This window comes from Oculina patagonica, chromosome 5 (assembly GCF_052425735.1).
Source record: "Oculina patagonica isolate OP01 chromosome 5, crgOcupat, whole genome shotgun sequence".
NCBI classification, from domain to species: domain Eukaryota; kingdom Metazoa; phylum Cnidaria; class Anthozoa; order Scleractinia; family Oculinidae; genus Oculina; species Oculina patagonica.
The window spans coordinates 15172082-15287002 of record NC_135762.1 but is presented as its reverse complement, the minus strand read 5'-3'; the positions used below and the strand labels follow the sequence as shown (position 1 = coordinate 15287002).

Below are 114921 nucleotides of genomic sequence, written 5' to 3'. Positions count from 1 at the left end.
AGCGTTTCTAACTTCTCACAGTTTAAGGACCGTGACAGTTAAGCAGTCTGTGTTAATGGTCAGCAGCTTTCGATTATTATCTCGTCTAGTGTGACAAACTAGCTGCTCCCAGGACGTGTCGTGCCTCACGTTGGAATCATCATAATTTCGAAAAATAGAACAAAAAAAAAAAAAAAAAAAGAACCGTCAAAGACTAAAGCAAGCTCTCACGAAAACGCACAAAATAGTTTGTGTAATTTGTTATATTTCGAGCATTTTTACTAATTATAATAATAAAAATAAGAATAGCGCGATTGATACGATGTTGCCCTTAGTAACGCACTGCCGACATTATATCAGTCAAGTTTCCTTTAAATTTCTATGAGAAACAGATTTAAAAGATGTGAGGTGTTTCCATGCGTCTGTGTTTTAATACTGGCTTGACAGACAGTTTACCTAAATTGAGATTTGATTTCCCGTTTATTCTAGTCAGTTGTTTCTCGGTTGAAGAAGCGAATCGACGAACTATGAATTTCCTTCGCCGTCAGATGCCTGCCACATTGCTCTTGGAAATCATGCATTGCGCGCGCAACCAACAGATTATTAAATTATCTGCTAGCAGATTATTCACCAATCTGTAGGTTGCGTGGATTCCAAGAATTAGCCGTGGGGTTTTAGTCAATGAGAAGAGAGCTAGTGACTTCAATGTATAATCAACAATATTACTGAAGAAATGTTGATATCCTCGATTAGTAAATGGGGGCAGAAGAATGTACAAGCCTCATTCCTCGATATTTAACTGACACCGAAGTCGATCGTCCTCGAAAGAGAAGAACTTTACTCCACCTTTATAAGATCATTTATATGGGATCTCAACGCAGGATGGGGAGAGTAGGGTGGGGGGGGGGGGGGGCGGCTTGTGATGTTGATGGTTGTTCAATATGTAAAGTTTGTCACTGTTGTATCGAGCCACTAGATCGTTATCGGTATGTCATGGATGGCCAGGACCAATTTTAACTTGTTTTAATATGTATTGTTACACGTCTACAATACTGAAGAGGGTCAATCATTGACTAAAATCTATTCTTTCGTTTTATGAAATAATCCAAGTTTCTAAACTAAAAGAAAGGGAGCAAATGTTCACTTTTAAAAATGGTTCCACGATCTTTTCTTGTTTTTACTGCAACTGCAGTTACATTGACCACACTAAGTATTGTTAAATGTTCGAGCAGAAACTATAATGGTACATTACAAAGAAACTATTACGTTTTATAATTCTATAACTCGTGCAAGACAAACTATGGAAAAAGCTACACATTTTGAATAGTACGGTGATTAATGTTCATGTTGATGTTTGAGAAAATCCTTCCGCATGACTCGAAATAGGGATCGCAACAGCACTTCACAATGGCGATCCAGAACTTCCCAGCAAGCCCCAGCGGAATAAGCCAGAAACGGAGAAACGGAGTAGCCACCCAAATCATGAAGAAGCTCAACGTTCCACAGGACAAAGCGTACAGAAAGGACAGAAGGCCGCCAAATACAATCGTCAGAACCGAGTACGTGATATAGAGGGTGTAATCATAGATGATTTTGATGAACTGGTAAGAGCATTGAGGGCTTTGGACTGCTGATGGCTCGCAGATAACATCTGAATAAGCAACCTGTAGAGAATATAACGCAAAGTCGTACTATGTTAAAAGAGAAAAACATGAAAGGTGTTACAAGTAATTCAAAATGCCTTCTTAGACTCATTTTTAAAGGAAGTTTGTAATAGGCATTAACAGGAGCTGTGAACTGACGGCTTTGTAACGACATACTAGCGGTTTTATATTACGTTCATATTCACGGGAAAAAAGTCTTTTACGTTTACTTAATTACACGGAACACGAAAAAACGCTTAACCACCACCTTTATAATGACTTTAAACTCATTACTTCCTCATATTTCTAACATTATTAAAAAAATTGCGAGGAAAAAAGGTTCTTTCACTAAGATATAAACAACTTTTAGATTTGAGATTAGTACGAGATCGAGTTGGAGTACGACTTTGGAATTTCGAGACAACTGTGTCCCTCGAATTTTGAGACTTTCTTGTTGCTGACTAACACATAAATAAACGTTATGGATAAGATTGGTGTGATAAGATTTTAGGAGGTACACGAATTTGGTTTCAGTGAAAACTCGTATTCGTACTCAATCTTGCTTAGACAACCGTGGTTTCCCTCTTTGTAACCAAGATTGCGTTACATCTCGTTTTGTTACATCCAAGACTGTTATTGTATCACGTGTCTTTTTCAATTAGCTTCGCACGTGCGACTGTTCACATTTTTATGCAGTTTGAATTTGTGACCAACTTGTTCTACAACATGCCGTTAATCATGACTTTATTTATTGTGTAAGTGCTTTGCACGTTTATTGATCATTGCTAATGTTTTACCTATTATTGTGCCTTTTTACGTCGATATTAAAGCCAGCTTACTCGTTTTGCTTGCATCAAAAACTGTTGGGTAGGTGAAGCGTATGTTATTCCCCAAATGTTAACTTGGCAGCTCTCCCTACAGCCAAGTTTTTGGCCAAATTTGATTTCGTGAAGAAAGTCATGCGTTGCACTTTGGAGTAGTTTTGTTATCACTCAGTGAGTCTTATATCTTAGCATATAATTGAAAAGCATTTCAGGTATTTTGAGGGGGATATTAGGGTTTGCGGTATTCGCCAATTTTTCATGCGGTATTTCGGTAATTTTAATCTTGAACCTGCGGGATCGGTATAGAATCTTATCCTTCACATTTTCCCGACCATTTTTATCCGTTTCTGGTCGTTTCGTAAGCAAGCTGAAACAGCCTTATTTTGTCAAACATTTTTTTATGCAAAATTCACTGTCTCAACAATCAGTTTAATGTCGTGTCATTGTTTTCACGGTCCCAACGCTCGTTTTTGCCTCGCTTTTTGCCATCACGTCGACAATTTTGCCAAATATGCAAGCTTACTGTGAAATTGCATTATTTGCCAAATTTGTTTGCGGTATTGCGATATTAACTGATTTTTTTTTTTTTTTTTTTTGCGGTAATGCGGTGTTCAGCACCCCTCACTGTCCCCCTCATTCCAATCTGAGACAAAATGATTGGTTGCTGTGTAGGAAACGTGACAGATCATATGCAATCCTTTAAGGACACGTGCTGACACACGTTTCAGTTAACTCAAATCTTCTGTTTTAGTTTCACTGCTTTATCACATGACGGCCATTTGTGTAGTGCGGAAACTGTCTATAACATTTGAGATTACGTTAGCCAAGTAATAGGGAAAACAAAATTCGGTAATCACAGAGTTTTGTATGGGTACACAATATTGCCGGTTTCACTTTGGTACACTAATACGGCGACCAAAACTGTCTTCGTGAACTGGGAAGGAAGATTTTGCTAACCAAACTTATGCGTTCAAGGTTGCACATCAAAATACTTAACTCATTAAACTTATTATAATTAGCATAATTATCTGATAAGTGCTCAGAAATATTGGTTTCTGTAAAATTTGAGATCATGTTGAATTAGGTTGTCTCGAATTTTAAAATTCCTTATTTCCAAAACAAAACACTCTTATGGCATATACTGTTTCCCCAGCAATTAGACACTGATGTATGTCTAGAATACGCCAAAAGAACTGTTTTGAACAGCTTTAAATAGTTTTGTATTTAGAATTTTATTGACGCCAGGAAAAAACGCTCTATAGGCCAAAAGGTCGAGAATGAACGTAAAGCACTAAACGTAACTAGAGCTCGGATGAAAACACGAACTGAACAATAAACGGGAAAATATCCCCAAATAGGCCAGCGCAAATCCATTTGACGCAGCCCACTCAACCAAAACTACCCTGAATGTCCGTATTTCAAGTAGCCAGAAAATCATGTGCTGATAAAACGTTGAAAGGATTCTCACACTCCGAACCTACCCTCTAAAAAAAACTCAAAAATGGCTTACAACGACAGATTCGATTTCCATCACTTTCTACTAACGCAAGACAAGGCTGGTGAGATGCGATGGATAAATCCAGTAATTTACTGGGAATTTATAAACGTTCGCTTTAAAGTTTGCTTTCGTTCCTTGTCAAAACCAATTAGCTATAGAACTGCTTAGGCAGAGTTCAGCGCACGAGCTATGTCACAGATCCTCTCACGGACTATAAGTTCAAAATAGAGTAAAGTTCATTCGTTCGTACCTTCACAAAATCATTTTGACTCCCCGGATCCCTGTTCTCAAATTCCGGGAGCGATGGCTGGCTGTCCATGGTTATCATTGGCGTGATAATAACGTTTCTAACTGCGCACAGTGATGTTGTAAGGTCCTGTGACAGTTTTAGCAAGTTTTAAGCAGCGCGCGTTAATGGTCAGCACCTTTCGATGAATACCACGTCTAGTGTGACAATCTAGCTGCTCCCAGGACGTGAGGTGCCTCACGTTGGAATCATAATTTCGAAAAAGGAAAAAAAAGGAAGAAAGAACAAAGACTAAAGCAAGCTTTTAGGAAAACGCAGAAAATAATTTGTGTAATTGTCGTTCGATCGTAGTATCCTGTTGTAGTATCTGGTTGAGGGACGAATGGATTGACATATATTTTGAGCACAAGGCGGGACTTAACATAAAGGTTTTTTTCTGCCGCTTTTCATGAGTTTTTTGGAAATATCTCGTTCGCTTTTTAAACAATGCAAAAACCCTATGCTCGTCCAATAAGTCTATGTTTAGGGGTGTTGTGTAAGTATTTGGGTGATTTTTGGAGATTTTGAGAGGAGATAGTTTTTCTTAAAGGATTAGTTAAATTTAGAGAAGTAAGAAGAATTGGAGATTTTTAGGTTATTTTTTAAAATTAGAATATGAAGTTAATCTGAATCTGAGACAAAATGATTGGTTGCTTTGTAGGAAACGTGACAGATCATACGCAGTCCTTTAAGGACAGAATCAGCACCATACACAATGACAGCTCAGCTGACACACGTTTCAGTTAACTGAAATCTTCTGTTTTAGTTTACTGCTTTATCACATGACGGCCATTTTGTGTAGTGCGGAAACTGTTCGTTTCCATAACATTTGAGATTACATCGAGTTAGGTTGTCTCAAATGTGAAAGGAACAGCTTTATAGGGTTAACAATTTTGAATTTAAAATTTTGATGAAGTCAAGTAAAAACGATAGGCGAACAAGTCAAAAATAAACACAAAGATTTTTAAAGAGCTCAGATGGCAACACAAACTGAATAATATATAAACGGGAAAACCATTGACCAGCGCAGATCCATTTGACACAGTCCGCTCGACCAAACCTACCTATCTTGAATTTCCGTATTGCAAGTAGTCAGAAAATCATGCTCTGATAAAACGTCAAACGGATTCTCACAGAAACAATCTGCATTTCTAAAATATCGTTCCTACCCTCTCAAAATACTTCAAAAATGGCTTACAACGACGATTCGATTCCCATCACTTTCTACTTATCACAAGGCACTAACGCGAGACAAGGCTGGTGAGATGCGATGGAAAAATCCAGTAATTTACTGGGAATTATAAACGATAGGTTTAAAGTTTGCATTCGTTCCTTGTTAAAACTAGCCTGCGTAGCAGGCGTTTGTTTACGTTTTTAACGCATTTTAACCACTCGCGCCTTTCGCGTTTCCCATACGTACGCTCGAAACTACGGCGCCTGCTACGCAGGCTATGTCAAAACCAATTAACTACATAACTGCCTAGGCAGAGTTCAGCGCACGAGCTATGTCACAGATCCCCTTACACAGACGACAAGTTCAAAATCGATTTAAGTTCATTCGTTTGTACCTTCACAAAATCATTTTGACTCCCCGGATCCCTGTTCTCGTATTCCGGAAGAACTGGCTGAATGTCCATGGTTATCATTGGCGTGATGAAAACGTTTCTATCTTCGCAGGGCGGTGACAGTTATAAGCAGTGAGGAGAATTAACATTAACTCGAAAAAGTTATAGGTCAGCAGCCTTCAATGGTTGCCACATCCAGCTGACTCGTCCCCAGTCGTCTTTTGAGTCCGTCTTGCGTCGACTGCTGAACACGGAGGATCAATTTTCGCATACCGTATTTACTCGAATAAGCGCCGCCCCCAAATAAGCACCGTACTACAAAGCAAATCTAAAACAGCCTTGGAAATTCCTTTTCATCAAAAGCGATGATTTGCAGTTCAAATTTATTATTTTACCGCTCGCCATTTATTATTTTCTATCCAAAATTCTTACAATATACGTAGTTCTGTTAACGTTGTGAAGGCCGTGAACTTTTTCAAGCGCAACAATTCTCTCCCGTAAGAGACGAATACTGACAGTCAAAAGATCCTTCTTTAGTTACAGTAGAAGTTTCGCCTAGATAAGATTGTTTGTGGCGTCCAATTTTTAAATAAGCGCCGCCCTCAAAAAAGCGCCGCCCTCGAATAAGCGCCGCACTTGAGGCACGAAAAATTTATTAAGCGCCGCGGCGCTTATTCGAGTAAATACGGTTAGAGACGACTGGGACGAGTCAGGCACGTCTAGTGTGACAATCTTGCTGCTTAAAGGTGCCTTGCGTTACTGGAATCATCATTTTTGAAAGAAAGAAAAATAAAAAGAACTGTTAGACTAAAGCAAGCTCTCAGAAAAATGCTGGAATAACTAGAAGGACGGTGGGACGAAGAGATTCATATGACCTATTCGAGCAGTCAGGTTATCAAAATAAACAAAAATTAACGCGATTTATATGTTGCCCTTTCAATACACTATAGCTACCAACAATCCGACGAGCTCGAGATGTTGCCATGGCACGTATGTTGTGATGGACAGCTTACCTAAATTGTGATTTCCTGTTTATTCCTGTTTATTTTTTTTTTTCGCTTTTTTTATGGCAGGGTATAGGATAGGACACTGATGGCTACGCATTTTGATTGGCTTCAAACAGGTCATGTTTTACTACTTACTTAAAATTGCTGGATAAAGGAAAATTAATGGAACGAAGGGATACTTTGAATTTCTTGCCAATTGAGGGATTAAAATTTCGTGTGTTTTAAGTGCATTTCACCTGTGTTTAACTTCCTCCTTCAAGCGAGGAATCCTCGCTTGAACCACAAAAGAGAATACAACCGGGAAGTTAAAAAAGACTAGTACGAAATATAAACGAAAGATGCAAGATACACTTTATATTGAGTTTTGAATGAAAAGAGCTCTGACATTGTAACATTTAAAAGCGATCACAATCCGTGCCACACCCCTTCCCACCATTACACGAACACAACACGCACCATACGCGAACACATCAAATCAAGCGCAAGCACTCACATTTTTATCCAGTCATGAATATTTTGAAATGTGTCGATGTCAGTCGTTGCCATTCGTGCATACGCTTTAAATAAATATAATGATGAGCCGAAGGTGATCCCCGCGACTTTAACAAGTGTTACCGGAACTCAAACTGGGACCCGACTCACTTCCGCTTCTGATTTGTTCACAGTCGTCTGTGGAGAGAGAACTGTTGCTAACATCAATGGAAAGCAAGCAGAGAAAAGAGAGATATTTCATCCCTCGTAAATTAATTGTCTCATCGGTAGAACTGGGGACAAGCAACTTCCTCTTTTCAACGATTCCCGGAAAAGCGATTACCACTTCCGCTGACCAACAACAGCGAAGAAGACAGTTCCAGGAATTTGCATGTTATTATGTCATCATATCATCTTTCGGTATCCATCTTCAGAAGCAAGTCAGCTCTATTTATCAACAATACCACTGAAGAAATTTTGAGAGCCTTATATCCGAATTCTTCGATTGATAACTGAAATGGGGGCAGAAGAAAGTACACGCCGCGTTCCTCGACATTTAAACGCCGAAGTCGTTCGTCCTCAAAACAGTAGAACTTCTCAACGGAGCAGCCGTCCATCCGTAAGCGAGTTCTCAAACAACCCAGATCGTTATCCCGGCTTCGTGTTGGTCTTGGTCCTTGCTACGGGAAAAATGGAGATTATGACTAGACTAGAAGCGCGCACTAGCGGGGCACAGGTTAAAATCGTTTCTAGTTCAAGTGAATCCGACCGTTCAGATAACTCTGGGTTCTTCCGGCAAACGTCTAACGAAGACACGATCTTGGAATATTTGCAAGGAAGTTCAACCGAAAGGCTTTTATATTTCGACGTTACAAGTGGACAACTTGGAATCTGCAATAAAGCGGATCGCCATCGATATCAGAGGGAAGGACTAATCTGGCTCGGCTAGCAAGACAGAACTGTGGTTGTCTGGTTTTCACTGAGAAGAGATGTTTGTTGGTTACCTGCATTAAGAGGAATACTGACTCAGCTTTTTGTACTTTCGGTTTCAATCACTGAAGTTCAGTGTTCGAACTCACCTAGCTAGCAATGCAACTTATAATATGCCATATAGTTGCATATTTTTAAGTCATACAACGGAAGTATAAAAAAAATACAAATACAATATTCAACGTAATGCACAAGTAAACTTTGCAGTAACCTAATTTCAAACTAGCAGGACTGCCGTGAACTTTCGGTTTCTAACATGGTCAGAGCTCAAATTTGACAAAAATTAAACAGTGTAAAACTTCTCGTGTAGCAAATTATATGTTCTTTTAATGAATTTTCAGGGACCACTATAACCTAAAGAATTATTTAGACGTGGCACTTTTAGGATCATTTGTAACTTTTCGAAAATACAAAAACTGATAAAATTATCCAAGTTCATTTCCATGTCGAAGTGAGTGCAAAAACCATGCACGACTCCCGTTACCATTTCAGTTAAATAATGGTGTTAAATAAAATTGATCACAAATGTATCATCGAAAATCCTTTGCTCTGTAGATTAGTCATAAATCATTCAATGATATCGAAATGACTAACCAGCTGATAACTCAACGTTAGAACGAAAGAAAACTTATTGTAATCATTGCTATGTTGTGGTTATATAAGTTAGTAAGCAATTATTGATAAGCTCTGAGTTCAAAGCAAAACTTTCATGTCATCATCCCTTTAATTTTTCCTTGTAATGAATTTTCTTTTCTGTTAATAATTAGACAAATAATACTTCCTCAATCAAATTTTTAGTCAAGAGCAGATGTTTTATTCGCGGGACCAGCAGATTTCTACACGTACCGTAATTTCGTTTCCAGAGCCCGCGTCCCCATCAACAAGGGGTCAGGAAGCGCCACCGCTGGTCAAGTGGGGCGCGGGCAATGGGAACGAGATTACATGTACCGCTGATCGATCATGGAGACTGTAGACTCAGTTACTTTCGTACCGCTGACCAGTAGAGATAAATATACATCGGAAAGTACTCAGCAATGTTAGCTGAATCTGTTACCTGAGGAAAGTTTAGGTCTTTGTCGTTTGGTAACAATTTCACTTGTGAAACGTCGTTATATTAGAAAATGTGGGCCGTCCCGTCCGGTAACTTTATCGCCGTTCCTTCTGGAAACTATTTCGCCCATCCATGTGGACACTTTGCTGTCACCCTCTTGAAAGCTTGAAAGTCGCGGCACCCGAAAACTTCACTGCCGTTCCTCCTGTGAACAGCTTCGCCGTTCCTCTTGAAAACGTCTTCCCCGCGCCTCTAGGAAACCCTGACGGCGTGGCTCCTGGAATAGCTTTATCTCGATCTCTCAACAAAACTTTATAGTAAACGCCGTATTTCCTGGTAACATTAACGTTGTCCCTTCTAGAAGGTATAACCTCAGCCCTCCACGAAACAACAACGTTGACCCTCCTCGAAAATTGAATGCCACCCCTCGACGAAACTTAAACGCGGCCCCTTCTCGAAACGTTAACGCTGTGTCCCAGAAGCACTCCTATCCATCAGTGAAGGAGTTTTCTAAAAATCCCAAGCAATACCCGGGCTTTGTCTTAGTTATGATCCTTTCTATGGTAAAGATGGAGGTCATGAGCAGACGAGAAGCTCAGAGAAATGCAAACAAAGTGAAAATTGTTTCGACCCCAAGTTAATCCAGATCAGGCAGTTCTAGCTTCTTTAGACGATGACAATGCTCTTGCCCTTGCGGAGTCCGACGGATTTGGAGTTTTTATTACCGTTCCTGGAAGATGTTTGGTCTGCAAGAAATTGAGATCGCAGAGATGGGCAAAGTTGGCTCGACAGACAGGATCGAGGAGGATTGTACATTTTAAACGTTAGCTCCATTATCAGCCGCTCTTCCTTACACTGACTGGCCGCCTGTATTTGCCGTGATGTTCCAATTCAGGAAGTTGTCTTTGTTTTTTGTAGTCACTCACTTGTTATTATAATTTGCGATTAGTCGAGGCGACACAACTAATTACTTTATAGCTGTCCGAAACTGCGAGGATTGCAAGTTCGATTGTAAAATTGTATTATTATCAACTGCCTGGTAGTAAGCAACGCGAGCAATTTCTCTAAAACGAACCGAAAGGTATGTTGTGTGTCTTACAAGAAAACTATGATACCCCCTTGAGAATTATATTGTAAATATTTTATCCATAACTTTTCTAAGACGAGCCGTTAATATCCATAAACTGAAGTACTGACTAGTTGTTAACAAACCTGCGTGGGGAGGAGTAACTTATACTTTCCATGTTGGAACGATTTAGTTGTAAACTATAAAGAAAGGGTCACATTCCCGAATTCAGTTATTGACCTATGCGCGTTGTCACCACAAAAATGTATTCATTTAACAGTAAAATGTATTCGCTAGTAAATGCAGAATTTATTGATCTCGAGTGTGTTCTAAGGCCGATTAAGCTCAATAGATGTCGTATTTTGCGTATGCGCTCTTGTCTTACAGGCAAACTCCTGAATGAAAGAATCCGGCGTGTGAAAAAAACTCATCAAACATATGGTGCTAATGTAGTTGAAAACTCGCGTATTTCCAAGAAAGAAAATCGTAAATTGTTTTCACATAAACAAAAGGCTATAGCAATTCAAGTGCGTGATCTATCCGTAAACAAAACTATAAAATTATACACTGCTAGAATTTTCCTTGAATTTGGAACATGCTAGTACCAAATGCTGTTGATCAGATAAAAAGTATGATTGATTCAGCTTTATCAAGCTTGATGCCACTATTAGGGGACAGAGAATGTAGCAATCTTGTGCCACTGCCCAAAGGTTTATAAAAAGAAAACATTATAGTAGTCGCATTTGAAACCATTTCTCCTTTTTTCCTGCCAATAAGAAATATTATTGATTGGAATTCATGTTTTTGCGTTACAAGCCTGCCCCATGCAGTGAGGTTAAAGTGACCCTTCAAAGTCTTCTGAGAAAAATGTAGAGAAAAACAACCACCTTCCGAGAAAATGCTTTGATTTATTGCGATGTTATAAATTTGTATGACACGGAAATTTAATTGTTAGTACAATTTTTCTCTTTTGCCTTATGCTTTAAAGCAAGATATGCAGGTACCAAGTTAAAAGACCTTAAAATACAACTTGATGAAAATGTAAATTTTCCATTTAGGTCATCGTTTAGTACTTTGACTACTAAATACGTAAGCACATCTAGACTAAAAAAGCAGGCTCTTAATCACTTGCCAATAAATCATAAATGGCGCATATTTCGATGTGACGGCATTGTGGTTACCACTGCCGACATCCAGAACATTACTTTTAAAAGTTAAATAATTACTACAACAACCTCAATTTCGTACTACACTCACATCGGACATGATCAGAAATAACTTGTTACTCAGTTCTATAAGTCAATGTCTCCTTACATTATTAAATGTCCTTCGTGATGGAACTACTGCTTGCAAAACTATATTTTTATCCACCAAAATCAGCTGGATGATCGTTCAGTCTTAATTCACTGCATGTGCGCCAGATATTTCTCCAGATATTCCCCAGTACGCCGATGAATTTCGTAAGCTTCCAGCCAGATGCGCCCTTTCATAAGGACTTGGTAGACGGTATTTTCGCTCGTCCACTTGCTTTTATTGAAGTGGCAAATTTGTGTCAAGCCATCGATGCTTCCATAAACATGATCACTCCCGTCCGTACTGTCGAGAAGAGATCCATTCTTTTTCCTCAGAGGAGATGAAGGAGAGCTTACAACCAGTATCGGGCATTCATTTGGAAAATTCGCCGAGAGGTAGACACGAAGCGTGTAGCTGTTGTCGTTGTTTGTGTTCACTCGCCATTCGACTCGGGTGTTTCCAGCCGATGTGGGATTAATCCACGACACGTTCTTTAACTTGCTGTCTAAAATATCTTTCTCCAACCCGAGTCTTGTTCGTTGCTGCGAACTCCAACTCATTCTTACGGTCAGTTAATGTCTTTACTGTCGATGCTTTCGCTTTGACACAAACTCGAAGAATTGCGGAAGTGCTTCCGTTTTACCACACTGTGCAAATAAAAGCAACCAATAACAAGCTCGCCAATCCGTGGCTTACATTATGCATTTATAATTATTTCTACGAAATACTGATTTCTTGGAAACTGAAAAATGATAATAAACACAATATTGTACTATCATGTTTCTATCATTCTATCGTGTTTTCTGCTCCAATCATCCTTACACCTTATTGAATAAGAATAGTTACCATTGTTGGTTTCCATCACATATAATTGTTCTGTTCCTCATTTTGCGGCATACGAACACAAAAATTTTATCATTGAATGGCATGATAGTAACAACGGATTCCATCAAGGACCCATATGGAAGTCCATTACGACCCCGTATGGACCCTCTTTCTTCCAATACGTTAAAACTCTGGCTTGCCTCTGAGGCGTGAAGGAAAAAAAAACAAAAGATATCTCATCGAGATTCAGGGATGAGTAAATCCAAGTTAGAATTTGAATATATCGAGAATTGGCGTACTGAAACTTTTCGGCGGGAGGGGTGGGGGGGGGGGGGGGGCTTAGTTTAATCAGGAGAAGAGTCGCGGAAAATGTACAGGCATTTTGATATACACAATAGGCCATTTCCGAGTTACCCTTTCCCTCTGTTTCAAAGCGAGTCTACGTGCGAAACCGTTCATATGAGTTTTACCTACAGGTCCATTTTCATGCAAAACAAACTCATTTGAATGGTTTCGCACGCAGACTCGTTTTGAAGCAGAGGCAAATGGTAACTCGGAAATGGCCTATTACCTTTCCCCACCCGCTCGAGAACCCGCTCGAGGGGGCTATAACAAACGAGTTTCGTGGAAGCTCTTAGTCGGTGGCGTTACACGTGAAGCGTTACATAAAGATATATGCAGAATTATTTCCGGTTCGAAGTGGACAATTTGACAGCTCGTGACCGTCTGTTGGGCTATTTGCAGTACTGCTTTAACTACCAAGTAGCATTTTTGTGCCCAAGTGAGAAGAATGGACAGGCAGCCGATACTAACGGATTTCGAGGACAGGGATCCACAAAATCATAACGCTTTTCTGAAGGTACAAACGATGAACGATATATTCAGTGTATTCAGAATATAGTCAGTGCACCGTATGATGCTTCGTCTGCGTTATAGTTACAATTTATGCTACTATCTCTTGTTGATTCTTGTTGATAAGTGCCCGAACAGTTCTCCGATGGTAACTATACGTTAATTCGGTAAAATTATATCTTTTTTTGCAGTACACTAATATTTACTCATGTACCTTGACAGCGAACATACGTCGCTTTGACAGTTTTGTCCTGTGATTTGTTACGATGTCGTACACATCACCACTGACATTGCTGAATATAAATAGTCACTCTTTACACAAAAATTAGTTGACCTATAAATACGCCAGTGGTGGTTTCGGTTTGGTAGTAGGGCGCAGAAAAGGGATATTTTCTCGCTTTAAAGCAAATTAGCTCAAATTAATTTATTCAAGACAAAACCTGGGAACGTCAAATTAACATAATCCACCAAAAATGAAGTGTGGCGTAACAAAAATGAAACAACAAATACCTACTTTAATATAATCAAATTAAATATGTTTAATGAGTTTAGTCAATCGATTCATCCATTACCCTTATCGAGAATCGCACTTACAAGTACAGGCATATACCAAAGGATCGCTTGTATAAAATTCATCAATATAAACATGTAATGAAAGTTCCGTGACGTTAAGCTCTTAGATCATCTATTGTAAAGCTAACATAATGACAAGAAACTGACACATAACACCTAATTACATAAACTTTTCGTAGAAAAAATGATGATGATGATGATGATGATGATGATATAACATCATAAGGTTTATGAAACCCATTTCTCTTTGTTTATTTCCATCAATTTGATTTTTCTTCTTTTAGGTCGCCTACTCAGATGTAATCTGCGAACCATCAGCAGTCCACAGTCCACAATGTTCTCACCACTTCACTAAAACCATCTACGATGGCACTGTCCTGGGGACATACTCGATTCTGACGATTGTATTTGGCGGCCTCCTGTCCTTTCTTTATGGTCTGACATGTGGGATAATGAGCTTCTTAATGATTTGGGTGTTTACACCTTTCGTCCGTCTCTGGTTGATTCCATTAGGGCTGATGGGGAAAGTCTGGCTATTTTTTGTGAAGTGCTTTTATGATCCCATTTATGAGTCATGCGGAAGGATTTTCTCAAACGTGAACATAAACATTAATCGCCATACTATTCAAAATGTGTGATCTATTACTATGGTGTAAAGTTTACGTCTCAATTTGCTATAGCTTTAGCCCAGGTATCAAGCTCTACTCACAATGCTTAGTTTCAACATTTTATAACTTTGAATTACGTGCAAGTTGTTATGATTATTTGAGAATAATAAAATTTTGTACACGACATTTGGTTGTCTCTCTGCACGGTGTCCAGCCTGTTGTTGCTGTCGTTCTTTCTGTTGTTGTTGGTTTTCTTCTATTTTTGTTGTTGTTGTTGTTTTTGTTGTTGTTTTGGTAGAAAATTGGCCTGTCACTCTGCGGCTCTTTTTTTAATCACTGTCAGTCACAACTGTTTTACAGTAGCTATGGCAAACGTATTTTTGTTTTGTTATGTAATGTAATTTGATCGCTTCATCCTGAAAATATGACAATAGTTCTGGACGATTAGTTATAGAAGCTCTGGCCATTTGCCGCCATCATAAATTATGCTCGAGTTCACTGAAAATGTTTTTATGTACTACCGGAACCAGCAACCGGAACCAAACATCAAAAACATATAACTTTCGCGTGTGACATTTCATGGATTTGAGACTCTCATTTACCGCTGACCAGTAAGAAAAACTGTTGTCATTCACCTTGTTTCAGTAAGTAGTCACACTAAGCAATTTATATTATTTTGTATCACAGTCACTTTTGAAACGTTGAGCCAGTTGAATAAGTTGCGATATATTTTGTGAGCACAAAATGGGGACTGTCCCTTCTGGACCCATAATCGCTACACCTTATGGAAACTTTATGTTCGACCCTTATGGAAACTTCATCATTGTACCATCTGGAGGCTTCAATCCTGTCCATCCTGCAAACTTAGCCGCCTTTCCTCCATGGCCAGGGAACCTTTACGCTCCTCCACACGGAAACCTTTTCCCCATGCCTCCTGGAAACTTCACCTCAGTCCCAAATGGAAACTTAAATGCCGTTCCCGATCTAAACTTTAACACTGTCCCTCCTCGAGACTTGAATACAGCATCTCCTAGAAGCTACAACGTAGACTCTTCTCGAAAGTTAAACGACGGCCCCACTCGAAACGTTGCGTCCCATAGTTACCGTCAACCGTCAGTGAGCGAGTTCTCGAAAGATCCTGAGCGATATCCAGGCTTTGTCTTAGTTATGGTCCTTTCAACAGGAAAAATGGAGGTAATGACCAGACGAGAAGCCTATAGAAACACGACGAAGGTAAAAATTATAACGAACCCAAGTGGATCAGACAGCTCTAGCTTCTTTCGACGGTGACATGCTTAATAATGAAGTCAATGGATCAAGATTTTTTTATCACCGTAACTACTAAATTTTGGGTCGACTGCTCTATGGAAGGAGTCATCGGTATTTTGTCGGCAGAATAAACAACAACAAGTTAACTAAAGCAATTTTTTATATTTACACAGCGGGTTTCAAATGTTTTGACTGTTCAATCTCCAAACAAGACTAAACAGCCTTACATGCCTTATTATAGGTGCCAGTTAATCGCAAAACTGCGTGGATGAATTAAAGTTTTAACTGTAGATTGCAGGGAATGAAAAAAACAACTAGGTTACAGTTTGCTGATTCGTTGCTTACATGAAGTAGCAATTTCTGTGTTATTTGTATATATTTGTATATTTTTACGTTGGCAAGTTTTCCCGGCTAAGGCAATTGGTCCTTAGCAACATTATATAAGTTAAGTAAAATGAAAGAGGGATATACGCCTGTACATCTGTCACCTTTGCGAGTAATATAAAAAAAAACGTCATCTGTTCAGAGGGGAATAAGTAATACTAAACTTGCTAATTTTTGATACCCGGAAGTAAATTTCAGAAGAATTTAACCCATTACACTTCTCCCCTCCCCTCCCCTCCCCTGCCCTCCCCTCCTCTCCCCACGCTTCCCCATCTACTCCCTTCGCGACCTCCCGTATGTTTATTTCCTTTTTTTGTTCAGTAACCACTTCCGGGACGAAACTGGAAGAAAAATAAAATTTTCATCTAGGGACGAAATACACGGTACAAGGTTCGGATACAGCTTTCACTCCACAGCCGAGGCCTTGATTGACATGGAAGAATGTCATTTGCATAACAACATCCTGTTTTTCTCAGAATTCCACGAAACCTAGAGGTCAAGTCCCGTTGATCGAGTGTGATGATCAACCAAAACATTTCTAAGAATTTCTGCAAAACAAAGCGAAATAACAAAGCGAGAAATAAATACAACGTTAATCTATCAGCCTCTAGTTGGTTCAGTTATGGCTATGCTATCAACACTTCAATGAGTAAATTGGCTCCATTTCGAAATTTATAGCAATGACATTATTTAATGTGTGACATTAAAGAATATGTATATTAGGCGGTAGAATTTTGACGTTGCGCTGCATGTGTAATTCAATGGATGATTACTATGCAAATTCAAGTACTCATCCGGCTGTGGTGTTTTGACATGATTAGATTGTCCGATTTCCAAGAAATCGCATATCTCAGCATCACACCAGGCCAAAACATGAAAAGTTATAGACGGTCAAAAGCTTCCGATGCATGTGTTTTCAATTTCCTACGAAATTGAAATTGACATGATAGTATCAACATAAGTTCAAAGTCAGAATTTTTAGAAAAACCTTTGAAAGTCTTAGCGGATCTATGTCGACAAAAAGGGAATTTACAGTGGCTATTTATGCCAACGAATACAAAGAAATATGTGCCTGGGTCTTGAAGAACCAAAGCCTGGAAACCGGCGGAGATTTGTTCGGTTTGTGGTCTGACGATCGTAGGGCAGTAATTCAGCTTGTATTGGGTCCTGGTAAAAACTGTCAGCGAGCAACCCACTCGTTCTACCAAGACGTGGAGTACCTAGAGAAAGCTGGCTCCAATTTGACAGGCAAGGAAGGTGTTTGCCATATAGGCGAGTGGCATTCCCACCACAGAATCGGTCTTAAGCGACCAAGTGGCGGAGATGAACGAACAGTGTGGACAAACATGCCTAAATATGGCTTAAGCCGTTTTCTTTTGTTTATTGCCAACATTGAGACACAAAGTTATGGATGCGAAGCTGTTAGCGTTGGATGCTTTCTGTTTGAATTTGTAAAGGGAACCAACCAGAAGTTACAAGTGTTGCAAGGAAAGTTCCACCTCTTGCCGAATGAAAGCCCCTTCCGTCCAAAATGCCTGAGCGTTTTACAAAAAGGAGCAGAGTGTCTGAACAGGGATGAAGACGTGAAGTCTTTGGAAGTAACAACAGGGACGTCTATGCTGAGCGAGCGACCTGTGATGAGTGATAATCGGAGGAGGCCACCCAAACATAAAGAAGAAGCTGTGGTGGATATTAAACCGAAGAAGCGTCGCAAACACGACCCGGAGCAAGGGGCTACGAGTGAAAATGAAGGGGGTAGGCTGTTTCGAATTGTTTATGAAATAAGAAAGCGCTGCCCCGTTTGTGAAATACTTTAAAGAATCGTAGTTTTAGCCAATCAATCTTACAAATATATAATCGACTTGTACAGGAACAGAGCTTGAATGAGCGACTGTCGACCTACAGATACATCTAGCTGACAGAGCAGAGTTGCCAAACCGTTAGATGGCAAAACGATGAAAACGAAAACAAAAGAAGTAAAGAATATTTATAGCAAAAATAAATTCGTGTAGAATGCACTGAAACAAATTTGAGGCTATCACACCGTTGCCAATGCATGCATTGTTTAGCGACTTTTTAGTTTTCTCAGAAAATGACCTCCTTTTAGGGGGTTGACTTAAATCCTGTTATGCAAATTGTTGAACTTATTCGGCGGAAACGTCTTGGAAACCTGATAGAAATATGTGCTAAAAATCCAAAATTAGGGTGTACTATCAGGATAAAGAGGTTTTGAAAAAGCTAACAATTAATGATCTTTTCTTCTCCTCTACTCGTTTTAATAGCGATGTACTCAAGGAACTATAAGGATTCACAAAAGTGAATGTAAAGCCGGTGCAACATATTAAGAGAGGAGAGGAGATAGAGTGACAACTAACAAAAATTCTCTTGAAGCGATCGTAGGTTAATTTTTTAACTTAGCTTTTATTCACTTAAGCGTGTCTCATAAGAATCTGATATGATCTTTACTGAGGGACCTTGTCAAAATGGACAAAATCTATGTACGTGTAAATATTTTTACAGAGATCGCAACTGTATGCGAACTTTATATATCGATCCAAGCCTTTTACTTTAGAAATTATTATACAATCTTTTTTCGAGTTTTAAACGAATTATGATGTTACTGACTAGTAAATGTGCATGTTGAGAAGCAGGAAAAGCGCAGTGATTAAAAAGGCAAACAAGCAAACTATATCGTTCGGCTATGGTTCGAGTTCCCAGCTTATTCGAGTAGTAGATCTCCCAAATTAAACTACTCCCAGTGTTTCGATAACTCTGGAAACAATACTATATATTTATGCACTTATTTAAACTTCGAATAAATACAGTATTAGTTTTAGGACATAAATCACAGCGTTTAGTACTCTGTAATCTATATTTACCAAGTTCATTGGACATTAAGATATGTATTCGAAGCTATGTAACTCAGAGAAGAATAATACTGAACTAGTCTAAAACTTTAATAACATTAAATGTCAAAACTGAGTCGATACTCTGTTGTTGTCCTGTTGTTTTTTTCTGGTTGTCGTGTTTGACTGACCAGAAAAGACTTCCTAAATTTCTCAGAAAATGACCTTTTAGTGTCTTATTTACATCACTGACTCATGAAAAATAAACCTTTTTTTTTTGTTTGAAACCTATATATATTTTCTGTTACCTTTGTTGCGAGCTATTTATCTTTCCATGCTTTGGAGGATTGGCTATAAGGAAGCTTGACATGGATTTGTGTTTGACATTCTTTCATTTAATGACTGTTTTGAGAAACCAGGCTTGTCACGCCAAGTTAACACCAAATGAGATGCAAATTGCCAAAAAGATTTTCTTTGTTTACGTACACGTTCCATGAGCAATTTCCGCAAACCCCTTTTTAAAATTGGTTCTCAGTTGCAAAAATGAAACAAGACTTTCCTCTTTAATTTATCTGACGTAAAAAAATGGGTCTTCTTATTATCTCCTCATGTCCACAGATAGAGAATTTACAGTCGCTATCTATGCCAGTGAGTACAAGCAAATGTGCGCCTGTGTTATAAAGAACCAAAGCCTGGAGACCGGCGGAGATTTGTTCGGTCTGTGGTCCGACGATCATAGTGCAGTAATACAACTTGTATTGGGTCCTGGTAAAAATTGTAAAAGGACTACCCACTCTTTTTACCAAGACGTGGAGTACTTAGAGAAAGTTGGCTCCATTTTGACTGGCAAGGAAGGCGTTTGCCACATTGGCGAGTGGCATTCCCACCACAGAATCGGTCTTAGACAACCAAGTGGCGGGGATCAACGAACAGTGTGGACAAACATGCCAAAATATGGCTTGAGTCGCTTTCTCTTGTTTATTGCCAACATTGAAACGGATGACTATGGAGAAGTCGCCGTAAGTGTTGGATGCTTTCTGTTTGAAGAGACTGGAACAAAGCGCGAGATGGTACAAGGAAGATTTAACCTCCTGTCGAATGAAAGTCCTTTTCGTTCAAAATGTCTTAAGATTTTTGAAGATGGAGCAGAGTGTATTAACACGAATGGAGATATAGCTTCTCTACAAGAAATACTTCAAAAATCAACTCGGAAAGACACTAGAGAGATCGAGCGACCCTTAATGGTTTATCACCCTAACAGAAGCTCTTGTTGCGTACTGATGTAAAGTTATTTTTACGTATGTCATGGTATGCCGGGTATGGAAAGAAATTTTACGTTCTGTTTTAAAGGTTTTGTGATTGGCATAATTAAAATCAAATGCACATTATTTGTTTTCTATGGTGTATATTAGATCACAGTGTTAAAGTCGGGCGTGTTTAATACACGAAATGGCGAATAAACTTTTAAGTTAATTTAATCACTTTTAAGGTATCACGGAAGGAAAATTGGCGTTTTCGTTGAAGTCAAATTGTGTGCAAACCATCAGTGGTAACCCCGATAAAGTACATATTTTCTGAAAGCTTAATGAATAAAGATTCTAATTGTGGATTTTGTTTGCATCATATAGACCATAATATGCAACGTCAGCATTTTGTTTGCAATTATGATGTTGCGTAACTTTAGGTTTATTTGAGAACACATTTACGTGAGAGCCTAAACTTTTATGTGCTATTTGATCTATATATATTGGTCTAAAAAACGGTGTCTCAGATTTTTCTTTTCTTGCTCCATTAATTTTTTACGAATTTTTAAACTTAAAGAAGCCCTAAATACGCCATTTCATAATTGCAAACAAAATGCTGACGTTGCTTATTATGGTCTATATGATCAAATCAAAATCCAAAATTGCAATCTTTATTCAATAAGCTTTCAGAAAATATATACTTTATTGGGGTTACCGTTGATGGTTTGCACACAATTTCACTTGGAACAAAAACGCCAATTTTCCTTCCGTGATACCTTAAGTTATCATTTAACCCTTTAACCGGCAATCGTACATATGTGTACGAAAAACACCAGCAGTGATTGAAAACACTCTAGCTTTTACATATCTGGGCACATGATATTAATGACTGCTTTTTATGGCAAAGTGATAATTTTCATAGCTTTAAAAGCCAACTAACTGACTACAACTCTTGATTTCTGTTGCATATGGTTGTTTGTTCAGCAGCAAATTTGAAAATGCCCGTTTTCTACGTAACAGGACAACAACAAAAAACACACATCTTTGCCTCCATTTTTTTAATGAAAAAATAATTCTGACTTCAAAAATATACATTTGCAGCAAACTTCAACCCTATTCCCTTCCGTTCACCAAGGAAATTTCCCATCAATCATTCAGAAGACTCAGCAATTACTATTCGATTAGAGCTATGCTTGCAAACCTGTAATTTCCTCGTTGCTGACCGAAAGGGATGCTTGGGAAAAACAGTCATGGCGGCGGCATGAAAGGCTTCCTACCTTCATTCCATATATTTTTTATAAGTGTCGAGCCACCCAATCCTGCCGGCAAAATGTTGCACCGATTGCATTCTTTGGAAGTCAGAACTCGTCCAAAATGCCTTGGCAGGTCTTGGAATCCACACACAGAACGGCCAGAGAGACAACTTTACCCATGGACCGCCATCTTTCGATTCGAATATTTCTGGCGTTCCAATCAAGACAAAATCATCTCTCACCTCTGGTTTCTTTCAGATGCTGGCCTCTACCCACCACTCTAGCTTAATGATGCCAGCCTGGGGGCTTCTGCAGTGAAAAATGACTCGAAAAATCACTTATAAACACAAAACGAGCCAAATCCAAGCCCAACAGCTCGCCTACAAACGAAGCAACTGCCGACTACTGACGTCACAATAAAAATCTGAGCCCTCGGTTTTTCGAAACAGCACACATTTTTACTTGGACTTCTTATATGCAATCACGAAGTTCTACAGAATGTATAAGCCCAAAAAACCCCTTAAGAAAGTCACAGAAATCTGCCGGTTAAAGGGTTAAAAATGATATTACCGTTTCAATGAAATCCGCATCTGTTGCCTGATGTATTCTGTGTACAACGTAAGGACAAGGAAATCAATCGCGACAAATTAAAGAAAGTTTTGATAAGGGGTGAACATAAGCTTAATAATTAATACTTACAAATGTTAACGTTTTTAATACTGGAAGGAATCCGGAAGTAAACAAACTTCGACGCGGGGGGGTTCTTTGTCAGACAATCTTCACCAACTTTTCTATACGTGTGGGATGAAACACGGGGATTTACGTATCAAAAGTACAATCGAATCAAATTTCCAGTACCCCCACTTTGTTTTGAATGTACATTATCTAACTTTCATCTCAGCAAATAGGCGATAAGCTGTGTGTGTGTGTGTTATACAAGTACAAGACCTTTCAAAGAACAAAAAACACAAAACATGGTTATTAAGACACTTTACATGGAGTGTGTTTTATTGAACTATTAGTGACGTGTAGCAATATGGTTAGTATATGTAATATTCCCATTTCTAGACGCCTTAAGGGGACTTCCTGATTTTCTCAGTAAATGACCCCGTCTAAGCAAATAAGTAGTGTCAATCCGAACAGTGCATACAGGAAGTATGCATAAAGAACGCAGTACTACGCAGTACTTCGCCTTCGGTTGATGACGTCCTGAATTGAAACATGGGTTCAGTTCCAACACATCAGAGGCAGAGTGCAGTAACTAACTTTATTGAAAGTGGCGGTAGTCGACAAGAAGCATTGGTCTTTAATCCAAAAACCTGGAGGTTATGACCAGATGAGAAGCCTATAGAAACACAACGAAAGTGAAAATCATATCAAACCCAAGTGGATCAGACACTGGCTCTGGCTTCTTTCGACGGTGACATGCTTAATAATGAAGTCAATGGATCAAGATTTCGTGATCACAGCAACTGCAAAACTTTGGGTCGACTGCTATAAGGAAGAATAATCGGTAATGAAATTGGGGAGATTTTGGTCTGCATAATAAACAACAAGAAGTGAACTAACGCATTTATTATATCTTAACACGACGTGTTTCGAACGTGTTGACTGTCCAATCTCCAAACAAGTCTTAACAGCCTTACGTATCTGTTTTTCTTGCTGAGGCCAAGTCTAGTTCAGAGAAACAACCAGGAAAATGCAACAATAATAATAATAACTTTATTAACGTGTCAAATCTGAAGTAGCTGAGGGGAAAAGTCCTGAAGTAGGGAGTGTCCTATTTTATGCTGGAAGGGGGAGGGGGTGCTTTTTTCTGGGTGCAGCAAAGCGTGTCACGCTTTGGTATCACATAACTGATCATGAACGAGGGGCCTGTTATCTGGATATAACATATTTCGGCCATCGTGTGGTACACCATGTTTATGCCTGTGTTGGTAAAATTATATCGCCGACTCCCCCTCTGCCCCCCCCCCCCACCCCCTTAGCCACAAATGACAATTGTTCCCTAACCAAACAAATTCATCTGATCTTGAATATAGCCGGACAGTTATCTGTTGGAGTTATTTGAGGCTACGCACTGTCTTTGATTAGACCCCTGGTGCCTGCCTTTGTGGAAAGACACCAATCATTGATTACAGATCAAAATACGATGATTTTGGCATAAGTTATAACTGAATTAGTCTTTTTTCTACACTGTATAGTCGGGACTGGAGGGGAAAGATGTTTTGTCTCATTTTTCCACCCTACCCCATACCCTCTCAATCTTAGCGCTGTAAGAAAGGGGTTCTAGAACCCAGGCTACTGTTCACGTTTAAAATCAACACAACAAAGCTCGTTACTATGCAAGATCTCCAGTGAGTAGCACGTAGGCAAGGTTGATGTCGCTCTAAAAATGGGTTCATGTTCATCAATTTCAAGACCTCTGAGAAGGATCATTCAACCAAGTCCACGGATTGCCCCGGAGATCCCAAAAGAACCAAGAGCAGGTTCGTCGTACCCGGATACTCCCCAGACACAGCCTACTAAGATGGAAAGGCTTTTTGTAAATTTAGTTTATTTGGAAGACGAAGAGCCACTATGTGGAAGCTCTTCCAATAAAACAGTTATTATTTTTTTATTATTATTATTATTATTATTTTATTATTATTATTATTATTATTATTATTATTATTATTATTATTGTTATTATTGAAAGTGGTGGCAATGCAATGGAAGAGATGGTCTTCAATTCGGCCTCAGGAAGACTTGAAATAGTAAGAAAGGAAGATACGAGGCCAGGTCGTCACGTCGTCTTGGACGTAAACAAACCTGGAAGTGGAGGATTCTTTTTCAGACAATATTTCCCAATTCTGCTATACCTTTGAGATAGAACAGAGAGTTTTACGTAGGAAAAGTAGATTTGAGTCATATTTTCCCCTTTTTTGTGAATGAACATTATCTAACGTTCTTCTAGGCACAAAGGCGGGTGAGATAAGTTGTATTTTTCTGTGTGTGTTATACAAGAACTAAAAAATAACAGGACACATTTATTAGGACAAACACTGAGAATAGGGGTTTTCTTTTTTTCCGGGAGTGTGTGTTATTGAATTATTTCATTAGTGACTGTAGCAATATGGTTTTTTATTTCATACATACTGAGATTTACAGTTAGAATTGATCTGTTAAAAACACGGTTCGGAAATTCTCGCAGCCAATGACAACCGCGAAACGACTTTCTTACACGTGAGAAACCCGTTTCGTCCAATCAGAAAGCGGCTGTCAAAACGCATCAACATTTCCAATGAACGTGGAGCAAACGTGGTAGCTTTGTCGATGGCGCTAGCTTTCTCACTGCTTGAAATTTTTTGGCCTTTCGCAGTACATTTGTGGACGGTTTAAAACGTTCTCATTAACAACTATGGCTGAATCTTCTGGCAGTAGGTTTAAACCATTAAGTAAACCCATCGAAGAATATATTACAGAGCAGGAAAACAAAAACACTCGAGCGAAAACGCAGCGGGATGTGAATCTGCTTTCTACATTTCTGCTGGAGAAAAACGAACAAAGAAAAATTGAAGACATCCAACCAGAGGAGCTCAGGCGTTACCTTAGTGAATTCATTCTTAGTGTGAAAAGAAAAGATGGTCAAGACTATGAACCATCGAGCCTTCGAGGGTTGTTCTCAAGTTTTAACCGGTATTTAAGATAACGCAAGTACTCAGCGAGTATTATCGAAGACACTGTGTTTGATCAAGCAAGAAAATGTCTGGAAGCTCGCAGCAAACAACTGAAAAAAGAAGGCAAAGGGAACAAACCCAACGCAGCCGAAGCTTTGACTGATGTGGAGGAAAACATTCTTTTCGAAAAGAATTTACTGGGAATCTCAAATGCCGAAGCTTTGCTAAACACACTCTGGCTTTTCAATTCAGTGCATTTTGGTTTGAGAGGCTGTGAAGAACATCGGCAGATGACTTGGGGCGACGTGGAACTTCACATGGAAGCCGACGGACTGAATACCTAGAGTATTCTGAACGTCAAACGAAAACTAGAACGGGAGCTGAACCTCGAAATGTCAGAGCTGTTAAACCGAAGGCTTTTGCAGCACCAAACGGTCCACCTGAAAGAGATCCAGTTGCCGTTTACAAAATTTATTCCGAAAAGAGACCTGACGCGATGTATAAACCTGATGCGCCATTCTATCTCGGAATAAATTACACAAAAAGTCCTTCGTCGAAAAAACTGTGGTTTAAATCAAGTGCAATGGGTCAGAACAAATTGAATAGTCTGATGAAAACCATGGCGGAAAAAGGAGGCCTTTCAAGTAAACGACTGACTTATCACAGCGCTCGAAAACGCATGGTACAAAAACTAAACGACAGCGATATACCTCCCAGTCACATTATGCAGCTCCCAGGCCACAAAAATGTCCAAAGCATTAACAATTATAGCCACATTTCCCAACAACAGCAAAAAAAAAAATGTCAAGGCTACTGAGTGCGACCTCGACTGAATCTTCTGCAAAAGTTCATCGAGCATTGGCTACAGAGAGTGAAGCTGAAACTCTGTCTTGTAGTTTTCAGTCGTCAAGCAGTCCAACATTGCCTGGAGCAAGTGTATTTAGCGGAGCCGTGTTTCATGGAGGACACTTTAACATTTCTATAAACACAGTAAGTCAGTCGCCTAATGCGTACTCAGCAACAAGAAAGCACACCTTCAAGCGTGTTAAACGTATTTTAGATTCTTCGGATGAAGATAGCCCTCCCTTGCAATAGCACGGTTACGTATTCTTAGTTCTTATTTCTATATTTCATTCTTGTACTTGTTGAGTAAAAAACTCTTGATATTCGATTTCTTATCCAATTAGAACAATTTTAAGACACGAGAATAATCTCATGAAATGTCTTTTTTCAACGATTTTGTTGTTCGTTCGATTTCTGATACGTCAACAACTCGTGCGTAAACACCGTACGCGCGCACTTTCCATGAAGTAATCTATATATGTAATATAATATTTCACAGTTTCCATTTCTTCCATTTTTACAGTAGTAGCTCTTGTCACATCTAGACGTCTTAAGAGGGCTTCCTGATTTTCTCAGAAAATGACCTCGTTTAAGCAAATAAGTGTCAATCCAAACTATGCAGTACAGGAAGTATGCATGAAATTAACTTTAATAAACGGCTATACCACAGCAAAACTCACATCCTGAATTGAAACATGGGTTCCGCTCCATCACGTCCGAGACCAAGTGAAGTAGCAAAATTTCTGGAAAGTGGCGGTAATCGAAAAGAAGAGCTGGTCTTTAATTCAGAAACTGGAAAGCTGGAGGTAACGAACAAAGCAGAGGCTCATGGCAGGCCAGGACGAGAGGTTGTCACAGCTATGAACAGTCCTGACGGAGGGGGATTCTTTCGCTTTGTCCTGAACATGACAAGCTGAGATCACAGGGATCATCTGAGGCAAAGTAACTCTTTAACATTAACTGGAAATTTGAATTTTTTTACAAGCTGAAGTGTTTGAACTCAATGGACACTCGGACAACACATGTCCTGGCCACGGAACTCCGCGTACTGTAGTTCATTTTTTAACCTCCTCTTTCAACACTACCACCAAGAAACTTTTCGATCGAATATTTTGTATTTCACGCTGTAACACATAAACGCTGTAACATTAAGCTTTCCATCATTGCAGTTCCACAACCGTTGCTTCCCTCTGTTGTTGATATGTTTTGCTGTTGCTAGGGTCGTGTCAGAATTACTTCCTGGGGAGTGTCCTATTTTATGCTGGAAGGGGGAGAGGGTGCTTTTTCTGGGTAATGCAGCAAAGCATGTCACGCTTTGGCGTCACATAACTGAACGAGGGGCCTGTTATCTGGATATAACATATTTCGGCCATCGTGTGGTACACCATGTTTATGCCTGCGTTGGTAAAATAATATCGCCGACTCCCCCTCTGTCCCCCCTTAGCCACAAATGAGAACTGTTCCCTAACCAAACAAATTCATCACAACACTGATCTTGAATATAGCCGGACAGTTATCTGTTGGAGTTATTTGAGGCTACGCACTGTCTTTGATTAGACCCCTGGTGCCTGCCTTTGTGGAAAGACACCAATCATTGATTACAGATCAATATACGTTGATTTTGGCATAAGTTATAACTGAATTAGTCTTTCTACACTTTATAGTCGGGACTGGAGGGGAAAGATGTTTTGTCTCATTTTTCCACCCCACCCCACCCCATACCCTCTTAATCTTAGCGCTGTAAGAAAGGGTTTCTGGAACCCAGGCTACTGTTCGAGTTCACGTTTGAAATCAACACAACAAAGCTCGTTACTATACAAGATCTCCAGTGAGTAGCACGTAGGCAAGGTTGATGTCGCTCTAAAAATGGGTTCATGTTCATCAGTTTCAAGACCTCCGAGTAGGATCATTCAACCAAGTCCACGGATTGCCCCGGAGATCCCAAAAGAACCAAGAGCAGGTTCGTCGTACCCGGCTACTCCCCAGGAACAGCCTACTAAGATGGAAAGGTTTTTTGAAAATGGTGGCAATGCAATGGAAGAGATGGTCTTCAATTCGGCCTCAGGAAGACTTGAAATAGTAAGAAAGGAAGATACGAGGCCAGGTCGTCACGTCGTCTTGGACGTAAACAAACCTGGAAGTGGAGGATTCTTTGTAAGATAATTTTCAGCAATTCCGCTATTCGTGTTAGATGAAACACGGAGATTGACGTACCAAAAGTACATTTGAATGAGATTTTCAGTGTTCACCTTTGTTTAAAACGCACAATATCTAACTTTCTTTAAAGCATATAGGCGATAAACCGTGTGCGTTAACTTGCATTTGTGTCCGGTGAGTGTTATGCAAGAATTTTGAAAAAAAAAAGACAACAACTGTACATAGAGATTTTAGTTTTTTTCCTGGGAGTGTTTATATTGAAACATTTTATTAGTGACGTGAATCAATATGGTTTGATATGATCTAATATTTCAAGGTTTCCATTTCTTGCTGTTGAAATCTTTTCAGTAGCTCTTGTCGGATTTAGACGCTTTAAGAGGTCTTCCTGATTTTCTCAGAAAATGACCTCGTTTAAGCAAATAAGTGTCAATTCAAATTATACATGCGGTAAATATGCATAAAACAAACTTCGATAAACGGCTATACCAATGCAAACATCACCTATGTATTACTTTGACCACGGTTGATGACGTCCTGAATTGAAGCATGGGTTCAGCTCCATCCCGTCCTAGGCAGGGTGCAGTAACCAATTTTTTTGAAAGTGGCGGTAGTCGACAAGAAGCATTGGTCTTTAACCCTGAAACCGGGAAGCTTGAGGTAATGAACAAAGTACAGGCTCGAATCAGGCCAGGACGAGAGGTTGTCACAGCTATGAACAAGCGTGATGGAGGAGGATTTTTCGTTTGCGTGTGCTGAACGTGACAAGCTGAGATCACAGGGATCGTCTGAGGCAAAGTAACTCTGGAACATTAGCTTGTACTAAATTTTTTAAAAGCTAAAGTGTTTGGACTCGATGGACACTCGGACAACACAGTCCGGGAACTCGTACTGTAGTACAACTTTGAACCTCCACTTTCAATACTACCACCAAGAAACTTGTCGAGCGAATATTTTATATTTCACAAGAACTCTGTAAAATTAAGCTGTCTATCATTGCAGTTCCAACCCGTTGCTACCCTCTGTTGTTGATGTGTTCTGCTGTTGCCAGGGTCATGTCAGAAAGACTTTTTACAATTACTTCCTGATCGATTTTCTTGGAAATTAACCTCTTGTAAGCAATTAATCTTGTAATGTAGCTAGAAAAGCGTGTCAAATTATGCGTACATGCAGGGTGTTTCCTGAAACAGGAGTCTCTTAAAACAGTGCGTTTTTAACATTTTCTTATTTCTTTTTCATTCCCACAGTGATGTTATGCTTAGCTGTTAAGATGAATGTCCTTGGGAAATCACTACTGCGTATTGATTGCAGACCATAATCATTGAGTGGCTTCTTGTTATTTCAAATTAGAGATAAACGTTACTTGAAAGGGTTAAGTTTTTTAGTTAAGTTTTTCAACCTTTTTCAGATTGGATGCACTATCACAATAAACCAGGAAAGAGTCTTTGTAACTGCCCGTTTCATTCTACGTTGACAATTTTTTTGATGTCGTTGGAAATGAAGCTAGCCGACGAACGTTCCCCAAAGATATTCCCTTGTGATGTATTGTTCCTTAGAAGTATTTTGCCGATTTTTCAGATCCCGGTTTTCAAAATTATCAGAAAGACAGGTTTTGTTCCCGTGTTCCCAATTCTTCAAGGCCATTTTCCCTTGTACCCTAAAAACCTCCGAGAGGGGCTCACCATTTAAATGCTGTGACACATCTCGCGTCCTTGTTGATTGCAATAATTTATGTGTTCATAATCAAGCGGCAAGGGTGCATGCTCGTTATAAATCCATCAATTCAGCTCTGTCCTCGACACCTTCGGGGACAAAGCATTCTAGGTAATGTTGAGCATTTCAAGTAGAAGAAAATAACTGTCGAATGCAATTTATAATTCGTACTGTTGAATGCAACTTTGAAACAGTTTTTGAGCAACAAGTAATAATTCAAGTTTTGTAAAATACTGTAGTTCATTGCCGTTATCCAAGTATCGTAACACCAGATTTCAGCATATATACAAACGCAATCTCGTTCCCAGAGTCCACGTACAAACGTACAAACTGGAGCATGCTCAATCAGTACAGAAGGAATTCTCAGAATAAGCGGAAGACATTCCGACTCACAGCTGCTGTAGCGTGACGGGACGGTGTTTTCCCTTGTTTCATTTTCTATTTCAGTTTCCAATAAATAATTTTTGATCCGTAACAAGATGATTTTAATTTCAGTGCTATCAGTAAACTGTGATCTGTTTTATAGTATGTAACAAGAAGGCAAGCTAAACAGATCATCAAATAAACAATTTTAAGGTGAGCGCGTTCTTGCTTCTTGTGTCTTTGAAAACGCTAAACACCAGATTGACATCAGCTGTATAATTTGATCTGTTGTTTAGCATCTCAACAGGCAATAAAATTCCAGGAAAAAGAGGCTTATATTTATTGCAGTTTCGTCACCGAAACGAAATTATCCAATCAAAAGATGGATGGAAATTCTAAGAATGATGGTATCGATTTATTTCAATTTCAACATTTGTGATTTTAGTTCGATCAGAAGAACCAGGAACTAAATACGATGGGCGAAGAAGAAGACAATCGTAAAGTTGTTTGTTTCTTGCAACCTAATTTTACTGATGTCCTCAAAAACGAAGAAGCCGGTGAGAAACGCTTTTCCGTGACAGCGTTTGACGACTGTGACACAATCCACGTCCGGGTTAAATACAGCGCCGCTCCGGGTAAACCAGAAAAGCGAGTCGTTTTCAAGGTCTTTAAAGAGCTACCTCCGTGTACAGAGGTTCTGAAAATTGCCTCTACTCTAATATCCAATCTCCCACCCCTCGATGAGCCACAAATTGCAATCCTGGTTTCTGAAGACGACCATGTCAGAGTTTGTGTGCGGCCGAAGTCAACTGAACCCATAGAGCAAGCGGCTGTCCTGCGCCAACCACGAAGATCCCAGCTTTACTCACGCAGTCATGGCATACTCGAGTCGAGTCTGTTGGAGGAGCGAAAAGTTGCAGTGGTTGGGCTTGGAAGTGGCGGCTCCCACGTAGCAATAGAGCTGGCCAAGGCCGGAGTTGGCAAGTTTGTATTGGTCGACTTCGATCGGATTGAGCTGCATAACATCATCCGCCATATTTGTGGGCTAAGCGATCTAGGGCGTCTGAAGACGAATGTTATGCGAGACCGCATCCTAGACAAGAACCCATTTGCTGAGGTAGAGATTCACAACACCAACATCAACAATTTAGACGACGCCAGAAGAATTCTCAAAGGATGCGACGTTATCATGGCTGCGACCGATAACATAAGAAGCAGACTCAACATCAACACATTGTCCATAGAGCTGGGCATCCCCACCTTCTACGGAAAGTGCGCCGTTAGAGCTGCAGGGGGAGAAGTGCTGCGAGTTAGACCAAAAGATGGCCCATGCTTCTCGTGCATCTACGCTGATGCGGCGATGGAAGCCAGCGCGGAAGAGATGTCTTCCTTCCGTCAAGCTCGCGAGGCTAATCCTCCTTATGTTGGAGACGACGAAGTGACGGCCACGATTCAGGTTGGGCTTTCGTCTGACATCATTCCCATTGGCAACATGCTGGTGAAGTTAGCCCTGGTAGAGCTGTGCCGAGGTAAGGACAGCGCACTGGCGCCGTTGGAGAAGGATCTGGTGGCTCCCTATTACATGTGGGCCAACCGCAGAGAGCAGCAGTACGCTGGATACCCACCAGACGGCTTTCATAGGTTCGACAAGCCTGGAATTCTTAGGTGGTATCCAATGATGAGCGAAAGAAAATCTGACTGCAAGACATGCCAAGATATGGAGGCCACTGCAGAAAATGTCGAATTTTTCTCGTCTCCAGGGAAATAAATGAGTTTTTGACTGTCAGCAAAGCATTTCTAAGTTGCATTATTGTTAGTAAAAGACAATTGAATAATCGATGTATGCAATGTATCAGAATCTGTCTGGTTCTTTCTTAAGTATTTCATCTTTACTTAGTATAAATACCTAATAAAGTGGTCATATAGATTTTAATCGAAACACAGACATTGGCAGTATCGTTCAATGATTGTAACAAATCTAAGCAGGTAACGAAAATAACGTGCAACGAAAGCGGTAAACAGCCTTGAATAAAATGATTTCGTTTTTGCCGAAAAGGGTTCTTTTAGTCCCCATGTATTTATATCAACCCTCAACCCTCGCGTCATGTTTGCTGTCATGCTTTCGTGACAATTGAATGTCGTGATCTTTCCCAAGTCGAAACTGAAAAAAAAAAAAAGACCAAAAAAAAAAAAAAAAAAAAATTATTTTCCCCAAAAAAAAAAAAAAAACCACAACAATGCCACTAATAAAAGCCACCGGAAGTGCTTATTTCTCGGAAACAAATAATGATAGGGGCTCCCCAGCAAACAGGTGAAAGGTGACAAGTAGCATATATTTTATTTTGTTCCCGAGATTTCATCAAAAAAATAATGCAACGACAGCCAGCAATAAAAAAAAAACTAATTAACCGGGTGGACAATGCTAAGGTTTATATTTACTGTATTCTGAAATAATTCACCACATTTCCTAGAATATCAATATGGCTCAATACAAAAGACTACTTCCAAGCGTGCAAAATGGCGTGCTTAAAATTTTAGAAAATATATATACTGACCCGAATACAAGCCAAGAAATTATGTATTTCAGTTTAAACATACATTTACAATTTTAACGTTTATGGAAGGGAACTATCATTCGCCAGGACACATCCCAACTGAGCTATAAACATTTGAATATAACAAGTATGTACTGATGCCACCTGATACTGAGTCACTATTCTACAGTAGACTGAGTAACTCTAAGCAAATTGTCAGATAACTAAAACAAATTTTGCAACAACTGTCCGCTGCCTGTTCCTATCAGCTAGAGATTTAAAGGTAGCAAAGTTCTTCATTGCGCTGCATTGATTTAACTCATTGTCGTGTTCATAAATTCAGAACATAGTCTCTATCACTTGTCTGTCGCCAGTCGCAAGCGCCGAAGTTGAAGAATCCTCCAGATCCACTCTTGTTCATGTCCAACATGACGGTCCTGTCGGCGGAATTTTGGGCTTCTCGTTGTGGCTTCACCATCAACTTTCCTGTGGCAGGATCAAACACCAGCGCTTCAGAGCTGCCTCCTCTGTTCTCGAGGTGTTCTTGAATGCGTTGCGGGTTAGAAGACATCTTCGAAATTATTCTTGTCGTGACAACCTTTAAGAAGAAGACTAGCAATTCTTCGTATCGTAGTGCTTATGGAGCGATGAACTATTAGAATATCTCCAGTTATTTACGTAGACGTTCTGCTCGTTTGTGTTGGGTTTCCCTTCTTCGCACTCTACTTTCGGTTTCAACCTCTTTCTCTTTGTTATCTGACTTCTTAAACGAGACTATGACCTCATGCATATTTTTTTCTTGGAAAGTGTTAACCAACGTGACTCGAATCAAACCTAATAAGGAAAACCAGATAACAAAGAAATACCATTTTTGGACACTAGAGCGGAAGCGGCATCTTGCCTGGACGTATTGTAAACAATCGTAAAGGGCTTTTTCCCTATGCAAAGTTGAGACCAAATTTTAGTATTGATACTGGTGTTCTTGATTTATAATTTATTTAAGGTTACTGGTTTGTCACATTCCCTTCAGATATATCGAAACTTTGTTGTATATGTGAAGCTAAAGCTTCTAGATTACATTGCAATGGACCAAACAGAGAAAAGCAACCAACAGGCCGCAAGAGAATTTGACTTTCACTTTGTAATACAGAAAGATGAAGAAACAAAAGCGGAAGACGGTAGTACACAAGTATTGAAGTCAGAGGTGGTTGCAAGTCGACTTAAAGTTATTGCAAGAGGTGGAGAAGGAAGTAAAGGGAAAGAAAGACTAGTGTTTGACCTGCAGAGTGGAAAATTAATTGTGGAGAGCGAGCCAGATTCCGCTCAACCTGCTGCAGCGTCCGACGATAGACAAGTCATAGAGGGGATGGCCTCAAGCGGATGGTTTGCGGGCAAAATACGTTCTACACCAAGAAATATTGTAAATGACAATCGAATTTCAGGAACTTAAATCTCCTTTTCTCTTTGACAATTAATTTTGTCTAGAATTATATTAAATGGCAACTTCATTTTCACTTTGCGAAATAGCCTGTCGTAATAATCACCCTTATTTTCTGTACACGTTCTGTTTAATATTTTTCAGAATATATCATGAGGAAATATTTAGCAGAAAAAACTGTCTGTAACTTGCTATATTTAGTCACGGTATACCTGACTTGTGCTGAGCGCTAGACATTGCTTTGTTGCGGTATTAGGGAGCTAGATTTATTTTCTACTCCTGGAGTGAACAAAAAATCCCTAAAAACATTTGAAACAGCCACTTTGGCCGTTGTGGGGGAATACGGCCAATGTAGTATTTGGTATTCGTCCTGTAACTGCTATATATACAGGTTGGACAATTTTAGTTGTCTATACACTGCCCCCTAATGTGCAACTATTGTAAGTCTTACAGCGATCGGACATCTTCCAAAAATCACGCTTAGTAAATCGTGATATATGTCACACCATTTTCAGAACAGAGTCAATAAATTAAGAATTTTTCAAGATAAATATTTTTTCTGAGAAACTAACAAGTGGCTGTGACACAAAAGAAAGGTGTTTTGTTAAAAACATTTCTTAGAAAATGCGGAAGGCTTAATTAAAACAGCTGTCAAATATTGAAATGAGGATCGAAACCTTTTGGAGATAAACAATATCCAAAACGTAAAAATCCCGCTTTCAATTTCATTTTGGCGACGAAAAAAATAATGACTCAGCCGACATTTGTATGATTAACACAGTTTAGACAATTGTTTACTTGCATTCACGTATTCATATCGAATGAAATTCAAACTGTGAAATTTATTTTCTCGGAAATCACGCCATTCGTGTTGCGCATGAGTACAACCTGTATTGAAAATCTCGGAAAGCGTTACTTGAACGCAGTTTACAGTTTTGTCGTTGTTCGTGCGCGATATCACGATGGAAGCTAGGGAAAAGCCAAGACAGAAGGTCTACCTGTTCAAAAAAGATTATGATATGATAGAGGAGCTTGTTCGTCGTCGCCCAACTGAAGAGACAGGCGGAGATCTGTTTGGTCTGTGGACAAACGACGACGAACCTGTTCTGCACATAATAACAGGACAAAGGAGAGAGAGTCAGCGCACACTGTTAGAGTATTCATCCATGAAGGACGACTCAGTTGCAGCAAAACTTCAAAAGCTTGGCGCAGTTTTAGAAGAAAACTTCCACCTAGGTTATATCGGACAGTGGCAGTACAAGCCTCGCTCAAAGCAAACCGAAATGGCAATAATAGCCGCTGTGGGTCAAGATTATCTTCGCCAGAATGCCAAACGCAAGGATATTGTAGTGATGATGGTAGATTACGACGACTCATCAAGGCAACTGCAGCTGTCGCCGTATTTTTTATCACAATTTTCTATTAAAACAGAAGGAGAAACTAAAATCCTCCACGGAGAAAAAGTGTTCGGAAGTGATGACGATGTCAAACACAACCTCGATGCACTCGTGAAGAAAGGTGATTTTAAAGCAGAAAACGAAAGTAAATCATATTACTTGAGATCCAGAAAGGAAACCGATTGGAATACCGATGAAGGTAAAACTGAAGCGTCTCCGACTAAACCAGAGTCGACTGATGTGGAGATGAAAGACGTGGAAGACGTGTCATCTCGCTATGACAGTGAGTCAAGGCAACCAAAGCCCATACCGCTGCCCAGAACGCCAACAGATTTTGCATGCAACCAACGTGATTTTAAGATATACCTCTTTGAAGAAGACAGGAGAATAATGGAAGATCTTGTTCTCCGCTACAAAGATGTAGAGACCGGTGGGGATCTGTTTGGTTTGTGGACTACCGAGGGTGATGCAGTGCTACACATCGTGCTGGGCCCTGGCCAGGACTGCAAGCGGACAGACGTCTCATTTTACCAAGATATCCCTTATCTGCAGCGAAACGGCGAGCTTCTAACGCAAAAGTACATGCTATGCCACATTGGAGAATGGCACTCTCATCATCGATTGCGCCTCTTCCAACCAAGTCAGGGTGATTCATCAACTGTCATAAGGAACTATCCCAGTGGAACATGCGGCTTCCTTTTGATCATTGCCAACATCGTATCACCAACCGAAGTGGAGTTCTCGCCCTTTCTTTACACAGCAAATTCCAGCTATCGTTATGATCAAAGGGGGGAACTTGTTGTTCTGTCTCATCCTAATGCCTTCAAAAAAGATGCGGCAATTCAGAGAAGTATGGAGAATGGAAAGGAAACCAAGATAAATTATCAGTATACAGTGAGCTATCAAGGTTCAACGACCCACCACTCAACAAGCAGTAAAGAGAAAAGTTCTTACCCCTTACAAGCACCCATCTGCCACAACAGGAGCGCCATATCAGCGCCAGCCAAAAAACAAATTAAACAAGAGGTAGATTACTTGGCACAACACTAAACACTGTAAATTTAACTTAAACAAGTATTGCAAGAGCTTGCAATATATTATTGCAGTCGTCGCTTCATTTTTTTAAACTCATTGACCAAGATAACGTCAAGGGTCAAATTTATACCTCATAGTGCCTTTAGAGGACATTAGTTGCTGCAGTCTTCGCAACCAATAATTAAAGCATCGCCTTTACACAACCCAAATGACCGCTGCGATAGGGCTAGATTTACGAGTTAGCTAAATATGTTTATGATTAAAATTTCCCTGAAGTGGATAAAGAACTGCAGCCAGCAAGGCAGCCGATATTAAGTAACCGAGTTAGGGAACTGACAACAGTCGAAAGCATAGTAGTTCCGTAGTTCTTTTCGCCATGAAAGTAAGATTAATAAAGAAACTTGAACTCTTTTTAATGCTGTTCTTGTAATCTGGCTATTTCGTCCTTCGTTTGACTATTTGACAGATGATAGTTAAGATTTCCGCGTTTTCTAAGAATTTTTATTTGTTATGTAGATTATTTAAAGAGTGTCTTTCTTGTGTGTCACAGCAAGTTAATTTTCTCAGAAATTTCTGTGCGCTTTTTTAAAAATATAAAAAAAAATGCATTTATATCGCGAAAATTCAACATACGTTTTCAAATGCGCGTTGTACTGATCAGCTGCAATCCAGACTTTGGTGTAAGTCGTGTATTTTCTTTATTTCTTCAAGTGCAACCCTGACGGGACCGTGACGGCTAAAAATATTGATTGGAGTTCATTCCTGAACACCCTAAGAGACACCTCAATCCGTAATTTTCACCCCTACTCGAGACGACGAGCATCGTTTCTTTAATATGGAAGTTTCTTTCCGGACTGATTCCCTCACACTTTACTCTCGTGACAAGCTCTTTGTCTTCTGACTTCTTAAACGGGAGTGACGCCATTTATATTTTTTTTTCTTGGAAGTGTTTGTTTGCAAAAAGAGTAGGATATCAATTACGTTTTCATAGAAACAACATTTGTTACTAGGATAAAATAAATCGTAATTGCAAACCTCTAGAGATTTTGCTCGCAAATAAAAGTACTACACAACTTGTACCGGCTCACCATTGCAAGAGATTTATTATCTTCGTATTGTGATTTACATTGGTAACTAGATGGACAGGAAAGCTACTTTAGTCTCACAACACTGCTTCAGTTATTGTTACTTTTGTTATGACCCTATTTACTGATATACACAAACCGTAATCGAACCAAGGTTTGTTATCATCTTGACTATGCCCTAGTTGTAGATTCAGTTAAAAAAGCTACCTCTATTCTTTGACCCCTGCTGCAATGTTATTTGACATATATCTAAAGACGTTTTGATAATTAGCCTCTGTCTTCACTTGTGAGCTTTTTTTTCGGCCTGTAACCGGCTTGATGAATTGTGATTGTTATCTTGGTCTTACAACAAGTTTTCCTGTCGCAGGGTCAATAACCAATGAATCAGTTGAGGGCTGCCGTGGTCGATGTTCTTGTGGTTGCTATCTCACAATCAGTCGTCCTGTCGCAGGATCAAAATCCAGTGAGTCCGTAGCGGGCTGCCGTGGTCGAGGTCGTGGTTGTGGTTTCACGCCACGACAAGTTTTCCTAAGGATCAATCCAAAGCGTTCTTTCTTCAAATGTGATTGGGAATCTCGAGTAGTAAGACTAATATCTTGGCAGAATCTCTGCAAGTCGATGTTTTGAGAAATCTTTCCGCTTTCGAATTATCTCGGTGTATGCTTGCGCTTTCGCTTTTAAGTTTTCTTCTCGCGATTGTATTGGTTAAAATATATAAATTATCTTGTTGTCATATTTTAAATGTTGTGTAGTAGTCCATGAGCCAAATTTCAAAAGGGGCCTAAAAATAGCGGGGTGTAAAAGCCGGAACAGGCTGCAGCGTAAGGTTAGGTTATAAAAATATGGTGTGGCGGGGACAGAGGGCCGGGAGTTCGGAAGAAAAGGACTAAATTTTGCAATATTTCGTTGTATTTCGCAATAGATATGGTAGGAGAGAACCACCACGGAGAGGGGGGGGGGGGGGGAGAAACGGGAGTATATGGTACGAGAGGCGAAAGGACGGGTATAGCAGCTCCTGCAAGGTCCCATAGGAATGGTCCGCTACCCTTCGAGAAAACAATAGAACACACATCAGGAACAATGCCTCTAGCCCCAAACAAAAGCAACTGTTGCAGTAGAAGAGAAGTAGAATTGCAAGCTTACGAGAGCTGCTACACTAGAAGCGGGTAGGTTCTGACCCCGCTGCCTCCATTTCCCCCCCCCCCCCCCCCCAAAAAAAAAAAAGAATAAACTACAGTTGTTGAGTACTTTTTCTCTTGGAGGAGAGAAGTAAAAACAGATCGTCGTGCTTGAGTTAGAGGTTGAATAGCTAAAAGGCAGAATATGGCTGATTGTTGTGCTTCGCCGTTGCGCGTAATGTTGCAGAAGTACAGTTTGGAACAAGGTCCTACTCCATTGACATTGCGCGAAACATGTATGTAAAGTTTCTAGGGTGGACTCATACGGCAATTTAGCCATTGCATGCATTCTGCGCTTTATTCGTGTATTATTTGCAATATTAAATTATTTGAATCATAGCCCATAATTTTGAAACTTGGTCTTGACTTGAGTCAAGAGAAAAACTCTCTAGGGAATGCTCTCACTGTATGCACAGGTAAAGAGATGGAAACGGGTGGAGGGAAGAAAATTTAAAAGTCTCAGTTCATCTCTGATGCCATAAAAAAATGTTCTCCCATGGTCGTGAAAACAAATTAAAGCCAAAACTTCCTTACTGTCAAAACGGCTAAAGGCGCATGCAAGTTCAACTGAATAATGCAATCGTTTAATGAATGACAAGCGTATCCTAATATGGAAATGATAACAATGTGAATCGGTCGCTGTTTCGCAAGATAATATTGCTTCCGCGATTTCTATGAAACTGGGTTGCGCTGTACCTCACCATTACAAAAGATTCATTATCTTCGTATTGCAATTTACATTGAAACTATAAAGCTACTTCAGTCTCACAACACGCGCTAGAGTTATTGTCGTATTTACTGCTTTTTACATATTTTTTTTTTTATGGTCCCATTTATCTGCACGCAAATCGTAATTTAACATTACGTTTCCACGAGAGAATAAAGATTTGAGAAGTATATTCTTTGTTACAATTATTCTACTAACCAAGGCTTGTTATCGCCTTCACCATGGCTTACTAATATTAATTCAGTAAAAGCCAGGGGCACCCATCGAGAATATAGTTCAAAACCACTTAAAAATAGCACCGTTGAACGTATTTTAGTATTTAAACGGTAGATATAGGCATATTTTTATCCCCTAAAATTTTTTTATCTGTTCGGATTTTCTAGCTGAAAGTCTAGTGATCCGAAAGTTATAGGGATCAAAACTTACCTTTTCGAAAAAATTCCAGCCAGAGAAGGTCTCCCGAAAATTCTAGGTGACCTTTTTAGAGTAAAAATCCCTTAAAAATGAACAACATACCATTTTTTAGATATTCGAAAATTCTAGGAAAGGCAGGCAAGCAAAAAAATTTACAATGAATGTTCCGAAAATTCTAGATCTCAAATCGTCTTCCGAACAGATATTTTAACGAAATATTCCGTTGGGTGCCCCTGAAAAGCTACAGCTATTCGTTATCCACTGCTACATTGTCTTGGTGATGTTTATCAGTTTAAAAGTTTTGACCATTATGTTTTTATCAGCCTCTTCTTTCACTTATGAGCTTTATTTTGGCCTGTTCTTCGACGAATTTTGACTGTTATCGTGGTTTTACAAGCAGTTTTCCTGTCGCAGGGTCAAAAACCAATGAATTCGTATCGAGATGCCGTGGTCGATGTTGTTGCGGTTGTTGTCTCACAAACAGTCGTCCTGTCGCAGGATCAAAAGCCAGTGAATCCGTAGCGGGCTGCCGTGGTCGAGGTTGTGGTTGTGGTTTCACAAAAAGTTTTCCTGTCGCAGGGTCGAACGTCAACTGAGATTCCATTTTGAAATTCCGAGACAAGTAATGTAGCATGCAAAGTGATCAGTGTAAAGCGTTCTTTCTTGACACGTAGTTGGAATCTTGAGAAGTGAGACGTAATTGCTAATATCTTGGCAGTACCTCGGCAATTCAATGCTGTAAGAAATCCTTCCGCTTTCGATTTATCTCGGTGTATGCTTACACTTTCGATTTTGTTTTTTTCTCGTGATTGTATTGGTCAAGTTATAAATTATCTTGACGTCATCTGTAAATCAGTTTATGCATCGCTGGCGCACCAAGTGAGATACGGTTAAGACGGTAGGCAAATTAAGCAAATCGAGTATTTTTTTCAAAGGTTAACAAAATAACAAATAACACAAGCCTGTAGGGTGAGTGCAATTTGTAGTCAACGTACAAATGTTTTAAACGTTTTTAAGCCGAAGAATCTGGCAAAAAAATAAACAGTTCAACGAACTGTCTTAATAAATGATTCTGGGTTTTTTCTCTTCCAAAGATTTTTTTTCTGCTTCTGATACTTGTCGAGCTTGCTTGGACAGCTACTTTCGCGTTTATCATGTATATTATTTAGTGAGTTTATTAAATACACATCAAAGTTGTCATTAGAATTTTCTACTTTTCATTACTGATTTAGTTTTCCCTACTCCAAAGTCTATAATCTATCTATCTCTGTAATCTATAAGACGCAACCATTCATCAGAACTGAACAAAACCAGCTCATTCATTGCATTTTACAACAGCTTGTCGACTCTCACCCACACTGTGGTCTTGTGTGAAACATGAACTTTCAGTGCGTCAGTTGTAAACAATAAGTTATACGACTAGCTCCGTGAGCGGTCAAGATAAAGTAAATCTCGTGCTCTGATTGGCTTCTCTGTGTTCTAGCAAGCGAAATAAACTTATTGACACTACTTTAAAAAGCTTTTTCTCGCCCATTTCCTATGAAACTATTTTCCGAAATAACTCAAGGATTTTCTCTCTCTTTCTAGCGAAAGGGAGTCCGATAACAAAGAAATGGGTCTTGAAGCGAATGAGAACAAAAAATTAAACAACAAATGTTAACGAGTTTCGTGAATTTTATTTGCCACATAAACCGGCTAATACAAAAATTTAAACGCAAAGCGACTTCAAGATACGATATGGGTTTTGGCGGAAAAGTCTCAGAGTCGAAAACCTGTACCGGGTCAATTATCGTGGTTCATTCATGTTGTGGTTTCAGTTTTCCTGTCGCAGGGTCAAAAACCAGTGCATCTGTGTTGAGTTGTGGTGCTTGATATTGTGGATTTCCTGTCACAGACCCCATTTTGAAATTCGAGATAAGTAATGCTGCAATAATAATAATAGCACGGCAATTCAATGCTAGACGATTTCCTTCCGCTTTCGATTATCTCGGTGTATGCTTACACTTTCGATTTTGCTTTCTTCTCTTGATTGTATTGGTCAAAATTATAAATTATCTTGACGTCATATTTAATTTTTGTGTAGGCTAACACGGGGTGTAAAAGCCGGAACACGCTGCAACTGTAACTTCTTCCGTAGCTTCTATTCGGATTTCGAATGTTAAGTGGATGAATGACAAGCGTATCCAAATATGGAAATGATGACCATAAGGAACGCTGACGTCACGGAAGAAAATAATGCTTCAGCGTTTTCTAAGAAACTAGGTTGCCTTCATTTAACAATATTTTTATATCGAATTTTCTCAGAAAAACATGAATTTTGTCGATGCTTTTACCTATCTATTGCCCTTATGTCCGCCTTAAAATCAGTATAAGCGCCTTCACTGTTGCGATTGATTAAACCTGGAATAAGTTCGCCATCGACAGGAACGTTAAGTGAGTTAATACACATCAAAGTTAATAATGTTCCCTACTCTTTAGTCTGTATTCTAGCTCTGTAATCTATAAGACGCAACCACCCATTAGAATTGAACGAAACCAGTACAGTGCGTTTTACAACAGATTTTCTTCTTTTGACTCCACGACTACAAGGACTACTCGCCTTCACTGTGATATAGCGCCCGGTGTAAATTTTCAAAAAAGCTGTAAACAGTTAGCTACACATACTGATTGTTCTTGCGACGTTCAAGTAACATATAAGCAACTAATAAAGTCTAAAAGCTCTCCCATCATGACAGGTAAGTAATCCAGCATAATCAGAAGAATCCCCCAGCTTTCTTGTCGTAAATTTCAGTAAGCACTTGCAGGTCTTGTCTCCGTCTTGCCTCTGCCTTCGTCACGACTTTATACTTCCCCGCATCGAACATTGTCAGATCGAAGTTTTCATATCTTTCAGGGTTTTCCATGTACTCTTCATGCGAAGGTCTTTGCCCAGAATCTGCCATCTAAACTCTGAGAACTGCAGCAACGACGAAGGACTTCTTATTTCTTGAAAAACGCCCTGACGAGTTGCAAGTGCCTGCGAAAAGCAAATGGCTTAAAATATTTCAGATTGTAGTTTGGCAGTTCAATGTTAGAGGAAACCCTTCCGGTTTCGATTCTTTTCAGTGAATCGTTGCGCTTGCGCTTTCAATTTTTCTCAGTGTTGTGACAGTTTCGCCAGCTGTAGAATATGACGTCAGAAGTATTTTTTTCATCCAAGAAACATGGCCTGAAAAAAAAAACACTTACCATATTAGGAAGGTTAACTGAAGTTGTAATAAAATCCGGGTGCCTTTTATTGAGTTGATTTATCAGGAGGTGTGGGTGACCTTTATTTCAAAAGCATCTTTAGATTCTATGAAAATAAATTAGCGTATTTCTGTAATGTGCCATATAATAAAAACTCGCGTAATAGTAATAAACTCTTATAGGAGAAAAGGGACTGTTTCACCTTGATTTCAGTTTCTTTCATTTTTTCTTAGGGATCAATTACATTCGGTTGAATTTTGCGTAGCCAGAAGCTTCTTTTCTTCTAGCAGTAGCCTGATATAGGAAACGATCCCAATGGACCAAGGAGGGAAAAATAATGAACAGTCCACACACGAGTTCGACTTTCACTTTGTAAAACAAAAAGATGAAGAAACAATTCAAGCGGGAGATGGAAGGAGTGAAATATTGAAATCGGAAGTGGTTGCAAGCCGGCTGAATTTTATTGCCAAAAGTGGGAACCATGACACAGAAAAGGAACGATTGGTATTCGATCTACAGACTGGGCAGCTAACCGTGGAGCTGAAGACTTCTCGGCCGGCCAAGGCTAAGCCAGATCGACTGGTTATGGAACAACTGGCTGCGAGTGGATGGTTTGCTGGAACACTTCGCCTAACCGAGGCTTGAAGGACACTCAACAGACAGGAACTCATTTTGTTAAGTGAAAGATAACTAAAAGATGAGAAACACTATTTTAAAAAGAAAACTGGCTCAAAAAAGACATAGCCGTAAATGAGATTTTATGCTATCAGCATTAATCCATATTGCTCGACAACTGAAGCGTATACCCCTCAATCCCTACCCCCCCCCCCCCCCCAAATAATTAAATATAAACCATTTCTATAAAAAGAAGCTAGTCAGAAATGTATGTAGTTAGAGAATGTAGAATTACACCAAGTTTCTTGCCAAAAAATGTATAAAGTAAAAGTGGTTCAATCATGGAAATTAACCTGGAATTTTAAATAGACGAAATACAGTAATTACACTGATTATAGGGTATGAAAAAGTATTATGTCTTCTGTAGGGTCTTCCCTTACAAGAGGACACTGATTTATTTCGTAGATATAAAAAATACGTATATTTTAAGAGCATATTCTTGATTTCCCTGTAATTTTCTAACGTAAGAAAGGGAAAAGATTTTTTAAAACGCTCTTGTTTCAGTCAAATAATTTGTTGTAGGTCAATGACAGACCTATAAAATCCCGGCCTTATCAATGGATGGGCTAACGCTTGGTGTTTTTTTTATTTTTTTGCACTGCTGTTCTTCAAGCTAGCCTTGCAAATAACAATCATACTGATTGCCATCAAAGGAGGGGTAGTTCCCCTTATTGGCCCTATGTTTTTTTGCATATATTGTTTTTTCGAAACAAAAATATTTATAAGTTTCACATTCAACGAAAAAATGAGTCACGATACTCCCTAGGAACGTTTTGTGGCGTGACTATCATCCCTGAATATAGAAAGTTTGTGCCATGAACCGCGTGACTTGTTGAAATCTGTAGTTTACAGAAAGTAAAAGCTAAGTAAGTCTTAGTCATTGGACTGGCGGGCTTTTAACATAAGACGACTTTCGAAACTGCCGGGCTTTCGAAATCACGGATTTTTTTCCATAAAAAATTAATTGAGTCATATTATGTTTTATTCATTTTCTTTCCTAGTAAAAGCGGAAATCGAAATTTAACACTGATCGAAGGAAAGACATCAAATTGATGTCGAGCGTTTAGAGGTCAAATTGGAAAGCTAGTTTTAGACGGCCTAGATTTCGCTATGCAGCATACTTTCAGAATAAAACAGCTACAGGATTTTCAAAGAAGGAATTTCAATATATAACAAGTGCAATCGGACGGTAAGCCGTCTTCGATTCTCAGAAGTTATACTCATCGTTGCGCATGAGCGGTTGCTAAACAGCTACGGTATTGTCAACAAAAGAGTGCTTTTCGGCGTCCGACCGGCGTTGAAGACCGCGCTTTTCCTATGTACACTAAACAGCGTTAGCCATGGGTTCTGATGCGCAGAGGTTGCGTAAAAGCGTTTACATCTTCCTTAAGGATTATGAAGCTTTGTCAGAGCACGTTCTTGGTGATCCTGATCGAATTGCAGGGGGTGATCTGTTTGGCTTGTGGACTAGCGCTGGTGAACCTGTAATTCACGTCATTTGTGGACAACATTTGTGTAAAGAAAGAGGCTCAAATCCATCCGACATTGCGGAGAAAGATTTTCCTTTATCTCATATTGGCAACTGGAGGTATTATGATTCTTCAGAGCTTCTTCAAGCGGACTCAACCTCCAGATGGACTACTCGAGATGTAGTGTCGAATGTAGTCATGAGACAAGAGGAAGATATCTACGCCTCCCGATCAGTATCGCCAACTCTACACAAAAAGTTACGCCGTCTCCGTGTCTTTACAACTATCAGAGACACAAATCCTCATGGAAAGTCGAAAATTGTAACTTGGAAGTTCTTGAAGATGAAAGTCCATTTAAGAACGTCAAAGGAATAGAAGGAATTTCCCTTAAGAGTCGATTGAAGAAATCCTTCGATACAGCTGAGCAAATGGAATTGTGTTCTTCTCGAGTTTCCAAAGGATCGCCCTCAGATTCCCCAAAACACGAAAGCTATACTTCTGCGGGTAAACCTTTGTTCAGAGACCACGTTGACATTGAGGAGGTCCCTGCCGGCACTGGTAGAAAGCAAAGCCGTGCACTGTATGCTACAAGCAACCAGAGATTTCCAAGTGACTTTGCAAGTAACCGCGATTTTAAAGTCTTTATGTTTAAAGAAGACTACCAAATGATGGAGGCTCTCGTTCTTAAATACCCGAATCTTGAAACTGGGGGAGACCTGTTCGGTCTGTGGACCAGCGACAATGAAGCAGTGCTACACATTGTTCTGGGCCCAGGTAGAAACTGCAAACGAACAGGCGCCTCCTTCTACCAAGATATTCCTTATCTCCAACGAAATGGCGAGCTGCTAACTCAAGATTACATGCTGTGCCACATTGGAGAATGGCACTCTCATCATCAGCTGCGCCTCTTCCAGCCAAGCCAAGGTGATTCATCAACCGTCATAAGGAACTATCCCCGTGGGACATTCGGCTTCCTTTTGATCATTGCCAACATCCTATCACCAAGCGAGGTTAAGTTGTCGCCCTATCTTTATACAGAGAAATCCACCTATGGCTTTGATAAAATGGGCAAAATTGCAGTAATGCCTAATAAAAACGCCTTTAATAGCATCAACGAGATCAAATATAGGAAAGCATGGGGAAAAGAAGAAGAGGAACATTCACAATATTCACATGGTGGGTTTAGTCGTTCTCGGCAATCTCCACCAAGCCATGCTCGTGGAGTCAGAGGAATGTTGGCCAGGTCCCCACGAGCCCAGAAACGAAACTCCAAAATGTCGTACAGAAAAACCACGAGGCCAGTGTGGATATCATAGGAGTTAACTGAGGAGAGATTTTAGTAAAGTGAAATAGAAGGGTCAAGGATTCGAGAAACTTTTCACTATCTACAGCTTGTATTATTAAGTTTGTTAAATACTGAAAAAACCCTGAAAAATAACCTTAAAACAGTACATAACTGTAGTGAGCTGTAGTATAGGACTCTAGGTTGCACGTTTAATAAATTAATCTGAGACAATGTTCTTTAAACATGTGCTTAGTTTTTGCTCTATTGCTTGAAACTGTGAAGTTGAAATAATAAAACATTCGCTCAATTGCTGTGTCTAATGGTATTTGCCATTTTCAAGGAGACAGCTCAGTAGAAGCTTTGTATAGCTAAATGCATTCCAGAAGAAAAGAAAAACACACACATATTATAGGCGAACTAACTTTGTGCAAGTTCACAACAAATTTTCATAATGCATAATTTGATTTCTTACTATTACAGTATGACATAGATCCATTAATCAGTTTTTGTTGCTTTTAAAGCTAATAATTCGAATAAAATTTACATATCATACAGTTTTTGTTTTACTTGCCAAGTTTTGTGATGATCAATCGAAATCCGCCAGTTACCCATCAATAATCCCAAATGCCTCATAGAGTTTTATAATCCAACCAGGTATTTTTTTGTCGATCACTCCCGAAATAATTCTTGTTTTCTTAGAATTCTCATATTGCCTCTGTCCTTGTAAACCATAATGCGTGACAAGTTAAGCCAAATTTTATTTTATCTATTAACACTTTTGTTTCGACCGAAACTTCGCTACCTAAGAGAAGGACACTTATTACATTATATATTAAAACCGCCGATCTCGATATCACACCGAAGCATAATTAAAAATTATTATCTATTTTTAGTGAGTCAATATGAAAATGTATTCATCGCCATGACCATTATACGAACACGAACAACAACATTTCTGAGAAAAGGCGGAAGATAATTACGACATGTTGTGACCCTTCAACTGTGAATGTAGTGCAATCTATTCAAATAGAATTTTCAAGCAACTTTTGGTATGAGAATAAACCAAAAATGTTCCGGTAAAAAGAGGAAATCTAACAAATATATAATTGATTAAAAGCGGCAGAAAAGGTCCCCGCTAAACAAAATTTTGACAAGATTAGTTAAAAAAACCCAAGCGCGTTTCTCAGAAAGAATATGTTTCGTGACGCATGAGCAGCTGTTATAGCAAGAGGTAAACAGTTTCGGTGTCAGGCAAGCTCTGCAATTTTTTAACGCTGAGAAACGTTCACGGAATAATGATGGGCAATGATAACGGGAAGCAATTTCAAGTTTGTATGTTCAAGGAAGACGTTGAGATGATGGAACGCTTGGTTCTGCTTCACCCAGGGAAGGAAACAGGCGGAAATCTGTTTGGCTTGTGGACTGACAATCGAGAAGCAGTGTTGCACGTTGTGCTTGGTCCAGCCATCGGCTGCACTCGAACCGAAGTGTCGTTCTACCAGAGCATTCCGTATCTACAGCGTGTTGGAAAGGTGCTGACAGAGCAGTTTATGCTGTGCCACATCGGAGAGTGGCATTCCCACCACCGTCTGCATCTCTCAGAGCCAAGTTCAGGTGATTCGTCGACCGTTACACGGAACTTCCCCAGAGGAACGTGTGGGTTTCTTCTGATCATCGCTAATATACTTCCAAATAACAAGGTCACATTGTCGCCGTACCTTTATAAGGAAGGACAGAGTACTTATGAAAGATGTGAAATCAAACTGCTTGGTAGACACCAAAGTCCTTTCAAGGAAGTAGATGTCATCCGAGCAAATGTACAGCAAGACGAAGATAAAAGTACAACTGTCCATGAGTATGAATATCGGTTGCAATTGAGGGCACGAGAAGTTCCAAAAAGTCCGACACCAAAACCCATTGAGAAAAACCAAGAAGAAAATACGTTTGCGTACATGTTCAAAGAAGACCGGGAGATGATTCAGAAGCAGCTTGGCGTCATTCAAGAGACTAGAATAGAAGGAGACTTACTGGGTTTGTGGACAACCGACTGCAAACCTGTGGTGCACATCGTCCTGGAGCCAAACAACAAGAAAGTGCCACAACCACTGTCCACAGATCAACCTCCAAAAGTCACCATACAACGTAGGGGATATCTGGTTGAAGAGTACCCATTGGAAGACATCGGCAAATACATTCTGTGCCCAAGGGAGGAACATGAACCATCTCCTGAAGATACGTCTAAAATGTGCCAAGAGTATACTGGCGGAGGTGTTTTACTTTTGGCCTTTTGGCGTTTTGGAGTGGATGGCCGTAAATCAGTTGCTATCAGTCCGTATCTATACAACAAAGGTTCTGAGCCATATAAGCCACTTGTTATGGATTATCTTGATGCTGGGAAAGTTTTCAGCCAGAATATCAACGATAACAAGGGGGGCAACAAAGAAGGCAGCAACAGCGACAAAATGGATGCCCATGACCCCCGGGTCAGTCCGAACTTTGATCAACACAAATACAAATTTGTCTAATGAGAGTGACTACTTTCAAACCCGAAAGCACCCAGATTGAAAATTGAGTACCTTACCATTAACATTATCGACAACAACTACAGTATCATGTCAATGTCCTGTTCAATGACGTTTTTTAATTACATGGAAACTGGCAAACTGCAAAGTCAGTGCAGCTCCTCACATAAATATAATAGTTACACAACGAATAGTTCTTTTTTAATAAAGAAAAAATTCTTCTTTTTTTATAAAGACTTGTTATTGTGCTGACACCCTTACATAAAAATGGAATTAAAGGGTAGGGTGTCTCATAGCAGTCACACCCATGTGACCAAAATGGTGCCAATTGACCTAATTGTGCCTCTAATTTCCCTTCGTAGTCGGGGATGGATCAAAACCTTAATTCGTACAGAACTGTGAACCGTCCTTATTTGACTTCAATGTTTACACATTGACGGGAAATTTGCTAACAATGTTTTGCTAAAATTGGTCATCTAAAATATATTAAGTTTGTTCTTTTAGTTTAAATTTTTTATTTCCTAACGCTGTCAAGTACAACAGTTAAAATGATTTGTCTCAATCCAGCATTTATGTCTCTTCCTGAACAATTGTTTGATTCAAATCTAAAATCTAATTTGCGGTATGCATTTTTTGTCATACCCGTTGATGAAACTGGTATGGGTGTTGATACGACTGTAACACGCTTAGTCGAATGTAAAAATTAGAATTGAATTCAAGAACAAAGAAGCAAATCAAAACTTAAGGAAACAGCTAAGCGTATTCCTCTGGTAATTAGGTGTATTTAAGGAATTAACTTTATCAGTAGGATAACATCAATAGACAGTTCCAAGAAAACTGCATCCCTTTGTCATTTATGCAAATAAATTTGAATGGCCTAAAGAATTTATAATTTGTTTGTCTTTATTTCGAGCATTTCTTGCCCAAAGAAAGTACAATGTTTATATTTCACCCCAAAAGAACATAGCCAGCAGGCTGGATTTTAATTAACTCTGTTCAAATTGAAAGTTCTTTGGAATATCAACAAAGTGTGGTTACATTTCAAATGCCCTGACCCTCGAGTCATGCCATTTCCGTGAAAAAGTCACGCATGCGTGTTGATTTCCGGTTTCGCTTTAACTGTCTTCGTCGACTCGAAGTTGGAACAACAAGCTCGATTTTAACGCAAACCCACAGAAATAATCCGTATTCACCTCCGTAACCACTTCTTCTCGGACGCTTAGTATGGATGATAAGCAGAAGGCGCCAACCAGAAGGCTTTTTGACTCAGGCTTTGGGGGAACAAAGGAAGGTGCAAGTCGACAGCCGTTTAACTACACAAATCGACCTCGCGACGAGTCGACGCAGGAGCGGCTGGAGTTTGATCAAGACTCCGGGAAATTAGTCGTGAGCAGCAATCCTGAGGTGAGGCAAGAAGTCGTATCTGTTCGCCATGCTCCCTTGTCCGTTCGTCAAGTCCCCGAGTCTGTTCGCCAAGTTCCCGAGCATGTTCCTGATCGCCCTGTGGTGGACGCCATGGCCGCTCAAGGATTCTTCCTGAATTGACTAAACTGTGTTGAATCGAATGGGCGGAATTGAAGTAACCGATTCTCTGTCACGTTAAGATAGAATTCAGATAAAGATGCTATGATATAATCACAGCTATACGATCATTTACGTTAGAAGTACAAGAAACCTCAGAGTTACATACACAATGTAGAAAATGTAAAGAAGTAGTGTAAGTTGCTGTTCTTGCGTTTAACATTTCCAAGTGTTCAGCTGGTTGTATAACCATATTTATTAGTCTATATATCCAACATTTATCTGTGTAACAAGCACATAGAGCAGTGTTGTTCCTTAATAGTACTTTCATTAATCCAATGTTGAAAAAAGTGCAATGTCAGCGAAACTTTTTCGCTCACAACTGTTGTCTGTCTTTTTCTTTTTCGTTTATTCTTACCATCATCACCCGGATAGACGTCTCACAAAACTCAACGCAGGACTGGAGCAGGAAATGTGTTTAGCAAAGGTTTGTTTGTTGTAGGGATGAAAGTGTTATTTAACATACTGCAGTTCAAGGATATATATTTGTCGGTAAAAAATTTACTCTTTAGTGGATAAAAATTAAAGCAAGTCATTCACAACTTTCGTTCGGCCATATTTCTTCAACCTATATTTAATATTTTGTTTCCTTTACATAAAGAAAAGTTAAGTAACATCATATCGGCCTTAAAAATATTATTTGGGTTATCATAAATTACCATCAGTTCTAAGAAAGCGTTACGCAAAATGAAAACAGGTTTAATGACACCGATTACTTCCAAGGAAATCTGAAAGAAATTTTAACACGAAAATGTTACCGAACGACCAAAACTCGACGTAGCTGGGATAAGATCCGGGATAACAAAGTGTAATCTTTCAATGCTTAAAATTGAAAACTAGTACATGTTTTAATTTCTATTAATGAGTAAGACAAAAAATGAAACTAAGTTGCGACGCTCAGATAAGTTGACCAGTCATTCGCTAAAAATAAATCTTATTTCCATACACGAGGAAAAAAACATGCCATATCATGATGTTTACGTTCAAAGAAATTCCAAGAACAAGCGGAAGACTTTATGACACTTGATACTAATTGTTGTTCTTTCTCCGAAATGGAAACAAAAACAACGTTGAAAAGAATCGTGTTCCCCATGTTCCCGGAAAGATTACAACATCGTCTACATTAACAAATACATTTAAACCTTATGTAGTAAAATAATGCAAGTTTGACGCCAGATAATTTCTTAAAAACATCGTGACGCCAACAGAAATGTTTTTGACTCCTCTAGGGTAAGGAGAGAGGAGTTGTAGTAATGACTTGAGACAACAATGAATCGGCCGGGAGGCCTCGTCATCCCTAATGAAATGATATTTTATTTAAATTATATGCAAAATTGAAACTTTGAGCAGCGAAGAGGCCTCCAGGTAATGAAAGGGGTGGAAACAGGAATGCTCGTCGTCTCGCTTAGGAGTGTTAATTATGTATTTTTGTCCCACTAAGGGTGCCCAGGAGGAAAGCTAATATTTTAGCAGTCAATGTCTGATTTAAAAGTACGGGAGGAAAAAGCGCAGTCAGGCATAAAAAACTTGGCATCTTGTAGGGTTCGAAAAAAAATTTGAGGCCACCCCCAGGACAGTACAGTTTTTTTGTTCTCCTTAGGGACTTAATCAAATTTTTCGACGTGCACCCCGCCATCCCCCCCCCCCCTCCCCTCAGTTTCACAGTAGCTTTAGGCGTTAGACACAAGAACAAAAGGACAAGCGTTTGAAGGGGACATTACCGGTGCGTTACTTTTACAGTGCCTTCCTTCCGCCCAGGAGTATAAATAGGTGCCGTGGGACTGTTAGGGAAACTTGACAACACGCTATAGAACCTGCGCCTGGACTAACTTTCCATCAAGGGGGTTCAAGCCGGGTTCAAGTTCTTACTGTGCTCTAATGATTAGTACCGTTTCATTCAAACCACCCCCCCCCCCCCATACCCTCATCCCCGTGCCTGTCCCCTCGTTATTGTCAGCCAGTTTTTTTATTCAGGCCTGAAAAGGAAAAGTTGTCTATTTTATATAAGATCTTCTTAAATCGAATGTTTCCAAAAATATGTTGCAAAAATGAAATATTTCGTAAATGAAAAAAGCGCCAAACATGGTGCCAGAACTCGAATCTTATTACATCATTATTCGTAACAAATCGTATAAATACATTCGAACTTCTGGAGTTTCGCATTTGTCCTTCAACACAGAGCTAAGCAAGATCTGGGTCGAAAAAGATACCAACGGACCGCCTCTTCCAGTAGCAGCGCAGTTAACAGTGAATTCTATATAGCATGGATGACACATTCTTTAAGAGCCGGCCTGACCAAGAAACCAAGCCAGAAAATGACAATGAAGATGGCTCACAGTCGGGTAAAGGTGCAGGTGGGGCGTCAAGTCAATGCAGCACTCCTTCAAGACACTCCACTCAGGATCAACACTCTGTAGACGAGGTCCCAGCTAGAAAGGGAGGTACACTAATACACACCGCCCATCCTGACCGACCTGTGGTAGATGGCATGGCTGCTCAGGGATTTTTCGGCGCAAATTGAATTGTCTCCGCTTTTCACAGATGGAACTGAATTTCAATAGTTATTCTGGCTCTTAAAACTCAAACTGAACGCTAATGAACTTAACCATAAACTAAAAGAGAAGTAAAGTGTGACGACGCCCATTTGCGACGAAAGCGAGAAGCGGACATTATCACAAGGCGAGAAGCGGACATTAACGATGGAACTAAGTCTACATGTAACATTAAGTTAACATGTGGCACTATAGCATTAATTCTGTAACAGGCAATGTATGTTTGTATAAACGTATTATTTTGAAGCTATGGCATATTAAATATTTTGATTTATTGTAATGCTTTGTAGTATCGTTTGCATCTTTGTGAAACACCATTTTCACGGTCGGCACAGTATATGCATGAAAGATGGAAAATTCTATATTTATCGGTTTGTGGAAATTTCATTTTCCTTTAAGAAGCCGCTACGCCACGGACAACGAATCTTGAAAAAAAACCGCGGCAATTTTTTTCAAGTTTGACCAAAGAAAACGGAGGCTCTGGAAACGAGAATTGATACCCGCGCATCACCGTGTCTAAGTTTTAATCTTCCACTTTTAGCGTACAGGCAAATCTTTGCTGTCTCAGCGTTTACATTTTGCCTCATTGACATACAACTTTGCGAAGAGAAGGCATTATGCTATAAACAAAATGACACCAAAAGGTTAAAGAGCTTGTGAAGCTTAGTAATCAACAAAGTGTTTAGCTCTTTCCGTGTAATATGTAAAGAGATTTTTTTTTTTTGGAAAATTCAGATGTTTTTAAAACTTCGTCATACAAAAAGTGTAATACATGGTGCTCAAATTTCTGGTGACAGTTCATCGTGCTAATAAAACAAATATTGTAAGCAAAGATTCGCTTAGTGTATTCACATCATTTTTAAAAGTCAAATTTCAGGGCTGGTATGAAAGGAAAGGGATCACACATCCATTGGCGCTCTTCCCGTCATTGTCAACAGAAAACACAATCACCAAAAGACAAACGACACCCGAGTTTTTATTTTTACCTTTACATTACTTTATAACATTTCTATAATTTCTTTTTATAAAATATGCTTATATAACAATCTTTTAAATAATTTTACTTAAAATTTCGTTTTCTAAGGGGAGGACGAGGTCAATTTTAAATTGAAATATATACAAGAGCCGTGCTTGCGTGTAATGTGTATGCAATGAATGTATGAGAGCGTAACGCAAGCATATTATTTTAAGGAATTGCAGGTGCTAGGCCACGCTTTAATCAATCATTTATTCACATGAAAACTGGTCTTGTAATCCAACTTATCCCTGGAATGCGTACCAAAAGAAAGTTGTTGTTATTCCTCAACAAGAGACTCCGCGATTCAATTAATATATTCATATTTTCACCTGATAATTTAAAAATAACGTGACGTGTCTGACTTGCGTATCGTGTGACCCTAGCGTGACAGGCCTGATTTTGTGTGACCGACATACAGCGCGACCTAGCCCCGGTTAATATTTGAGACAAAAAATTTCAAGATTTAAAATTTCTATCCCACATCCATAAAGTCGTAATGGGACTGCATAGCTTAAAATGAATTGATTGACTGACCATTAACTTTTTTATCTGAATTTTTGCGTACATTAAAAGGAGCGACTATTGTTTATTCCGTGCCACACGGTATTATTAAATATGTCCCCGCCAGATAATTATATTTACACCTTGATATATAAAAATAACTATACTAATATTCTATTAGAGTAGACCTGAAGGCGATAACTTCAAACTAGAATCTCTTTGCTTTAAAACGCTGTTAGCCTTTGGTAACGTTCTTTTGAATATAAAAGGACCAAAATTTAGGCCTGGACTCTTCCCATCTTTGGACGGTGGATCGAACAAGACTCTTTCACGATTCTGTCCCAGGCCATATATGCTACATTCCAACCCAGATCTGTAAATGACTTCAAACGAGTGCTCTGCGATAGGTTTAAGATACGAGAAACCGAGAGAGCCTGGAAGTTGTGTGAAAAGTAAGAGTCCGTTGTCTTCGGTAATGTTGACAATTACTTCCGGAAGCCAGCGAGACACAACAAGGTATTCCCCGAGGTATTGTGCGTTATTTGGAAGAAGCTCAATCTAAAAAAATAATTTATAGTACAGAATTAAAATATCATTCCTGATACAAAGCCATATAAAATAGAGGCCTTTCGAGCCGATTGTGTACGACTTGATTAACAAGTACGAGATTTTATTGCGGGACACAACGGGCCATCCCGATCAGGATTGACCCATCTTGCCCGTCCGGGTAGCCAATGACAGCCAATGATTTGTTTCACCTTGCCCGCTCGCGGAGCTATCCACATGGTATTGGATGATATAGAGGAATTTTCAATTGATTGTCGTTAGACCAAAACCAAAGTTCTCACTCTAGCCAAAGAACTCAGACAATCCAGTAAGCCAATCAAAACTCGAAGCAAATACATGTAGCCTGCACAAAGCGCGGGAAACGTGCGCAAGCGAGTCACGATTGATATTGGAAAAAATTCTGATTGGCCGAGGAATGAAGTGGCGGGAGTACATTTGTGAGTGTATTAAACCAATCACAAAGCGTAGTAATGCAAAACCAATGCAAACGCGAATTACTTTCGACATTCAAGTAAAACCGCTCGCAGAAAACTTACTTACGATGCACAAAAATTGCCAATTTCTTTACCTGGAGTTGCTGCCGAAATAACACTGCATCCATAGTTTTAGCCATTGTCTGGACGATTGAGCTGGCTACCCTCCAGGCAATCTCACGACCGCTCGCAAGGACAACTGCTCCTGTAAAACGATTCGTAAAGTAGATATTGCTAAGAACTGCAGTACTCTAAAGACAACACTGCGTGATACCGTTGAAATTAACATCATCAGATCTAAGCTTTATACAGTGGAACCCCGATATATCGATATGCCAAGTTTTTCCACAAAAAAAAAAAAAAAAAAAAAAAGAAAAAAAAAATGCGAAAAAAAAAAAAAAAAAAAAAAAAAAAAACAAAAAAAAAAAAAAAAAAAAACCCCAAAAAGGGGGTTTTTTTTTTTTCCCCCCCCCCCCCCGTGCCCCCCCCCTTCCAAAAAAAAAAAAAACAAACAAAAAAAAAAAAAATTTTAATCTATTAATATTTTTTTTTTTTTTTTTTTTTTTTTTTTTTTTTTTTATTTTTTATTTTTTATTTTTTTTTTTAATTTTTAATATATTTTATTTTTTTAATAATATTTTATTTTATTTTTTAGGGGGGCCGCAAGTTTTTTTTTTTTTTTTTTTATTATTACCCTCATTTTAAAAAAAATCATTATTATTATTATTATTATTATTATTATTATTATTATTATTATTATTATTATTATTATTATTATTATTATTATTATTATTATTATTATTATTATTATAAGGGGCAGAAAAATTATATCGTTATATCGAGGAATCGTTATATCGGGGTTCTGTCCCATACATTTTACTTTTGCCGGGACATAACATATTCATCGTTATATCGGGAATATCGTTATATCGAAGATCGTTATATCGGGGTTCCACTGTAAAAGCTGTCTACATCCCCCGCCCCTCCTCCAACCTTTCACCTCCCACCTCCTGAGAACGCGGAATAGGCATAGTAAACACAATTACAAACCTAGTTTGAATTCCGGTACAAATGCGAACCCAGCAGAATAACCAGGAATGAATCCAGATTTTGTTATCACCGAGTATGTTCCAACATCTGTGATCTCCCAACCAGTGCCGAACACTGTTCTACCGTCTGGATACATGAAATCTACCAGGCAATACAAAGAGAAAAAAAAGGAGTAGTTAGCGCAGTTTGAAAAAGGGAAGGAATATAAAAGTAAGCGCAGATTGAGCTCGTTTTACTATTTACCGTACCCAAATTCGCAAGTAGCCAATCAGAAGCGCGTTCTACTGTCCCGATATCCTACGATATCAAGTCACTGACCTGATATGCCACCATAAATAAATCAACTTTGTTTTCGAGGGTTGCCGTCATCTCGCGCCCTGTGGCCCTCGGATTCCCGATCGATGAATTGAGTTGTTTGGGGGAGGCCGAGAACCCGGAGCCCTCGGAGCAAGGACGAGAACCAACAACCTCACCCACATTGGTCCTGCGAATCGCCCGACACATGTGGAGGCGAGCGCTCTCACCACTCGCCATCCCTGCTCCCCTTGTATCACGGTCACTTTGAAGTAAAGTAGTGTTACTGTACGATGAATTGAAAAGAGGTTTTACCAATAAAACAGAACTTCGTAATTTAAATTTAGCGGTATTTAACGGTCGTAAAAAGAGAAAAACTTTCCCGCCAAAACTAAACTTGAGCGCGCTCGCCAATTTCGCGATGTTTGCCGACGAGTACTGTGACATTCAGACTGAAAACATGGAGTCGGAATTTCCAAATTTTTCGCTTAATTTTGATCTTGATAATTAAGAATGAATCTCTAAACAAAGGAGTGAAAAAACAGGCAGAAGAAGAACTTGGTAAAAGTGTTGAAGACCAAGTCAGCACAATTTGCAGTTTGTACCTTGCAAGCATGGCTTCAACAGGGCGATAAATATAACTGGATTTTTGGCTGAATTTGGGTACGGTAAATACCTAATCGTACCTTTTTGGTACGCTTCGGCTGCATATCAGGCTCGTTTGGTCTCGCCATGGGTATTTTGGCTCGACTGCGTCTCGCCAAAATACGAACCATGGCTCGACCAAACTCGCCTGATATGCCGCCGAAGCGTACCAAAAAGGTACGATTAGGTATAACTATCACGGATTTTCTATCGCTTTTCTGTGTTAGGCCGTAAACAGAATAGCCTGACAAAACAGCCGTTTTTTCTGGTCTTGACAGAAATCCCACTGACAGATTGCCGATAGTCATTTATACTTTTTTGCGGAAAGAGGCACTGTGAGACTAATTTATTAGCTCAACAACACAACACAGTGACCAGCACTCAAAACCGCACCGCTCGATCTAGAATCCGACGCTCTATAGGCGTTAACGCCGCCCAAAAATGTCTACATGTTTTAATGTGCTAAGTATAAGAATTCTCTTACATGCGTGTACGCACCTGGTTTCATCAACTGCTGTAAAAGTTCGTTTTCCAGTATTCTTGTGCTTGATGTTCCAAGCAACGCCGTCATCAGCTACATAAAGAAAGTAAAAGGAAGCCTTCTTAACAACGCAGATAGCGCTGCAAACATCTGAAAGGTCGTAGGTTAAATCAAATATAACTACTCGTGACATCCGACTAATGAACGGAAAAATTACTTCAGCAAAGATTTGCAAACCATAAATAAGCAACTGTAATCTAATCCAACATTCAAGCACGTAAAGGTAGAAGATTTAATTTTCCAACCTTATATAGATCGTTTGCTGATGAGTATGCCTGTATGGCCGGTGCTGCCCAGTCCCAGTCCACCAGCGGAGCTTCGCCATCGTCATCGTAGCCCACAGCTTTGTTAGAGGACATTCTGTAACGCCTACATGACATGAAATTAATTACCGATTTCAGGGCCCAAAAACGTGTCACTTAGATCAGTTGAGACATGGAGAACAGATGCATGCACGGCGGAGCATTTTTCCAACTGTGGGGGGGGGGGGGGGGTGACTAGTGACTGTCCCTGAGATGTCAAATGGTTATAGTGCTTCAAGCAGTTCTAGCGATGTTTAAGGAGCCGCCTTCGATCCCTAGCGTTTGAACAGACTTTACCCTACCTCTACATTACCGTTACACGAAACCTTCCCTCCCCCTTTCCCCTGCATCCCACTACACTGCCGCTCAAAGGCTCCTTATAAGAAACTTAACCTTGACTGAACAAACAAAACGTTAGAGCACAAGCACCTTCCAAGATCGAATCCTGTGTTCTTCATTCCCAGTGGATCGAAGATATTTCTCTGCACCCAACCTTCGTAGTCGTCGTTTGCAAATTTCTCTGCGAGTACACGTGCAATCAACGCATAGCCTAAATTGCTGCAAAACAAAACAAGGTAACAATACAAATTAAATTTCTTTGGAACTACCAAAATGATGTGTATGTCGTTACCTTCCTCTTTCCTTTGGAGAAATACGAAAATTGAACCGAACGAGATTTTAATCTACAACCTTTTTTTCGAGTGTTCTAATTAAATAAAGACAGCGTAATTGATGGGTTTTTAGCTTAGACTGTGTGTGCTTTAAAGATACCGTTTTCTTCAAACGCGACACAATGAAACGTGCCCTTGGTGTTTGATTGACCTCACGTCACTTGCCGTGCGCGCTCCCTTCTATCCGCTTCTACAGAGAACTGAGCCCTCAAAAAGAGCAAAGAGTGCAATTTGACAATTTAGCCTAACCTGTAGTGTGGTAGTCTGCCAGGAGATGACTTCAGTTCTGTGTTGCTGAGTTGTTCAAGGACGTACGTAGTGTTAACAGGACATAAGTGAGTTTTACTATACGAGTACGAATCACCGCAAGGAACCTCACGGGGGAGACCTGAGGTATGAGACAAAATTTGCCTATGGAAAGGTAGAGAAGAAAGACATAAATTATACGAAGATCTCTTCACAAATATTAGACATAATCACTGCGCATACAAAAATAGGACGTTGATGTTGCTTTGTTACGTTTACAATTGTGTATCATATTTCTTTACATATTCAAGGACTGCAGTTAGCAATATAGTCCAGAGGATGATCTTAGACAAAACCCTACAGTCCAAATGTTACAGACTAAAATTTTAAATCAAACCGTCATCGTCCCCCCTCCTCCCCCCTCCGCGCCCTCTCCCTCTTGAGTATTCTCCTCACCACCTTCTCAGTAGTACCTGTGCACTGATTTGTTCTTTTTTTTTCTTTGAGGTTTTTCACCGTTTTTCTTCGCTCCTGTTTGTGCATTTGTACTTTTCTTCGTTTGATTATTTGCTTGTTTAATATATAGTTTTTATTTGCTCTTTAATTTGTTCTTTATTCGATTGGCTATTTAATGATTTCTATGCTTCTTTGAAAAATTAAAAGGGCCTCCCAGCAGCGGCCTCTCGACATTTATGGTCGAACTCCCTGATGATACTATACTTTCATGGTCTATACTCTCCTCGACCATAACTTTCGACCAATGAACGCACGAGAAAGAACTCAGTTATTGCATAATGTTACCTTACCTTATTGTTATTTTCTGTTGATTAAAAGGATTCTTGACTCTAAATCTTGGCTCGTATTGCTCCAAAGGATCGTCCAGACAGTCGATTCTGCCAGTTTCCAGAAGTTGGAAAACAAATATTGCCTGCGCAAGACGTAAGACATATGACTGTTTGTGTATAAAATTAACGTTGCCACAGAAATTCACGGTTAGAGAGATTCAACTGTTGAATATCTTCGGCTGGGCACACAGAATGAACAATTAAGAAACGCTTTGTATAAGTCAAGATAAGTATTGGTTATTCGAACCATACGCGCAATGAAGTTTAACAAACGGTATAGGAGTATAAACAAAGAATATATACTGGCTATACATTGCTTTCAAGTGGCTTTCCATACAATTTTTTTACACGAAGAAACTTTAGAAATTCAATGTACATACAAAAAGGAAGAACAAAATGTTCTTGGCATAAAAACAAGAAAAAAAATTTAAATTTTCCCTCCACGCCCATATATCTTAAAGAAGTGGAACGTTATCAGGGAAACAGTCGTATAAATTTAATTCAATCCGTCGCATGCCGCTGGAAATGCAACGGTTTTCCAGTTATCTGTATCCCCCATTATTGGCTCTAATAAAACTGGAGATTTGAGAGCTAAATGTTGACGTTCCTCATCGAGAAGTTTAAGTTAAAGGATGTATGAAATGATGACCGTAACAAGCTAGAAGGTTAACAGTACTTACTGTAAAAATTTTAGTAATGCTTGCAACTCGAAATACAGTGTCCTGATCAGGGGAGTCCCCCTGGTAGTTTTTGTCTTTTAGGCCATAATTTCTTCTCCATACCACTCTGTCTTGATAAACTACGTTACCAGTCATTCCCACCTGTAGAAAACAACAATAAGTAAAAGATAAGGGGGCCCCTTTTCGGGGGCCCGAAATTTTGGCCCCGGAAAAAAAAAAAAAAAAAAAAAAAAAATAAAATATAAAAAAAAAAAAAAAAATCCAAAAAAAAAAATTCCCCCCAAAAAAAAAATAAAAAATTTGGGGCCCGAAATTTCCGGGGCTTTCGAGAAACGGGCCCAAGGTCCGCTTTTGAGCCTAGTGTCCCATGACGTTTACTATAGAAGTTTTGTAGCATAAAGCGATAAGAAAAATTTCTACTCCCCCTCCCCAACCTGAATGGTTTGCTAGTCCATCGCAGGTTTATCTCCCAGCGTTTAATTTTTCGGTACCCATTTATACGGCTGGGTTGAGAGAGGCACTGTGAGAGTAAAGTGCTTGCGCAAGAACAAAACACAATAACCCGGCCAGGGCTCGACCCGGAGTCAAGCGCACCGTTTGTAATCCACTCACCATTGGGGTTAATATTGATCAGACAAAATATAGACTTTGTATTGTTAGATATCATTTCGAAATTTTTTATGAACCGATTATAGAGCGTTTGATTGCATATCTTTCTACGCAAAATTATCGAAGAGCTAACACAAATCAGTCAATATCACATACCAGACCCTCTACACCTTCAAAAGCACCAAAAATGACATCTGCTTGAAAAAGAGAGCGTTGTGCTTCATTAGGAAGCAGCCATGGCGGTGTAGCTTTCTCTATCATGATGGGACAAGGAGACGATTTGAATTTCAAATATTCCTGCAATAACAAGGAAACAAAACAGGCCATAAATGATCTAAGCAGAGATAATGAGAAGGCAATGGCCAGTTCCAACATAATTCTCGATTATCCAAATAACTGCGTAATGATTACCTTGGAAACCCGAAAACACAGTAACTTTCCCTTGACATGTTTATTATAACTTCATGCATTCCGTCCATAAGTTTGAAATACTACAATTTTTCTCAGTGTCTGTAGCCTAAGAACAGCTCCTCAATTTTTAGTCCATCGAGCAATGACGCGAAAAAAGCGCCTGTGGAAAAATTGCCGCACAACTCGCATTTTTTTCGCTTCACGCCCGCGGGACTGCCCGTGGTCTATAGTGACTGTCAGTGTCTTACATTCCTTTTCGTCAGTTGAGAGAAATTGGTGGTCTCCATCACGACAATATCACCTGATTAATGTTTTTGTTTAATCTCGGAACCTGTGGGTATAAATTGAAGTACTGCAGAGTGCTCCTTTCCAATCGAGCTTAAATGCTAAATGACAATGTGTTATACAGTACAGCATTTTAAGGCAGTTTTTAAAGAGCCACTAAATGTTTTTGCTTAAGTGTTTGTACCTGAGGTAAGCGTTTTCAAATATTTGTTATACATGCAATGAACTGCCGTGTCGTTCCACTTACCTCAGCCTTTAATGGATCATCTGTGGGGTTCTGATAAATGAAATTAAAAGGCAATTAGAGATAGTTACGGGTAAAATCTCTTAAACTTGATTTATATGCATTCTGTATGTTTAACCAATCAGAGCAGCGCAATCCACTACTTCGCCTCATATACTGAAATAACCTGCCGAACCAGTTGGCGGAAACAGAAAACCCATTCCATTCATTCTGACTCATTTGCTGAGAGCAATTCAGTTCTTTGCCGTCAGGTGAAACGCGGCTTTATTGTGAAATGACAATATCCTTACCGTACTACTATGGGTCAGTGCGGTATCGAGCTTATGTACAACCTATGCAGGTTTCGGCGTTACCAAAACAGTGGCCCACGTGTCAAAAGTTCTTAATGCACATGATCTAGGTTGCCGGAGGCAGCAGCAACATAGGTCTAAGTCAAGCGATTGCATTTTACCACCCGAGGGATTACCATAGCTATAACTGAACAAATCACTTCATTCCGGTGGGCCAAAAGAGTGGTACGTTATGCGGCAGGGTTACCCTTCGTTTGAGAGGTAAGCAGTGCTGATTTGTGCTGTGTTTATAGCAGACAGCGAGTGTCGGTATTTTGTTTTGGGACGTGATATATATACTGAACGTCATAGCGACAGTATGTCTACAACTTCTAGTATTTGGAATGGTAGTGAGGCAGAGAAACTTGCAGAGCACGGAATGGTACTGGTCACTAGCTGGTTGCGATCTTTGCAAGGGTGATAAAACGTAACAGCAGAGCATCACACGTGCAATGCTATGAGCCTTACAGCAGTGCACGTGTGATGCGCACCAACTACACCGCGAACGTAAAGGGCCTGGGCTAAAGGGCTGATGAATGCCATTTGCATAATTTCGCTCTCAAATAGATACTGAATCAAAAGTTAAATTGAGTGCGGGCATGCAGTTTTTACAATCGAGAATAGGGTTGCATTTCCAAACGCAGTGCCGGCGTTGATTGCGTGTTACATGAGACCGGTGGATTAAGCACGCGTGCATTATCAACAGAATTACATGAATCCGGGGGTACTCCATTATATAAGTTATATATTATGTGCAGCGCCAAAGGGAATGGTTTTCGAGCCGATTTGGTTTGAAATAGGGTACACGTTTTGACTATTTTGGTCTTGAATAGGGTTTGGGTTTGCACCCTGTCCAGCGAATACATAATTCTTGGAAGAAACTATTTCCATCATTTTTATCATTAATTTCTTGAGGAGTGCGATTAAACTAACATCTGGAATTTAAGGCCGTTCTCAAATGGGTACGCAAACCGAAGCAGCTCCTGGATATATCGAGTTTTGTGTTAGGTCTGGAGGAGGGCGGGAAATCGCATACTTTGGTCTTTAGGGAGTAAAGGTTTTAAGGAAACATACCCCGCATCCCTCATCTGCTGAAAATTTCAAGGGTGGACTCCTCCCCCCCCCCCCCCCTTCCCCATCACCCGGCAATGAATCGATTCTGAGAATTCAAAATATGAAAGGGTCATGATACTGCAGTAGTTGAATGAAGCATAAAATCAACCCTGAAACCACTGCGTAATTTACCTGTTCAGTAGCAGCAGGTCTTTTCTGTGTAATCTGCCATACAAACAGAACAGTCATAGTAAGGAACCCCAGAGACACAAGTTCAAGGGCAAGCTTGAGGCGACCGATCGTCCTAGCCGCCTTGCTCGAGCTAACGTCGGGATAAGCGACGACGCACTGTGAGCCACCGACAGCCGATGCTTCGTCATCTTCTCGGGCGGCCGTCATCAATTTCTCCTCGCTCGTGTTCTTATCGCCGCGTTTTCCGGCTTTCCTGTTGTTCCTGAAAAAATAACACGGTGTATACATGTCTTGTTGGTGCACATATGATAAAACGGTCGTGGTTAAGTCTAGTTTAGTTTAAAACAACTACTACTACAGAGAATTCTAAAACTTACTCGATATACGACTGCATTATTAACAGATGGAGGTGAACCGACCAACTACTGTACAAGACTCTTCTTCTCCGGCGAGTGAGTCAATTAGAGATATTTTACACCGGCACGTACGAACATTTACATGACAATCCGTAAACAGACTCTCAAATTTAAGCGCATGCTTTTGTTTTCGTCACAAAGGACAAGATATGTAAGCGCGTCAAACATGAGCGCCGATGAACAATGGCCGGGTTAAAAGTCGTGCGAGCGAAACAAGGCAGTCTTTCAATACACGTGATCAATATGAATGCGAGCGATCTATAAACACCAACGAGACGCGCTAAGGGAACGCGAAATTTTCAGAAGGAAACATTTTGCCTGAATTTTTTAAAGAATTAGTTTCCGACTCTGAACTATGTAAATATTGTCGATTAATTATTAACAGTAGTAAAGGTTTTTGCATGGTCTTTGATAGATTTGCATATTCATTTTTCACTGTTGAACACAAACTCTCCCAGCGGGAATCAAAAAGCTTCTAGAAGAAAATAAATAATTTTTTCTTTGTAGCTTTTGTAAGTGACGCCCGTTTGGTTTGCTATCTCAAAATCACTTCTTTCCTTCTTGTTGATACTACGTGACACCTGTTCGCTACCCACTCATATACATGCAGTAATATTTCAGCAAAAGTTTGCTTTGGTTCTCAAAAAAAATCAAACAATAGCAAGAAACAATTCAAAAATAATCAACAGCGGCATTACAATAGTGTTTAATGAAACTCGAAGCTTGGACCATAAATCGCACTGTCCTTTACATCAGGTCAAAATTTCACTTTGAGTTTATGTATAACAGCGAGGCCAAGACGCAACCAGTTCACTTCGCAATAAGGTAAATTTGGAAATATGGGCCCTTAACAATTTCCCTTGACCCGATAGTAGCGAATATCGTGAAATTTGGCGTTCAAAAGTTATACAATATATATTCAAGATCCTTAATTAAGTTATCAATTGTCCATCTAAAACAAACGAAGAGCTAAGGAAATCAAAAACAAAAGCTCAAGAAACAAAGGGATCGCATTCGAACTGAGCTCCTCTGTACAATTGGGGCTTACTTGTCTCGCGTTATTCGTACGATTGGCTTTTCAAACCATTTTCACCACTTTTGTGAACTGGATTAAGGATCCTAGACACGAGAAATCAGTTACCCAAATAAACATGTCTTGTTTTTCTTTATCATAAAGACCCGACAATTGTTCTCTTTTAAAAGATGTATACGTAAAATAATTCTTTGGGATTAGTGGACGACCTGTGCAGGCGAGGTCAAAGCCGTTAGAAACCTTAGACAGCGAGTAGGGGATCTGGGTTCGAATTTAAAATAAAATTTCTCCCCAAGCCCCTCCCGAGCTATTTTCGCGCCAAACACATGTACTGGGGTTTATAATGAAAAATCAAAGGTCGTGATAAAAGCAGGCAGGTAACAGTTTAAGAAAAAGAAGGCATTTTTTCAATTTTCAAACGACTTGTTCGAAAGAAACGTCTGTTGTAGTCAGTTAAACTCATGTCTTGTCATGTAGCCAGTGGCGGATCTGGAGGAGGGGCCGGGGCAACCTTTTTTACGCCAAACAGAGGCCCGCAGGACAGAGAAAAATTATTTCGTTCAGTCAACCGGACAACATCAAAACCAAATTAGATCTCGCTTCCCAGAAAAAAAAAATGAACTGCGAAACGAAATGTTCAACATTCTTTTGTGGTTCATCAATTATGTTGTAATAAGTGGTCGATGGCCTTGTTTCCAGTACTGTTATATTTTGACATGTTGAAGGCGAACACAATAGACAAGTGCTTAAGGGGACATTTTGTACACAATTCAGGGTCTGCTGGAATCCTGAGGTCTTTGCTCACCAATTAGAAATTAATGGAGCGCTTGCAAGCACAGGCTGAATGCTGTTACATCACTTTTCAAGCCAGTCATGTTTATTTGCAATACACCGATTCGCGAAAAAACCGGAAGTTTCATGAAGCAGGCTGGCCCTCCCACATCTTACATGTCGTGGGCATTTCGTCGGAATTCGCCACATCTTTCCTTATCTAAAAGTGTCCACTAATACGGCTTTCCTCATCCTTCTCTCTGTTACCTTATAACTATTGTGCTCCATACACCCCACAACAACCTTCACTTTCCCACTTTACTCATCTTTAAAACCCTTCAATAACAAAGCTACTCGCGTTCTCTCCTTCATTCCCGGTTTGCCCTTTGCTTCGGCGAGGTTGGTCTGTGCGTAGTGCGGGAGCGATGGGCGGCAGGCAACATTTGCGTCCATCTTGTTCTCGGAGTCGTGTCCGCAGCTCTCCACTTTTTTAGTGTGTGCGGTGATTGCTTCTTCGTTCCTCCTCTGCTTCGGTTCCTTATTTTGTCGGGCGGCTTTTTTTGACTGAGTATTTGTTTTTGGCTCCTATCACTCTCTCGTTGTGGCCTGTCCACTCCCACTGAATTTTCTTCTCTGGAGTTTTCACTCGCGACCTCCAGACTCGTGCGGGGTCATGTCTCTGTTTCCACCTCAGCGAGCGGCTGATCTCCCGGCGGGTCTCGGCGCTCCGGTCGGCAGCATCCTCTCCAAGCGTTTCACTGTCGCCTGCCTTCTCCCGTCGGTGGGAAGCTTCGGCCCCCGCGCTCATGTCTTATATTTTTTACTGGTGGGGCCACTTGCCTCGCTTCTGCAACTTCCGGTTTTTTCGAATCGATGTAGCTTACTGATTTGAGAGTTTCTATTAAGGTTAAACAAGTATATAAACAACGATTTTATGCATGGTTTCCATTTTTCGCTACCGATTTTTCTAAACTTTTAACGTCGATTAATTAAAAAGATTTTTTGTTGATGAATGTATAAACAAAGTGCAAGTGACATCATAGTGTTCAAGTTATTCATGAGGTTTTAAAGGAGCATTTATTAAGTACGAAAAGGTACAAAAGTTTGAAACTCCAACTTCGCAAACGAATCTTTTAATCATAATAAAATATTTGTGGATCGAGTACTTTACGCACGTAAAAGAAAATAACACAACTTTTTATTTAAAAATGCACTATGCAGAAAATCATAACTTCACATCGAAAGTGTTCAGCATAGATCATTCCTAAAATGTTTCGAAACGATTGTCCTGGAACGAGATCAGAGAACACTTCGTGAACCGTATAGATCAATGACTAGTTTCCCCTTATCTTATCGATACATTCCGAGTAGAAAGGAGAGAAGAATACAGAAAACTATCAACCAGAAGACTTAATTATTTATGTTCACAAAATTCTTACAAAGTATATTATTTATGGCACTATGTATCAAAAACGAGTTATATTAATATTCAACCTTCCACTTAAAATAAATATTTGCCATCGGTACTGGTTTACAGAAATTTCAATTATTTAACGTCTTTTCTGCAACCGATTACTCACAGGAGCTCGAAAACTGAACAAGCAAGCAAAAGCCAAGGCTTATTGGAAGTACATTGTACTCCTTAATACTTTCTCGTTACTTTCACATCAATATCAACATTAAACAGTTTTGAATAATTTCATGTCAATTCAACGGAAACAATGTTGATTGCATTCATTACGTTTACGATGTTCGCAATAAAATCGATAAATTAGGACATATTCAACAATAAATCAACTAAACTGATTACTAGCTCTTAAATGTAACGAGGCGTTGTTTTTTTAAGGTAGCTCAACGAACGAGTGTTGGAATTAACATGAAAACTATAAACTCGCTATAAAATGCAAATCCAATCACACCACTCGCAAAAGATCATATGCACGCTAGAAATACTTTCAACACCAAGCTAAAATAAGGAAGATTTCAAGGAAGGCTTGTGTATTTGACGTTTAACCACAACATACCATAGCATACCTGTATCACGCTATTTCGCTCTCAGTGGGTTATCTCGGCACGCGTTTATCCTTCGACACACGCTAAACAACCGATTTCTTTTATTTTATGCGAAGCCGAGAACAAACGAATTTGGTTAATTGAAAGTGACCAAGCATAGCAAATGATCTGAGCCTTGAGCGATGACGTCAAAGAAATAATTAAAGCACTGTCAAGTCACGCTATCCTGTACGCAGTTAGCTTCTAAATTTATTTCAGTAATTTAGACCAATAAATGTGATAAATTAAATCTTTTGCTCGGCTTCATAGGTTTGTAGGTTCTGATCGTGTGGCCTGCGCCCAGAGCCCACTCTCAAAATATTCCCCGAACATTTCAGGACATTTCACGAATCACGCTTCACGTTTCACATACACGTATGTTAGTGTTTTTTGCGCCACGCTTGTGCTAACACAGTAGGGCCAAGGGCTATATTGCAATCCAGAGTCACGTAATTCACATTCTCTGAGTATGTGGTCCGGCATCATGCTATGGCACTGCAGTAGTTGGGAGAATTCTCATCATAATATTATATGGGAGTTGGTGATCAATTTGTATCTTCTCACAACCTGTTTGTTTGACTTGCATTCATATTTGAAGGATAATAATGCATCAATAGACAGAGTTTTAGATAAATAATACAATAATCTCTTCCTCGTACTTGCACTCAGTTTTCTTAAATTGTTTTTTGTTTTTCCCATCTGTGAGAAAACCAGGATTCACTATGAAAAGGTCAAATGTCTACACTGATTGCACGAAATCTTTATAGCATTTCGCCCGACACTTAAAGCTGAGTTCTCAAATAAACCACTATGACATCCACTTCTCGTGCCAGACCGATGATCATTGAAAACAAACATTCATCGTATAAGAGAGAAAAGATAAGAAACGATCAAACTTTAGCATCCCGGTATGCCATGTATTCGGACATCCGAGTTGCTAAGCCATTATCTATTAGAACAACAATCCCACAAATGAGGCTTGATATTTCAAAGGTCGATTATATCTAATTCAGTACATTTCTTAGTACTTACCTTCCTCTATAAGAAACCTTTTTCCTTCATTGTATTCCAAGGATCTGGCATTAAAAGCGAATATCAGACTGCCGCCTTGCTTCAAATCAACTGATATCAATCTTGCTTGTAAATACATTAACCTTAGGAAAGAGGTTTATGAAGCAACTATGAGACTAAACCACGTCACAGCCTGACAGACTAACGATAAAGATCTCTATGGTATTGATATTCATACCCTCGAAGCCTTTTCAACGGATTGTCGGCGACATTTTATCCAGTCGAACGAAGGAAATTTTTCGTGTTTCTATACTTGACTCATGTCACCGGATATTTGAGGGTGTTGCTTATGGTTGGGTATTCATTAATCACATGTCTGAGTAAATAAGTGCTTTCGATTAGTCAATAAATAACGAAACGGCATCGTTGACGTCATAGTTTAAATATCGGACGACCTGCAAAAGTGTATCTCGCGCTAGAAACACGTCAATATTCTTCTTTTTTAAAGCGGGAAGAAAACGCATTTGAATATTAAAATTTCCAAGTTCCTATCGCGTAACTTTTAATTTTTTTTATTGGGTTTAAAATTAATAAATAAATTACTTTTAACTAACTCAGTAAGTCACACTTTTTAAAATTACGAAGTCACCTATTGCCATCGGCGACTTGGAAAAGGCGAGGGGCTTGCGGCGAGAAGGTCGCGCATATACGTTATGCGTCATCTTTTTTTGTAAAACGAGGCACGGGCATGAGACATGTATCATAACTATAAGTTATATTGTCAACAACAAGAGAAAAGAATCACAGGTATGAGCCAGACAAAAATCTGCGCGTTGCATTGACGTCCATAAGAAACCGCTGGCTGTTTCTATTCCTACCATCAGGTTCTGGTCAATTTGAGGTATAAAATTATCGCTTCAATTCGGGCAAGTGGAGTCAACTAGATTTCATTGCAATTGAAAGTCAGTAACTGACCAGTTTTTGCTCTTAACTTTCCTGCTATTTATTTTGAAAAGGTACCAGACATGACGCAAAAATACAGCCCGGTGGTGGGGGGGGGGGGGGAGGGGCGGAGAGTTCCCAATATGAAGGGGACAGGGATACTCATCTATATCGTTTCTCGGAAAGCGCGAAGCGCTGAAAGCGTCGATCCCTCTGCCTCAATCTCCGACTTGACACTCATTCCAGATCTTTCGTTCGAAGACCGTGACGTTTGCAAAAACTACGACTGTTTTGCAGCCTAAAGCTCGTCGGAACATTTGAATTACCCCTAAACCCCTCCCAAAGGTCCGGTTTAAAACGGCGCAACATTTTCTGTTCAACGTCTTTTGCAACATTGTTGCATTGCAAATTGAACGAGTTGTTTCCCGTATTACTACCGCGCGCTCAACTTGTCTCGCAATAAATTTCGATGTTGCAAGTTGCTGCAACAATTTTTTTAAACTTGCAACATCTCTGCTTTTCGTTCTTTCCGTTTTTTCTACTTTCTACGAAATTTGTTGCAAGACAAGTTGAGCGCGATCCAAGATGGTAGCTCTAATACGGGCAACAACTCGTGTCAACTTGCAATGCAACAATGTTGCGAGACAAGTTGAACAAAAATGTTGCCCGTATTAGGGGGTCCCCCCCCCCCCCCCCCCCAAAGGGGGGTGAGAGTTTGCTTGTACGCCGGGGCTTAAAGGAGACCAATCTAGGCGTGGCTCAAGCTTATTTACCCATAAAAGATACCATTTTTCATGCCTGATCGCGGTCTAGGCTGCAAACACAGTATGACGGCGGCGTTTTTTTTTTTTTAATTTGTCATCACGTGCAGCCCTAAACGAGACCTGGATGGCTAAAAATATTGGCGTTCAAATCCGTTATTTAGTCCCCTAAGCGAGACGACGAGCATCCCCTTCCGTTTCATCCCTGTTTCAGTATCAGAACTAGTCCAGTCGTCCCTGAACTACTCTCTTTTTCGCGCGCCCTTTAAAGGGGTTAAACCCAGGCGCGCAAAGAGAGAGTCCAGGATAACTTGCATGCGCATGCTCAGAAAGAACCAATCAGAAGCGAGGCGTGTGACGTCACTTGCTTGGGACGCGCGCGCTTGGTTAAAATTGCTCGCTCAAATGACGAATTCAACTACGCGACCAAGCGCGCGAATAAATGCAAGAAAAAAACTGTGCTCAATTGCATCCAAAACCAATTCAATAAACAGCTACAAAACTAGGCATAGTTGACGGATAGCGATTTGTGTTTTGGCCGTTTAATATCATGAAGAACAAACAACTCTTACAAGATATTGTTCATAAACTAATCAAATAAATACTTGCCTTTTTGAAGCCAAATAAAGCCTTAAATTCCACCACTCACAACGGTTAGTGAGCGAGATTTCCACCTCTGAGAGGGAAATGTTGAAATTTCTTGGGCTTTGCGCTTGTGTCTTCGGACAGTCCGTCCGAACTCAAAAAAACCGCGCGAAAACCGGACGCGGGGTCGCATGTCCTCGAGAGAAAAGTTAAATATGTTTTGGAAAAGTTGTCAGGTCGCCTAAATCAGTGCTTTTCTTTCCTCACCGGACCTGGCATTAAAGCAACATCACCAAGCTGCAAGACGGCCATTCTGTTTTGTTTGTGAGAACCCTTAGTTTATCCCTTGGATAGTACTAATAGGGCTTTCAGGAACAAACTAAAAAACACAGATAAATAAATATTACGGGGCCTTTATTTCTTGTAAGTGATTCTAGAAGCAAACGTGCGAAACGGATAAAATCGTTTTCTGGGTTAGCGCTAATAGCGCTAATCGGCTTTCCAGGAACCGGGCCGTGTCAACTGAGAACTCAGTTCGTGAAATTTGATTTTAGTGAAATAAACGTTGTTTCTTAACTTGGCTACCGCTTATATCTCCTTGATCACAGTGAGCCATGAAGATCTGTTAGGAAGGACAGTCGCTTTTAATTTGTCGATGTTATACAGATGATCTTATACAAGTCTAAGATCGAGTGCTAACCGGGGTCATTGCACATGTGCTAAATCGCAGTGTCCTTCTTCACCCAGAGGTATAAGGGACGGATCATTATTTTCTTGGAGGGGGGGGGGGTGATTTCCTCTGCCTTTTTTTTTTGTGCCCTCTGCCATTTTTTCGTCTTCTTTCTTTGTTTCATTCGTGTTTGCCAATTTTTGTCCGGCCCAATTTTCATTTTTTCTCCCCCCCCCCCTTCAAAATAATGTCCGTCCCTAATTGAGAACCAGTTACATCTAGCACTATAAGGGCAACATGACAGAATGCTGGGGGTAACCCTGTAATGGACTAGCATCCCATGTAGAGGAGTAGCAATACTCCTAGTCTATTCCGATGCTGCGGAAGCGGAGGTATTTTTAAAAACTTCATCGCCGTGTAGGCATCTTAATTTCAGGACCTGAGCCCATGCAGACAATGCGTTATACTGCCAACAGAGTTTTTTTAGAAAGCTAAGTGCTGTAAAAATCGTGAGAAAGTAACAGAGTCCAAACTTTCATCCAAGATGACCGAGTGTCAGATTATTAAAAAAAGGGTCTCGTTGACAGTTTCAAATTTTGTGGTGATCACTGCTTTAGTCTTATAGTACTAGTGTTGTAACGGTTTGTTTTCATTACTAGCTAGCAAATCTGTAATAACAAGAAGACTCGTTAAATGACTCGTTGTGAAGTAAAAAGAAGTGGAAAACACTTGTATAAACTCAAAATTAAAATTCTGAATAATATTGCATGTTCTATGTGACAGAAACTATGAATGATACATTGCAAGGATGAATTAGAAGTTTAAGCAGCTTCAAAATTTTATAATTACCGTTCCAATTTTTGCTTATTTATGTGCAGTGAATTTTACCCATCTCTAACAATTTACGTGTTTTTATTTCCAGTAATTCAATCTGCCATAACATGAGGAATTTTCGTTCGGGTTGGGCACTCTTCTAGTTTAATATTATGTGTTGTAAATAAAAGCTCAATTTATAATTCACAACAACTAGAATATGTCTCGAAAAGAACATGATTGTTTCGAGCAATAATCTTTCCATTTCGCGATTTTTTTTCTGCTTTTAATCAAAAACTGTCGCATAAAACCTCAAGCTAGAAAAGCGTATATCTAACCTAAATAACGACCATTTTATTTTTTTTTAAAATTCAAACACTGCATGTGTACGTGGGATATCTTTGTTTATCTATTCAGGTCTAGAAACGACTAGAACGAAATTGAAATTTCCTATAAATAAAAAAAATAAAAATATATATGAAAAATAATTGTATTTTGAGCACGTTTGCTTCTAGAATCACTTACAAGAAATAAAGGCCCCGTAATATTTAGTTATCTGTGTTTATCCAACGAGCAAGATATTCTAAAGGTGAATTATTGTATTTATAAATACCTGCTTAGACCAGCAGTGGCACCATTCTGTTCAATTCTACAACTTTCTTCAGCTCTCCCAGTGTGCGATTAAATCTACTTCCTTTATACGGCGTAATTCGTTTGCCTGTAGGTGCCTATCCACTTCAAAGGATCTATTTGTTTCATAGAAAGCTATAAATTAAGGTATGAAAAATTGTAGAACACAGTATTTCTGCTATCATACGACAATCGAAAATTTTTCGATGGTTATATCGAATATGTAAATTTTTCATGCACCTGACGAGAATTGGCATAAAAACAATAGTGGTTAAAACCAAGCAAAGTGATAATTAGGATAAAACCGTGCGTCATATCATAAACCTTACAGTTTCAAGATGAAAATGTAAATTCTCCTCAAGGATTGCTTATGTTTCTTTGTACGTTTTATCTGAGTAGTCGAGCTTACATCACAACAATGCCCCTAGTTATTATTTTTTTTAATTTCTCTTATGGAGAATTTCCATTGATCTCTCTTAAGTAATTGAAAAAATTGGAAAAGATACAAATTTTTCGCCGGGCATTTTGCCAGGTTTCAATGTTTTAAATAATCTTCCATTATTTCTCGTTACATAGCAAAATTAAGTCTGAGAAAACTTGACACTCTTAACAGTTAGTAGGCTAGTATACCCTTACCGTAAAAAAAAAATTATGTTGTTCCCGATGCTTCGCGAAATTTTAATGATGCGAATTAACGATACCGCGAACATGCGTTCTATATATTTGTTCATGCATTTTCTTTGAAAGACTTATTTCTGTCTTAGTTGGCATTTTGGTGGAGATCTGCTGCCCACCTCGTATTCATTGCAGTCTCTTGGTACAGTAAAAACCCGCGTATAAGAACCTAAAATTTAAGAACCTATTAGGCTAAAATTTTCATTTTAAACCCCCTTTTCACAAGAACCTATTTAGTCTAAAATTTTCAATAGGTTCTTATTTCACAAAAATGAAGTAACAGATGAAAATAGGGTGGGCCCCGGCGCGGCGAGTGGTTGTGGCGCCAACCTTGATTTAAAAACCCCGCACCCCCAAAAAAAACCGAGCCAAAACATATACCCTAAAATACAGAAAAAAAATTAGTCTAGACATGCATGCCAGTACTTTGGAAAGATAAATTTACTGTATGGTTCTAAACTGTAATCTAGATATTTATTAATACAGCAATACTGTATATTCCATATCACATATGCCCTGTAGTAGTTATCTGTGCTGATCGCTAGTGCCCCTATCAAATTAAGAACATAATTTAGGAACCTAAGTAGCCTAAAATCCCACTAAATACCATTTCTATAAGAACCTATTTAGGCTAAGTTGGAAAAATCTAGGTTCTTAGACGCGGGTTTTTACTGTATTGGTATAAGAATTAGCCTGGCCCTACTTCACACTAAAATTTCAAACCTGCCCTCTAAAAGTATGAGAAGTACACATGTCTGAGGCATTTCTCGGCTACCTCACCGCTAGGAAGGGCAACTTTGTCGATAAAAATTTGAATTTGAATTCTAAATTCAGTTAGTGATACGGGCATCTCGGAAAATTATCCGATCTGAGTCCCCCAACGAGATGGAGCCTGTGACCTTCCTTCTGGATAATCTACTACTGAGCTTAACAGGATTCGTTAGAGCAAGCAGCATATAGGGTGACTTGTGATAACCTTCCTGAATACCGCTCAGATTTGTCGACGAGCGTTGCACTTAGCTGTTGTCCACGTTTCGTTTAGAGTAGGGTACGGAATCGAGATCTCCAGCTGATGCCCACCGGATCAGGGGTTAGGGATCAGAGCCTGCAGTTGTTAATTGTCCACATTTTTTGGTAGGGATGGGGGAGGGGGTCTGGGCCTGTGTCTGTTATCAATCTTTATTAGGTGGAGGTCATGAGTTGAGGCTGTTATCCTTTTGGGGGAGTAAGTCAGACAGTAAGGGAGGTAGGCTCTTACCGAAAATGCTAGCACTTTTTTTGGCATTATTTGGCTTCGCGAGCATTTTTTTTTACATTTTATCTCCAAAAGCACTGCTAGCATTATTTTGGATTTTCGACTGACTATTTGTCTAATTTTGTGTTAAAAAGCACAATCTGACTTTATTTATGGCGTTCAAAGATGCATTAGCCCTCATTTTAGTCAAAGGAGCCGTGGAGGCCTGGGGAATAGGTTTGATCGGTTTGATACGTCAGTGGTTGCCTTCTAGAAACCCAGTTCATCACACTCGTTCCAAGATGACGTCATCCACGTTGTCATCAAGGAACAATGGAAGTCAGCGAGCCAAGGCAGAGATAGCTCGAGAGCGTACTCTGACATCAAACATTGATCGTTATATTTTATTGTTGAAAAATGTAACTGAAAATCTGAAAAATGTAATATTCTATGTTTAAAAAAATTGGAAAAAAGTGAGCATTTTTATGTTACCTACGAGCACTTTTTAAAACAATTAGCATTATTTTAGCACTTTTTTGGCAAAAAAGGACCACTTCTTTTAGCATTTAATGCTTTTTTTACGAGCACTTTCGGTAAGAGCCTAAAGGGAGGGAGATCTTCTACTGTAGTATTCTAGTCTTTCCAACTACAAAGCCCAACAGGGAAGGGGGGGGGGTTTAGGACCTGCAAATGTTATCAATCTTAAAAAACGTACCGTATTTTCTCGATTAAACGCCGGACCCCGATTAAACGCCGGCCTCGTATAAACGCCGGGTCAAAATTGCTAGTTTTAAATAAACGCCGGGGGCGTTTGTTCGAGGTCCCGGCGTTTATTTGAGGTCAAGCTAACAAGTAAATATATTCCGTTTTTCACAAATCTCGATTGCAACATAAACTATCCAATCCGTAATAGTGCACCTTTGGGAAATAATCACCTTTGGATACCCAGGGACCCTTTATTGGGGCAGAACGAAGAGAAAAATTGTCCCGCCTTGACAAAATGCCGCTTGGTCTCGCAGAGCGGTAACAATAAATCAATCTGAAAAATTGGCAGAAAATTGCTGTCCGTTAATAAACGCCGGGCCCCGATTAAACGCCGGCTTCAAATAAACGCCGGGTTCACGCGTTTATTTGAGAAAATACGGTATACCTACCGGGGAGAATAAGAGAGGGAGATTTACTGTAGTCCGTACTAGTCTCTTTCACTTTAAAGCCCAACAGTAAGTAATTGGTTTGGGGAGGTTCGCTACGTTAACTGTCATGGTCGTACGTTTGTGATGAGTGTCACCAGCAGGAGTGTGTGTCATACGGGGTTACTCCACACAGCGGTCAAACGAAGTGCGCGTGCGCAGTTCCTGGGTAATTACCGCCAAAATTTTCCATACAAAGTCTTAAATTTTTCTAAAAACTTTCGCTTTAAAGCCAAAAGTTAACGTCGTCCCTGGAAAGTTAAGGTTTATACGCCGCTTATGGATTGGAAATTTGATCATTCATCTTCACTGAGTGCCCCAGCTTGAACTGTTCTATCACCGTACTATTTCTTTAACAATTTCTTACAAAAGTTTGCTCACTTTCGAGTCAAAAGTTCGAGGCGGCCAAGACCGGATGTGACATCAATTTTTGCGTTTGACCGCTGTGAAGGGGTACCCAGCGGTACCAGAAAAAGATGTGAGGCAGTTGTTTTGACCATTTCCCTAAGGGAGTTAGCCTGTTCCAGCTCTCGGTAGTTGAAGGGGAGGAAAACGCGAGCGAGCGAGGAAAACGAGGGGACGTCCCGTCTCATTTTTCCTCGCTCCCCGCCGCGATCGCTCTCCCATCTCCGGGCCGGCGGCTATAAGGGAGTATACCACCGCCTCCACCTCCCAACCCTACTTCGGGGTGATTGTGCTTATTTCATAATTGCTAACCCCTATATTGTCAACTCGTAAAGGCGCCGTTTTGCATTCGAGTGTTAGCCACTTGTCGGGCTGATGGGTTGCTGTGTACAATACGATCACATCAGCACATATTAAGAAATCTTAATAGTAACCCTCTGAATTTACGCTTGCAGTGCCTCTATTTGAGCGCTTATGCCTTCAAAGATGGAAACCTCAGAATGGATGTTCAGGGTAGAAAAAGGTTTTGTTCTTGCCAGACACGATAATTTATATAAACAAACAAACAGAACAAACAGATAATTCCCCCCCCTGTTTGGGGGGGGGGGGGGGGGGGGGAGGATGGTCCTTAAATGGGAGATAAACCTGAAATTGTTCAAATCCTTTCAAATTTTACATTTAAAAATCGAGAATTCTTCCTTCTTTTACTCTACCATTTTCCCGACTGGTTGCACTCAAGGGAAAGATCACCAACAGACAAGATATCATGAAGAGCCAAAGAATCTTTGTTATTATTTTATTGAAGTACAATCTGACCCAGCAAATCTTCATGCAATGACTGGATCATGAAATAAGATGACTGTTGTTTGACAACTATCTGCCCGAGCTAATCTTTCTTTTTTAAAGAAAACACTAAAACAAATAAAAGGAAGCTTTATGAACATGCCCGTGCAAGGAAAAGGTGCAACTTTTGTGTGATAATTTTTTTAAAATTCATTAAATTTTACTTTTTAATCCCACATATAATTTATGTTGTTTATGTTTTATTAACTTTTTTGCTTTCTGTATTCTTAACAATTAAAATTAATTAATTTTTTTGGGGGGGGGGGGATTTTTTTTTTTTTTTTTTTTTTTTTTTTGTGTAATTTTTTTTAAAAAAAAAAAAAAAAAAAAAAAAAAAAAACAAGGCCCCCCTTTTTTTTTTAAAAATTAATTCCCAAAAAAAAAAAAATGGTAAAAATTGTGTTAGTTCTATTTCAGGGAATGACCTTAATGATATTTAAGCTTAAATTTACAGCTGAACTCTTCGTCTTCAATTTCTGCAAATATTTTTCCAAGCTAAATAGTGTTAATCTATATTAGATAAAATGTTGAAAGGGGTGAAAAATAAAAAGAGTAAAACTGGCTATCCAGTATTAAATATCTAATGAAGTTTCTACAAAATGATTGGGAATAACATTGCAAGAACAAGGATATGCCAATAAAAGAATGAATAGATCGACTTGAGAGAAAGAAAGTTTGAAACAATGTCAGTAATCAGCGCTTTGTACCACAAAAGTTTCAAAGACATCTAACCATTTCCTGCTACAAGATGGTCAACTAAAAAATTAATGGTGAGTTAGCAGAGATGCAATTGATCTGCAACGACTGCTTATTACAGCTTGTATTGTCAACAAGCAAAGTCTTAGTGTAACCTATCATGGAACAATAGCATGGCACCCTTAAAATCGACAAAGACCTTCAGCTTGTTGTAAAGATCCTTGTATTAAATAAATTAACCCCACCCCATTTTCCGAATTTGGTCAACCTAAAATACAATTTGACTGTGCAATTTCTGTTGCCTCTAACATGCACTGACACAACTACACTATGATAGATACTGGCAAAGATTGGTAAAAGCAAGTTCCAACCCAGGTGCAAATTTCAATATATACAGATAGCAATTTGTTTTAAATAATGTACATATTTTTGCATGCAACCTCGACACTCTCCGAGTTGCCTGCATTATATCATACTCTTTTCAATAGTCTGTACTTTGTCAAATAAATTAACTCTTTTCTTAGTAGACGTAGTAAAAGTTCGACGTCCCAGGGTTCAAATAACTCTGCAAATGCCTTGACTGTTCCACTGCCGCAGTCACACGTTTATTGAAATCACTGTGCAGGATGTCACCACCTCGCGGCACGCGGTAGAGGAAACCCTCTACACTAAGCATGCACAAGCCTTTTCCATTCATCAAGAACTTGTCAGCTGTGACATCACGTATGCTATATCGTTCAGTGGCCCATTTGAGCCATTCCATAACTTCCCATTTATTCCACACTCTGGGATCTGAAAAGTAAAAAAATACTTTTAACCTTAAAATTTGAAACTTCCATATTGTTATAAAAAGAAAAGTAGCAAACCTTAAAAAGCAAATCATCAATGCTGCTCCAGAAACTATCTATATCCCTACCACAGAAGGTTTTGGGGTTTCAACTCCCCCACCCCTCTGGAATTTCCAATTTATCTTCAAACTTTTCCTTAAGAACATTGCCATTTGAAATCCCCCTCCCCCTCCCATCTCAACCCTTCCCTGTCCCACTTGGACTTTTCAATGACTTTCAGCTTCCTTTAGGTGGGTATGGATGATTACTGGAACTGCCCAACAACAGTAGATGATTTGCTTTGGTTTGGCGCCGGATTTTCTTATCTACCTACAAATAATGTCCTGCTCAGGAAAATTGCCATGCACCACATCAGTTCTCGCAAATAACAATTTGTAATAGCATCTTATTTTTAATCAATAATTGATTTTTACAAAATGTTTCCTACCTGCTGGAACTCTTGGCTGCTCAAAGTTAAACACATTATCTTCATCATCAATATCGGGCACTACACAATCCTCATACGTTGATGTGCTTCCCTTCTTTCTTGTCGGTGATGGGATGTCTAGATAAGGCAAACAAATCAAGATTTAACATTGAAGCAGGGAACAAGTACAAAGATTGTAATACATGGAACAGATCACGAGATGCAAGTGCATTGGACATTGGAATTTGCTTGCTCTCAGGCAGCTTTTAGAGCCATGATGGACTTCCAAATTGTAAAATCTAGATTAAGCCTTTTGCTGTCATGAATGTCTCCACTACTCAACACTAGCTAAGTATTTTGCAAGACAAACTTAAAAGTGCAGGCTCGAGATGCACTTTTGCCACAAACTTTACTTCAGCAAATATTCTCATTAATGTAAAGGCAAAGATTCAAGACTACAACATAATTAAGAATATCTACAATCACAATATATCGATTTCAAGTTTTTGTGACGACAATGTTGACTGTGTGGGCTCTGTGGGAACAATATTCATGTCCACTGTAGCTACATGTACCACAGGCGGCAAAGCTTGGCCAAACCGTAGGGGTATATTAACTTTTGTAGGTGTAGCGGGGGTGGTTATCAATAATGATAAAGAGCATGATTAACAAGTTTGGATTGATCGATATATGAGTTTCTAAAGTACCTACTAACTTTTGCGTCAAATTTTACTTCCCATACTCACAATAATGCAAAGGCAAAGATTCAAGACTACGGAATAATTAAGTATGTCTATTATCAATATATCAATTTCATGTTTCTGTGACGACAATGTTGACCGTGTGGGCTCAGTGGGAACAATATACATGTATGTACACACTGTTGCTACCACAGACTGCAAAGCAATGGCAAACAGTCTGTAGGTGTAGTGGGGGTGGTAATTTATGATGTGAAAGAGCAAGATGCTCAAAAAGCATGATTAAAATTTAAGTCTGGATTGCTTTTGTATCTGATCGGTATGAGGTTCTTAGCTACCAACTTACTTTTAGTAAATTGGTTGATTCGCAAAACAGCGTGATTCTATGGTAACAATATTGATGCTCAATTTAACTGCGGTCACTTGCTGTGAGTGTTGAGATTGATCTGTGACAACTTTACGCACTGCTTAGCCGATACCGCTTAAGTGATAACAAATATTTATGTGCCATTTCACAAAGAAAGGAATAAAAACCTTAACAACATCTGTAAAGGAACCATTTCTTAATATTGGAAAGTTTTAAAGTGATTTTATTAGTATCAACATTTTCCTGCTATTCTTTTAAGATGATATTTTCAGAAAGTTAACTATGCGTGAAGAGATATTGTTCACGGGAATAGCACACGATTTGCGTCATTTGTGATTGTTAAAGGGAAAATGTGTTCTAATTTTAGCTTTACAGTAAGCACAAATTAAGAAACATTACGAAATTGTAAAGGCGCACAGCTTTCTGCTGTACTTTCCCTCTAACCACTTTTGAACATGCCCACACATTTCAGTAATTAAAAATCCATAATTATCATTGGAAAAATGCAATAAAGCCTATTGCAAAGTTGTATATTGTCAAAATCTTCCTGACAAAATTCCTTGCCCTGCTATAAATATAGTGAAAATCTCTGACCTGAATTTTTTTGGCAAGCACCCTACAAGCAGAGTTTCAGAAAATTTGCAAAATGCTATCTTGTCGCTTTCCCTCAAGGAAAGTGATCAATCCAAAATATCTGTGTTTTGATTTGCACCTAAGGAACACATTATAAGCGAACCAGACAGAAAACGGAAACAACATGCATGTTCTAAACATAAATCTTCACGATTTGTTCCTTACGGCACGATCATCATAGGATGATTTTTGCTGTTCATACTCTTTGCGTCAATGACATTTTTTATTAATAGACAAGGGAGTGTATCAAAGGCTTTTTGTTCTTCCTCCCACTCGGAGATAAAAAATTATAATAATTTCCCCAAGTATAATAAAAACATACATAAGATTATTATAGATGTGATTTACCGACAAAATGCACAAGCTATTTTAGCACGCTGCAAATAGCTTTAGGATTTGACACACTGAAAACTCGAATGTTGCTGTTTTTTTAGCAGCTGGGGCAAACTAACATTGTGTAAGAACAAAAAATCTTCAAACCACAAAAAAGCCCTTGGGCCCAATTTACACCAAGAATAGAAAAGATAACTTCACTTCCACCGTAAAATATTACAAAAGCATTTTAACTACAACACTTTTTCAAATCTGAGTTTAATAAAAAGGAAACAATCAAGGTATCTTTTTGGATAAGATTTTGGCCCTTCAGTCATTATTGGATTTAGGACAAACAAAAGCGATTAAAAATGAAAATTTCTTGCGTTAGATTACTTTGCTGCCCACACAAAACTATTATTTGATGTGAAGCAACATCTGCATCAACGCCTGCGAAGTAAATACTAGAAGTTTCAGTTTCAAATTCATATTATGATCAAATCTTCTAGACAGAATTTATCCAAAAGAGATCTATTATCCTTTTCAAATTTATTAGATATTTATACAGGAGAATTATCTGTCTTAAGTTACACACACAACAGAAACATTGAAATTCCTGTAAATCATGGAAAATCCATACTATTTTGATAGATGGATGGAAGAAAATTTCAATTTTACCAGACAGAATATATTAATTTTATAATTTTCGTCATCGCTTCAAAGCCGAAATATAAAAGTGTGAATTCATGTATTGTGTCTCATCTAAAGAAAATCGCAAGAAACCGCAAATAACCCACATTTTTGTGGGCGTCCTGAATAAAATTTACTGCAGGCGAGAACAAAAACTCTTTTGAAAGAACTATGACATAAATTTAAATAGTGTGATTGCCAAAACCTACGCAAATTACATTAACTTTGAAAAGATTTAATTACAGAACATTCTCCGCGGACACAATGCTTTTAAATTACTTTTTGTAGCAGTGAGAGCGGAAAGAAAGATTCACTCGTCTGCGTGGTGTTTACTAATCTATGACACAAATCATTATTATTCAACACTTGTAGAATCACGTTATGAAAGCGAAACTTCCTGCAATCGAAAAAAGCCGCGCGAAAGATAAGCTCATGCATGATGCAAATGTCCTACACATTTGATACTTACCTTGAAAATTCACTCGTATATCAACTTGAGCATCTTCAAGAACTCCTTGCTGTCCTAACGTAAGATTGTCTTGAAGCTGCGGATCAAAAAATTGGCGAATATTGATCATTCAAAGCGACCAAAAATCAAGGCCCTGGGAGGTGATCTGTTATTCGATCACACAATATACCTGAAATGCCCATTAGCCCGCGCCAGTCACCGCGTCACGTTATAAATATAAGCTTCGAATAATTAATATCGCCAAATCTTCGTGTGCAAAAATCGCTTCAATATTTTTTTCAAAGCACAGCTTTCCATCCCGGCTATGTAAGATTGGCTACTTTTAACCACAAAGCACGTTTCTGTAAACAGTTTCGATCCTTTCTGCGTCATTTGAGCATGCATTGAAACCGACACAAAGAACAATCAAATGAAATCAACGCATTGCTTTGCACAAATTTTCACTTTACAACTGATGTACTTGGGAATGAACAAAATGTTTAAGTAATTTTAAGCTAGCAAATGAAGCGAAAAGACAACGAGGAAAGGCGAGTAAACGCGGCAAAAAGCGATAAAGCATGTCTGAGGCGGCGTGACTCTTTGTGCACGCGTGTTTGTGCATTGTCTCGCGCGGACATGAAAAAATTCCATTCCGGCATGCGGATTCTAGAATAGACTAGAATGAAAGCTACTTACCGGATTTCCTTGAAAGAAAACTTCTTGCTCTCCGACAGTAAACCCCTCTTGCGCTTCAATCATTTGCTTCAGTCTAAAGACTGTTAACGAAAGATGAATCCGCAGAGGAAACGGTATTCGTGGCGTTCCATCATCGACTAGAACACTGCAAGGAAAGGAACAAATATGGAACTCAGCCAAATTATCCACAAGTAAACCACACGACGAGGCAATAAAATTACTCAAAACTACCACAGATAAACTGCCATCTTTTCAGTACTCAGGCTTACCGAATAGCTACTGGATCTCCCATAGTCTCGGCACAATTTCTGATATCGAAATTCGAAATCAGAGCAACGAAGTGCTGGGGTTAACTCTGCAAGACGCAACCGCCGCAGATCGAAAGAGCGGCTTTTGCTCCGACAGAAAATAGCGTCAGTTAGTGAACAAGCTCAGCTGAGGCAAAAAACCAGCCGCCGCTTATCAAGAGTTTTTCGTTGAACACATTTCGCTTAGTGTTTTCTCTTCTATTCCTAGGTGGTTCAACGAGTATTGTCTTGTCTTATAATAGGAAATGAAGTCATTGCTCCGTATTTTATGACCCAGCAGGCTGTCGTCATAGAAACATCAAGCTCCATTGTTGGCGGCTTTCCTTATTTGGTTGACACCTCCTTCGCGAAATCGTAAGCGTTCCAAATTAGGAAATGGTTTTACGAGGTTTGCGTGCCGATGACGACACGCCTACGGATCGGGTCACGAAGATCTTCCGAGAAATGTCGAAAATATGCGACAGGTTTACAAAACTAATAAAGCTAATTTTAACCCGGCAGGTCATGTGTTGGTTCCGTGGTGAAACGGTTGGGACTCTGAATCACAAAATCCGAGTTCAAATCTCGGCGGAACCTTTTTATTTCTGTATTACATTTTTCACAAGTTAATTTTACATTTATCAGGGTAAAATGTCAGGTCGTTTTATGAGGCTTTTAATAGACTACGCGCTAATGTATTACAATTAAAAATTACGGCTCACACGCGAAATTGCGTGAGTGAAACGGGAATTAGTAATTATAAAACACGAAGTGAACTAATATCAACCTTTAGACGGACGACAGCTAATTCACGAAAAAACCAAACAATGCTCGCCGTCTATTTTAGAAACATAAAGCTTAGGTAAAGATGCACCTATAGAAATAAAAACAATCTAAAATAAAGTTTATCTCGGATTCTATTTATTTATTGAAAACACAGGATAAAAATAGCAGAAATTAAATATTAAATATGTACAATTTGAATTCACGTCATTTCGGTGAAAATCTACGAAAAATGTTATATATTTATTTTTTGTATATAGGAAGAGTTTTATTTTATTTGACAAAAACAAGGGAAGCAAATTAAGGTGTACGTAATCATGCAATGTAGATTATAGATTACAATAACTATTTTGAAGATTCTTTGTCTTTGATCACGTAACTATTACATACGACTACACGTTGTGTAAATTTCCCGATTCAAAACGTGCGCTGTTCAAGTAAACAGTTAATTTTGTTGAAACGGGTACAGTGTCAAATGGCAGTCACTTTCAATGTTTTTTACTTCCAAGTCACGTCTTTTAGTGCCCTCCAATTATACATTTGAACTTTGCCTTAATGCCAGCTTTTATCAAATCGAGAGAGCACGTTTCTTTTTAAGCCGTGAAATCAAAACAATAACACAGTTGAATTTAAATATATTTTTATTCATTCAAACTTCCCGTCGCATGTGTTCTTTTTACTCGGGTGTGCGTATTTTCTTAAATTTACAGGCAGTCCAGTTTTATTTGCCCGAAGTCTGCTAGTTAAAAAAGAAGATTGCCTCAAGCAAATAAGAACTGCAAATGTACGCAAAATATGATGTATTCCACACCCTAGAGTCGAATTATTCTGGCAAATCCTTTTAGAAAGTCCTCTAGGGCGTAAAGAAAAAATAATTTCATGTACAGAATTTTTCCCATTTTTTCAGTTGCGACACCCCTACTCTCTTTCCAACGAATTCTTCCGTAGATTGCAATCTCGGAAAAGACAGATTTCCTGGCTGTCTTGAGTAATCTCTGGAGAAAAGCCATCACTTTCAACTGACGCCCACCACTTTGCGAACCTGTTCAACATTTCCGTGTCAAATTGTCAGTGTTTTGCTTTCTTATTTTTTAAAAGTGCGTTCTTCAGCGACATCTGAAAGATAAGAAAAATAATAATGATTAGAAAAAATAATAATGACATGCAAACTATTACAATTTTGCAAAAGTTCTCTGCAGAGAAGGACAACGGTTATTTTTTGGGCGATACGAGCGACTGAAAGTAATTTACCATACTTTATTATCGCTACACTTTTATTTTGAGGTTTCCGTCAAACTTAAAATACTCTTAAAACAGTTATAAAAACTGCACATGAGTAGGTATTTACGGAAAACAGAAAGAAAACATTGTGTCGAAAGCGGTGAAAAATCACGCGACATTTTCCAAAATAGTTGAAGGCAAAAACATTGGTCGTTTGAATGCGTGGTGGTTATAAGCTGATTTAGAAAGACTTCTTTCACATAACTAACTTGTACTTCTAGTGTAGCCGTACTGTATGCTATTCGAGACCTTACCTGTTTATCTCGGAACGAGCGTTTTGTTTTGCCTCTAACATCTCTATTGTGTCGCATCATCATAAAGTTCTTATTTCGCCTTTTCTCCTGCAAGAGCCGGAAAAGTTAAGTTAATTCTCTAAAGCGCTTTTTATCGAACGGTCTTCCTTTTGATGCTTCCGGCTATATTTGTTTGGTAATAAATTACAACAAGTCTTCTCACCTTATTGGACGTGCTAGCAAACTGGTTGAGTCTTTTCTTGGTGGCTTTCTTTGAGCCAAATTTTTCTCTACCCTGCCTGCCAGCCTGCGAATCAGAGTGAATGTAGATAAAAACTGAGTGCGGTAAAGAAATCATTACTCCTGTTATGTTCTGGGGAGAGGAATAAATTGGACATGTACTCTAATTTTTCCATCTTTTCGGGTGTTCAATTGTGTACAGGCTAACTGCTGGTTATTAAACCTGCAGTTACTAACTGCTGGTAGCCTTAAACCTTCGGTTGGCCTGCAAAGGAGCTCCCCGCTAATAACGCCTGAGATCTCAGGGATATTCTGCTCGCAGGTCAGGCGGATTATAGAATATCCCATATATACAGGGTGGGGGATGCTTCAAGATTTAAAGAATGTTTTTTTTTTTCCAGTTAGTTAAATGCCAGGTGGACGGCTGAGTAAGTATATTCTCTGTGGTGAACATGTTATGGGAAGCGAGCTACGTTTTCGTGACATTTGAGGGATTTAGAGACTTCTGAGATCGACGAGATACAGTGTCTGGGAAAACCAGATAGCGAGTGCCTCTGTAAACAGGCGCGCAAGCAAACGAACACGCCTACTTCACAAAGTTCTAAGCTATAACAGAGAGGTTCTTCTAGCCTCAAATAAAAAGTGTTTTCTCGAAAGAGAAGATTGACATTTGAGGCTATTGCATTTCTAGATTGTCTTCAGCTGAGACAAAACTTGCTTTTACTTAGTTGCTTCAAGATGTACAGTGATTATAGCCGCAGCGCCATATGCAAGACTTCTGGCTGGAGACCTTTATTTTTAGCTTTAAATGTATAAATATAGTCGCTATTAAGCTAGGAATCATTCAATGAAGATTACAGGCTGAGACAAAATCAGATACCTTTTCTTAATAGTATTATGTGAAACACTGAGACAAAGGTTTGTGTTCATCTTAGTCTCTATAAAGAACAATTTCTCCAAACAAGTGTAAAAATAAGCGTGGAAATGATTGCAATTTTAATTTGGCATTTTTTCCCACAAACAGCTTGCCAATATATAGAACAGTCGTTCACTCCAATGTGTCTGAGAGTCTATACGTCTGATTAGCGTCATTTTACAACTCTCAGTCGCCTGCATAAGTAAGTGTTTCCTCTTTCTAAAATTAGGGTATGAAATCGCAATATTACATGTAAACAATCATTCGAAAAAAGTTCAATCAAAAATAAAACAATCGCCTTCCCACACACAGGTGTTGCTATACAAGTATATTTTCGTCAATTTTGACGTAAAATCTTAGTAAGCAAGAGGTTTTTTTTTCAACAGTGAGATCCGAAAAGCGATTAGCTCTTTGTCTGACTCTTGAGTTAAATCAGTTAGCCCGTATTGCCCGACTATAAAATAGCAACATTGACGTAACAGCCTTCGTCATTTTCGACCATTGTGGTCTGCAAGAAATGCCTCTTACCGCTGTGTTCACGAATGCGCCATTTGCAAAATTCACTTTACAAAGAGAACTTTGAAACAAATTTGAATTAAGACTCCTTTGCGCGAACCGACATTTCTATACGTTCTTAAAGTTCATTCATTTACTCGGCACAAATAAAGGGACTCTTTTGCAGTTTAGTTAACATCATCAAAAAATTTAAGGTTGACAGACCACAACTGTGGCACCAATATTAGAAAACCACTGTCACGATTTTAAAATTTTAGGTTCCTAAGCATATGTTTCAGGACATTCAATGACCTCTTTAAGTACTCAAAGCAATATACGCTTTCAGCTAATTTAACCCTTCAGATCCAAAACGTAATCATCTTGTGACTTTCTTTAACTGCACGCTACGCAATACAAGCAGACTGCTGACCGCGATAAAAAAAAAGTTGTCAACATTATCTTGTTGTATCGTCAAAATCTCCCAACTTGGAGTAACAGGAATATATAATGACAAGAAATGAGAGTTTACATTTTCAGCTTGTCCCTTATATATTAGCCCCGCTGGCCTTTTCAGTGTTATTGAAATCGTTTATCTACAAGTTTAGTGGAAAAAGCAACTACCCCAAAAAAAAAAAAGGAAAAAAAAAAAAAAGAGAAAGAGAGAAACGAGGGAAAAATAGAAAAAAAAAAACCGGAGGGAAAAAAAAAAGGTCGAGTAGCGGAAGATTCGAGTTATTGAGGGTTCGAGTTATCGGGATTCAACTGTAGTGATTTAAAATCGAGAAGAATACAGAGAGGGATGATTTGAAACACGAAAACACTTAGAAATGTGACAGATCAGACAGCTTAAATGCGCCCGCCGTGCGCGAAAACCCTCTCGAAGTCGCCAACTGAGAGCTCAGGAAGTTCTTCGGATAGCTACACGTGTAAAGCGGAAATGTTTACGGCTTTAAAATATAAATTTCAATTTACATCGGTGATTTTGTTTAATTTATTTCTACATTTACACACCAGTGGGCGAATTTCGTAAATATGCCTGTCGCCTGTGCACTATTTGACTGAAGGAAGCTGTGCTTACATAATGCTTGATTGTGAGGTACAGGCTGTGTTTTCACAGTGGCTGGGAGATGCGTGGACATCGGCGCGCGCGCGTCCTGCCTGCGAGTAATTATGACGTCACACAAGTCACGCTACACTTCAAGTTTTGGAAAACATGTCACGGGTCAGTGTACTTCAGATATGAGTTCCGTTTTAGCAAAACAGGAAAACAAATTGCGCTGCTGTTAAGTTGATGTTCCTGTTTACGTGATAAATGCCCTTTCCTGCTACAACACTTGATAAAGAGGATGCGATTTTAACGAGCGAAAATTGAAGAAACATCAACTGGAAAACTGCGCCCCTTTGGGAGAAAAGGGTTGGCGAAAACAGATCACGACATTTACCACCATGTACCAGGGCACCAATAAACTACTGAACAAAGCTTGTTTTACAGCTGAATGAACTTTGATTCAATGTTAACACTTTTCAAACAAACGCAGGGCCCCTGTGAAAAAAAAAAGCTGTTAAATCTCGTAAAAAAAATTATTTAAAAGAAATGCTTCTTGCCATAAAGACAAGTGAGGTCCGCTTTTGTGTCGGTATGAATTTTCCAACTCCGCATGCATCGCGCGTGAACCACACGCGTGTACCCCTCGAGCGCCCACCGTGCGTGCTATTTTATGTGTATCGATATAGCAAAGGAAGTTGTAAGCCTCGGTATCAAGTAGGATTTAAACACATCGTAATCGGGTTATCAGTAGCAGAACATGCAAAAAGAGTTTTCATTTCAGAAAACAAGGAAGCAACTCCTGCGTGCATCTTGGCACTGCATCAATGTTCCTCTGCTCAAAAGCTGTGAGCATAAACACAGCTTCAGGAAATTCTGCTATTTCCTTTACGAAAACACTAAGTGCACGACTTGAAAGACGTTTGTAGAGATGGAAAGAATATGCATGCAGTTATGTCCACACTCTTTTACGCAAACAGGGTCGTCGCGGATCATGGATCACTTTTATGCTGGGTATTTGAGATATGAAATGTTCATCTTTTCAAACTACATCCTGTTTAAAGCAACAAATCACACAAACAGGAAACTGCTTGCTTCGGAGTGTAACTTGAAACAAATCGTTCAAAGAGGTCTTCAAAAGGCATGCACACTCCCACCCGTTTTCCTCCCTCCACAAGAACCAACACTTCAAAATTCTAATTCGATCTTGGATGCACGTACACGTCTTAACGAGCTCCTGGACTCTTCTGTAAATGTGGGTAAATAAATTACATTTTACAAATCACTATACAGTGGCGCGCAACTCTGTCCAACCCTAAAGCTTTAATGCATCACATTTTGCTGTCTTTAGAGCCGTACCCCCCTCTTCCCATTGATTCTAAAAAAGCCCCCTTACCAAACCGCGGAGAACCCGTGAAAAACCCTTGGAGTGAGGACGAGAACCAACAACAAACTCAACCCACATATGACGCCGGGTCCGGGATTCGAACCCAGGCCACATTGGTGGGAGGTGAGTGCTCTCTCCACTGCACCATCCCTGCTCTTCCAACTCCGTCCAGTTTTCAATTTGCCTTTTTAGTTTTTACTTTACTCGTTAAAATCGCATTCTCCCTATCAAATACTGTAGCAGGAAAGGGCATTTATCACGTAACCAGTAAACAGGTCGGGTCATTTAAGTACCCTTACCAAGAAATAGTTGGCTACAGTTAAACTAAGCATGTCTTTATGTACTTACAATCACCGTCTCCAGTCTTGATTCCTTGTCGTGTTTTCTTTTCTTATGAATGTTCTCAATGTCTCCCACAGAAATTAGCTCACCCCTGTGTAAAATATAGAAAAGCAGTAATCCATTTTAAAAGGGGAAGCGAAGAAGGTGGCAATAGAGAATTAATGTTAGCGAGTACTTTCAATAATTGGGACGGAACCTGTAAGCCCTTCCATGAAAGTGGCCATGCTTTCCCTTTCAAAAGGTATCCACAGAGAAGGCACAATTTAGTCATAGAAAAAAAGCAATTTCGGTTTTTTAAACTTCATTAAGGTTGTAACTGGTAGGACTTTAAAAATGATTAAGCGGGATGGATAAGTTGCATGACAATTAAGATCAAAATAAGAATTCTTCAGGCTGGTCTATATTCATTTATTGTTGTGCAGGTTGGACGAATTTGATAACAGAGAATCCTTTGGGGTCCAGGTTTAAGTTACATAATCCTTTCTGTCTCATGTTTCATTAAAATATCAATTCTCCCCAAAGTTTGTCTCGCATTCTTTTAATGTTAGTTCTAAGACTAAGTAAGAACTTGGCAGCACATCAAGATGATAAGTTGACGAAAATCTTAATTCTCTTCACTTGTTTGCTCAACAGCACATTGATACTGTAAGGAGAAGTTCTAAGTTATCACAGACTGAAGTACAAACCGTTCCGTGGGGCCGGTATTGTCCGCGGCTCTCTTTCGTTTCTTGCCAGCTTTTGGATCAATCTGCCGAGCAATTTCTCGTAACCTGATCTTTTTGAAATCCTCGTCCGTAAGAATCTGAAAGAAATGAATAACGAATGAAGGTTAGCAGACGACCAGCACACGTAGTACTGTTCTCTTTGAAAATGCAGCTCAGTTCAAGTGAGGTTAGGTTCTTTCAAATTTGGCTTTGACTATCTAAAATGGTACGCAAAAGTCCAATTTTTTGGTCTCAAAATATTAGAAACATAGCATTCCCTGCATGCTTTAAGAATAACCATTTACAAAGCTAAAAAATGACTTAAATTTGAAAGGAAAAGTACTGAAAGTTTGAGACTTAATTTGAGTCGAAAATGTTTGGGGTTTCTCTTCTTAATTTGTATTTTTTTAGCCTTGTATTTTAATTGTTTTATTCCAAAGTGAACATTAGGGACATTCCCTGCTCTGTAGCACAAATTTACCAAGAGATGGTATTGTCAAAATGTACATTCAACAATAATAATGTTGTGATATATCTTACCCTTGTCTGACTTATCCTCGCTGCTTTTGTTTTCAAGTCTTCCTCTTCTTCGGCTTCTGCTTCATTTTCTTCGCTATTTTTCTCATCATCCTCTTCATTCTATAAAACCAACCAAAGACAGCCAATCAGTATTTCGTGAATTATTATACATAACAGTTGTATTAAACCGTGCTATACATAATTATGCCTTTATACCTTTACCTTGCTCTACCACAAGAAAGAGCAAAAAAGGCATTCGGCATACGTACATTTAGCAACAAATTGAAATGATAACCCTACATCATTCTAGAGAGCCCTATCTCCAGAAAGCGCTGTTTATTTGTTACATGGTAACTATCGATGAAATAAATGATAAACAGAGATAAGAAATTGTGTAATTGTACAAGTACAGTGACTACAAAGGAACGATAAGTAGATGGTACCTCTTCCTCTTCGTCTGAAGAATGATGAACATCCATCCATTCACCCTCATCGTCATCATCATCACTTTCCCACTCGTCTGAAGAGGAAAACCCTCGCGGTTAGTGTTGTGACAAATCTACACATATATTGTGACAGAACTGTGAAGCCTACTGCAGACTGGGGATAAAGTGACCCTTTTTGCAAATCTTGCTTAATTCAATCATCTGAAGATTATTCAACGATAATTAACCAATCAGAAGTTGCACAAGCAATCGTGAGCACAACAAAAGTGATTGTGACATGCTACCTTTACACGACAGTAATGTTTCTTAGCAACCGCTATGACCGTGAAACCTGCAGGCTCAGATACTTCTCACAGGCCCTGACAAGCCAACCCTTGTGCCCCAAATGGACTGAAATCAAAGCTACCTTCGTTTGCATCTTTTTGATTCTCATCATTTTTGTCTTCTTCACCTTGATCGTCAAGTACCTGTTATGATCAAGACATATTGATCAATTTGCTGCAAAATCTTTGCGGGGTTAATAGGTATAAAATATTTATTAGCACACTAGATCAAAAATTTACAATACATCATTAAAATAATGCTTTTCCTGACGCTTGTATTTAAATTTTACATTTGCTAAGAATTCATTTAAGGACAGCTTTCCATTCAATAATTTCTGTTTGAATAGATAATATTTTGCATATAGAAAGGTGAAGTTTAACTTTCTAATGATATCAATTTCTTTGTTTATGTTATCCTTGTCCTTACCATAAATTAATTCAATTAGAGAAAGGGTGAGAGAGGTGGCATTTTTTTTATTAAACCATTTTATTACCTCTGCAAAGAATAATGGTTACTCAAAGGATAGTAACGAGTGGGGTGATTGGGAGAAGGGAGGGTAGGTGGTGAGTTAGAAGGGTGGGGTAGGGCTACTTGTCTGTGAGGAGCGCCAGTTCACGTGAATGATTATATTTAACATTGAGAAATAACGACCGAGTAGACAACATAATCTGAAACAAAGGGAAATAAAAATCAAACTGGTTTGAAAAATTTTAAACCAAAGAAAAATTTAAAACGCAACATATGTAATAGAGCGGTTTTCACTTGAGTGTCGAAAGTAGTTTGTGTTTGCTTTGGTTTTGCATTACTACGCTTAGTGATTGGTTAAAAAATCTCGCGCCACTTTCTTAGCCAATTAGAACTAAAACCAAAACCAATCGTGACTCCCGCGCGCACGTTTTCCCGCGCTTCGTGCCGACTACATGTATTTGCTTCGAGTTTTGATTGGTTCACTGGATTGTCTGTTTCCTTTGTGATTGGCCGGAGTAATTACTTTGGTTTTGGTTTTACGACACTCAATTGAAAACTGCTCTAACACCATACCTCTGTGCCAGGAACGAAGTCTGTTGTTTTCAGTTCACCATACTGCTTTACTGTAACAGCTTTGCTTTCCTCTGTTGGTTTACCCTGTAAAGAGAAAGACAAAACGGTATAACTGACAACGACTATAAATACCTCTGGAACACAGCCTTCTAAAAAGATGCACCCTGATATTAAGGTAATCCCACTCAGTAGAGTTTAATTAACACGAAAAACATGTACAAATGTCTCACGGTATTTGTACTCTAATGGAACGGTTCAACGAGGTATCTATATGTCTTTTTACCCCATCGGGCCGTGCGTCAACACGTTTCAAAGTCAGCATCGTCGCCATAGTCGGAATTAAAAGCATTGGATGATAGACCTCTTACAAGACATTTTAGAGTGAAGTATCGCGGAATTAATAAACAAGAATTGTAAAATTATACAGCCAGCAATACTACACATTGAAATGTGTAGTACGATATATGTGCAGTAGTTACAAAACACATATGTTGCTTACCCTGTCTTTCTTATGAAGAAGAGTTGGATTCACGGTACGGAATAGCTGTATAAGGGATCGAGCCGCCATCATAACACCTGTAAAGTAAAAAGACATTTACGTCTCGCATAATGTAATGCATACATTTCCAACAGTTTCTACCGAAATTAAACAAGATATATAACTCACAGGATGCAACGATTAAAATTATAATTTATGCCCTGTTTATTACATAAAATTGCGGTGAAAACCTAATAAAAAGGTTCACAGAATAAAGGCATACTCTAAAAAGGCTAGTGCACTGTTTCACACTATCGAGTAAGCATGCAATTTAAGTTAATTCACAGCTGGCGTATTCAGGCAAACAACTTACTTTTATCTTTAGCTGTCTTGTACTGCGCTAAATCTTGAAGCAACTCATCTGTCATTACCAGCGGGCACCTCGTGCACACTTCACGAACAGCGTTTAGACTGGAAAAAAGGACAGCATGTTGTTAGTTTTTCAAAGTACTGCTTTAACAAGAGGTGCTTCTTGCCAATCATATGTTGCGTGGCCAGTGTCACTGCTTGGACAACTAGAGCGGTTTTCACTTGAGTGTCGAAAGTAAATTGCGTTTGCTTTGGTTTTGCATTACTGCGCTTAGTGATTGGCTTAAAACTCTCGCGCCACTTTCTCAGCCAATCAGGTGTAAAACCAAAACCAATCGTGTCTCGCTCGCGCACGTTTTCCCGCGCTTCGTGCCAACTACATGTATTTGCTTCGAGTTTTGATTGGTTCACTGGATTGTCTGTGTTCTTTGTGATTGGCCAGAGTAATTACTTTGGTTTTGGTTTAACGACACTCAATTGAAAACTGCTCTATGAAAACGTCATAATTCCTTGCTTTTTCCTTGCCCTCTTTAATTCTTTTTCCATAGGTACAAACCGCTAGAACCTATCCTAGTTTCCATAACATGATGCCACTAGGAGTATCGCTACTCCCCCTAGATGACCGGATGCACAGCATTTTGTCGTGCCTTCCAAACAGATGGCTGGTACCCATTTATTCACCTGGGCAGCTGAAGGAAGTAACTGTTGCCCGACGTATTAACAACACAACACCATGATCCTAACTTGCACTGGTACCCCCACACAGCGGTCAAACGCAAAAATGACGTCACCTCCGGTTTTCTGCGCCTCGAACTTTTCTGAGAATTTGTCTCGAAAGTGTGCAAACTTTTGTAGGAAATTGTTAAAGAAATGGTACGGTGAAAAACAAAGTTCAAGCTGGGACACTCAGTGGAGATGAATTATCAAATTTCCAATCCATAAGCGGCGTATAAACCTTAACTTTCCAGGGACGGCGTTAACTTTTGGCTTTAAAGCGAAAGTTTTCGGAAAATTTAAGACTTTGTATGGAGAAGTTTGGCGGGAATTGCACAGTAACTGCGCACGCGCGCTGCGTTTGACCGCTGTGTGTGGTACCCCAATCCAGTGCGCTAACCATTAGGCAATTGCACCTCCCCAGTTTTATTCACAGACACAAAGATGATTTACAGCACTGTATTTCAAAATGAACACAAAGTCAGCCACCCTGGTAGTTGTTCAATAAATGCGTAAATTCTCGCTATACTCAGTAGCACTTGTAAAACCCTTACCCAACTGCCATCACTTCGTTGGAGTTTCTCTCAGTTACAAAATTATTTACAATTGCTTTTAGACCAGATTCAATAACCTGAAAATAGAAAAAAAATTTAATTAAACAAGATTTTAAAACCAAATTTTTACTCATAGCCTTGTAGTTTGGACAAAAAAATGCACATTTTGAACTGTAACTTAAGTATTCTGCTAATAAAGGTCCCTGATACTGCAGTTCAGGGCTGGGTTGTTCGAAAGCCGATTAACACTAACCCAGGATTAAAAGTTTATCAAGGGTTCAATTTCTCGTGTATAAAATTGTTTTAATTGCTTATGTTTTGTGGAGTTTGAGATAAGTTGACCTCAAAAATGGAGGACAGAAAAAATAGAAAAGAAAACCTCACTGAGAAGTCAAAAAACTGAAATCAAAATTCACACTAATCATGGATTAGCTTAATCGTGCTTTGAACAACCCGGCCCAGGGCTGTGCATCAAAAGAACAACAACTCCTGCTGATTCTTCCTTCCCTTTATACTCTTATCAGCTGACTGTTTGACAAGGCATTTGTATTGCAAGGGGAATTTATTTTATGATCATGACAAACCTCTGGAGGAACAAGATCATGGCACGCCTGAGCAAAGTACGTCAGCAGTTTGGTGACCTCTAATAAATTAGAAAAAAAAAACAGCCTTTTAATTTTATGTTAAACTTCACACCTTTTCTCACAGACCCGTTCTCACGGCTTTGCCAGGCACACATGTTATCCCAAATGTGAGCAGTACCTGCAAGCTAAGATCATTTTTCAGTACCCTGCTGTTATTGCAGACATCCATTTTCTGGCACAGAAAGCCAGTACTTTGATTGAGAGATAGAATTAACCACTTTAATAATAGCATAGTTAATAGTCACCTCTACTAACTATGATAATAGTCAATCTATGGAGTGCGGAAACTGGCAGTGGCAATGGTGAAAATGCAGCTGGTGCGCATGCATGTATAAAACTGGGCTCTTATAAACTTAAACTTAAATTTTTTAGAAAAAATAAATAAATTCATATGCAGATTTCAAGTGATCATGTATTGCATTACTCTGGCTTACCTCTTTGATGCGGCTGTAAGTATCTCTGGAGAAAAGGATAAAAATTGAACAAGAAGAGCTGTAAAAAGACAAGAAAGTATAGTTAATGTGCAGTTTTTATTTTTTTTTTATTTTTTATTTTTATTTTTTATTTTTTATTGCAAGACACAAAAAAAGAAGAAGTTACATTACATTGCATTACATTACACTACTTACACAAAAACGCTATTTACAATACAACATGTTACATTACTCTAATTACGATACTCTACTTACCATATAGTATTTAAACTTATTACACCTAATAGAGTGAATTCGTGTAACCCGTTTTTTATATGTTAATGAGTCGTATAATATTCTAATGTTTGTGTACAATAAATAAAATACACGAGTGGTCAGAAGACCTCAAAGAAATCACTTTAATAGTTATACAGAAAATAAGTATAAACAGGAAGTGTCTTTTTTTCAGCACTTGAAGAACATGTTCAACCTAAATTGAAAAATTAGCGATCTGGTTCAAAATACGCAGGATTTAGTCATTTCACGTTGTTGTTTTTCAGAAGACGAGAAATAAATTTGCCAAGGAGTAATAGAACACGTGCACAGCTATTTTCCTGCTCATTAAACCTTTTGTTTGCTAAACAAAAGTTGTTTGTCATCGTGATTTGCTAAAGCTCCCCATTGGATTGCGCGCGCAGAATTACGTTACAGTCAAGTTTAATTTGTTTTTCTTTACGCGATGTTGAATATAAAATGTTTATCTAAAATCGCAAGACAATTCAAGGCATGATAATTTTTAAGCCCTGTTATCTGTCTTGGTTTTTACATATTGGTAAATGCTTGAATTTTAACCTGACTTCCACATGCAAATACTTACGATTTGTCTGCAATTTTCTGTTTTCTTGTACAGCTCATTAAAATATTACACGGCCCATTAGCATATAAAAACGGGTTACACGAATTCACTCTAATACTTATAATTACACTTTTCAGTTTACACCACACAGTGACACATATAGACAATGCAAAAACCCAATTAAATTCTCTTACAAATAGTTAATGTGCAGTTGTCTTATGATAGTTTATTTGGCAAACTTTGGAAGGATGTTGTTCGCCTTTACCAGGAACTCATAAAGGGTTGAAACGTGTAACGCGTGCGCACAGCGTTTGAATATTCATTTTGCTAAGTACCATATTAGGAAACACGAAGAATTTGTACGCGAATGCTTTATACACGTAATGACACGCAACATAATTTTTGGTTTTGCGGTAAGTTGCTTGAATTTCGACCTAAACGCCGTAAATTTCCTACAGAAACTAAAGAAATTCATTTAGTGTATCGAAGCGAAGTTCTCCAGACTACTTCATGAAGATGAAACAGGAGAATCTAACCAAATTTAACTTTATTCAACCAAGCTTGTTCAAAAACAAGATTACGCCATCGAGCGCAAGCTAGCACGCGCTGTGAGTTCAATCCAAATATAGTAATTTTGATCGGTTAAATGTTTCTCGTGATTTTTCAAATATGGTACTTAGTGTAAACGAATGTGCAAAAGCTTGGTACAATGCGAATCATAGGGAGTTACACCTTTCAACCCTTATGGGTTTCTGCCTTTACTTCATGACATACATTTTATTAACTTCTCTTACCTGGTGAATGCCCACAAGTCTTGATATCAGGTCCATCATCATTAATTTCACCTCAAATCTTTCAGTTGACGACTCGAGCTGCTTGAAAAGTCTTTCACAAAAACCTGTAGACCGTTATACATGTTACAATGTCAACTTGTGTTTGATATAACCCACCTATTAATTTTTGAGCGCGCTCTTTGGACAAAACGCATAATGTGGTACAAAATCAGACGACGGGTATCAGCGAATATACCCCGTCCGATTTGATATCCGTCGCCCCGATTTTGTATGCAAGCACAAAACAAACAAATGAAGTCACTTTATTCAATTCTAGCTTTAAATGAGATCAGAGTTAAAAAATCACGTAAAGCAATCAACTTACATTTGTTTTAATCACAGTTACGCCAGGTTTATTACGTAGGTTTTTTCCTATAAATTTACTGGCGATAAAGCGCGTTGTAGAAATTAATCGCAGGGTTATAAAATAAATAAACCCCTTTCTGGCTTGCTGGCCGGTATATTGGAGGATAATGCCCTTGGTTGAAAGATTTTCCTCAAAATTTCATAGTTGCCCTCAAAGCTTCGCTTCTTGGCCAACTGTTCATTTTTCGACAATCTTTCAGCCTCGGGCATTATCCTCCAATATACCAGCCGCCTAAAGGGGTTTATTTACTAATTATCTGCATAGTCATAAAACCAAGACCAATTCTAGTTTCCCTTGCCTAGAATGTTCTGCACATGAAAAGTGTGCGAAAAAAACATGCAAGAACATTGTCAAAGAGTATTACCCATATGTTATCCATAGTGCAACCACAACAAAACGAACCTTTCTTATTATAACAAAGTTCTGTGCATAATGAAAGATGTTATTCACCCCAGTTATACATGTAGTGTATGTGGAAAAGAACAGGCCTGTACCATCATTTTGTGAAAAAATAATGGGTCAACCTGCAACTAATTGCAACAGAAGAAATTCCAACGAAATGATTGGCGGTAAGAAAGCTTCTGTTGCAATAAGCTGCAGGTCCAACCACAAAATGACTGGACTACTGGATATACATGTAAGAAATCCTCATTTTAGAGAACATATACTTTGCTAGTCCCTAAACCTTTTATTATCTCAAGTTCTACTGTATCTGACTGCAAATAAAGTTCCCAAAAAGCATTTATTTGTTCCCCTACTATTTTATAGCACAATCAATAAAAATAAGGAGGCTCAATGTATTTTTTGGCCCTCGGGTGGTTGTTTTAAAAATGAAAATTATCTATAAGATCTTTGATTTTTGCCAAACTACACCATAATGATCGCATGTGACCAAAGTTTTTTTTACTGGTGTCTCAGTAACAGTAGTTAAATGAAGGCACGGCCGCAAAAATGACACTTTGTTTTTTGGGCTAATTTTGAAAGTGCTCAAAAATAGTGGAATTTTGGCATGTAAAAAAATTCCTTTTACATGGGAAACATTGCTCTTAGTTCCTTTAGCTGGTTTGTGATTCGTTTTTTGAGAAAAAAAAGTATGTAAAAAACTCAGAATTTAGAAGTAGCTTTCTTTTCATGAAGACAAAACGCTGAAAAGAAATTCAGAGTTTTTGCAAACTTTATTTCTCCAAAACGAAGTGCAAAACCAGTGGAAAAAAACTCCCTAACAATGCTTTTTAGGTAAAACCTGAAGTTCACAGGCCAAAATTCAGCCATTTTTGAGCACTTTCAAAAATGGCCAGAAAACCAAGTATCATTCTTGCTGCCGTGCCTTCAATTGTCGTTTTCTTTTGTTTTTAAACAAGCCTGATTTTTCTCATAAATGTAAACTGACTATTGGTATTCATCATTGCTATGGAAACCACTAGTACTGTTACTAAGAAACCAGTAAAAAAACAAACTTTGGCCGATGATATGTGCCCGGGGGGGCACTCAAAAAAGTTTTATACGGGGAGGCTCTGCCCCGAGCTCTGACCCCTTACCCTTTTAAATACCATTTTTGACAGAAATTGTACCCCTTTCGTATTACCTTTTACTGAAAAAGGATACCCCTTTCATATACCTAAAAGACATGGCATAGAACAGGACGCTTTCTTGTCATTTTCACCTAGCGCTTAATAAAATTACAATAATACAGCCGTAAATTGCCCTTTTAAATACCTAAATGACAGATTTCCATACCCTTTAATTTACCAAAACTTGTGAAATCCTTACCCTTTCATATACCTTAAGCCTGAAAAAGGTACCCCTTTTGGGCGGAGCCTCCCCGTATAGGCCATTATAGGGAGTACCCCCCCTGGGCATATGTGATCATTATAATGGTGTAGTTTGGCAAAAATCTAAGATTGGCTTCCTAGATAATTTTCATTTTTCAAAACAACCACCCAAGGGATAGAAAACTACATTGAGTCCCTTTACATGTAAGTAAAAGAGGAAAGTGCACAGCACATGTTTCCTGAGTTCAAGTCAAGCAAGACCTACCCTGGGGGTCGTTAATAAGATGAAGAGCAGAGAAATTCACTGTTGATGGAGTTTTGCGTTTTTTCTTGGTTTTCTAAAAGAACAAGAAAAATGCACCATGTTAGAAGTTACCATAAGAACATTCAATCTTCTAGACTTAGAAATGGTAACTTATCACATCCCTTTAACCCAGGCCAAGCTAATTAACACATATGTCATAACTTGGTCAATTTTGGCCAACTAATTTGAAATTTTGGCACCCAAATTATTGTCTTTGAATGATCAGTTCCGCTTTTTGCGACTTGATTGACCACCCATAATAATTATGAACTTTTCAAGCTTAGTTTAACTTAATGCTTGTGTAGCCTACATGTACACTGTATGTTGCCTGCAGATGTGGACATGTCACAAAATCCTTGATACTGTAGTCTAGTAGTTTAGACAGTCTAAACAGTGTACGTGATGTACAAAAAAATTGATTACAGTATTGGTAAAGTTTTGAAAAAAAAAAACTCACCTTAAACGCGGCCATGGCTTTATCAATTTTATGTTGCTTTTTTAAGGTTTTCTTGTTTACACCACTTGCATGAAGCATTCTTCTAATTGCTGATTGGTCTGGCTGATAAAACAACCACAACTAGTAAATGGCCTTGATCACCATGAGTCTCTCCATATATAGCCAAGTGGTAAGAGGGCCCGCCCGGCAGTTGGGAGGTCATGGGCTTGATTCTCGTCAAAGACAAATATACCCCCCACCCCTCTGGAAATTCCAGTTAAATGTCATACATTTCTTAAACATTTTTGGTCTTTGAGACCCCCCACCCCCCCAGGGAATTTCCAATCCCTTCTGTAGGGGGAATATGGATATTTTCTGGAACTACACATTTATAAAAATACTATCTAGGAATGGTACACTGAACATTACATGCACATACATGTATTCAAAGCCTCTTGCCCAGAAAAAATATTATTTAACAATAAAATGTACATTATTTTACATGTACTGTACCTCTTCATCACTATCACTATCTTCTTTATCTTTATTTTCTCCATCTTTTCCAAGAAAAAATGCAAGAGCTGCAACCACAATCTGCCACACAAACATGTCAGTTACTCAGTTCCTCATTCATAAGCAAACATGCATTGTGTATACTGTATGTGTATACTGTATGTTGTTGAAAAAAAGAATTTCAGGTCAAAATGATTTCAAGCTAGAATCAGGGACAATTAAAATAATTTTAGCAAAACGAATGCTTTTTAACATAAAACCCTACTTCCTAAATGAAAAAAACAACAACATTTTTTTTGTCTATTGCGACCCCCCCCCCCCCCCCAACAATGTTGAAAAAAGCTTCACTGATGGTTTTTTGGTTACAACATTGCAAAGGGGTGGGGGGGGGCGACATATGACAAGGGGAGATAGGATAATCCATGCTTTTTAGGCCTAGGGAAAAGGTATTCCTGGGAGTGTATCAACAACTTTCGTCCCTGATTATATTGTAGTTTGAGTTGATCTTTTCTTCATTTTATTACATAAATCCATAAATTAAGAAAATACAAATCAAACTACCAGTAGTTTAAACCATTTTGACCTGAGATTAATTTTAAACTACAACATGTACATTACCTTTGTCACGGATGAAAAGCAAGCAGTAGTAAGGACATTAACAGTTTTTGCATCATTCCAGATATTTTTCCTATAAAGTTCCACCATGACATCAAGGGATTTCTTTGCAGCTATAACGTTGCTGTCTCGCAGCATTGTATACATAAAATTCTGAAGAGTCTAAAGAAACAAAGACAAAAGCAATCCATTCACTAAAGTTACTTTTATTTAAGACTTTTCATGTCAGGGTTGGAAACTAAAATTTTGGAGCACTCGCTATCTGGGCAAATGACCTTCAAATAGGCTAGTTTCGAATTACGCTCCACTGATCACAAACAATGGAATAAAGTCCAGGTTCAGGGGAATAATTTGAATTTTCTTTTGTTTTATTCCCCTCAACCTCGACCTCACTCCTTTGCTTAGGATCAGTAGAGTGTAATTTGAAACTAGCCTCTCACACTTGCCCAGATCAGTTTTTACTCTCCAGACTCCACATAAAAAAAGAAAATTTAGCTCCCCTCCCCCAACAAATAATAAAATGTATATTAACTATATGGGAAACAGTCATCTTGCTATGTTCTCAAGTTTGGTGGCAAATTAGTGTTTTTATGACCAGAGGTATTACATGTACCTTGTACAGTATTTTAGCTCATGTATGTTATCATCAGCTGTTAATAAATTCTCATCAGCTGTTAGTCAGGACTGCTACAGCACAAATCAACTGAATTTAACTAAATGCAAATTATTTACATTAATTTTAATATAATTATTCATTATAATACAATTATTATAATATTTAAAATTTATTATACCATATTTACTTGGTATTCTAATTCTAAAAATTGACCATATAAGGTAATTATAAAGGAGAACATGCAAAATAGGGCATGACTTATTACACTGTAGTACGTACGTATTACACTGCCATGTCCCATTTGACAAGAAACACATAGCACTTGGCATTATAATAAATTCCATGTTCAATGGTATTACAGGTAATTCTTGTGGACTTTTTACTTATTTCGAGCGTTTCCACTCCCCCTGCCCCTATAGGGGAAACTCATAAAATATCTACAGGTGCACATAACAGTCATCTGTAAAACCATTGAATAAGGTGTATGTACCTTGTATGCCTAATTCAAGATTAAGCTCTGCTAATAAAATTAACAGGGCTCACCAAAACCCCCGTCCGGTCGTCCGGGACAAGTAGATTTTCCTGTCGGGCAAGTGACTTTTCATGCTTACTTGCCCGACGGGCAAGGGCCCTGGCAAACCATCAATTAACTTAATTTCATGAATTATTAAATAAGTTTGAGAGCCTGGGCAAGGGGGGGAAAGTGCCCGGGCAAGCAAAGTTTGAGAGTTACTTGCCGGCCCTATGGGCAAGTTGGAATTCAATTTTTTTTTTCGAGCCCTGATTAAAAAGTATTATTAAATAACATAATAAATTTAGTTATTTTCTTTCCAATGGGTTTCAATACTCACAGTATTAACTTTATTATTCTTGTGTTTTGCATTAATGTTCTTGATGTCTGTGACAATGTGACTGTATAACACCTGACGTAGAAGTTTATCCTTACATCTGAACAATGCAAAGAACAGCTCTAGAAGACTGAAGTTAAGAACAAAAACTGTAAGACACAATGCAACCATCACCATACTAAGTTTTGTAAAAATTGAAATGAACTTTAATTATTTTGAGCAAGTTTTTGTAATACAGTCAACTCTCTCTTAAGGTATCACGGAAGGAAAATTGGCGTTTTCGTTCCAAGTGAAATTGTGTGAAAACTATCACTGGTGACCCCAATAAAGTATACATTTTCTGAAAGCTTATTAACTAAAGATTGTAATTTTGGATTTTGTTTTGATCATATAGACCACAAAAAGGAACGTCAGCATTTTGTCTGCAATTATGATGTTGCACAACATAAGATTTATTTGAGAACACATTATTTTATGTGAGAGCCTAAACTTTTATGTGGAATTTGATCTACATATATTGGTCTAAAAAAAGGTGTCTCAGATTTTTCTTTTCTTGCTCCATTAACTTTTTATAAATTTTTAAACTTTAAAATGGCGTTTTATGGGCTTCTTTAGGATTAAAAATTAATAAAAAATTATTGGAGCAAGAAAAGAAAAATCTGAAAAACTGTTTCACATAAAGGTTTAGGCTCCCACGTAAATGTGTTCTCAAACAAACCTAATGTTGCACAACATCATAATTGCAAACAAAATGCTGACGTTGCTTATTATAGTCTATAGTAAATGGTTTGAACCCAGGAGTATCAGTAGGTCGTAAAGTATGATCGTCTGGGTGAGAGTAGTTCTGAGAAGAACTGTTGTTGGTGACTGACGTTTCGACAACCTGAGCGGAAGACATCTTCAGAGTCAAGTGAAGATGACTTCCGCTCAGGTTGTCGAAAGGTCAGGACTTCACCAACAACAGTTCTTCTCAGAACTACTCTCACCCGGACGATCATACTTTACGACCTTATTATAGTCTATTTGATCAAAACAAAATCCAAAATCAAAATCTTTATTCAATAAGCTTTCAGAAAATATATACTTTATTGGGGTTACCACTGATAGTTTTCTCACAATTTGACTTGGAACGAAAACGCCAATTTCCTTCCGTGATACCTTAAGGGACACCTCTATAAGACGGACACCTCCATAAGACGGACACCTCCCGTACGAACGACGCAACGCTGCTGCAGCGCTGCGTTAGTTCACTTTTTTGGTTGCACAGCGCTTAAGCGTCGTTAAAGCAATACTTGTGAGTCGCTCAAGCTGCCAACCCAGAATATCATGCACTGCAGGAGCGCTGCAAAATTGTACAAACTAAAAACAGCGGTAAAGCAGCGGTAAAGCAGTGCTGCAAGACGCTGCGTAAAACCTGCAATGAGTATCAGATGTAAACATTGTCTTCCGGCGATAAAACATTCATAAAGCAACGTTGCACAGCTATGCTCAAAAGCTACAGCAGCAACACATTGAAAGAAATCATTAAAACTGCTAAAAATATCGTTTTAAACACTTATAATCAGTCTTGCGTACTTGGAGGTTGGAAGGTCACGCGTGCAGGTAAAACAGTGTTTATAAACAAAAGCAAAGGGCCTATAGATTGAAATATAAGTTTATTAAGAATAAAATTAATACTCTGAGTCTACATCTCACGATATCGTTATTTTAGAGTGCTCTGTGGAACAAAACTAAAACATTTTCAGCTGCATGTAAACGGTGGCCGGTGAGTTCGTGAACAAAACATGAAGTACAATTGATACTCGAGAATGTACTTACGTTACAGCTTGATCAACCATTCTTTTTTGCCAAATTTTCGAGTGTATGTTGCCGTTTCAAATAAATACCTTCCCAATGGTATTTTGCCTAGACCATTTTGTACTTATATCCGCTCTCATAAGTCAGAGTAAATTTTCAATCTTTTCATGTGCAGAAATTACTGTATCAAATCATACGATACGTGATGGAATTGCCGGAATGCGATCTCAGAGATATGTACTATAACCTGATTGGTTGGTTTTAACAACATGTTTTGTTTCAGTGTTTCATGCTCGTGTTACAATTTCAACCGTTGAATTGAAGCGGGAACCAAGCTCTGGAAGCAGGCGGATTGTAGAACTTTCTTATTTATATATCCACAATCTGGGAAATTATTCGTTGATTTTCCCAGAAAACTGATTTTCGCTGCAGCCAATTCCTCGTAAGCAGTGATTTTGTGCAACAAACCAGTATCGCTCAAAGAAGAAACGTGTGATTGCAGTTTTGTCGGCTCGGCGGATATTTCAGGATTTTCTCCAATCTGTTGTGAAAATGAAAGGGTTGCAAGACCGTTGGGTTAATATGAAAGGCAATTTCCCGAAGAAAAGAACAAGAAAATGAGGTGAGCCTGCATACTTACAAAAACAGAAACGAATTTGCCTGTTTATTTGGATATATTTTTTAAAAATTCCGTAGCTTAAAATTTTCTTGCTCAATTTTAATTATTTTCAACTCCACTGACTGCAATAATAAGCAAGTTAAATTTCGTAGTTTCGCCAAATCACATAGATGTTATAGTTTATACTTAACCTTGTATGTCTGATTTCATATAAAAAATTGATTTGAACGTCAATCGCGGTAGGTTTCAGCTCATAATTTCGTTTGCGATGATCTCTAGATCATAGACTGTGCGATTGCTGGACTTCAAGATAATGAAAATAAAGTGTTGATTTGTTGATTTACTAAGATAGATTGTTGTGTACGTTTCTTTTAGTTAAAAAAAACTTTGTAGTCTTTCTAGTGCTAGCAAATTTCGCATGGGAGGGTTATAAGTGCGATGTATTTTGTATCTCAATGGGTGTACCAGGGAAGCACTGCTTCGGTCGTATTTGCAGCCTGAAGTAACGCTGCAAAGCGCTGCTTTGCGGCTGCTTTATCAACGCCATGGCTTCGTGTGGGTTATGATCAGCAGCGTTCATGCAGCTCTCGAGCAGCGACGGTGAGCGCTACTGCAGCGCTAACGCAGTCATTTTTCGAAACTGCTGCAGCGCTACGAAAACAGCGTTCGCGCAACCTACATGCAGCGCTTGTTGCAGCGCTCATGAGTGGCTAAAACAGCGCTGCATAAACGGCTTATGTTTCGTACGGGCTGGTGTTGGCCTCGTCCCTGCCATTTTTCAGTTATTTTACTGTAACTAAACTCCCGAGAAGATGAACAACTCTCTAAGATGGACAGTTGGAGCCAGTCCAGAAGGTGTCTGTTGTAGAGAGAGTTGACTGTAACAACACTGGACTTAAGGTATCAGTGTAACTAAAAATTGACCATTTTAAAGAAAAATATATTTCGGTATTTTCGGGTAGATCTCATTAAGACCTTTCATTAAAAAAAAAAGAGCATGGACAAAGATTGACTCTACACAAAGTTATGAACGAAAAACTTTTCTTGCCATTAATCATTTGATATTGATAGCTGTCAACAGGTTGTCTAAAGAAGCGCGGCGATCTACCGTTGTGTGATTATCACAGTTCTTGGTTTTCGACGAGATGCTTTGGGTGTTTTGCACTGGCAAAATGCATAGTTTTTCCGACGTGAAAGAAGAAACATTTTCCCATTCCTTTCTCATGTTCAAAGAATGCTGCAACAACTGGAAAAGACTAAAGATTTGGCAGATGCACTAGTAGATATAGTGAGTCAGCGAATTATTTTTCGCCGCTTGAAACGGTAACGCCACGATCCGGCATCACGACCAGTTCCTCGGCTTACTTTAGGACCTTTAGGATGCTTGCGACCCTACGTTTTTGTTGTTTTAGGTTTAACATTTCTAAAACTGTCGCACTGAGACAAAAATTGTTATAAAGCGAGCGGTAGAAATAAAATTATGCAACAGACTGTTTCCGACCAGAAGCAACATTTGACACCGCTTTGAACAAGTCCTATTGTTAAAGGAAAATGAACCTTCATTCTATCGCTCAACGCGTGATCATTTTCACACGTCTTGTGTAATTAATCTCATTAAAGCGGAAGTAGCCCCTAAATACATTTTCTTTCGTATCTCATAAACAAATTTTAGAAGAGAGAGGCGCACATTTTAAGTTCGTTTTCAATGGGGTTTCAACAATTTTTGCAGAAATTTGGCAAGAATGTTGCCCGATAATTGAGCAACAAAACTGTGTCGGCGAATTTTAACTTTTTGCCTCTTTCAAAAGTTGTGGCTGTTTTTACGCAGAGAATAGTTGTTCCTTACACCCTTAAAGTTTAACTGTGTGTCAAAAACAAACCAGACAAGTAATCAATATTTCCCGACACAGTTACTTAGAGAAATGTGTGAAGAACACATAGCGATGCTAATTGCTTTTTCCCACTCAAATTTGTCCGGAAACGAACCCGATTTATGAGCCTTGGTACTCTTGGAAAAAAATACGCTCTTTTTGGATAACATTAATATTTTTACTTAAAATAAATATATCTCTGCAATCTACAATTCCTAAGCTTTCAGAAAATATATACTTTGCTGGGGTTTGCGTTAATAACCAGACGGTAAGGCAGCTCCAACGCATGATGGTCATTTGGGGTACACTGATACCTTAAGATTCCACATGAATTTAGCTATTACCCAAAAATGATACAGAACATGCAATCATGTGGAACATGTCTCAACAGAAATTAAGAGGAAAAGAAATTACCGTATTTATTCGATTAAGCGCCCAACCTCAAATAAGCGCCCACCCTGAAGGTAGAAAAAGTTAATAAGCGCCCAGCCTCGAATAAGCGCCCACCCTGAAGGTAGAAAAAGTTAATAAGCGCCCAGCCTCGAATAAGCGCCCACCCCCACGCCCTAAAAAAATGAAGTGCACAAGAGGAGTAAATTGAGAGGAGTGAAATTGATTAAGTACTACCAAGAGACTATCCCGAAGACCGAGCTTTCTTAGTAATTTACAGAAACTTTCAATGAACAGTTAAAATTACACCTTCACGTTTTGTTATTATTTACCGTTTTCTTGCAAAATAAGCGTACTACTTGCAAAAAATAGTGAAAATTTAATAAGCGCCCAGCCTCGAATAAGCGCCTACCTCGAATAAGCGCCCACTCTAAAGGTCCAAAAATTTAATAAGCGCCCAGGGCGCTTATTTGAATAAAATAATACTGTAATAAGTGGCTGTGCACTTAATTATAGGGGACATACATGTATATGTACAGAACAACTTTTTACCTTGTAGGAGATAATAAGTTCTTGTTTCGAAGAAGTATGAGAGCTCTACAAATCATCTGTAATGAAAAAAATAATAATTCATTAAAGTATTCTGGATTGCAATTTTACAGCTGGAAGGATCAATCCTTCTGAACTTACATAGTTTACATGTACATAATTATGTGTACAATGTATGTTCAGCCAAACAAAAAAAAACTAATTGGGCTCTATTAAGCTGCACTGTGAATGGACCCAAGAGGCTTAAGGAGGAAAAACTGACAACAATATTTTGACAGTCAGTTTTATGTCAAAGGGAGGCACGGTAGCCTAATGGTTATTGTACAGGACTATGGACCGAAGTGGTCTAAGCTCGATCCAGAGTACCCATACCTACGTATGGCAGCTCCGAACTCTCTTCATGCCCATGTCAGTCAGTAACAAGCTTTAAGTACCAATAACGAGCAGAGAGAAGACAACTTTGACATTTTGACAGATAGATTTTGTAAAAGGATGGAGAATAGCTGAAGAATGGGCATACAGTGTACACACTGACAAAACCCAGTACACTGTACATGACTGTTCAGAAAGAGAATAGCCTAATATTACTACATGTAAGGCAATGAGGAGAGGACTTTAATATATTACAGCTATGCCTGAGACTTGGCAGATGTACATGTACATTTTGAGGCTAAAGTAACCTTTGTGTACATGTGACAGTATTACCGTAATGATTCGATTTAGCGCCCAGGGTGCTCATTTACTTTTGGCACCTCAAGGGAGGGCGCTAATTTGAGACAGGGCGCTTATTTAATTTTTTGAGGAACAACCAAATGTATCTAACAATAACAGAAACTGTAACAGTTAGAAATTGTTAAAAGTTCAGTTACTTTTAAAATAATTGGCAATGTTCATTTTAGCAGTAAATATATACATGAACTGTACGGTGAACGGTCAGGATTTTATCTAGTTGGCGTCAATGAGTTCAGTAGGGGCAGTTATCCACAATAGGGGCACTTATTAGAATAGGGGTGCTTATAAGAATGGGGGCGCTAATTAGAATGGGCGAGCTTATTGGAATAGGGGCGCTTATTTACAAAAAAACATTCGAAGGGGGGCGCATATTCGGAAGGGGGCGCTTATTGGAAGGAGGGCGCTAATTAAAATCAAATCATTACGGTACACATCATTTCATTGGGTAAAATGATCATCGCTACAAGTACAAGTACAGGGTAGTAACTACACAGTACCATTCTGAGCTCAGCGTCCATAACACTGTGATGTCTCTGCAGGACTTCTATAAGTTCTTGAGGGAAATGTTCCAACTCATCTGTATAGCAGTGTGCAACCTACATAATGCACAATATGCACAAGTGACAAATGTAAATTATACTTGTAAATAAACATTACTCTTAAAAATACACTCAATACGCTGTGGAGCTTACGGTAAGCTCTAGCATCAATAAAGGTTTTTATTGTAGACTGTTCACAGTCCCCTATTTTTCCGTGAAGTCGTAGAGATCGATCGTTCAGTCGACCGGCCGCCATCTTGGTTCACAAAAAAAAAAAACTGGGGAGGGTGCAAAAATCCCGTGGGTGGCGGGGGAGGGGGCGGACGCTCTCCCATCCCAACGCTATGAGTATCCCGCCCCGCCACCCACGGGATTTTTGCACTCTCCCCAGTTTTCGCTTGCGTTTGTTAACCAAGATGGCGGCCCGTCGGACTGACCGATCGATCTCTACAACTTCACGGAAAAATAGGGGACTGTGAACAGTCTATTTTTATTGGAAAAAAAAATCAAAAAAAAATCAGTACACTGTAATAAAAGGACACTATAACTACCTTCTACAAGAAAATAATTGTTGTTTGTGTACAAATTAAAAGTACTAAGTATACCGGTACTTATTTTTTTTTTGTTAATTAAAGTTCTAAAATGAGGTTTTTAAAGAACATGTTAATTTAATTAATAAAAAGACAAAATAATTTATTGAGAGATTTATTAATTAATTCATACCTGGCTGATAAACATGACCAAATCTCCAAGGGTTTTGTTTGCATTTGAGGGATCAAGCTTGAAAATCTGAAGATTGGATTCATAGTGCCTGAACTGTTGAAGAAACTAAACAAGAACATTTTTATTATTACAATGCCATTCAAATCTTGCTGTAAAATTAAAGTTTCTGTCATGTACATAGTGCTACTATGTACTACCGTGATACTGTAAAATTTCGGTTATAAGCCCTGGGCTTATACAACTTCGTAAGGGGTTTTGGGTGGGCTTATAAGCGGAGGGGCTTGTATCCGGGAGGGCTTATAAGCGGGATTAAAAAATGTTTCGAAACTATCAACCGGAGTGTTGATCGAAATATGTTTTTAAGTTTAAAACGCATAGTAAAGCAACATTTACATGTACCCCTGTTCAATACTGTCACCCGGCAGAGGAGGGCTTATAACCGGAATTTTACGGGATCTCTATATATTGGCATATGTAGCATAACCATGACACTAAGCACAAGTACAATATTTATACCAGAGATGCATGATCCATCTGGACCAAATTTTGTTTTAATAAGTCAAGCATTTTTTAGTTCACCTGCTGTAAATGCAACCAGATAGATAAATTATATCATTCCAGTCCATCTATTTGCTGTAGATACTTTGTCTGGATAGATAATCCCTCTGTTTGCCTGCATTTATACACAGACTGATCAGCAGTCTAATTTAAACGCAAGTTCATTCAGATGGATCATTCATATCTAGTATAAATGAAGCCAAAGAAACGTGCAAGCTCAGTGCTATAGAATTTCTGACGAACATGTGATGTCCACAGCTAAATTTCATGCTTGTGCTTGGGCTTATCTCACACTGGTTCATGCTACTAAGTGAAATGTGTACAAATGGAAGAAAGGATAAAGTTTATTTTTCTTGTGCCTATGTGCTTAACCGGAGGTAAAAAAACAGGTAAAGTCTGTCTCCGAGCTTATCCCGGTTTCCGTAGCATTAAGCAACTAGGAGTATTGCTACTCCCCCCTGGATGGGATGCTAGTCCATCGCAGGGTTACCCCCCAGCAGTAAATTTGCCGGTACCCATTTATACACCTGGGTAGAGAGAGGCACTGTGAGAGCAAAGTGTCTTGCCCAAGAACACAACGCAGCGCCCCGGCCAGGCCAAGAACCCGGGCCGTTCGACTCGGAGTCGAGCGCGCTAACCATTAGGCCACCGCGCCTCCCACAACCGGAGGTACAGTGGCCTAACGTTTAGTGTGCTGTAGTCTGGATCAAGCAGTCAGGGTTCTAGCCCTGGCCAGGGTCACTGTCTTGTGTTCTCTGGCAAGACACTTTACTCTCATTGTGCCTCTCTCCATCCAGGTGTAAATTAGGTAACTAAAGGTAGAGCCTGCTGTCGAGCCAAGTGGCTCATCAGGCCGGAGCTTATCTCGGTTTTTGTAGCATTAAGTGGCTAGGGGTAGTTCTACTCCCCCTGGATGGGATGCTAGTCCATTGCAGGGTTACCCCCCAGCAGTAAATTCGCGGATTCCCGTTTATACACCTGGGTGGAGAGAGGCGCTATGAGAGTAAAGCGTCTTGCCTAAGAACACAACGCAGTGCTTCGGTCAGGTCTCAAACCCAGACTGCTCGATCCGAAGTCCGGCACAATAGCCATTAAGCCACAGTGCCTCAACATAAATGGATACCGACGAAATAATCGATCCGAAGTCCGGCCCAATAGCCATTAAGCCACAGCACCTCAACATAAATGGATACCGACAATTCTGTGATGGACTAACATTCCATGGCCATCCAGGGGAGAGAAGAAATTCTACTTGTCCCTTACTGCTATGGAACCCAGATAACCTCCTGACTGATGGCCACGAGGATCGAACACCAGACCTCTCAAGTCTCACGATTTTGCCGTGAGACTCACGATTTTTAGTTCAATCTCACGGTCTCATGACAAGACAGAAAAATCTCATGATAAACAGAGTCACAAGCTGTAAGGATACAATTTCTTGTATAATGTCATTTTTGGCTTACTTAAGCGATTGTCTTGCACCAATTCTGTGTAAATCCGTAGCCAGCAAAGGTATTTCATTAGTTTGTTCGCTAGACACACAATCGATAACCATATATAGAAGACACAAGCCGTGAAAATAACGTTAATTTTTGTGTTGCTAAAACAGGAAAAAACTCTTTCTCTTAATTAGCATCTGGTTTTAGTTATTTTTGTCCGTCAGTTGATTAATCTCCAGGTTTTTACTCGAATCTCCCGGTTTTTTGACCTCGTTCTCCAGATTTCCGGTTCTTTGAGATTGAGAGGTCTGGAACACAGACTTTACCTTGATGTATTCCCCTGATTCCCTTACACACTCAAAGAAGCAAGGCAATCAACAACATCTCAAACACTTAAAAGCAACACAATTACACTCGCTGACCGGCCGTTCAACTACTACGCACGTGTTATAATAGTGATTTCTGCACAACATTTATCATAAACTTACCTCTTCTCTGTACGAGTCTGGATCTCTTTTTACCAGGTTTTGCAACTGCGGCAAGTTGGTTGGTAACTTATTTCTGTTTCTGTCGCTCATAATGGCTTAAAGAAATAAATACAAGTCAGAAACAAGCGCTATATTTTTGCTTTTTTCGCGTTCACTTCGTCGGCCATGTTTTTGCCTCGCTTTGAAGTATTTTACACGTTGGCTGGCTGCTGAACATTCGCGGGCTTGCGGTGTCATCAGTCATCTGGCTCTTTGGTCAGTGGTTAGCGTGCTCAAAGCATGGTATGTACTTTATGTAATCCTTATTATAGTGTATTCAGATATTCTCTTCTGTATCTCGTGTATGCCTTTATACCATGCCATAGAAAATACAGGCAATCAGAATACAGGAAAGCCGTTGTATATTCGACGGTATTCAACCCGACCTTCCCATCGTGCGCTGCGATTGTATTCTCGACGAAATTTAGTGAGCGTATTTTCTATGGTATAATATAGTTCTAACTTGATTTGATAAAAGGTGGCTATCGGGCTGTTAAGAAATGTATGGGGTTTCATTTTTTTTTTTTTTTTGAGGATACGGAGAATTGTTCGGCTTTCTTCCAATGAAATGTCGCCCTGTCTAATGTAGTGAATTCAATCTTACTTTTTTTTTCTCCCTCCCTGTCTCTCTCCCCCCCCCCC

At 39.0% G+C, this 114921-nt stretch overlaps 9 protein-coding genes, 1 long non-coding RNA gene and 1 pseudogene across 14 annotated transcripts; 6 read left to right on the top strand and 5 right to left on the bottom strand.

Annotated features, from left to right (window-relative positions):
* Positions 1-919: 919 nt before the first annotated feature.
* Positions 920-5928, bottom strand: LOC144654501 (caveolin-1-like). Of its 2 annotated transcripts, none has more exons than XM_078514646.1 (2): positions 5799-5928; positions 920-1643 (listed from the first exon to the last, which is right to left on the bottom strand). In XM_078514646.1, exons 1-2 carry the CDS (start codon positions 5874-5876, stop codon positions 1290-1292), a joined length of 432 nt encoding a protein of 143 aa, XP_078370772.1. In that variant the 5' UTR covers positions 5877-5928; the 3' UTR covers positions 920-1289. The 2 variants fall into 2 exon arrangements, with proteins under 2 accessions (XP_078370772.1, XP_078370771.1); XM_078514645.1 differs by lacking the exon at positions 5799-5928 and adding an exon at positions 4195-4517 and having other exon boundaries at positions 933-1643.
* A 3372-nt stretch (positions 5929-9300) lies between these two features.
* On the top strand, positions 9301-11009 carry LOC144655734 (uncharacterized). Its single transcript, XR_013571193.1, has 2 exons — positions 9301-9678; positions 9961-11009. It is a non-coding gene; the product is annotated as an uncharacterized LOC144655734 (long non-coding RNA).
* Positions 11010-11509: 500 nt separating this feature from the next.
* Positions 11510-12304, bottom strand: LOC144655733 (uncharacterized). The gene has a single exon (XM_078516026.1). It carries the CDS (start codon positions 12231-12233, stop codon positions 11784-11786), a length of 450 nt encoding a protein of 149 aa, XP_078372152.1. The 5' UTR covers positions 12234-12304; the 3' UTR covers positions 11510-11783.
* An 827-nt stretch (positions 12305-13131) lies between these two features.
* On the top strand, positions 13132-14717 carry LOC144654266 (caveolin-1-like). Its single transcript, XM_078514347.1, has 2 exons — positions 13132-13357; positions 14208-14717. Exons 1-2 carry the CDS (start codon positions 13289-13291, stop codon positions 14559-14561), a joined length of 423 nt encoding a protein of 140 aa, XP_078370473.1. The 5' UTR covers positions 13132-13288; the 3' UTR covers positions 14562-14717.
* Positions 14718-16891: 2174 nt separating this feature from the next.
* LOC144655732 (uncharacterized) lies at positions 16892-21068 on the top strand. The gene is made up of 2 exons (XM_078516025.1): positions 16892-17939; positions 19649-21068. Exons 1-2 carry the CDS (start codon positions 17195-17197, stop codon positions 20314-20316), a joined length of 1413 nt encoding a protein of 470 aa, XP_078372151.1. The 5' UTR covers positions 16892-17194; the 3' UTR covers positions 20317-21068.
* Positions 21069-30480: 9412 nt separating this feature from the next.
* Positions 30481-32081, top strand: LOC144655731 (uncharacterized). The gene has a single exon (XM_078516024.1). It carries the CDS (start codon positions 30735-30737, stop codon positions 32025-32027), a length of 1293 nt encoding a protein of 430 aa, XP_078372150.1. The 5' UTR covers positions 30481-30734; the 3' UTR covers positions 32028-32081.
* A 2926-nt stretch (positions 32082-35007) lies between these two features.
* LOC144655730 (uncharacterized) lies at positions 35008-37074 on the top strand. Its single transcript, XM_078516023.1, has one exon. It carries the CDS (start codon positions 35194-35196, stop codon positions 36676-36678), a length of 1485 nt encoding a protein of 494 aa, XP_078372149.1. The 5' UTR covers positions 35008-35193; the 3' UTR covers positions 36679-37074.
* A 7968-nt stretch (positions 37075-45042) lies between these two features.
* LOC144655018 (uncharacterized) lies at positions 45043-50131 on the top strand (annotated as a pseudogene).
* Positions 50132-54331: 4200 nt separating this feature from the next.
* LOC144655637 (putative beta-lactamase-like 1) lies at positions 54332-74220 on the bottom strand. 4 transcript variants are annotated; one of them, XM_078515923.1, is made up of 14 exons: positions 69857-69958; positions 69640-69761; positions 64336-64597; positions 62765-62794; positions 61978-62118; positions 61213-61353; positions 60494-60615; positions 59691-59852; positions 59200-59328; positions 58714-58828; positions 58426-58501; positions 56989-57129; positions 56034-56143; positions 54332-55456 (listed from the first exon to the last, which is right to left on the bottom strand). In XM_078515923.1, exons 3-14 carry the CDS (start codon positions 64540-64542, stop codon positions 55076-55078), a joined length of 1755 nt encoding a protein of 584 aa, XP_078372049.1. In that variant the 5' UTR covers positions 64543-64597; positions 69640-69761; positions 69857-69958; the 3' UTR covers positions 54332-55075. The 4 variants fall into 4 exon arrangements, with proteins under 4 accessions (XP_078372049.1, XP_078372051.1, XP_078372050.1 ...); XM_078515925.1 differs by lacking the exons at positions 69640-69761; positions 69857-69958 and adding an exon at positions 74003-74220; XM_078515924.1 differs by lacking the exons at positions 69640-69761; positions 69857-69958 and adding an exon at positions 68590-68735.
* Positions 74221-79577: 5357 nt separating this feature from the next.
* LOC144655636 (uncharacterized) lies at positions 79578-84731 on the bottom strand. The gene is made up of 5 exons (XM_078515920.1): positions 84430-84731; positions 84161-84305; positions 83486-83561; positions 80338-80454; positions 79578-79854 (listed from the first exon to the last, which is right to left on the bottom strand). The coding sequence occupies exons 1-5, from the start codon at positions 84450-84452 to the stop codon at positions 79583-79585; spliced, it is 633 nt and encodes a 210-aa protein (XP_078372046.1). The 5' UTR covers positions 84453-84731; the 3' UTR covers positions 79578-79582.
* A 1122-nt stretch (positions 84732-85853) lies between these two features.
* LOC144655635 (protein SDA1 homolog) lies at positions 85854-114574 on the bottom strand. The gene is made up of 24 exons (XM_078515919.1): positions 114241-114574; positions 111756-111860; positions 110991-111089; positions 109765-109820; positions 104539-104665; positions 103075-103233; positions 102457-102537; positions 101965-102066; positions 101469-101541; positions 99026-99129; positions 97397-97454; positions 96903-96961; positions 96319-96395; positions 95055-95152; positions 94703-94779; positions 94204-94287; positions 93245-93305; positions 92836-92912; positions 92414-92512; positions 91856-91971; positions 91176-91260; positions 86968-87051; positions 86766-86852; positions 85854-86346 (listed from the first exon to the last, which is right to left on the bottom strand). The coding sequence occupies exons 1-24, from the start codon at positions 114328-114330 to the stop codon at positions 86299-86301; spliced, it is 2106 nt and encodes a 701-aa protein (XP_078372045.1). The 5' UTR covers positions 114331-114574; the 3' UTR covers positions 85854-86298.
* Between the last annotated feature and the right edge of the window lie 347 nt (positions 114575-114921).

What these genes read in the sequence shown, in the direction of transcription:
- LOC144654266 (XM_078514347.1), top strand. Translation starts at nt 13,289, where the DNA reads ATGGACAGGCAGCCGATACTAACGGATTTCGAGGACAGGGATCCACAA. An exon ending in ATCATAACGCTTTTCTGAAG is followed by an intron (nt 13,358 to 14,207) that starts GTACAAACGATG and finishes TTCTTCTTTTAG; the next exon opens with GTCGCCTACTCAGATGTAAT.
- LOC144655635 (XM_078515919.1), bottom strand. Translation starts at nt 114,330, where the DNA reads ATGAGCGACAGAAACAGAAATAAGTTACCAACCAACTTGCCGCAGTTG. An exon ending in CAAGACAGCTAAAGATAAAA is followed by an intron (nt 94,780 to 95,054) that starts GTAAGTTGTTTG and finishes TTTACTTTACAG; the next exon opens with GTGTTATGATGGCGGCTCGA. An exon ending in TTGCTAGCACGTCCAATAAG is followed by an intron (nt 86,853 to 86,967) that starts GTGAGAAGACTT and finishes CGGCTCTTGCAG; the next exon opens with GAGAAAAGGCGAAATAAGAA.
- LOC144655733 (XM_078516026.1), bottom strand. Translation starts at nt 12,233, where the DNA reads ATGAGTTGGAGTTCGCAGCAACGAACAAGACTCGGGTTGGAGAAAGAT.
- LOC144655730 (XM_078516023.1), top strand. Translation starts at nt 35,194, where the DNA reads ATGGAAGCTAGGGAAAAGCCAAGACAGAAGGTCTACCTGTTCAAAAAA.
- LOC144654501 (XM_078514646.1), bottom strand. Translation starts at nt 5,876, where the DNA reads ATGATAACCATGGACATTCAGCCAGTTCTTCCGGAATACGAGAACAGG. An exon ending in GTCAAAATGATTTTGTGAAG is followed by an intron (nt 1,644 to 5,798) that starts GTACAAACGAAT and finishes TATTCTCTACAG; the next exon opens with GTTGCTTATTCAGATGTTAT.
- LOC144655637 (XM_078515921.1), bottom strand. An exon ending in GCATTACTAAAATTTTTACA is followed by an intron (nt 60,616 to 61,212) that starts GTAAGTACTGTT and finishes CGTCTTGCGCAG; the next exon opens with GCAATATTTGTTTTCCAACT. An exon ending in GGCAGACTACCACACTACAG is followed by an intron (nt 59,329 to 59,690) that starts GTTAGGCTAAAT and finishes TTTGTTTTGCAG; the next exon opens with CAATTTAGGCTATGCGTTGA.
- LOC144655636 (XM_078515920.1), bottom strand. Translation starts at nt 84,452, where the DNA reads ATGGGAGATCCAGTAGCTATTCG. An exon ending in TTTTCTTTCAAGGAAATCCG is followed by an intron (nt 83,562 to 84,160) that starts GTAAGTAGCTTT and finishes TTTGATCCGCAG; the next exon opens with CTTCAAGACAATCTTACGTT. An exon ending in GCAGCCAAGAGTTCCAGCAG is followed by an intron (nt 79,855 to 80,337) that starts GTAGGAAACATT and finishes TTTACTTTTCAG; the next exon opens with ATCCCAGAGTGTGGAATAAA.
- LOC144655731 (XM_078516024.1), top strand. Translation starts at nt 30,735, where the DNA reads ATGGGCGAAGAAGAAGACAATCGTAAAGTTGTTTGTTTCTTGCAACCT.
- LOC144655732 (XM_078516025.1), top strand. Translation starts at nt 17,195, where the DNA reads ATGTCGACAAAAAGGGAATTTACAGTGGCTATTTATGCCAACGAATAC. An exon ending in TACGAGTGAAAATGAAGGGG is followed by an intron (nt 17,940 to 19,648) that starts GTAGGCTGTTTC and finishes TCATGTCCACAG; the next exon opens with ATAGAGAATTTACAGTCGCT.